The sequence below is a fragment of the Lampris incognitus genome, chromosome 9 (assembly GCF_029633865.1).
Source record: "Lampris incognitus isolate fLamInc1 chromosome 9, fLamInc1.hap2, whole genome shotgun sequence".
Lineage (NCBI taxonomy): Eukaryota > Metazoa > Chordata > Actinopteri > Lampriformes > Lampridae > Lampris > Lampris incognitus.
This window is the reverse complement of record NC_079219.1, coordinates 27,779,743-27,910,953: the sequence shown is the minus strand read 5'-3', so window position 1 is coordinate 27,910,953 and position 131,211 is coordinate 27,779,743. Positions and strand designations below refer to the sequence as shown.

The following is a 131,211-nucleotide window of genomic DNA, read 5'->3' as shown; positions in this document are numbered from 1 at the left end:
TACTGCTATTAATTGTTCGAATATTTATTCTAATATTATTACCCTTATTACACAGACTTTATCAATATGGTATTTGCACTTTTTATACAGATGCAATATATACACAGATATAAATCAGCATGAATGAAAAACCAAATTACACATCTAAAAAAATCTTTCATGACTTAGTTTTATGATTCAGACTTATCTAATTTTGTATCAGGTCAAAGCTGTGTTAAAAAAAAAAGGTACCGGGCAGATATAACCGATTGCGATTGTGTAGAGCCAAGCCTTGAAAGAGATATCTTAATGCTTCCTCCTGATGGAGAGTGACAGCCTTGGCAAGAAACCTAATCCATCTCAGTTGAAACTGCACAGCACAAATCACTTCTGAGTGTATTGGGATAGGCAGGGACTTTAACGGTTCAGATGATGAATAGAGGTGTCACTTTCTCAATATTGAGAGGGCCATTGAGGTTTGGCAAGGAAGGGTCTTCAAAGATTTAAGTTAGGAGCCCGTTGATATACACCTGACAGCCAGTCCCTCTGGTAAGTGAAGACAATTACGCACATCAGTATTCTCCATGCAAAGTTCCACCACAGCAAACGTGGAAATAATTCAGAAATGCTCAAATGTGTACCGTGTCTTTGCAGGTGAAAACGGAAGTAGAAACTGATTTTTGCCATTTGAAAAAAAAAGAAGAAGCAACGATCTTCTTCTACTATACTAATGGGCTTCTTGCCCGGGTGCCCCTATCTTTGAATTTAACCAAAGATAGATGGATAGACAGATAGACAGATAGATAGATAGTGTAGTAGAAAAAAACAGAACCTCTTGTTCCTAGTTAGGCGTCATGTACTGCTCACATGTTTTGCCTACAACTGACCCTTCCACAGATGTCAGCGTGTCCTGATATCTCTGCAGATAGATAGGTAAGGCTGCAGCTGGCTGATATCGGTTAGAGCAGCTTAGAAAACACGTACCCTTGTATCTCTATAAAAACTTTGTGCTCCTCCTGTCCAGGGCTCTCTCTCTCTCTCTTTCTCTCTCTCTCGCTGCCCGTTTGCAAACGCTGAATTAAACTTACTCAGAAAGACAAGACTGACTCAGGATTTTATTTTATTTTAATTACAAAGTTTGCCACCACAATAGATAGATAGATAGATAGATAGATAGATAGATAGATAGATAGATAGATAGATAGATAGATAGATAGATAGATAGATAGATAGATAGATAGATAGATAGATAGATAGATAGATAGATAGATAGAATTTACAATTCACTGTCATGGTGTGATGGAAACATTTGGGGACATTACATTGTCAGCCGTAGAAAATAATCCTGTTTATCATGCATGTGTATGCAAAACCTCACAAGGATGAAACACGTTTCAAGAACGGTACACAACAAAAGATAAGAGATTCTCATTTTGCATCTTGCAGACATTTAACCTATTGGTTAGCCTACCTTGAAATGCCAGTATAGATAAGGCCAGGATAGAAAGGTGACACCATTGTAGATTTTGTCAATTTCATTCCATTGCAATCAGCTCTAAATGTCAGGTCAGCGTTAGAGGGACCGGTGTCTGCCACTAAAACAGAATGGCCATCAGCTATGCAAAAGCAATTTTTTTTATTCCTCTGCAGGGAAGAATAGGGACGTGTAGCTTTGAATGAAAGGTGCTTAAAAAAGTTGCTTTTTATTTGGCATTTGCATTCAATATTCATGTTTTGTTGCTGTGTTTGTCTGCATTTGGACTGCCCTTGTTTTGACAATGTTATAGTGGCTGTCAGGCCATTCAAAAGCACTGTGTTATCAATAAAGATACCTATAATGATTATTCTTGTGGGGGAAATATATTGTTTCTTCGTCTTATTTTGTTTGAATTCTGTTTGTACAGGCAGAAATAAGGCTATACGAATATTGAGATGACAGTGTATTTTGTAAAAAACACCCGCTCCGATTGAAAAAAAAACCCCAGTCAATTAAATGCAAATTAAATCACCATCAGTGTCATTGCAACTCATTATTGCCACAAGAATCACAGTAATTGTCCTCATTTTATTCTTCTTTGTCTTCCTCCACAGACTGACAACAACCTCTGCTTCTAAAAATTAGAAAAATGTTGGAGCTGTGATTGAGAAGGCGCAGGGGGAGGAAGAGAGAGAATACGTGTGTATGTACACACACAGAAACACGCACGTACATGCGTGCGCGCACACACACACACACACACACACACACACACACACACGCACACTTGCACATCGTGTGTGGAACTGTGGGCGAACAACTTCATGCATGCCAGCCTGTGTGGATCTATATGTGTGTGTGTGTGCAGGAACATCTCAATCACAGAAAAGAGATCAGGTCCAATTACCCATGCAATAACTTTTAGGTCTCTGTAGGTCTTGAAACCATTTATATGCTAATAGGAATGACAGCGGTAATAACATGCAATAAAAAAGACATCTGCTTCTTGATCAAATCTGATATTAGAGCACTGTTGCAATCAGCCCTCACTATCCATCACTAAAGCCGCTTGTTAACCCTCAGCTCTTGTTGTGGAGGGGATTTTGAACCGTACATAGTTGAAATGAAAAATAAATTTCCTGGCTTTTCTTTTCATCTCTACTGTGGCGTAAACGTTTCGTGTTTCTGGTATTTTCTCTTGTTTTTCTTTTTCTTTTTTCTTTGTTAAATTGAAAGTCATGTTTGTCAATGGATGGAGAAAGATTTATCGCTCCAGCTTCCATGAAACCCGATGTAAACTTTGATTTGAAAACTAGAAAGGGAATAAAACAGTAATTTCCTTAAATCCCTGAAGTTTACCTTTTAAGAAACAATGGCTGATTTAAGTGTGGCTAAGCACACTGTTTCCTGATGACTTCACTTCTTGGATATGCAGCATGCTAGCACAAACTACCATTTTTGCAGGCATTTTACTGTACAAACATTCTTAACCAACTTTTTTATTTGTAATTTAACTATGTTAAATCATTATTTTTTGACACTGCTCAGATTGTACTTGATACGTATTCGTGCACACAGCTCAGCACAAAACAGCATTATGAAATGAATCTAACAGTATCCAAGTTTGATCGGCTCTGTCTTTCTTGTTTGCAATGGTGATGGACAGGTTGATGGACAAGATCCGGCAGGAGTCTCCGTGGACTATGATGTTTGCCGATGACATTGTGATCTGTAGTGAGAGTAGGGAGCAGGTTGAGGAGAGCCTGGAGAGGTGGAGATGTGCACTGGAGAGAAGAAGAATTAAAGTCAGTAGGAGCAAGATGGACTACCTATGTGTGAATGAGAGGGAGGGCAGCGGAATGGTGAGGATGGAAGGAGTAGATGTGATGAAGGCGTATGAGTTTAAATACTTGGGGGTCAACTGGTGCAGGTAACAGGGAGTGCAGAAGAGAGGTGAAGAAGAGTGCAGGCAGGGTGGAGTGGGTGGAGAAGAGTGTCAGGAGTGATTTGTGACAGAAGGGTACCAGCAAGAGTTAAAGGGAAGGTTTACAAGATGGTAGTGAGACCAGCTTTGTTATATGGTTTGGAGACAGTGGCACTGACGAAAAGATGGCAGGCGGAGCTGGAGGTGGCAGAGTTGAAGATGCTAAGATTTTCATTGGGAGTGACGGAGAAGGACAGGATTAGGAACGATTATATTAGAGGGACAGCTCAGGTTGGATGGTTTGGAGACAAAGCAAGAGGCAAGATTGAGATGGCTTGGACATGTGTGGAGGAGAGATGCTGGGTATATTGGGAGAAGGATGCTGAATATGGAGCTGCCAGGGAAGAGGAAAAGAGGAAGGCCAAAGAGGAGGTTTATGGATGTGGTGAGAGAATATATGCAGGCTGCTGGTGTGACAGAGGAAGATGCACAGGACAGGAAGAGATGGAAACGGATGATCCGTTGTGGCGACCCCTAACGGGATCAGCCGAAAGTAGTAATTTTGGTGTCTCTGGCTTAGCTCTCTCTTGGCTTAAGTCCTACTTATCTGGAAGAACACATTGTGTCTGCTATAATAATATTATATCAAAATTTTCTGACGTTAAATATGGTGTGCCTCAGGGCTCAGTTCTTGGCCCTCTACTTTTCTCTCTTTACATTACACCTCTTGGCCAAATTATACGCAGTTATGGAATAAATTTCCATTGCTATGCTGATGATATTCAGCTGTATGTGCCTATAAGGGCCAATGATCATACTCAAATCATTAACTTAGAGGCCTGCTTGGCTACTGTGAAAAACTGGATGTCACTTAACATTCTGCTTTTAAATTCAGATAAAACCGAGATGCTAGTCATTGGCCCTGCTAGACACAGACACCAATTTGATCAAGTAACGATAACAATTGACAACTCTGTGGTTTCACAAAGTGTGGCAGCCAAAAATCTTGGCGTTACGTTTGATCCCAGCCTTTCCTTTGATAAGCACATTAAAGAAATCACGAAGACGGCCTTTTTTCACTTATGTAACATAGCTAAAATTCGGTCTTTTCTCTCCAAGGCTGACGCAGAGATTCTAATACATGCATTTGTTTCATCCAGACTTGATTACTGTAATGTTCTGTTCTCAGGTCTGCCACATTGTAGTACTAAAATTCTTCAGATGGTTCAGAATGCTGCTGTTAGAATCCTAACTAAAACTAGGAAATTTGACCATATTACACCAATTCTTGCCTCCCTTCATTGGCTTCCTATCCATGTTAGATCAGAATACAAGGTGCTTCTGCTGACTTATAAAATCCTAAATGGGCTTGCCCCATCCTACCTGTCCGTTCTCCTTAAACCTTACATGCCATCTCGGGCTCTTCGTTCTCAAAATACAGGGCTCCTATGTGTACCCAAAGTTAAAAAGAAGTCAGCTGGTGGCAGGGCCTTTTCCTATCGGGCTCCATTGTTGTGGAATAACCTATCTGCTGCCATCAGACAATCAGAGTCTGCTGAGTCCTTTAAATCCAAACTTAAAATTCATCTTTTTGCCTTAGCTTACAATTAGTTGCCTTTAAGTTGAGTGCTTCAAAACCTGTACTGGATGGCAGGTTTGTTTTCTGTCTCAATGAATTTACCAACCACTGTTCTGCCAACGAGATTATCGAGTATAGATTACAGAGTATAGATTATGACTAATTGATGACTTAATTGAATATGGCTAATGACTATTGCAAACTGTTCTCTTCTCTAACATGTATTTTCTGTCTCTCTGAATGATGTCTTCTACTTTCTCTTTTTCTGTGTTTGAATGGTGTCATGTGAGTCTCTCTTGCATGCATGTGCAGTCGGTTCTCCTCCCAGGTCTCCGTGGTGATGATGGTCACCATTTGGATGCTGCCTGCCCTTCCTCTCCTCAGATAAGTTTTTCTTTTTTTACATGATGATGCTGGTCGCATGGCTTGGGTCCTGGACTGTTCCGTTGGCATGTGGACACTGCTTGGCATCCTGTGCATCACGTTCTTCATAAATGTTATGTCCATTATAATTCTGTTATCCTCTTTCAATGCTGTATTATGTAAATTGCGTGAACACAACATCCATTGCACGCTGTCTGTCTTGGGAGAGAGATCCCTCCTCTGTTGCTCTCCCTGAGGTTTCTTCCTTTTTTTCTCCCTGTTAAAGGTTTTTTTTAGGGAGTTGTTCCTTATCCGATGAGAGGGTCTAAGGACAGGATGTTGTGTTGCTGTTAAGCCCACTGAGGCAAATTTGTAATTTGTGATATTGGGCTATACAAATAAAATTGATTTTGATTAGTAGTAGTAGTAGTTGTTCGTAGCAGTAGTATCCAAGTTTGAAATGCAGCCCTGTATCAAATCAAATCAATTAAATGTTATAAAATACTTGTTCATACATGAATGGTGGCTAATTAGTACATGTATATAGATTTGTAACATTTTCTCAAAATACTGGCTGATGTGTAAGATGGGAGGGAAAAAAAGAGAATAGCAAATAAGGGGAAAAGGAGAAAAAGAGGATTTGTTTTGTCCCTGTATAGGGTGACACGGTGGCCCAGTGGTTAGCACTGTTGCCTCACAGCAAGAAGCTCATGGGTTCAAACCCCAGGCCGTCCCAGGTCCTTTCTGTGTGAAGTTTGCATGTTCTCCCCATGTCTGCGTGGCTTTCTTCTGGGTGCTCCGGTTTCCTCCCACCATCAAAAGACATGCATGTGGGTGTCTGGGTAGCATAGTGGTCTATTCTGTTGCCTACCAACATGGGGATCACTGGTTCAAATCCCCGTGTTACCTCCGGCTTGGTCGAGTGTCCCTGCAGACACAATGGGACGTGTCTGCGGGTGGGGAGCCGGATGTGGGTATGTGTGCTGGTCACTGCACTAGCACTTCCTCTGGTTGGTCAGGGCGCCTATTCAGGGGGGAGGGGGAACTGGGGAGAATAGCGTGATCCTCCCAGGCGCTACATCCCCCTGGCAAAACTCCTCACTGTCAGGTGAAAAGAAGCGGCTGGCGACGCCATATGTATCGGAGAGGCATGTGGTAGCCTGCAGCCCTCCCCGGATTGGCAGAGAGGATGGAGCAGTGACTGGGATGGCTCAGTGAGTGGGGTAATTGGCCAGGTACAATTGGGGAGAAAAAAGGGGAAAATAAATACATTTAAAAAAAGACATGCATGTTAGGGTTAATACTCCTGTCTGTGCCCCTGAGCAAGGCAATGGAAAGAAGAACTGAAGTGGGTCCCCGGGTGCTGCAGCTGCCCACTGCTCCTATACAATAGGATGGGTTAAATGCAGAGCACAAATCCATTGTAAGAATACGGCTCGTTGTAAGAATACAATGTCAAATAAAGTGGCTTTATAAATAAAGTGGCTTTCTATCAGAGCGCTGAATGATCAATAACTAAGAACAGCTGAGGGACCTTACACACGAGTTATCTTAAAGCAGCCCTGCACAGTTCACAGCAGTGTGAAAGTTCCCACCAAGAACAGGTTTAATCACCAGCCAAGCTGAATAGAGTCAGCTCTTGCCTCTAAAGGGCACACAGGCCCTAAGGGAAGAGACAAGTGCGTTGTCAGTTAAAGACACACCTTCAAGTGGGTCACCCTGTTGTAATGGAAATGCATAGCCCAGCTGTGCTGGGCTGATGCACCGAGTCAGACCCAGCCTAGCCAAACCAGCACATGTGTATGGAAAAGGCCTAATGTGCACGCGCGCCCTCAGTTTGGGTCTGTTCTTACAGCGCACAAACCATCTCCAGTAAAACATAGTATTCATCTGTCATGCTGTGCATGCATTTCACTGAAAAATGGTGATTACTTGAGCTGCCAGTCAATGACCGCTAGAGTACTCAGGCATTGAGAGGGGAAATCCATCACAAGTCTTAATGGGCGAGGATGAGAGGGTCGCCCAATCCACTGGCCTGGCCATGACTTCTTAAGTCAGGGGCAAAATCAAACCCCATCTGGTGTTCAGCATACAACGAACGTGAGTAATGCCTCACAGTGGACACACATGTTTTGATTTTAACACGTGTTGCTTGTTCTACGAGCTTTTCATTGACCACTGACTGTACGGAGCGGCAAACGATTCATTCATTTAACGGGCAGGCCTTGTTCTCTCTTGAGGGTTGAAAAATGCTTCAAAGGCCGGTAAACATGGCAGAGAGGGAAAGCCATAAAGGTTGCAGAGGGTTATAATAAGGAATTTCTGAGGAATGAGAACTCATTAGTGAAAAAAACCCCTTCATGCTCGCTGCCAGAGAGCCTGTGAAGCTGACCTGCTGCCATTAAGCATAAACTATGACCGTGACATGGTCGTACATGAGCAATAAATCCGAGGCCTGCAGGACTTTTTGAGCTGCAGGGTCAAACAGGAGACATGGAGCCAGTCCTGACTGGCATGTCTTTCTCTATACCTTGCCTGCTTTTTACAAAACATTGACATAATGGCATCTTCAAGTGTATGCTATTTACTTTTGAATGTGAACCCATCTGATGACCCTTTTCATCAAATACCCTCTGCCTCCTCCTTTCTTTTATTCTGTACCTGCCTAACTGCTGTGGTGCTGCCAGATATGCAGTCATGTTATCAGAAAGTTTTTAGATAAGAGGAGAAAATATTGAACTACGTGACAGGACACAAAAAGCAAGCAGTTAAGGCTGGGCAATAATTGAATATTATCGTTTATTGTCTTTCAGTGTTGCATCATGATAACATTTGTGTGTGTGTGTGACTCAATTAATTGTAAAGCGCTTTGAGTGGCTGTTGCAGCTAGGAAAGCGCTATACAGAATGCAACTTGATTGATTGATTGATATTGTCATATGATACACATTTTTTGGGGGGGGGATTTCCCCCCTTTTCTCCCCAGTTGTACTTGGCTAATTACCCCACTCTTTCAAGCCGTCCTGGTCATTGCTCCACCCCCTCTGTCGATTCGGGGAGAGCTGCAGACTACCACATGCCTCCTCGAATACATGTGGAGTCTCCAGCCGCTTCTTTTCACCAGACAGTGAGGAGTTTCGCAAGGGGGATGTAGCACGTGGGAGGATCACGCTATTTCCCCCAGTTCCCCCTACCCCCTGAACAGGCACCTCAACGGACCAGAGGAGGCGCTAGTGCAGCGACCAGGACACAAGCCGGAGGTCAAACGGGGATTCGAGCTGGATATCCCCATGTTGGTAGGCAACTGAATAGACCGCTACGGAACCTGGATGCCCATGATGCACAATTTTATTGCCTAAACTAGATGAGTGTGCTCAGTAAAGGGTGTCTGCTTGGCGGGGATAATTAATCATGAGAAGAATCTTTATCCTAATCCTATTACCTAAAATTTCTCACAAAATGAGGTTTAAAATATTTCAGGGAGTATTTTTTTGAAAAGCTGATTTTTGGTCTGATGTTACACTTTACACCCACCACCGAACAGTTCAATATGATGAACCTCAGTTGGATTCTTAAACATGGCATTTTGGCATTTGTAAGCAGATATCGTGACATATATCGATATCATGTAAAATTCCATATGACTATCATGATCACATATTTTCCATACTGCCTAGCACTGCCGGTAGAACTGTGGGAAGGTTTCAACTTGAAGCCTGTGTGTGTGTGTGTGTGTGTGTGTCTTTGTGAAAGTGAGAGAGAGAGAGAGAGAAATAGGCAAACAAACAAGTCAAACTGTAAAATGACCAGTTTGAGAACAATAGTCTGTTGTTAGTGGTTGTGTGTGTCCTACACAGTGCTGCTGGGAGTGCAAAGGGAGGGTCTGTGGGAGTGGGGAAAGGAGCGATAGTGCCGTAGCAATGGCCATCTGAAAAGGAGGGCTCTACATTGGTACATTTGCACATTGCACAGCGATAATTCATCGGAGAATTAAAGGATTAGTCCATAGATCCCCCTTTAAGCCACAGTGAGAGAGTGACCAGGAAAGTGATGAGATTGAACCATTTGTCCCACTGCATAGCTGACAGGGTCAAACAAACCTCAAGCCTGGGAACCCACTGTGTGACTGTTTTTAACCTCAGGCTCCCTGAGGCAAAACAATACCACCTGCTGATGTTTGAGACGGAGTTTCATTCCGGCTGGGATTCCAAGAAGGCATGAACCCATCAGCAATTGCAACATGTTAATCTTCTATTTTTGTATTTTTTATTATGTTTTGAACACAGTAAGCAGTATGATCAATGATATTGCAAGTAGAATGACAACAGTAAAGGACACACTCACCCCCATACCCCCCGCAATCGATCCAGCATCAAATTCATCGGCTTATAGTTACCATTTAGTGTACTGAAATTGAGGTGCTTCACTGCGTTTCAGTGAGTTCCACTGCTCCAAACATTATTTTATTACAGGGGAAACTATAAGATGAATAAAAAGGGTGGGGGGCTGTTGTATATAAGACTGAGTCATTGGTTACCTTTGTGTGCTTTGGGCTCTGACTCCAGAAAGGCTATAACACCCCCCCCCCGCCCATCTTCTTAAATTCCTTAATTGTTTTTCTTAATATTATACAAATAGTAATGTGCTTGTTCGGAACAAATTATGCTTGTTCATAACCCTGTCTAGGTAGGTGATTTCTCATCCTTCTAGTGGATAGCAATTCAGTTACTGGCTGTAACAAGAGCGATTCAAATAAATATCAGTTTGCTGAGTCTTAACACAGATGCTTCCCCCAGCAAGGTTAACCTTGGCTCTGTATGTATAGTTATCTCTAAGAGGTCACAAAGTTTTCCCGATCTTCCATATTTTTATGTTTGACGTGCTGTGGCAGGTGGATTGTTGAACAAACCTGCCATTTTCATTTATTCACCAGCTAGGTTTATTTCTATGATATCAAGTTTCTAGGAAGTCCCATGAGCTCAAATGTGTGTCTTAAAGATATTTCAGTTCATTTTCGTGGTCTTGGTTTGATCTGTGATGGTCTGGCGGCCTGTCCAGGGTGTCTCCCCAATGACTGCTGGGATAGGCTCCGGCATCCCCGCGACCCTGAGAGCAGGATAAGCGGTTTGGATAATGGATGGATGGATGGTTTGATTTGTTGTAGTTGGTTTGATTTGATATCAGTCCACGATGGTTTAGGGTCAAGTCCTACACTATCCAGCAGGCTGAAGGTAAACTGTGGATGACTGTCGCCATCTAGAGAAAGACTTCTTTCCTTATCGCAGCCTATCATCAGCTCATAATTATGTTATCTATTTAACGTTACGTTATAATCAGACTAAAACACACTTTTTCAGTGCTCATACGATAACTGCATTTTGTACTTAAATATGTAATTTGAACAATGTGAGAATTGTTTTGGGTTTTTTTTACTCCTCTTCCCGGAGTGCCGAATGAAGAAAATCAAACCCACCCCCGTGACCAAGTCATATGGTTCGTCATGTGGACGTAAACAGGAATCGAGAAGAAAGTCCAAACGCAGCGGGCAGTTTCTTGCAGTCTTAAAGCGAAATAAATCTGAATATTTAGTCATTAAGGCAAGTTCGTGTTCGTAGTATTTTACCTGTGTCATGTTCTAACCTTGACGTGTAACACCAGCTAGCCAGTAAGCATCGAAGCTAACCAGAGCGTAGCAGGAAGGGGTGGATTGGTGGGCTGCTAACCTGCTAACGTTAGCCGGTGACTTGTGCAACTTAATACACAACCACACAAACTACAAAAGGGGTGGTTTTATGAGACAAAAAGTGCAGCAAATTAAACCAAATATTTCTTTTTTTTATCTTTCTTTCGCTGGGGGGCCAAGTAGCGAGTGAGGATTACGCCGGCTGCGGTGTGGTCCGTCCGCTATGTTGGACTTCCTAGCGGAGAACAACCTGTGTGGCCAGGCGGTGCTACGGATCGTGTCCAGAGGAAACGCCATCATTGCCGAACTGCTGCGCCTCTCCGACTTCATCCCCGCAGTCTTCAGACTCAAAGACAAAAGCGACCAGCAGAAATATGGAGACGTCGTCTGTGACTTCAGTTACTTCAAGGTGCGCCCTCAGACTAAGTCGTTTACATAAGTGAGCAGTCCCATCGTGATGCGGGGCACCGCATGTTAGCCTGGTGCTGGTTGAAGGTGTTCACCCTGAAGAGTCACTGCATGTATCATCTGTGCATGTGGACCATCATCAGCAGCATCACTCATAGCCAGAGGTTTTGTTCTGCAAATGTGCGCATGTACAAGGATCATCGGTAGTTTTCCAACTTTTTGGACCAAACGCCACCTCTGATTAATCTAGAAGCATCCAAGTGCCGTTTTTCAAAAGCAACATACTCATTTTATCAGCAGGTGCTTACTGATTCAATGTCACGATTTTTTTGTACCGATTCAATACATATCGTGATTTTTCAAATGTGACGATATTCTAGATGTGATTGATTTGATGTTATCGTTTCTCAAGGTGTCATCCCCTCCTATGTACAGCAAACTGTGAAAACTACAGTTATTCAAAGAAAATGTACAACAAAGTGTTTATATTCTCAGCCACATGTGTTACAAAAGTTTAAAACATGAGTATGCTTCCCCGAGGAAACATTAATACAATTCAGATTCAAACATTTATAGATATGTAAATCATGAGATCAAGCCTCTTCATGGAATCTGTTCATTGTGCTTCAACATTGTGATTCAGGAGACATGCTGTGGTATTAAAATCGTGACAGCTTAGAATCGTGATTTGGTACTATAATCCCCACCCCCACCTTGACAAAGCGACAGTACACCTTCAATCACACCTCTGGGAAGTTACTATATTATATCCGTCCATCCATCCATTATCTGAACCGCTTATCCTGCTCTCAGGGTCACGGGGATGCTGGAGCCTATCCCAGCAGTCACTGGGCGGCAGGCAGGGAGACACCCTGGACAGGCCGCCAGGCCATCACAGGCAGGCGGGGAGACACCCTGGACAGGCCGCCAGTCCATACTATATTGATATGATTATACCAAGCCTAAATCACAAATGTCAAACGTTCAATTATTTTAATGGTTTTAATTAGGCTTTGCCAATTTCTCAGAGCCTACATCATCTGGTGTACTACCAAGGTTCACTACAATACCTCCTACCCTTAGACCCTTGATTTAGATGAGGAAAAACATCACAGAAAAAAAGATATTATCAAGGAATAAATTGGATAAACGGTCACCTTTTCTTAGTGATAATTATTTCTGTTCATGTGGAATAACACTTATGAAACCCTATGCTCAACATGAACTGTTCAGGGCCTGTCTTTTTTTTTCTATGATAGAATGAAGCAATCCATCTCGTCTCATTCATTCATAAGAAAATAATTGCTCTTTAACAAATCATCCTTGGTGGCCCTTTTTTTTTAGGGCCTGGAGCAATTGTGCTACTTTTGTTTTTGACAGTAATCCTGTGCACACGTGAGAGATACTGCATTGTTTGAAGATGTTTTGTCTTCAGGGTCCGGAGTACTATGAGGGGAAGCTGGAAGCCAAACCAGAGCTTCAGGACTTGGACGAAGAGTTCAGGGAGAACAACATTGAGATTCTGTCACGGTTCTATTTGGCTTTTGAAAGTGTCCACAAGTATATAGTGGATCTTAATAGGTAAGATGGTACCGAACTGAACGGGTTGAGTTCATGTCACTTTTAATTTAGTCCTTTAAGAAAGTAAATACCCCTTAGAGTTCAAATACCTGTGTTATGTGTTCATATTCTACCCCATTCAGAAATGATTAAGAATCTACTACTACTGCTTCTGGCTGCTCCCGTTAGGGGTCGCCACAGCAGATCATCCGTTTCCATTTCTCCCTGTCCTCTGCATCTTCCTCTGTCACACCAGCTACCTGCATGTCCTCCCTCAGAAATGATCATCAGAAATGATTAAGAATGAATGCTCTTTAATCAGCAAAGTATTTACTGCAATTTTTGGTCAGATTTAGAATTGAGTGAACTCAAAGTGAACAGACCCAAGCCCTGTTTCTGACAGCATGTTTGATGTATTACTGCAGACCGGCTTAGTCATACATTCAAGGGACAATATTGATGAGATTAGAGCCCCCCCCCCTTTGAGCCTAAATTGCAACACAATTGTCACTTATTTCATGAATAAGAGAAAATATTACTCTACCACTTTATCACCCTGCTAAATTTGAATAAGTTTACTGCCATCTCATATTGCTGTGTTCCACTATGCTTTGGGCCATCATGGCTCTGTGCTTGGTTTCCTTTCTGCAGTGTTTAAACCTGTTTTATTGCCTGTGCGTGTCAGTGAGAGTCATAAAAACATAAATACCCAGCATAACTTTTTATGCTGGGTATTTAAAAGGTCCAGTGAGATTGCTGGGGTATAGCTTAGCTCTGTGACATCAGTTTTGTGAGTCCCAGGTAGTGAAGAGAGGACAGGCAATTATTATCGACGTGGCATATCCTTTGTCTTTTTCATGTGAGGCCAACACAATAGGGCGCCTTCCCTCAGAACCCATTAGGTTCACAGATCATTCCTCCCCACTAGTATAGCACTGCTGAAACTGAGCAGTAATATTGTCCCTCCATTTGTAAATACTTAACCTAACCTAGTTTATCATGTTACATGCAGGGTACAGCGTTTTGATTGTGTATATCTAGTTTGTTAATTGTTTGTTCTGCAGTTTGTCTGACATCTGTATGCCACATGATGAGTTTCTTTACTAACTAATTTAAAAAAAAAAATATATATATATATATATATATATATATATATATATATACACTACCGTTCAAAAGTTTGGGATCACCCAAACAATTTCGTGTTTTCCATGAAAAGTCACACTTATTCACCACCATATGTTGTGAAATGAATAGAAAATAGAGTCAAGACATTGACAAGGTTAGAAATAATGATTTGTATTTGAAATAAGATTTTTTTTACATCACATGGGTTCACATACAGCACAAACAGGCTCTAACAGGTACTATTTAATGAAGATGCCAGTTGGGGACCTGTGAGGCGTCTGTTTCTCAAACTAGAGACTCTAATGTACTTATCTTCTTGCTCAGTTGTGCAACGCGGCCTCCCACTTCTTTTTCTACTCTGGTTAGAGCCTGTTTGTGCTGTCCTCTGAAGGGAGTAGTACACACCGGTGTAGGAAATCTTCAATTTCTTAGCAATTTCTCGCATGGAATAGCCTTCATTTCTAAGAACAAGAATAGACTGTCGAGTTTCAGATGAAAGTTCTCTTTTTCTGGCCATTTTGAGCGTTTAATTGACCCCACAAATGTGATGCTCCAGAAACTCAATCTGCTCAAAGAAGTGCCCATCCAACCAATCCAACTTGTGGGAGCTGCTTCTGGAAGCGTGGGGTGCAATTTCTCCAGATTACCTCAACAAATTAACAGCTAGAATGCCAAAGGTCTGCAATGCTGTAATTGCTGCAAATGGAGGATTCTTTGACGAAAGCAAAGTTTGATGTAAAAAAAATCTTATTTCAAATACAAATCATTATTTCTAACCTTGTCAATGTCTTGACTCTATTTTCTATTCATTTCACAACATATGGTGGTGAATAAGTGTGACTTTTCATGGAAAACACGAAATTGTTTGGGTGATCCCAAACTTTTGAACGGTAGTGTATATATAGTCTGCAAAAAAGTATGTGCTCCCTGACATGACACCATTTACATTCGAACAAAAGGAAAAGGTTCAAGTCACCTCTATTACTTTGTCATCACACTGTGGGCCTGTAACAAAACAATATTCAGTCTGCCACAAGATTGGTGTTAAGTTCCTAAAGTTGAAAGCCCCACTGTATTATAACTGGTTATGATATTATTTCTTTCTTTGTCAAGGTATTTGGATGATCTTCATGAGGGCGTTTATATTCAACAGACCTTGGAAACTGTGCTTCTCAATGAGGATGGAAAGCAGTTGCTGGTAAATACACACACACATACACACACAAACACACACAATGACTCAGTTATTTGATTACAGGAGACCAATAGTCCCTCTATTATGACTGTTTTGCTGATTAGTCAGCATGTTAATCGAGCTTACCAAACCAATAAACTAAGTCAGTCAAGTTTATTTATATAGCACTTTGCACTTCACAAAGGGATTCGCAATGGAAGAAAGAAAAAATAGATAAAGATTTAAAGGCGAGGGCGGCATGGTGGCGCAGTGGTTAGCGTGGTTACCTCACAGCAAGAAGGTCCGGGGTTCAAACCCCGGGGTTGTCCAACTGGGGGTCATCCCAGGTCATCCTCTGTGTGGAGTTTGCATGTTCTCCTCGTGTCTGCGTGGGTCTCTTCTGGGTGCTCCGGTTTCCTCCCACAGTCCAAAGACATGTAGGTCAGGTGAATCGGCCGTACTAAATTGCCCCTAGGTGTGAATGTTTGTGTGTGTGTGTGTGTGTGTGTGTGTGTGTGTGTGTGTGTGTGTGTGTGTGTGTGTGTGTGTGTGTGTGTGTGTGTGTCAGCCAGCCCTGTGATGGTCTGGCGGCCTGTCTAGGGTGTCTCCCCACCTGCTGCCCCAATGACTGCTGGGATAGGCTCCAGCATCCCCGCGACCCGAATTCGGATAAGCGGCTTGGATAATGGATGGATGGATGGATGGAAGATTTAAATGACAGACAGAGATTACACAAGCCAAACAATAACACGCAATGCAAAAATTAAACAGAGACTAAAGAAAAGCCAGGCTAAATAGGTGAGTTTTTTAGTTTTTGCTGCTTTTTAAAGCTGTCCACAGAGTCAATAGACTGCAAAGCCAAGGGAGGAGCCTTCCACAGTTGAGGTGCAACTGCTGTGAAAGCTCGACCCCCCCCCCCCCCCTAGTTTGGAGCCTGGTACGAGGAACAGACATTAAAGATTTATCCGGCGACTAAGTGATCTTAAAGTTGTGTAGGGGCAGATTAGATCAACACTGTAGGAAGGAGCCTGACCATGCAAAGCACTATAGGTAATCACTAAAACCTTAAATTTAACCCTATATTCAACTGAAAGCCAGTGTAAGGATGCAAGAGTGGGAGTGATGTGAGAGCATTGCTAGTTCTAGTGGGAGCTCTTGCAGCAGCATTCTGAATCATGTGTAGCTGATCCACAGAGGCTTTCCTAAGGCAAGTAAAAAGGGACTTTCAATTGTCTTGGCGTGTAGATATGAACACATTAATAATAATTTCCATCTCACCACGCGATACAACAGACCTTCTTTAAATTGTGTAAACACAACATCCACTGCACGTTTTCCGTCTTGGGAGAGTGATCCCTCTTCTGTTGCTCTCCCTGAAGTTTCTTCTTACTGTTCTCCCTGTTTTAGGGAGCTGTTCCTTATCCGATGCCAGGGTCTAAGGACAGGATGTTGTGTTGCTGTAAAGTCCACTGAGGCAAATTTGTAATTTGTGATATTGGGCTGTACAAATAAAACTGACTTGACTTGACTTGACCTGGCAATGCTTCTCAAATGATGAAAGCGGGACCGGGTCAGCATCTTGACATGAGAATTAAAGGACCAAACATAACTCCAACTTCTCTTCGGTATTTAGAAGTAAAAATGGCTATATGACATCAGTTTGTGAGTGAATATGAATTTTATTAGAGACATTAATATTCATACGCAGTGTTTTCCATTTAATTCAGTGTGAAGCTTTGTACCTGTATGGTGTCATGCTGCTGGTGATCGATCAGAAAATTGAAGGGGAGGTTAGAGAAAGGATGCTGGTGTCCTACTACAGATACAGGTATGTTTATGGTGCACATGAATATAAATATTCTTCATTTGTATTGAAATAGCACAGTGAATATTTACTCTCAGGTGTGTTTGTCTCAGTATGTAGTATCTCATGGTTTAAATGCATCTCACTTCACTCTCTGCCTTTCCTCTTGTCCTCTCTCTCCCTGTCATTCACAAGTCTGTTTTCGTACATATGCACTATTGTAAGAATTACTTACTGTATACATTTTTTCCAGTGACATGAGTTCTCAATTTGCCATCATTCAAATGTCAAATTTATGACATTTGAACGTTCACGTTAGGCTGACATGGGAACATTTTGACAGTCCGTTATTTATATATATTTTTTTGTGGATTTAAAAAAAATTATTTTTTACCCCCTTTTTCTCCCCAATTGTATCCGGCCAATTACCCCACTCTTCCGAGCCTTCCCGGTCGCTGCTCCACCCCCTCTGCCGAGCCAGGGAGGGCTGCAGACTACCACATGCCTCCTCTGATATATGTGGAGTTGCCAGCCCTTTTTTCACCTGACAGTGAGGAGTTTCGCCAGGGGGACGTAGTGCGTGGGAGGATCACGCTATTCCCCCCAGTTCCCCCTCCCCCCTGAACAGGCGCCTGACTGACCAGAAGAGGCACTAGTGCAGCGACCAGGACAAATACCCACATCCGGCTTCCCACTCGCAGACACGGCCAATTGACCTTTCGCAAAGTACCGCCCCAGAACGGTGCTTGGCCAATCCTACCTTAGCAACGGTCCGTCAAGCTTTCAAACACACAACGAAATGCTGAAACGGTGTGCCTATGGGATCTGCAAATCGGATACTAGATATCTGAAAAGTTTGGAGAGGGTGTAATTTTCTTTCCCTTCCCGAAACCCAGAACGCAAGAAGCGCAATGTCGGCAATAGATTTTGCAGTATAGCAGACCCCATGGCCAGCTTAATCCATCCAAAATCAACAAAAATACCTGTCTGCTCCAAGCTAAGCTTGCTACTAGCTATTATTGATAGCTAATACAGCTAACGTATTATTACTGTTACTTTTACCCACACAATGCGCTGATTTCTTCCTTCATGTTTTGGTGTTTTCCGGCTACTTCCTGGATAGTTCTGAAATGCTTGACGGGCATAGCAACAGTAACTAAGGGGGGCGGGACTTTGCGAAAGGTCAATTGTGTCTGTAGGGACACCTGACCAAGCCGGAGGTAACACGGGGATTCAAACCGGTGATCCCCGTGTTGGTAGGCAAAGGGGTTGCTTATGGCATGAAAAAGGCTTGTACTGTCTCATAAAGGATTTACTTGACTCACTACTGGATTATTTTGCTCCTTATTTGTGGAGTACTTTCCCTGCAGTTGAGTGTTTCTTTTAACAAAGTTATAGTTTTGTACATACATACATACATACATACATACATACATACATACATACATACATACATACATACATATATATACATACATACATACATACATACATATATATATATATATATACACACACACACACACACACACACACACACACACACACACACACACACACACACACACACACAGTGCATCCGGAAAGTATTCACACCCCTTCACTTTCCCTACATTTTGTTATGTTACAGCCTTATTCCAAAATGGATTAAATTCCTTTTTTTCCTCATCAATCTACACACAATACCTCATAATGACAAAGTGAAAAAGGTTTTGTAGAAATTTTTGCAAATTTATTAAAAATAAAAAACTGAAATATTGCATGTACATAAGTATTCACACCCTTTGCTATGACACTCAAAATTGAGCTCAGGTTCATCCTGTTTCCACTGATCATCCTTGAGATGTTTCTACATCTTGATTGGAGTCCACCTGTAGTAAATTCAATTGATTGGACATAATTTGGAAAGGCACACACCTGTCTATATAAGGTCCCACTGTTGACAGTGCATGTCAGAGCAGAAACCAAGCCATGAAGTCAAAGTAATTGTCTGTGGACCCCCGAGACAGGATTGTATCGAGGCACAGACCGGGGAAGGATACAAAAAAATTTCTACAGCTTTGAAGGTCCCGAAGAGCACAGTGGTCTCCATCATTCGTAAATGGAAGAAGTTTGGATCCACCAGGACCCATCTCTGCAGCACTCCACCAATCAGGCCTTTATGGTAGAGTGGCCAGACGGAAGCCTCTGCTCAGTAAAAGGCACATGACAGCCCGCTTGGAGTTTGCCAGAAAGCACCTAAAGGACTCTCAGACCATGACAAACAAGATTCTCTGGTCTGATGAAACCATGATTGAACTCTTTGGTCTGAACGCCAAACGTCAGGCACCTCTCATCACCTTGCTAATACCATCCCTACAGTGAAGCATGGTAGTGGCAGCATCATGCTGTGGGGATGTTTTTCAGCGGCAGGAACTGGGAGACTAGTCAGGATCGAGGGAAAGATGAATGGAGCAAAGTACAGAAAGATCCTTGATGAAAACCTGCTCCAGAGCGCTCAGGACCTCAGACTGGGGCGAAGGTTTACCTTTCAACACAACAACGCCCCTAATCACACAGCCAAGACAACGAAGGAGTGGCTTCGGCACAAGTCTGTGAATGTCCTTGAGTGGCCCAGACTTGAACCCCATTGAACATCTCTGGAAAGACCTGAAATAGCTGTGCAGCGACACTCTAACAGTAACATTTTTACTGAGTCTGTACCATCCTGTTCATTCATAAACTAATAACACTATTTTTTTTTTATAGGCAGTGTGTGTTATTTTGGCACACACAATAACAGTAACAATAACTTCTTGCTTACTTTTTTTTACTGAGTCTGTGCCATCCTGTTCATTCAGAAACTAATGGCCACCTTGGGCTTGCATGCCTTTGACCAGGGATGGGATGTCAGGTGTGACTCTTGTGACAGCCAGCCTAAAGTCCGTGTACATCAAGTCTGTTGCGGGCTTTTGTTTTTATTGTTACAAGGGCACTGAAGGCTGTCTCAGACAGTTATGTAGTGTTAAATGAATGGGAGAATAACCCGTGTAACTGTGTGTTTGGCCAGTCTGGGTGCAACAGCATGTTCTTTGACTATCCAAAACTTTTTGTGTCCGTTCTCCTGGAAATATTTCTTTGACACTGAGTCGGCTTGAAGGTCAGCAAGCTCATCACAGTTGTAGCTCCACCTGTGCAGCATGCAACAAGGATCTCGTAGGGCAGATTGCTGGATGAGAGGTAGGAGTCCACAGCCATAAAAATATCCTGGCCTGTTGTTGTGGTTAGACTGGCAGACATAAGAATGTCTTGTTTCAAGTCATCACCATCAACATACTGAACATAAACGATGAGCATGGACTCGTCTGACACTGTTGTCGTTTCATCCAACTGAATGGCAAAGGGAACATCTCTAAGCTTCTTGTGCAGCTGGTTCTGACAGTCGCCAGCCATTTTATCAATTCTGTCTTTGACAGTGTTGTCAGAGAGTGGGACGGTTTTCATTTTATCAACCGCGTGTGGGCCACACAGCCTTTCTACAATTCTCAGACAGGCGGGTTTGATAAGCTGCTCTCCAACAGTTTGTGGCTTTGTAGCCTTGGCAATTAATAGCGAACACTCAAATGACGCCTCCGTGGCTCTGTGCAAATCACTGCCTGCTCGTTCAAATGCTTTTCTGATGTTGGTGGATCTTCTTGATAGCACCAACTGCTTTTCCTCTCAAAATATTCCCGACTTTCACCAATAGTCTCTTGATGTTTTGTCTCTTGGTGTCGTTTCATTTTGATTGGCTTCATGCTGTCATTAGCTAGTTTCTCATGACACATGACACATTCTGGCCGAGACTTGTCTTGTCCTTCCATAAAACCAAAGTTAAGGTAGCTCTTGAAATAAAGCCTTACCTTACTTGACACTGAGTCATCTGCACTTTTACGTTTCTCAGCCATGCTGTTTCATTCATAAAGTGCTGCTGCTGACTGCAGGAACAAACCAAGATGAGCTAACATTAGCTGCTAGCTGAGTAGCTACCTGACAACATTGCCCGCTCACAGTTTGATAGCACAGATTGATGGGACACAGAGGTGTGGTTACTAGGTGTAGCCCAACTACATTTTAGAAGTGGGGGGGGCCCAAAAATGTATCTTTTTAAATATTTTTATATACAAGCTTTTGTATAAAATAAATTATCCAGTAAGTGAGTTATTATGCTTTTAATTAACATGTGCAGCTTGACAACCTCAAGAGCAGAAAAGCCTTGCGCACCCCCCCCTTACGCACCCCCTGGACTCTCAGGTGCCCCCCCACCACGGGGTGCGCGGACCCCAGGGTGGGAACCACTGTATTAAAGGGTAGTGTTGTCACCCATTTAATGCGACTCCTGTTTCTGAATGTCACTGCAGATGTTCTCGATGTCGGGACTGTACTGCAAGCTCTCATCTGTGAAAGCGATATTTGGATGTAGTCCATGTGTGAGGTAGGGAGACTTGCCACTGCGATTGAGGTTTGACAAAATTTAGAGGGAAAGGCGCCGGGCCGTAGACGTAGGCTATGACACACATTTTAGTTGACGAAATATTAAAACGTTTTTTTTTTTAAATTCAGTGTGGAGAATGTAGAATCACTTCAGGCCTACAATAATGATAAATTAAAATCAAAATGTTAAAAAAATAACTGTTATTCATGTCCATATAATTTTTGTCAAAGCCACAGGGAGCCACTGGAGAAGGGCAAAAGAGCCGCAGGTTGCTGACCCCTGCCCTTGAGGGTCCGAGGTCTACCCACCACAGTCTCAAAAAATCCTGTGGGAAACACTGACAGACTAATATTCATGTACCTCTGCTCAGAACTATACCCCACTTTTTTTTTTTGTCTAGTGCTGCCCGATCATCAGCTGACTCCAACCTGGATGACATCTGTAAGCTGCTGCGTAGCACAGGTTACTCCAGTCAGCCTGGAGCTAAACGGCCAGCCAACTACCCAGAGGGCTACTTCCACAGGGTCCCCATCAGCCAGCCCTTTGTCAGCATGGTCATTGGGAGGCTGCGCTCAGACGACATCTACAATCAGGTAAGAATCACGCGTCAGAATATACATTTGACCTGGCTGGTATGACTCCTAAAGGAATGTAATAAAAGGCTTCATTCCACACAGATGTAGTTAGGTTTAACTTACTGTGAAGAGAGATTTCTTGTTTGCTTTTTAATAATAATAATAATAATGATAATAATCATTACATTTATATAGTGCTTTTCTAGACACCCAAAGTGCTTCACATTGAAGGAGATAACTCACTTCAACCACCACCAATGTGTAGCACCCACCTGGGTGATGCATGGCAGCCATTTTGCACCAGAACGTTCACCACTCATCAACTTGAGGTGGAGAGGGAGGAATCATTGAGCCAATTACATGGGGGATGATTAGGTGGCCAGATGGAGAGAACCAGGTTGAGAATTTTGCCAAGACACCGGAGGACCCCCTACTCTTTGCGATAAGTGCCATGGGAACATTAATGACCACAGTGAGTTAGGACCTCGATTTAGTGTCTCATCCAAAGGACGGCATCTCCTACAGCACAGTGTCCCTGTCACTGCGCTGGGGTATTGGGATTTGATAATTGTTATTATTAGAACCAGAGGGAAGACTACCCCCTACTGGCCTACCAACCACAATACTTCTGGCAGCAACTCAGTTTTCCCGGGAGGTCTCCCATTCATTTACTACCCAAGCCTATACCGGCTTAGCGTCCATCACATGGCGGAGCCAGGATACACGTTGGTATGGCTGCCGACGGCTTTTGTACTATTAGATTGTTATTTACTGTCACAGACTACGTCATCATACTAGACTGATGAAATATTGTTTTGAAAGGAAATTTGAAGTCTTGAAAAATAATTGCCCTGTGGTGACTTGGCGGCCTGTCCAGGGTGTCTCCCCGCCTGCTGCCCAATGACCGCTGGGATAGGCTCCAGCATCCCCGCGACCCTGAGAGGAGGATAAGCGGTTCAGATAATGGATGGATGGATGGATGAAAAATAATTTGAGGAGTGATTCATTTTATCTCGTGAACAATGTGTTCTTTGAGCCTGGGTGAGTTGCACCTAGAGTTGTGTATATGTTTAAAGCCATAGGTAGATTACTGTATGTCTTTCAGGTTTCTGCCTACCCTCTGCCAGAGCATCGTAGCACAGCACTGGCTAACCAGGCTGCCATGTTGTATGTCTGCCTCTACTTCACCCCGTCCATACTGCACACCCAGCAAGCCAAGATGAGGGAGATTGTGGACAAGTACTTCCCTGACAACTGGGTAATACTCTTTGGATATTACCACTTTAGGGTAATCACACTCAAGGCCTTGACCCAGGCAAATAGGTTGCCCCTTTTTCTTCTCCCTACTCTGTTAGTCATTTATAAGGCTTCATAAGTATGTACAATATAATTCACATTAATACAGTCATATAAGGATACAAATGTGTTGTTAGTGATGTTAAGTGTGTGTCTGTGCATGCGGTTCTTTCCACAGGTAATCAGTATTTACATGGGGATCACAGTGAACTTAGTGGAGGCCTGGGAACCCTACAAAGCTGCCAAGACAGCTCTCAACTACACCCTGGACACAGCTAACATCAAAGAGCAGGTATCTCCAACCATGAACTATCTAGTGTAGGACATTGTGCAGAGCAGAAAAGAGCGGATAGCATCTACTGCTGCTTATCAGCTAGCAATAGGCACAGCAGAAACATCAAGCACCAGGAATGTATCATAAGTGGTTGACAATGGCCATGCCAGCTGTTGTGCTGTAGTATGCATCATACACACACTGTCTTGCTTTCTCAGCGAAAGTTGCCAAAAGCAGATATGTTTTTGTTTATGGTGGACAGCACCTGCCTACCTTCTATTCTATTACAATCCCTATACCTTTTTAAGCAGCTTTATTTTCCCACATACTTGAGCATTTATAAGTGGTGGGATTGGTTCGAGCTACAGGGCAGGAGCAGATTCCTGACTCAGAAGAAACTCCCCCCCCTCAATTGTACTTGGCCAATTACCCTACTCTTCACATTCGGCTTCCCACCTGCAGACACGGTCAATTGTGTCTGTAGAGATGCCCGACCAAGCCGGAGGTAACACGGAGATTCGAACCACCGACCCCTGTATCGGTAGGCAACGGAATAGACCGCTACACTACCCGGGCACCACAGAAGAAACTTTTTTGATCAACCATTTGAAGTTTGTTTGGTATTTCAGTGGAGTGAGACTTATACAACCATGTAGAGGCTGTTCTGGATAATAGTTGTGATACGAAATAAATAGCTTCTAACATATTCACAAACAGTGCTGAATTTTATTTTCATATTGTATATTTATTTCTGTGTCCCTAACTCTGTTGTAAACAAGTGATATTTGTGTTAGTATTTATAAGAATATCAGAGTCGACCAGGGATTTGCACAGAAGATGACTTTTTATGGTGTTGTGCGTGCTTAAAAGAATAAAGTTGAACAAGGGGCATCTGGATAGCATGGCAGTCTATTCCGTTGCTTACCAACACAGGGATTGCTGGGTCGAATCCCTGTGTTACCTCCGGCTTGGTCGGGTGTCCCTACAGACACAATTGGCCGTGTCTGTGGGTATGAAGCCGGATGTGGGTATATGTCCTGGTTGCTGCACTAGCGCCTCCTCTGGTTGGTCGGGGTGCCTGTTCGGGGGGGGGCTGGGGGGAATAGCGTGAGCCTCTCATGCGCTACATCCTCCTGGCGAAACTCCTGAAAAGGTGTTTTGCCAGGAGGTCAGGTGAAAAGAAGTGGCTGGCGACTCCACATGTATCGGAGGAGATATGTGATAGTCTGCTGCCCTCCCCGGATCAGCAGAGGGGGTGGCGCAGCGACCGGGATGGCTTTGAAGAGTGGGGTAATTGGCCGGATACAACTGGGGAGAAAAAGGGAAAAAAAAAGTTGAACAGTCACTTTAACTCTGTCTTGCTCACCCTCCCATCTGTTTAGGCTTGCCGTTATGCGGCTAGCACGGAGGTCCTGAAGCCACAGGTACAGCAGCTGCTGAAAGAGGGTTTCCTCCGGGAGGAGATAATTTTGGACAACATCCCCAAACTTCTCAACTGTCTGAGGGACTGCAACGTCTCCATCCGCTGGCTGATGTTGCACACTGCAGAGTCAGGTGAGACTGATCAATAGAATAACTGGACAAAACGAAGAACCTGGATGTCAGGGTGTAAGTTGGTGGTGTGTGTGTGTGGGGGGGGGGGGGTAACTAGATCCAAAAGTTACCTCTTTAACATCATTATTGGGGAATTTAGAAATTTGGTCACAGCTCTTGTATTGTATTTTGACGGTACCTGTCATTAGGCCCTGTAGTCTTAAAACGAGAGCTTTGGTACAGTTAAACAATATAAAAATGTATAAAACATAGCACCATGTTGTCTGGGAAGCCTGATGGCTGAAGTGTTCTGTTGGCAGTGCAAGATTTGGATGAGAGGTCCTACAAGCTCATTAGTGAAAACAGCGCGTTGTCACATATTTTGTTGTGGTCACGAGGTCATTTTCTTTCTTACAGCCTATGACCCAAACAATAAACGTCTGCGTCAGATCAAGGACCAGGTGATCAATGATTCCAAGTACAACCCAAAGATGCTGTTTCAGCTGCTGCTAGACACCGCTCAGTTTGAGTTTACACTCAAAGAGGTGAGTCTCCCATCCATGCCAACAGGAGAGTTGACCAAACATCACCACTTTTTAGCTGCTGTCAAATGTTGGGTAGATTTTGCCAGAAGAACGTTGAATGAACAGCCTTTTATCATTTTTAGAAAGTGAAGAGGAACAAAAGAAGATGGAGATGAGATAAGAAATGTTGTTTTCATGCGGCTTTCAGACATAGTGAGCTATTGTCCCCTCTTTTATGAAAAGAGAGTTTGCAGTCTGCTCAGCTCGAAGTATATTTATTCTCTCTAGAAAGTGGGAGGGAAGTGACGGAGACAAAGAAGAGTAGTCATACGTGAGAGAGTGTTCCCGCAGACTATTTTCCAAAGCCAAGTGTTGCACACACAGCCACAGAAGTTGGGAACTTCACCACTTAACTATCTCTGATCCCCAGATGGGCTCATTTCTTATGAAGGCACTATAATTTTTGGCAAAAGGTTTCCGCAGAGATATGAACAACTGTGGCTCTTGTGAGGTGTGGCTATTCTGTCGCCTGTCTGCAAACTGTGAAACAGCATATGGCTAGCTAGTCTATCATTACGAAAGGACACAAATTCAGATGTCCCGATCAGACGTCTCATTTGACTAATTATTCCTCATCAACTCAACATTTGTGCTGTCCCTTGTCCAGATGTTCAAACAGATGCTGTCAGTAAAGCAGATCAAATGGGAGAGCTACAAGAAGGAGGGATCAGAGAGAATGACAGAGCTGGCTGAGGTCTTTTCTGGGGTCAAACCTCTCACAAGGGTGGAGAAAAACGGTGAGATATAGGGTCTAGCTGGAACACAAACACACAAATCAAAGAAAACGGGGTATTGACTAAAGTGGCATCAAACATAACTTGAGATGCAAATCTTTTTTTTTACGTCTACAGAAACTCAAAACATTTTTCTGACTATGCTAAAGAGACTGAGTGTCACTTTTTTTCGAAGCTTTCGGATATGCAACAGTTAAAGAATGAATGTTAGAGTCATACATTAACATGCAATAGTGATGCTAACATATACAGTAGGACTACACATGCTTGATGAAGCCAAAATAAAAATGAAAGTTCGGGAAGGGCAGTTGAGTAATCTGAGAGACTGACCTACAACTGGAAGCAAAGACCCCACTTGCCTACGTGTTCCTGTGCAAGGCACCGAATCCCTACAATATCAAGTTATCGTTCCAAAGCTGATGCTCTGTTCTTTTCTCCCTGCAGAGGATGGAAAGACAAGAGAAATTTTTTTCCAATGAAAGCCAATGTAATACAAAAATGTTTCATACTTACAACTAGTGAGAGAGTACAGACACAGGGAGGTGGTACATTACAATGGATATATTTCCACATTACTTTGTCAAAATTGCTGCCAGCATGTAAAACAGCTCTTATTTCTAAAGCATTCAATACAGCCATCTCTAGATGTGGTGAAATAGCCTTAAATGATTCTTGACAAAAATAGCTTTTGAATTATAAAGAAAGTGCCATCACTGTAGCATTTTAGTTAATTTTCTCATAATATTCTCCTTGTATTCACCCTTTAAGAGTGAGCAAGCACATCCATGACTGCAAAAGAAAAAAGGAAATAGGGGCATCCGGGTAGCGTAGCGGTCTATTCCGTCACTTACCAACACGGGGATCGCCTGTTCAGATCCCCGTGTTACCTCCACCTTGGTCGAGTGTCCCCACAGACACAATTGGCCATGTGTGTGGGTGGTAAGCTAGATGTGGGTGTGTGTCCTGTTGCTGCACTAGCACCTGCTCTGATCAGTTGGGGTGCTTGTTCAGGGGGGAGGGGGAACTGGGGGGGGGGGTAGCGTGATCCTCCCATGTGCTACGTCCCCCTGGCGGAACTCCTCATTGTCAGGTGAAGTGGCTGGTGACTCCACATGTATCGGAGGAGGCATGTGGTAGTCTGCAGCCCTCCCCGGATTGGCAGAGGGGGTGGAGCAGAGACCGGGACGACTCTGAAGAGGGGGGTAATTGGCCAAGTACAATTGGGAGAAAAAAAAGGGGGGAAAAAGGAAATATCAATCATAAATAAGTGAATATTATTAATACCAAGAATAAAATGCCCTAGTATAGAGCCATTGCCCAGAAATGGTTCTTGAATCGGAGTATTAAACACATTGAAGAAAAAACAGGCCGATACCGAAGCGATACTCATATTACTCCACTCCTAACCATTGCTCATAATGCACTATTCCCAACAGAGAATTTACAGTCCTGGTTCAGGGAAATCTCGAAGCAGATTGAGTCTCTCAACTACGAGGATTCAACAGCTGCCGGCAGGAAGACAGTACAACTCATCCAGGCTCTCGTTGAGGTGAGCTACGAAAGGATGTTTCAGCATGGCTGGATCATTTCACATTAGTATCTGGCAGCGCCGTCTATTACGATCAATCAAATATAATGATTTTGAAACACATTTTCAGTAGCACTGGTTGGTTTAGTTTATTGCAAACATATGAGTATGAGCAGAATTTACATGAAACAATTTACTGTTAAAAGAGACAATGGAAAATGAAGTGCTTACAAGGCACATTTGTATACACAGAAAGGATGGCTTGACAGCTCAGAGAACTAAGTAGCATCTGGCTCCAGATGTTGTTGAACTTTGTTCCCTTATTTTCCTCTGTCTCTTTCACATTAAACTGATTCATAAAGTAGAAATGATATTCAATCAAAAAACAAAACAAAACAAACAAAAAAAACAAAATACAAATACACAATGAATGGAAATTTTACAAACTTGCTCGTCAATGGCCCAGTAGTGTCAAATTGTCCTTACTAAACAGAATTAGACTTGTCCACCCTAACAGCATCAGAATATATAGTTATGCACTATCTGTGCATTTGTGAAATATTTAAATGATAAACCATGAGTAGCCGTGCTTCACAGTAATTTTGGAATAGCTGAGAAATGCTGTTTGGTACAATATCAAGTAGTTCAAGTCACTTTAAAATGAAAGCTTCAAGTGACTTCTTATTTTTATTTTTAAAACCTTAGTAATACACCATTATATTAAAGAGAAAATAACATGCAAATACTCAATGAATCTTTATTTTTCATGTATTATTTTCTGTGTCCAGGTCCAGGAGTTCCACCAGCTAGAGTCAAATCTACAGGTGTGTCAGTTCTTGGCTGATACCAGGAAGTTCCTCCACCAGATGATACGCACCATCAACATCAAGGAGGAAGTCCTCATTACCATGCAGATAGTAGGAGACCTGTCCTACGCATGGCAGATCATTGACAGGTATTGGCCCGTAAATATTAAGGTCTCTCTCCAGACTGGTCATAGAGAGTGAATTAATCCTCACTTAATAATGAACAATTCCATCAGTTGCCAAATAAATTCCTCTGTCTACATATCAAATAATCAAGTTAAACCATTATCACATTAATTAAATAATCATTTGATATAAATATATTGCCAATTTCATTCACACATCTTCTATATCAAAGATTGCAAACTGGAGATCATCCATAAGTCATTTATATTAAACAAGAGAGTGATTGATTGATTTAAAATATGATGCCATTGACTCTAGTCCCACTTAACTATAGGACAGTAGCGTTGCTATTTCCTCTTAAGAGACTTATTATGGTGCCTCTGCAGCTGAATTGTTAGAGTGCACACCACATGGCCACATGGTCGCAACCGTCGCCGTTCGAATCCAGCAGGTGACCTTTGTTGCATGTCTTACCTCTCTCTGTCTGTCTCTCTCTCTCTCTCCCCATTTCATGTCTATCTCCTCTGTGAGGATCTAATAAAAAAGTATAAAAAAATCAAGAGATTTCTCATTAGCATTCAGATACTAGCTGCTATATCAATGGCGTGGTCAGCCAAAGACAGTTGCTAGACAGTCTGCCGCGTCAGCTTTTCATTTTCTTAGCTGACAAGAATATCAATATGCAAGGCATATTTCATTTTGTTTTAACTCAACTTTTTTTTCTTACTTTGTCTCTGCAGGCAATCACAATGAAATTTATTGGTTAAGCCACCTTTAGGAAGTTTTTCCTCAGGTGTAGTTTTTTTCTTTTCTTTTGGGAGCTTATTAAAATTGAATTCTGTACTTTCCCCCCCCAATATGTAGTTTCACGTCAATTATGCAGGAGAGCATCAGAGTCAACCCCTCTATGGTCACCAAACTAAGAGCTACGTTTCTGAAGGTAAGAACCGTTATAGGATACACAGAAGTACATATATGCATAAAGACAGACATACACATACACACTTATACAGTATATTTCAATCTTTTTGGGGGGTTGTTGGAAAAGAATAAAAATGACACTCTTTGTTTAATGTGACCAGTTGGCATCTGCATTGGACCTTCCTTTGCTGCGTATCAACCAGGCCAACAGCCCCGACTTGCTAAGTGTTTCCCAGTTTTACTCTGGAGAGCTGGTGGCCTATGTCAGAAAGGTATGTTTATATTGTGTGTCCACCTTGGACCTATCTTTACAGTGCTGTTTTCTTCTTCAAATGGCTTAAACCAAGAACACCATTAAAATGCACAGCTAAAAGGGCCCTGCACTTCAAACTGGTTTATAATGATTGCACAGCAATGGCTAGAATGCCTCTACAAGCATCCTTGAAGTTGTTTTAGCTAGTATAGTGTAAAAGGGTGTTTATCCAGCATCTCAAGTAAGATGCTATTATCAGACAGGTTTATCTGCCAAGTAAACCACCTTATATTTATGTTGAAGGATTTCAGGCTGCTGACTTTTCATCTCTCACTTAAATACAAACCACTTTTTATATTAAAAAAAAAAAAGATAAAAGGGGGAACACTGATCTGGTTTTCTTCTTAAAATCCCTCAAACATAGGTTGACTATTTTGCTGAGTTCATGAAATTCATCCTCTCCATTTTAGGTGCTGCAGATCATCCCAGAGAGCATGTTCACCTCTCTGGCTAAGATCATCAAGCTACAGATCCATGACATCATGGAGGTTCCCACACGGCTGGACAAAGACAAGTTGAAGGACTATTCACAGTTAGGGGCTCGCTATGAGGTGAAGCCACTCTTTAGGTTAAAAAAACAAAACAAAAACAAAGTCACACATAACGATACAATAGAAATTCCTTGAATCCTTTTGATATGTATGGAGGGAGAAAGTTACCCTTCAGTTCATATGTACAGTCAAAACCGTGCTACAAAAGTAAACGAGTTATTCTTTTTTCATTGTTAACCATTTTCTTAAGATTTTGCATCCAAATTTGTATGAAAGAGGAAGCTATTTAAATTCAGCTATGTATACACTGTTGAGATATTAAGTTAGATGGGTACACAGATACGTAAATTAGTTTTAGTCTTCTCCTAGACTATTTCTGGTGCCTCATCTACCTGGGCATATACATCCTATTTCTGTTTCACATTTATACAGGTTGCTAAACTCACCCATGCCATCTCCATCTTCACTGAGGGAATCCTGATGATGAAGACCACCCTTGTTGGCATCATTAAGGTAAATATGGAGCATAGATTTTCAAATCCTATGATAGCAAAATTTCACTATGGAGACACAGCATTAAATGAATTTCACCCGAACACCTTCTAGATTGCTTAATTACTCTTTTGCTATTTCACACAACCCTGCCCTCTGGCATCCAAGCACCTTTTCTGCAAATGCATCCATCTAGAGTTTGGTTCATGAGGTCATTTATATTTGTAAGTGACTTAAACTGGGATTATTAAGGTGGATCCTAAACAGCTCCTGGAGGATGGCATCAGGAAGGAGCTGGTGAAGCGCGTTGCATATGCTCTGCACAGAGGACTCATCTTTAACCCCAAGGCTAAGGTCAGATGTCAAATCTCAAAAGATGTATGATTGACTATAATACCTGTGACTAACAGAAACCCTGATATGGTTCTGTATCTTGTAGAGGTTGGCTTTCTTAACACTTATTTGACATTGTAGTGTGTGCGTTATCATTCCTGTCCCCATGACAAAGAAAGTCCACATGTCTGAGACACTATCAGCTCTTTATTACCGAACAAAATGGCAAGTGTTGAACCAAGGCTTCTTTGACATACTGTAATGAAAAAGAAGGTCATGAAGATAGACTCTTCCTTACTTGCAGACTAGTGAGCTGATGCCCAAGTTAAGGGAGATGGCTGCCACCATGGATGGCTTCTACAGGTCATTTGAATACATCCAAGACTACGTCAGCATCTACGGCCTTAAAATCTGGCAGGAGGAGGTGTCACGCATCATCAACTACAATGTGGAGCAGGAGTGCAACAGCTTCCTCAGGACCAAGGTCAGACTTAAAATTGTCGAATTCAAAGTGATTTCCTAATGTGTTAAGCATGGCAAGACGTGGATGTACAATATGAACAACAATGGTCTTAACACTGAGCCCTTGGGCACTCCACACCTAACATTCAGTAATTGTGATTTGAAGTTTTTTAATTCCGACATATTGGTATGTATTCTGTAGGTAATTGGATAAGCAGAATAATGCTATCCCTCTGTTACCATATCTTTGTATTTTTTTATTATCAATAATTCATGATCTAGAGTGTTAAATGCTTTTTTTAAGTCCAGAAGTACCCCACTCACTGCATATTCTTTGTTTTCTATTGCCTTTGTAATTTCTTCTACAAATTCTATCAGTGCAAATGAAGTTGTCCTGTTAGCTCTAAAACCATATTGTTGTTCATATAGTACATTATGTTTTGTGATATCATCTAGTCTTGTATAAAATATTTTTTCCAGTATTGTGGAGAACTGTGGAAGCATGGAAACAGGTCTGTAGTTTGAGAGTACATGTTTTTCTCCAGCTTTATATATTGGTATGACTTAAGTTGTTTTCATTAAAACAGCTAAAGTCTACATCACACATTTTTATAATTTTCAACACATTTTCATAATCCCTGCCTAGTGGCAAGTTTGGGCTGACCTCAACACCGGCAAGAGGATGAGGTGACGATCGCACGGACTAAGAGCTACCCCCTAGGCAAGCTTCTGGAAGTTGGCCAATCAGAAGAAAACAGTGGGCTTTCAGGAAGGAGGACCTTAAAGAGACAGTGTGTCTGCATAATAGGGTTTCGGTTGCGCATGTTTGTTTAAAGCACGGAGCGCTACACCACATGCAGTTCTATGGTTCTCTGCGAACTGGAGATTTTGTGCCTTTCCATTGTGAAGATGCATTGATCATCTGCAAAGCCACGATGTCCCCCGATCCATAACATCAGTCTATCGATGAATGCACCTAGGACTACTGCTACCCATAGGAACAGCAGGATTTCTTATCGAGGCTTACGCCTCTAGATCCGCCATGTTCTGCTCTGTTGTCTCCCGGCAACGTTAACAGGATTACCGGGAGGAGGGTGTGGCTCTTGACCATGCACGGATGGTCATTCATCATGGAAAGGCTATATTTTTCAATTCACATGATACTGGGGTGGCGGCACGGTGGTGCAGTGGTTAGCGTGGTCACCTCACAGCAAGAAGGTTCTGGGTTCGAGCCCTGGGGTAGTCCGACCTTGGAGAGTTGTCCTGGATCGTCCTCTGTGTGGAGTTTGCATGTTCTCCCCGTGTCTGCGTGGGTTTCCTCCGGGTGCTCCGGTTTACTACCATAGTCCAAAGACATGTAGGTCAAGTGAATCGGCCATACTAAATTGCCCCTAGGTATGAGGTGTGTGTGTGTGTGTGTGTGTGTGTGTGTGTGTGTGTGTGTGTATATGTTGGCCCTGTGTGATGGCCTGGCGGCCTGTCCAGGGTGTCACTCCGCCTGCCGCCCAATGACTGCTGGGATAGGCTCCAGCATCCCCGCGACCCTGAGAGCAGGATAAGTGGTTCGGATAATGGATGGAATGGATTATGATGGGGTGTATCGAGATCAGTCTAGGACGCCACGAAAGGCCATCTAGGGAAGGTACTACTCCTATACTTAACCCCTTAACCCTGTAGCAGAAGAATCACCTATGTGGACAGCCTATTAAAGGACACTGGGGTGGCGAATACAGGAGCTAAAAACGATCATAAAACAGCGGGATAGTTGAAAATGCCATGTGGAAGCAGTTATGGGGCATCCTGATGGATGACCTAGGTGAGGTGTAAAGAGACAGCTAAAACAAGCTAAAACTGCTTGTTTCAGACAGAGGATGAACTGAGGGGCTGCTTAAAGGGCTGGTATAAGATAAATAAGGATTTTTTTTAACTGAATCATGTGAAGCTACTCTAATGGAGCTCCAGAATAAAATATAGAGCTGGAATAAATATGATATGGCCTCTTTAATGGATTTGCTAATGTGTTGATTTTCTTTATTGACAGATCCAGGACTGGCAGAGTGTTTATCAGTCCACTCACATTCCGATACCCAAATTTCCCTCTGTAGCTGAGTCTGCCACCTTCATCGGCCGTCTCTGCAGAGAGATTCTCCGAATCACTGATCCCAAGTATGTCCCTCCTTTGCACCACTGTTTTAGTACACATTGATAGTTTTTCATTATTATCATTATTAATTTATCAAACAAGGACCATACACAAAAACATTAATCTCAAAATGAAAAAAGATGATTTATGCCAGATTTAGCAATTAGCTATTTTCCATCTGCGGTCCCTGGACAGGTACACACAGAGTAATCACCAGAAACTAAAAACATTCATTTACATGCAACTCCATTACCTAGTCTATCACACTAACGATTATATAGACAAATCTACAAGCACATATCAACATATGAATACCAGCACATTCATCCAGCACAACTGTAAAATTAAATTTCATTACAAAATCAGAATTATTCAGTCATACAGCCATAGTTGTCCTTTATGGCCAAAAAATATTAGAAACAAAATACATCATCCAGTCTTACTGGTTCCATGATAAATAAGTGAGTGTTAGTACTTAGCCCACATTATAAGGAGTCTCATAATAACCACATAAAAAGGCAACTACCTCTAGAAATGGAAGAAGCTTGAGAATTAAGTCTCAGATCTTTCCAGTAATTTATTCAATTTATTCAGCATTTTATATGTGTTTAGGTCAGCGGTGGCTAACCATGTGCCATGGAGAGCCATGTGTATGCAGGTTTTCATTCCAACGCGGCTCCACACCAGGTGATTTCACTGATTAGCAACCCTTCAAACAAAGAGGAAGAATGTATCAGTGAAATCACCTGGTGTGGAGTTGGGTTGGAATGAAAACCTGCATACACGGTATGGCACATGGTTAGCCATCCCTGGTTTAGGTGGATGTTTAGGAGAGATTGCAGTGGAGTTTTTAACTAGATTGTTTATCATAATCTTAGAAAGTGAGAGGATGGATGCCTGTGGGGAAAAAGTATTCTGGTATCGATTTTCAAGAATAAGGGTGATGTGCAGAGCTGTAGTAACTACAGAGGTATAAAGTTGATCAGCCACAGCATGAAATTATGGGAAAGAGTAGTGGAAACTAGGTTAATTGGAAAGGTGATGATTAGCAAGTGGCAGTGTACTTTCATGCCATGAAATAGCACTACAGATGCAATATTTGCTTTGAGAATGTTGATGGACAAATATAGAGAAGGCCAGAGGGAGTTACATTGTGTCTTTGTGGGATTAAAGAAAGCATATCACAGGGTGCCGAGAGAGGAGGTGTGGTATTGTATGAGGAAGTCTGGAGTGGCAGAGAACTAAATAAGAGTGGTGCAGGTATGTACAAGGACAATGATATGTACAGTACAGTGACAGTGGTCATGTGAGGACTAGGAATGATGGATGGGTTCAAGGTGGAGGGATTACATCAAAGATCGGTTCTGAACCCTTTCTTGTTTGCAATGGTGATGGACAGGTTGATGGGTGAGATCAGGCAGGAGTCTTTATGGACTACAATGTTCGCGGATGACATTGTGATCTGTAGCAACAGTAGGGAGCAGGTTAAGGAGAGCCTGGAGGGGTGGAGGTATGTGTTGTGGAGAAGAGGAATGAATGTCAGTAGTAACAAGACGGAATACATATGTGTGAGTGAGAGGAAGGACAGCGGAATGGTGAGGATGCAAGGAGTAGAGGTGATGAAGGTGGATGAGTTTAAATACTTGGGGTCAACTGTTCAAAGTAACGGGGAGTGCGGAAGAGAGGGGAGGAAGACAGTGAAGGCAGGGTGGAGTGGGTGGAAAGAGTATCAGGAGTGATTTGCGACAGAAGGGTACCAGCAAGAGTTAAAGGGAAGGTTTACAAGATGGTAGTGAGACCAGCTATGTTATATGGTTTGGAGATGGTGGCACTGACAAAAAGAGGGGGTGGCACTGGAGGTGGCAGAGTTGAAGATGCTAAGATTTTTGTTGGGAGTGACGAAGAAGGACAGGATTAGGAATGAGTATATTAGAGGGACAGCTCAGGTTGGACGGTTTGGAGACAAAGCAAGAGAGGCAAGATTGAGATGCCTTGGACATGTGTGGAGAGAGATGCTGGATATATTGAGAGAATACTGAAGATTGAGGTGCCAGGGAAGAGGAAAAGAGGAAGGCCAAAGAGGAGGTTTATGGATGTGGAGAGGGAGAACATGCAGGTAGCTGGTGTGACAAAGGAAGATGCAGAGGACAGGAAGAGATGGAAATGGATGATCTGCTGTGGGGACCCCTAACGGGAGTGGCCAAAAGTAGTAGTAGTAGTGTTTTATTTGTGTTTGGAATTTAATTTCATCATTTACTGTGACTTTTGCCAAGAAGAGGGAGCTCTCAACTAAACGGACTGAACATATAACACAAGACATTGATCGTCGAGCCCATCCTATTATTAATGTAGTAGATAATATAATTCAGTAAATCTTGTAGTGCTTATTGCCCTCTTGGGGAAAAAAATGCTCCATATGAAACATCCAGGGTGACGTCCTACATCGATCAGATGAACACCTGGTATGACCTGAGGAGCCACCAGGAAGTAACCAATAACAGGCTCTTCGCTGAGATTCAGGACACACTTGGTACCTTCGGCCTCAACGGACTGGACCGTCTACTCTGCTTCATGATTGTCAAAGAGCTGCAGGTAAATAAGCTTAGTACAAACAAACATGCAAATGAGTTTCTGAATTATAATTTTACACATTTAATCGACTGTAAGGAGGACTTGTGCATGTGTGTGTGCATGCATGCGTGCGTGCGTGTGTGTGTGCGTGCGTGTGTGTGTTCAAACCCTGCAATCAGGTGTGTGTGTTTCGCACAGGGTGATGTGATGCGTCTAGTACAGTGGTGCAGTAGTTGGAGGAAAGATGCGTGCTTGCTTATTGCCTGCTTTTCTAACCTCTCGCTTACAGCTTGCTGCAGTTGGCTAGCCCTTGTGGTGAACAAGGAAGCAGCCCAGTGTGTAAGCCTCCACCCGCCAGTACATAGCCTCCTCGTGGCAAGACACAGTAACCGGGCACCTTGTGGCCTCAGGCAGTCTTAAGAGCTGCACTGGTCCCCAGAGGCTGTTCATGGTTAACCACTGCTCCGTTGTCTTATGGGAAGTCTTTTGAAACAAATGTCAGGGGAGCACACCCCGAGAAAAGCAACGTGTTTGGTGGCACACATTAGGCAGTTCTTCGACAGTCACGATGGGTTACTGGTTGTCCTGGGTATAAGCCCTTGCCACCAGGAACAACCTGTCATGGCAAAGACGGTGCTACTGGGGACTGCGCACCCCCTGTGGCACGCTAAAAACCTTGTGTAGGTAGGTCTCCACCTCTTACCATGTTGTACAATATCCGCCCTTTTATCCGGTTGAAGTCTGGTGGCATTGGGGTGTCTGGTGACTGGAGCAGGGTAGAATTGGCCTGGGAGCTCCTAGTCAGAGCCCTGCACATCAGCGGCATGGGGTATAGCGTCGCTAGCAGCTGGGATTGAGTGGCAGCTGCTGTGAGCAGATCCCCATGTGACTGAGCAGCCCTATTTAGGGACCACACTGCTCATCCTAATTGGGGAGGGGCTGAGAAAAGGTGGCCTAAAAATTGTACACTCAACCAACCTCCTGGGTAAGTTACGGTGCCTACCGGGAATTCTGTCCTGAGGGAAAAAAAAGAAAATGATCCAATTCAAATTGGTAACATGGAATGTTAGGGCTTGCCTTGATAATGATGGCAACAGACCACATCAAAGGACCGCGCTGATTGCTGAGGAACTGAGACATGACAATGTGGACCAGGCTCCTGGGTGAAGGCTCTCTGAGAGAGGAAGGAGGAGGGTACACCTTTTTCTGGAGAGGCTGTCCCCTTGGCGGATAACATCAGCATGGTGTTGGACTGGTAATCAAGAACAACATTCTACCCAGCCTCACTGAAACAGCCACCAGACTAAGTGAGAGGCTAATGACCCTCTGTATCCCCTAGCAAAGGCACGCTATGCCACTCTGTTAAGTGCATATGCTGCAACACAATGACAATGGTGTGAAGGACAGCTTCTACCAGCAACTAGATGAGGCCCTTCATTTTATCCCAAAAAAGGACAAGATCCTTTTTCTGGGAGACTTTAATGCTAGGGTAGGAAAGAACAATGGTATATGGAGTGAAGTACTGGCTAGGTATGGGGTTTGTCAGGTTAATGCAAATGGTCTGGGGCTGCTTATACTCTGTGCAGAGCATGACGTTACCATTACGACCACACTTTTCAGCAGAAGACCAAATACAAAACATCTTGGATGCACCCATGATCTAAACACTGGCACCTGATTGATTTTATCATAACAAGACGTGCTGACCCGGGCCATGAGAGGTGCAGAATGCTGGACGGATCACCGCCTGATCATGACCAAGCCCCACATCAGAGTGTGCCCCTCACAGTGTCTCAAGAAACCCATAAAAAAGCAACTGAACTGTGCTAAATTGAAGTCAGCCCCAGCACGGAATGAGTTCCATCGGTCTGTAGGCATGATGGCACTAGAGTTTGAGGCCATTCTGAGTTCGGACAATTCCATGGATCAGAAATGGACCTCCCTAACCTCATTGCTACATCAAGCTGCAATCGACTCTATAGGCTACAGAGCCAGAAAACTTCAGGACTGGTTTGACGATAACTCTGACACCATCACAGCCCTGCTGGAAACGCGTAGGGCACACAGGGCTAATCTCAACTGCCCTGCATCCGCCATCTTTTGGCAGCATTGGCAAACAGCACGTAAGGAGGTGCAAACAACTTTGTGCACTCTGCAAAATATATGGTGGATGAAAAAAAGCTCACAAGATTTAATCATATGCTGTCAGAAATGATATGCACAACTTCTACAATTCTATAAAGACTATATATGGCAGTAGGAACCGTTCTATCACACCCTTAAAATCAGCAGACGGACTGACAACCCTGAAAGACCAAAAGCGGATCCTGGCAAGGTGGGCTGAACTTTTTGAAGCCCTACTCAACCAGTACTCACCAACCCACCAATCCAGCCTGGAGGAGCTGCCAATTCATCCCCCCAACCCAGACCTTGACACTGTGAATCGAGAGCTACTTTGGAAAATCCTGAGAACGTTTGGCTGTCCAAGCAAATTTGTGAACAGTCTATCACAGTTCCATGATGGGATGGTGGCATGGGTGGCCATAGGAGGACGGGAATCGGCGCCCTTTGATTTATGCACTGAAGTAAGGCAGGGGTCTGTGCTGGCACCGGTACTCTTCAACATTTACCTCCTATGTGTCACAAAACTTTTTCCATAAAGATCTGGAAGACGGTAGTGGGATCACAATAGACTTTAGGCTAGATGGAAACCTCTTCAACATCTTAAGGTTCCAGGCAACCATCAAGTTGTCTGCATTCATTCATTCATTCATTCTTGTAACTCACACACCAGAAGACCTGCAAACCATCCTTGCCACAGTTGTGAATGTCTACAGCAGACTGGGTCTATCAGTCAACATCACCAAGACTGAGGTATTATGCCAATGGAGATCCACCCACCCACCCACCATGCCTATCTTCATTATAGAACACCAACCACTCTCAGTTGCTTCATCTTTCAAATACCTGGGCAGCATCCTTTCTGAGGGCTGCAAAATTGATCATAAAACTCATAATAGAATCAAACAAGCCTCTTTAGCCTTCAGCAAACTCCGACGTCCACTGGCGGGAGATCTGCTATAGAGGTATAGAACAGCTGGAAATGGAGAGGAATGTGAAAAAACAACAAAGAAGACTAAGGAGACACACAACCACGCATGCCCCCACTAACTCAGACTTCATATGCCCAACATGTAATAAAACTTGTGGATCAAGAATTGGACTCTACAGTCATCAAATAACACACCGTTAACGAGGAGGGACGTTATCGTCGGACTCAATGGACTACCAGCATATTTATGTGTGTGTGTGTGTGTGTGTGTGTGTGTGTGTGTGTGTGTGTGTGTGTGTGTGTGTGTGTGTGTGTGTGTGTGTGTGTGTGTGTGTACATACACACAGAGTGTTGTGATGCGTCTAGTGCAACAGTGTGTAGTTGGAGGGAAGGTGCATGTGTTCTTCCAACCCGCTTGTGTCCTTCCTGCCCTTAGCTTGCTGCCGCTGGCTAGCCTTTGTGGCGAATAGGGAAGCATGCTAGCGTGTAAGCCTTCCCTTGCCAGTACATAGCCTCTCCTTCACCAAGACTCCTGCCAGGCCTCCCCGTGGCCACACGTGGTAACTGGGGTCTTGTGGCCCCAGGCTAACTTGGCAGGGGATCTCGGAGCAGCAGTGGGCCCCAGAGATATGGTGTGCAGGCCCACCCTGGTGGACATGCCCTGGCACCTATCAACCACTGCCCCGCTGCCTTGTGGGTGAGTCTGGGAAGACATAAGGCTAAGGGAGCTTACCCCAACAGAAAAGCAAGCTGTGGCGGCACGCTTCGAGGCGGTTTCCGAAAAACTGGATTTCCGGCAGCCCACTGCAGTTGTGTGGAGGTGCCGGTCGTCTAGGGATCCCCCTTGCCATTGGAACCATCTCCTCTACAATCAAGTCATGTGGCGTTGGGAGAAGCGCACCCCCCATGCCACTTTAAAAACCATCTCTGCGCAGGTATCTTCTGCTATCTGAGTCCTCAAAGGACCCACAAATAGAAGGAGATGGTCATCATCGGGCACGATGGACAACCAGCAAGTGTGTGTGTTTTCAAAACCTGCAATCGGGTCTTCACTTCTATCTGGATCCCACCTGTTATGAAGGATGTCACACAAACTAGATGATTATGTTTTATTTTATAGGCTGTGTTTTGTAACAATTTCTGCTCTGACTACCTGTGATTGTGATTCTACAGTATGCTCAAACTGCATGTGTTTGTGTCACAGGAGAATTGGCACAAAACCGGTGCTGTTATTTGCAAGTTTTTACTTTAAATTTTGCTGAACATATTTGTACCTCAAACAATTTCCCTCTTCAGAACTTCCTGACGATGCTTCAGAAGACAATCCTGAGAGACAAAACTGTCGTGGATGTCTTCAAGGCCATGATGGGTGCTGTCAACCCAGTCCAAGGCATTGTGGGTATGTAAAAGCTTTGAAAATACTAGGAAGGGTCAGGATTTCATCACTCTTAAAATGTGACTTAATTTTTCATTGTTTTTCTGCATTAGCTAATGCCAGCAAAGTTTACACCAATGCTGTGGCCAAAACACAGAAGGTCTGGGGGCCATATTTGGAAGCGATCATGAAGGTACTACTGAATGTTACCATGTTAAGCTTTTTTATACATGAAAAATATAGTTGACAAGTAAACAGTTTTATTGGGGAAAAGTGTATCATTGATCGGAGAACTTGAGCTTACTGCTACATTTGTCTCAAAAATCCGTGAACAATTGCAAGCCAATCCACATGATTTATTTACAAATGCAGGTTCAAAACCTGAGATGCAACATAAAGACATTATTTGTATAACATAATGTGAATTTAGAAATGTTTTTTTAACTAGATTGTTTAACACAATCTTGGAAAGTGAGAGGATGCATGAGGTGTGGAGAAGAAGCATACTGGTACCGATTTTCAAGAACAAGGTTAATGTGCAGAACTGTAGCAACTACAGAGGAAAAAAGTTGATCAGCCACAGCATGAAGATATGGGAAAGAGTAATAGAAGCTAGGTTAAGAGGAGAGGTGACGATTAGCGAGCAGCAGTATGGTTTCATGCCATGAAAGAGCACCACAGTTGCGATGTTTGCTTTGAGAGTATTGATTGAGAAGTATAGAGAAGGTCAGAAGGAGTTACATTGTGTCTCTGTGTATTTAGAGAAAGCATATGACAGGGTGCCGAGAGAGGAGGTGTGGTATTGTATGAGGAAGTGGGGAGTTGCAGAGAAGTATGTAGGAGTGGTGCAGGATATGTATGAGGGAAGTGTGACAATGGTGAGGTGTGTGGTTGGAATGACAGATGGGTTCAAGGTGGAGGTGGGATTACATCAAGGATCGGCTCTGAGCCCTTTCTTGTTTGCAGTGGTGATAGACAGGTTGACGGACGAGATCAGGCAGGAGTCTCCGTGGACTATGATGTTTGTGGATGACTTGTGATCTGTAGCGAGAGTAGGGTGCATGTTAAGGAGAGCCTGGAGAGGTGGAGGTATGCACTGGAGAGAAGAGGAATGAAAGTCAGTAGGAGTAAAATGGAATACCTATGGGTGAATGAGAGGAAGGACAGTGGAATGGTGACGATGCAAGGAGTAGAGGTGACAAAGGCATATGAGAATAAATACTTGGGGTCAACTGTCCAAAGTAACGGGGAGTACAGAAGAGAGGTGAAGAGGAGAGTGCAGGCAGGGTGGAATGGGTGGAGAAGAGTGTCAGGAGTGATTTGTGACAGAAGGGTACCAGCAAGAGTTAAAGGGGAGGTTTACAAGATGGTTGTTAGACCAGCTGTGTTATATAGTTTGGAGACAGTGGCACTGACGAAAAGACAGGAGGCAGAGCTGGAGGTGGCAGAGTTGAAGATGCCAAGATTTTCGTTGGGAGTGACGAAGAAGGACAGGATTAGGAGTGAGTATATTAGAGGGACAGCTCAGGTTGGACAGCTTGGAGACAAAGCAAGAGAGGCAAGATTGAGATGCCTTGGACATGTGTGGAGGAGAGATGCTGGGTATATTGAGAGAAGGATGCTGAATATGGAGCTGCCAGGGAAGAGGAAAAGAGGAAGGCCAAAGAGGAGGTTTATGGACGTGGTGAGGGAGAACATGCAGGTGGCTGGTGTGACAAAGGAAGATGCAGGGGAAGAAGTGGAAACGGATGATCCGCTGTGGCGACCCCTAATGGGAGCAGCCGAAAGTAGTAGAGTAGTAGTCGTAGTAGTAGTAATGTGAATTTGGAAATGTATTTGTGGAACTATTTTCTTCAAATACAAACTGATAGGTATTTGTATCTAGGAAAAGACATGTGATGGATGTGTGTAAATCATGCTGTCTGCATTTATTTGTTTATTGTTTCTCCAGATTTATTTATTTTCAGAGTGTATTTGAGGCTATAGTCCCACAGCAAAAATGGCTTTTAAATCCACGCATCCTTTGTAGGTTGGTCAGATGCAGATTCTCCGACAGCAGATTGCACACGAGCTGAACTATTCCTGCAAGTTCGACTCCAAACATTTGGCTGCCGCTCTGGAGAACCTCAACAAGTTAGTCTTCTCTAATGTAGGGGAGGGAATTGTAGGGTTCAAATGGTGTATTCAACTTCACTAAGAATACAGTTCTGTATGAATACCGGGTTGAAACATGATTATCAATAATATGGGGAAAGAAGGTATAGTAATACTTTGACTATAACATATTTGAACACCCCCCATCAAAATGATGTACGTTAAAATTTTGGTGGCAAAACAAATCACAATAAGAATCTGTTTTTAGTAGCCAAGAAAGTTTATTCATATAACAAATTTCACTTAATGGATTTCTCACAGGCATACTTATTACATAGGTATGCCTGTTTGTGCCTATTATATACAATAAGAAACATAATATAAATTTATACAACTCGGTAGAATATGTCCCTAATTAAGTTGTGTAAATTAAGTGTAATCATAAAACTATACAGCCTTAAACACAGCCAATTTAAGGGGCATATAAATACACAGCCTCATCTTATCGCTTTAAGTCATGATAGGAACAATACCTGCAGCAATGCTGATGTCATGGTGGGAAGTAAGAAACAAAAGGATCAAAAAGGTACTGCTATCTATATTGTCCTTTAAACTGTCATTGCCTCAAACTGTTGCTCATTATCCTTTGTATTCTTTACATACTTTGGCACTCACTTTGAACAAAAGTACTTTGAATGGAATTGCAGGACAAGCATAAGGAGGACTTTTCCCCCAAGTGATAAAAAATCATGCGGAACAGTAAATTTAATTATTGCTCTGAATCTGACTTTTGTCCTGATGCTGTGATTCACAATATCACCTCTCTTGATTTATTCTGGTGTTCATTTTGTTAGGTCTCTGCTGGCAGACATTGAGGCCCACTACCAGGACCCGTCTCTGCCTTACCCCAAAGAGGAAAACACTCTGCTCTATGAGATCACTGCCTACCTGGAGGCTGCAGGCATTCACAACCCACTTAACAAGGTCTGAAGTTATGCTGCTTGTTTGTACGACAATGAATTCAGTTTAGCTCATCCTAATCACATTCTTCATTTGAAATAAAGATTTAGTCTAGGACTAACCTGTTCCAAGAGAAGGTACACAAAGATGCTCGCTTAGAGACAACGGGCCTCATTCATCAATCATTCATTCGCATGTACAAATTTGTTCTTACACACCCGTGGAATATTTTAGCCCTGAAGTTTGTCTCAGAATTTAGACACCAGTTGGCTAATATTGATGTCTTTGCAGGCCTGGGTGATTGCTCGCCACAAGAGGCAGACAATAGATGTTAGGGAGAAGGAATTACAAATAACCATCAGGTTTTGTTTCTGACTGTCAGACATTCTTGAGAGCTAGAAAAATTCCATGGGTGTGTAAGAACAAACATGTACGTACCAACAATTGATGAATGAGGCCCAATATTTCTTGTTGTCGCTGTCCAGAAAGTGCTCATGTTGTCAACACTCTGAGTGATCTCTTTAAGAGTTTATGGTTGGCTTATATTTTCTGTTATGTTGGCTATAGATAATAGTAGAGTCCAACCAGTGATTGTTTCTGTCTGTGTACATCACAGATCTACATTACCACGAAGCGCCTCCCCTTCTTCCCAGTCATAAACTTCCTGTTTATTATCGCCCAGCTGCCTAAACTACAGTACAGTAAAAACCAAGGTAAATGTTTTTGCTCTCATATTTTGGTAGAATGCAGGGGTCAACTGTTCTGAGGGGTGAAGTACCACAACAGGGAAACAGCCACTAGGAGGTGCAAGTATTTGGTCCAAAGAGGCACCGCTTCTCAGTGTACTCCAGTCAAAGTTAATATGCTGTTAATGTCAAGATCAGCTCATTTTTGACACCAATTATAGGTCCTTAAATTTGTTTGTAATGGCTAGATGTTTTGGTCCTGGGGTTCAGTTGCATTTCCATAGCCTAGGAATGGCACAAGTGTTTTTCTTTCTTGTTGTTTTTTGAGAATTGACCGAAGACTATGATTCTCAGCATGAGACAATATGCCAATAGTAGGATGATGAAGCAAATGAAGCTGTGAGCTATGCTGTGAAAGAAAACCAGTCGCATTTTAATGATAAAACCAGTTTGCTTACACTTTTGGGTCACAAAAGCTTCAGCTACCTACCAAGTGAGGTTAGAAGTTACATCAAATGAAAATGATGGTGTTAGTAAGGGACTATTCATGAAATGTCACAGGGATGTGTTTGTGAGAGTCCTGGTCAGTGGTGTGCAGTAGGGGATAATGGGAGTCCTGATCAGCATTCTTATGGCACTTGGTGGGGGTACCTATCTTTCTGCAGGTATGACGTGCAGGAAAGCTGCAGACCCAGTCGACTGGCCCCCCCTCGTACTTGGCCTGCTCACTCTGCTCAAGCAGTTCCACTCCAGATACACTGAGCAGTTCTTGGCTCTCATTGGCCAATTCGTCCGCTCTCTTATGGAGCAATGCACTAGGTAAGGAAACGGACATACGTAGTACTGTGGGAGCATTACCAAAACTTTTTTTTCTTACACTAGTGGTTCAAACATAATTTTAGTGCCAGCAGATGAATGTTAGCTTTGTGTGAAATCTGCTTGATCTAACAAAAAAAAAAAAGAAAAAAAAGGAAGAAAAGAAAACCTGAAATGGAATTCAGTTTTGGCTCAATAAAGTAATGTTTAATTCCACTACAGTCAGAAGATACCTGACATGCCTTCCGATGTGGTCGGAGCTTTGATGTTTCTGGAAGATTATGTGAAGTACACTAAACTGTCACGCAAGGTAGGACAACATTCATGCAAGCACTGCATGATGAAAGAACTACACCCTTATTCCTGTAATTTCCTGTCGCATTTTGTTGACATTTTACAATAATAATGATGATGGGGATTGCATACTGCATGACTTCTTGAATTAGACACAGCTATAGATTACATTTTGTACCCAGCCACTGAGGATGCACAAGCCAGTGCATCCTTAGTGCCAAATGGGGAGGGTTGCGTCAGGAAGGGCATCCGGCGTAAAATCTTTGCCAAATCAAATATGCGGATCATAAATAAGACATCCGGATGATCCGCTGTGGCGACCCCTAACGGGAGCAGCCGAAAGTAGTAGTAGTAGTATAGATTACATTTTGTGGAGAATATTTTGATTAGTATACAACTTTATACAGTTTAATATAATCTGTGATAGTTATGGATTGTATTTTATTTCTTGCTTCCTTTTTTTTGTTGCATTTCTTTAGGTGGCCGAAGCCCATGTGCCCAGTTTCATCTTTGATGAGTTTAGGACTATATTGTGAAGATGTGGATACAGCCTTTTCATTGGAAATGTTTTTGTTGTCTTCTGAATAATTTTATAACACACTTCATGTTTTCATTAATAATGTCTTAATATGCAATTTCACTGTACAGAGATTAAAAACAATTTTTTAATAGCTTATATCATGTTTTGCCAACCTGTCATGTTGTGCCATTGCCTGATAAAATTCATTGTCTTTACAATAAATCATGCTGTTGATACTCTTGTTTTGATTTTAGCTGCGCACGCACGCACACACACACACACACACATATATATATAGATAGCGTTTTTTTCCGAAACCGTCAATGGTGTTGAGTGCTTGACTAATGAGGAGCAGAATACCAATGCATTAATGCATAGCATACCTGCTATGCATTAAAATCTTTTTTTCCCTGTATCTGTGTTGATATATATATATATATAAAATCCAGTGAGTCAAGTAAATTCTTTATGAGACAACACAAGCCTGTTTCACAGCTGATGATTGCTTGTGGCATGAAACAGGCTTGTGCTGTCTCATAAAGAAATTACTTGACTCACTGGATTATTTTGCTCATTTGTTGAGCACTTTCCCTTGAGTGTTTCTTTTAATAAAGTTATATATATATATATATATATATATATATGCATGCATACACACACACATATATATATATTAGGATGCATACTGGGAGCTCCTGTTTAGGGTCTTGGTGACTTGCCAATAAATGTCAATTACAACAAAACAAAACTACACTTTTATTAACGATGCAGTTCAGTGGCTATTTGCATCGTGTTTCATTTCCATGCTTTGCAGTTCATATCATAAGCAGCATTATGAGGGAAATCTGGGTTCTGTTAGGTTCCTGTTTGTTGTTCCCACGCTGTTGAAGTCTGGTAGATTGCTCAAAATAATGTTATTTCTTAAAAAAATCAAATTGCTCCACACCCAACTGTTTGATTTCAGTTTGAATATATTATATCCTAGGGTGGAGGTCAATTCTGTGTGAAATTTCAATTACATTCAACGTTATCATTTCAATAGCCTTTGTTTAGATAAATCCAGCTTTTTTCGACCATCCCACTTACTCCTAATCGACAAATGATTAAACATGGTTTTAGCAATGGAAACTATCTTAACTGCTAACTAAAAATACTGCTAATTTAAGAGTATTTCCATCACTTACAATTTTGAAAAATGTATTGATATAATATCAAAACGAATGCTCATCTGCCCATTTCTGGTGACATTTTCTCTAAAAATGTTACTTGTACTAACAAATTGAAAAACAACCAAAATTCAAACACCACATTAACCAAGCGTGATTCGGTCAGGTAGACGTCACTGAGGTTAGAAATCAGTCTGAGGGAGGAAAAAAAAGGTTAACAAAAGGAAATCTTTTGAATTCATAATATATTTGAAAACCAACATTTCCCCTAAGCAATAGGTACGTTTTCTTTTGCGCAAATATTTTTTTTCTTATTCTTTAATGGGCTTCAGTGGAGCGAGGCCCAGTGTAATTTAGAATGCTTTTTTTGTTGGGATTTCAGAATTTAGACTGCTTTACTGTTGTCATTTTAAAATGCAACTGCACTGTATTGAAAAATCGTCATTGCTATTTAACTGGGAGCTTGGGTTTCTCCGGTGTATGGTTAGGTTACAGCGTGATCCGGAAGTAAAAGCAAGTCGACGCGAACGACATCTGCGGCGTTTTTAAATCGGAAGTACTGCCTCAAACTAAGTGACTTACCAAGGAGAATTAAACATTGCTGCTAAGCGCCGATTACGTCGATAAAGCGGTTTAAAACTCCATTACAGAAATAGGCGAACTTTGGTAGCCTACAGTTGATCAACGTCCAACTTAACAGCTACGACTGCTGCCATGCATTTTAGCGCGGTGCACGCGGCGCTGGCGGGTTTGAGAGAATGTCGGACGGGCATCGATATTGGGATGGACATGGTGACAGATATAGCTATGGATCTGGTGGATGCTCCGGGTAAGATGTTTATCCACACCGTCTCCGTCTGTTTCACTGTCTTATGTGTCTTTCTCTGACTTAAGTGACCTTTCACACTTTCACACGGAGGTTTTTGCGGAGCGCTCTGGGAAACCCGAGGGATCCTCTCGCCATTCTGTCAACTTTGGAGTTGGTTGCCACCGTACAATCAGTCAAGAACGGAGGAGATCATTTTGGCGGTATACGGACACCAATCAATTGTACGACAATCTCGCGGACCCACATTACCACAATTTGCAACACAAAAAAACCTAGTCACTCGTCACTGTTATTGCAGTTTCTGGAGTTTGTCCAAACGTCATTTAATTACTCATTGTACTTGTATATGAAGTATGTGACGAATTTACTACTACTACCTCCCGTTTGGGGTCCTCGCAGCGGATCACCCGTTTCCATCTCTTCCTGTCCTCTGCATCTTCCTCTGTCACACCAGCCACCTGCATGTTCTCCCTCACCACATCCACGGACCTCCTCTTTGGCCTTCCTTTTTCCCTCATCCCTGACAGCGCCATATTCAGCATCCTTCTCCCAATATACCCAGCATCTCTCCACACATGTCCAAGGCATCTCAATCTTGCCTCTCTTGCTTTGTCTCCAAACCGTCCAACCTGAGCTGTCCCTCTAATATACTCGTTCCTAATCCTGTCCTTCTCAGTACCTCCCAATGAAAATCTTAGCATCGTCAACGCTGCCACCTCCAGCCTTTTCGTATTCAAACCATATAACAGCTGGTCTTGCAACCATCTTGTAAACCTTCCCTTTAACTCTTGCTGGTACCCTTATGTTGCAGATCACTCCTGACACTCTTCTCCACCCACTCCACCCTGCCTGCACTCTCTTCTTCACCTCTTTTCCACACTCCCCATTACTTTGAACAGTTGACCCCAAGTATTTAAACTCATATGCTTTCATCACCTCTACTCCTTGCATCCTTACCATTCTGTTTACCTCCTTCTCATTCATGCATATGTTTTCCATCTTGCGCTTACTGACTTTCATTCCTCTTCTATCCTGTACATACCTCCACCTCTCCAGGCTCTCCTCAACCTGCTCCCTACTGTCGCTACAGATCACAATGTCATCCGCGAACATCATATTCCATGGAGACTCCTGCCTGATCTCACCCGACAGCCTGTCTGTCCATCACCATTGCAAACAAGAAAGGGCTCAGAGCCGATCCTTGATGTAATCCCACCTCCACCTTGAACCCATTTGTCATTCCAACCACACACCTCACCACTGTCATACTGCTTTCATGCATATCCTCCACAAAGACACAATGTAACTCCTTCCGACCTTCTCTATACTTCTCCATCAACATTGTCAAAGCAAACATTGCATCTGTGGTGCTCTTTCATGGCAAGAAACCATACTGCTGCTCGCTAATCATCACCTCTCCTCTTAACCTAGCTTCTATTACTCTTTCCCATACCTTCATGCTGTGGCTGATCAACTTTATACTTCTAGCTGCTACAGTTCTGCACATCACCCTTATTCTTGAAAATCGGTACCAGTATGCTTTTTTTCCACTCCTCAGGCATCCTCTCCCTTTCCAAGATTGTGTTAAACAATCTAGTTAAAAACTCCGCTGCCATCTCTCCTAAATACCCCCATGCCTCCACAGGTATGTCATCTGGACAAACCGGCTTTCCACTCTTCATCCTCTTCATAGCTGCCCTCACTTCCTCCTTGCTAATCCACCACACTTCCTGATTCACTACCCCCACATCATCCAACCGTCTCTTTCATTTTCTTCATTCACCAGCCCCTCAAAGTACTCCTTCCACCTTCTGAACACACTCCTCGCTTGTCAGCACATTTTCTTCTCTATCCTTGATCGCCATAACCTGCTGCACATCCTTCCCAGCTTGGTCTGTCTGTCTGGCCAATCAGTACAATTCCTTTTCTCCTTTCTTAGTGTCTAACCTCTCACACAATTCACCATATGCCTTTTCCTTTGCCAGCTCTCTTGTCGTTTTACGCTGCGTGTCCTTGTACTCCTGTCTACTTTCTTCATCTCTCTGACTATCCCACTTCTTCTTTGCCAACCTCTTCCTCTGTATACTTTGCTGTAGTTCCTCATTCCACCACCAAGTTTCCTTGTTTTCCTTCCTCTGCCCATATGACACACCAAGTACCTTCCTAGCTATTTTGCTCACTATTTCTGCAGTGCTTGCCCAGCCATCTGGCAACTCTTCACTACCACCCAGTGCCTGTCTTAACTTCTCCCTGAACTCCACGCAATAGTCTTCCTCCTTCAACTTCCACCATTTGATCCTTGGCTGTGCCTTCACTCTCTTCCTCTTCTTGGTCTACAAAGTCATCCTCCAGACCACCATCAGATGCTGCCTAGCAATGTTCTCCCCTGTCACCACCTTGCAGACTACAATCCTTTTCAGATCGTGCCTCCTACATAAGATATAGTCCACCTGTGTGGACTTTCCTCCACTCTTATACATCAACCTGTGTTTCTCCCTCTTTTTGAAATATGTATTCACCACAGCCATTTCCATCCTTTTCGCAAAATCCACCACCGTCTGTCCTTCCACATTTTTCTCCTTGACACCATACCTACCCATCACCTCTGTTCCCTTCACCAAAATGCCAGTTGAAGTCCGCTACAATCACCTCACACTCCTCCTTGGGTACACTCTTTCTCCACCATTTTGTCCAACTCACTCCAGAATTCTTCTTTCTCTTCCATCTCACAGCCAACTTGCGGGGCATATGTGCTGATAACATTCATCAACACACCTTTGATTTCCAGGTTCATACTCATCACTCTGTCTGACTCTCTCTTCACCTCCAGCAGACTCTTGACATACTCTTCCTTCAGAATTACCCCTACCCCATTTCTCCTCCCATTCACACCATGGTAGAAGAGTTTTAACCTTCCTCTGCTGCTCCTGGCCTTACTCCCCTTACACCTGGTCTCTTGCACACACAGTATACCTGCCTTTCTTCTCTGCATCATATCAGCCATCTCTCCCTTTACCAGTCATAGTGCCAACATCCAAAATTCTGACTCTCACCTCCACACTCTTACCCTTCCTCTTCTCCTGCTACCTCTGCACATGCCTTCCCCCTCTCCTTTGCCCAACAGTAGCATAGTTTCCACTGGCACCCTGCTGGCCAGCAGTACTGGTGACGTTTTTTGGTAACCTTGGCCTTGACCGATCCGGTATGGAAATCTGATTTATGATCTGCGTATTTGATTTGGCAAAGAATTTACGCTGGATGCCCTTCCTGACACAACCCTCCCCATTTATTCGGGCTTGGGACTGGCACTGAGAAGGTATTGGCTTGTGCATCCTCAGTGGCTGGGTTGAAGTATGTGACAAATAAACCTTTGAATCTTGAATCATTATGATTATTGTCATCATCCATAAGTAAGGCAAGAGCCAACAGCCTCAGTTTTTGTCTATCCGTGCTGACAGTGACTGGTTTCCCTCCAAAAATATATATTTATTTGCTTTTTGTCGCATGTCAATCAAATGTGCGTGGTCCCACGCCCCTTTGCGGGTCCGGCGTTCTCGAATGGACCCAGCCACGGTTTTATGTTGTTGCATCAAGCAAAATCCTTTGTGTGAACCTCCCCTGTCAGTTATTCTATAATCTGGAGGGCAGTGTCTTTGTGCATGCTCAATAATTCTGGTAAGAAAATGAAAGAAAATTGAACCAGTTCATCTGGACGTAACGTTTATTGACAGAAACGTTTCAGCACTCATCTAAATGACCTCTTCACTCTCGGCTGACTGCAGGTATTCCCACCCTTATAAACAACACAGTTGCATAACGACTGAAACCAACGATCAGTTTCATGCAAATTGCCGTGACCATTAACTAGAGTTTTAATGACCATGTGTACTATTCACTAGAGGATTTGGGAATGTTTGCAATCACAGTATTGTAAGATGGTGACAGATGCTCCCTCTATTAGTCGCAGAGGTCAGAGAATCGCTGCGCAGAGTGAACACACGGAAGGCTGCCGGACCAGACGGCATACCGGGTTGGGTCTACCGGGAATGTGCCGACCAGCTGGCTGAGGTCTTAACACCTGTATTTAACCTCTCACTGTCCCAATCTAAAGTCCCGGCATGCTGTATGACCACCTCTATCATTCCTGTCTCCAAGAAACCAACATCCAAATGTCTGAATGACTACCGACCCATAGCACTCACCCCCATTGCCATGAAGTGCTTTGAAAGACTGGTTTTGGCTCCCATCAAAAACATTATCCCCACCACATTCGACCCACATCAGTTCGCCTACCGTCCCAAAAGGTCCACTGAGGATGCCATTGCCACTGCCCTGCAAGTTGCTCTGACCCACCTTGAACTTAACACATACATGCGGATGCTGTTTATAGATAACAGCTCTGCCTTCAACACTATCATCCCCGCCAAACTAACCACCAAACTCCTCTCCCTTGCCTCAACCCCTCCCTCTGTAACTGGATCCTGGACTTCCTGACCAACAGACCGCAGTCTGTTAGGTTAGGTGACCACTCCTCCTCCACCCTGGCCCTCAGCACAGGTGCCCCTCAAGGCTGTGTTCTGAGCCCCCGACTGCCTGCCAACTCACCCTTCAAATGTTATAGTTAAGTTTGCAGATGACACCACAGTCATTGGCCATATCACCAACAATGACGAGATGGCCTACAGAGACGAGATTGAGCACCTCACATCGTGATGTACTACCAACAATCTTGTCCTTAATGTGCAGAAGACAAAGTAGCTGATTGTGGACTTCAGGAGGTCTAGAAGCTGCAGCCACTCCCCCATACACATCAATGGGGTGGAAGTGGAGCGTGTTTCCAGCTTTAAATTCCTTGGAGTCCACATCAGCGAGGACCTTTCGTGGACATTAAACACCCAGGCCCTTGTGAAAAAGGCCCAACAATGCCTGCATTTCCTGAGGAGGCTGAGGAGCGCCTGTCTACCCCCCAAAATTCTCACCAACTTCTACCACTGCACCATAGAGAGCATCCTGACCATCTGCATCTCAGTGTGGTACGGCAACTGCACCTCAGTAGACCAGAAAGCTCTGCAGCAGATCGTCAAGGCGGCCCAGCATATCACCGGTACCCAGCTCCCAGCCATAAAAGACATTTATCACAAATGCTGCCTTCGAAGGGGTCTGAGCATCAGCAGAGATCCCACCCACCCCAACCATGGACTGTTCTCCCCCCTGCGCTCTGGGAGGCGCTACAGGAGCCTCGGAGCCTGCACTACCAGGCTCAAAAACAGCTTCTTTCCACAAGCTGTTGCCCACCTGAACCTGGCTACCCACTGAATGTCTGTAGATATTTTTAAATATTTTGTACTCCAGCTCTCTTTTAACTTATTTTTAGCTTTGGTCTTCATGTGTGTATATCTTATATTGTGTTTGCTGTGTTTGTCTGTGTCTGTCTTGCACTGATTGGTGAAGCCACAGCCCTCATTTCATTTCATTTTTAACATGTGCCTGCACATTGTTTTTAATGACAATAAAAATTGAATTGAATTGAATGTACTCTAAGCCCCCCCCCAGTTCAGGTATGGTCGTTTCCGCTTCACATAGATGGCCTCTTTTTTGACTCCCCATTCAAACCAGTGTTTGTCTCTATCAAGGATGTGCACATCCTCATGCTTGAAAGAGTGACCTCTGTCCTGTAGATGGGTGTAGACTGTGGAGTCCTGGCCTGATGCGTTAGCTCTTCTGTGTTATGCCATCCTCGTGGCCAGCATCTGTTTAGTTTCCCCAATGTACAAGTCACGGCAATCCTCCTGTCCTTCAATCGAAGAGAGGAGGACAACAGCTGCCCAAGCGTAAACCGTGGTGATTCCATATGTGGAAGAAGTGTTGGAAAAGTTGAGAGGCATATTTTCTAAACACCACTTCTCAGTTGCTTTCAAACCCCAAAACACACTGTGCCAGAAATTGGTCCACCCCAAAGATTGTGTCCACCCACACAAACAGAGCAATATAGTGTACGCTGTTAAATGCTAGGAGGATTGCTGTGAATTGTACATTGGGGAAACTAAACAGATGCTGGCCAAGAGGATGGCACAATACAGATGTGCTAACGTGTCAAGCCAGGACTCTGCAGTCTACACCCATCTACAGGCCAGTGGCCACTCTTTCAAGGATGAGGATATGCACATCCCTATTAAGGAAGAATGCTGGTTTGAACGGGGAGTCAAAGAGGTAATCTATATGAAAAGGGAACAATCATCCCTGAGCGGGGGGGGCTAAGAGTACATCTGTCACCATCTTATTATGGCTTAATTGCAAGCATTCCCAAATCCTCTGTAAATAGCACACATGGCCATTGAAAGTCTAGTTAATGCTCACACCTATTTGCATATGAAACTGATCACTGATTTTGGTCGTTATGTGATTGTATTGTTTATAAGGTTGGGGATACCTGTAGTTAGTTGAGACTGAAGAGGTCATTTAGATGAGTGATGAAATGTTTCTGTCAATAAAAGCTGTATCCAGATGAACTGATTCAACTTTCTTTGATATAATCTGGGGCATTTATTCCATTAAACCCATTCTAGCCCAGGGTTTTTCCTCTGTTATATCCATTTTTTTGTTGTTGTATAAATTGGTGTTATTTTCCAGAGGGAGAGGACCGCCAAGGCATCAAGAAAATGGAGGCCATGATGGTGGAGTTTGCCAAACTGGACAGAGAGATCAACACCTTTGTTGACACGGTTGAACAGGCCATAGCAGAGGTGAGAGCAGGGATTTTGGAGCTATTTTCTGGGAGGGGGTGCTGGTAAATAGGGTTGGGGGGGCATGGACTACTTCACTCCTTGCACCGTTATCACTTCCTTCATGGTGCCCCAGCAGCCCACCCTGGACAGCACTGTTCAACACAGCAGTGCTGATTAGACTGAGCTATCAATGAGCTCGACCCAAGGCTTTAATTTCAAATAATTTGAGAAGTATAGAGCTATTAAGAAAACTAGAGAGTAAGATTTAAATGTTCACAAAGCATCTTTGTCATGATGATAAAAAATTGTTCATATCAGAGGCATAGCCTTTGTAACGCTCATATCATGAAACCTTAAGAAAATCCTTTGATTAAAAAGTGCAAAATCGAAAGTGATCAGGCAAATCATAGCCTCTTCAAGGTACAAATATTTGTAGCCAGTTATTATTCTGCTTTGCTTACATTATAGAGTTACGAGACCAGCCTGCCATGGTTTTTAACCTGTAGATGTAGATATCTAGTCACTCTATAAGCATAATTTTGTTTTCTCATCCATTAAACAACCAAGTTTGCCCATCCTTCCAACAGGAATATCTATATTCCCCAAAGAATATGTTTTATTTTTACTGACAATTTTTCATGGTACAAGTCTTAAATGCAAAGTAAGATTTTTTTTTTTTTTTGCTGAAAACATGTTGGTATGGGTCTCGATTGGTAGAGCTGATTGCCCTCATGATAAATTTAACCAAAAATGAAATCATGTGACCGCTTTGAGGGAAAAAGCCCAGGCTTTTTCTTATTTCAGGGTCACTTCAAAACACACATTACCATTAACCCCCTCCAAATTGTCTGCGTCATACAAGAGCCTCAAAGATGCCAAATCTAATGTGATGTAGGCAACACATATAGGGTCTGGTACATTAGACTGATGAAATATGAGGTGAGTAGGAAGGCAACATGCCAACGTTAGCCAGTTGGGTAGACTTGTGAGAAGCTTGGGTGAGATCTTCTACAACACTGCCACCCTCAGTTTAACCCGCACTTCCATCACTGACCTGTACTTCTACACCCCTTTATGTCCTTTATACATGGACACCACCGTCACTGTCCTCTACATCTACACCCCTTTATATCCTTTATACATGGACATCTTCATCACTGTCCTCTACATCTACACCCCTTTATATCCTTTATACATGGACACCATCATCGCTGTCCTCTACATCTACACCACTTTATATCCTTTATACATGGACACCCCCGTCACTGTCCTCTACATCTACACACCTTTATATCCTTTATAAATGGACACCACCGTCACTGTCCTCTATACATCCTCCAAGAATAAAAAACTATTCATAGTACATTGCCTCTTCTGCAACAGCAAAGAGCACTATATCAGCCACTGCCGTGATATTAAAGAACAGTTAGTGGCAGACCTGGAGACGTGGCTAGCAGAAGGAAGGCGTTGCTGGAAGTGTGCACGTGCCCATGCGCCTGAGTCATGCAACCTCAAGAAACTCTGCAGTGACATTCATCTCCAGGTCCTCCACGATGTAGCCCAACATTGCTCCATCGATCCACAGTCAAGGGTCTCAGAAAGTTGAGTCTATCTGACACCCAGCATTGCATCAAGCAAAGTGCTCCTGAAGGTGGTTCCTATAATATGTCGTGCCTGGGCACTATGTACGCATATACAGACCGAAGACAGGCGTAATATTTTCTATAACTTTATTCACCACGATGTCAATACCAAATCCGGTCCGTCCTCTAATAGCGTCCCTACATCAACCCCGTACTACGGTATATATACACTACCGTTCAAAAGTTTGGGATCACCCAAACAATTTTGTGTTTTCCATGAAAAGTCACACTTATTCACCACCATATGTTGTGAAATGAATAGAAAATAGAGTCAAGACATTGACAAGGTTAGAAATAATGATTTGTATTTGAAATAAGATTTTTTTTACATCAAACTTTGCTTTCGTCAAAGAATCCTCCATTTGCAGCAATTACAGCATTGCAGACCTTTGGCATTCTAGCTGTTAATTTGTTGAGGTAATCTGGAGAAATTGCACCCCACGCTTCCAGAAGCAGCTCCCACAAGTTGGATTGGTTGGATGGGCACTTCTTTGAGCAGATTGAGTTTCTGGAGCATCACATTTGTGGGGTCAATTAAACGCTCAAAATGGCCAGAAAAAGAGAACTTTCATCTGAAACTCGACAGTCTATTCTTGTTCTTAGAAATGAAGGCTATTCCATGCGAGAAATTGCTAAGAAATTGAAGATTTTCTACACCGGTGTGTACAACTCCCTTCAGAGGACAGCACAAACAGGCTCTAACCAGAGTAGAAAAAGAAGTGGGAGGCCGCGTTGCACAACTGAGCAAGAAGATAAGTACATTAGAGTCTCTAGTTTGAGAAACAGACGCCTCACAGGTCCCCAACTGGCATCTTCATTAAATAGTACCTGTTAGAGCCTGTTTGTGCTGTCCTCTGAAGGGAGTAGTACACACCGGTGTAGGAAATCTTCAATTTCTTAGCAATTTCTCGCATGGGATAGCCTTCATTTCTAAGAACAAGAATAGACTGTCGAGTTTCAGATGAAAGTTCTCTTTTTCTGGCCATTTTGAGCGTTACTTGACCCCACAAATGTGATGCTCCAGAAACTCAATCTGCTCAAAGAAGTGCCCATCCAACCAATCCAACTTGTGGGAGCTGCTTCTGGAAGCGTGGGGTGCAATTTCTCCAGATTACCTCAACAAATTAACAGCTAGAATGCCAAAGGTCTGCAATGCTGTAATTGCTGCAAATGGAGGATTCTTTGACGAAAGCAAAGTTTGATGTAAAAAAAATCTTATTTCAAATACAAATCATTATTTCTAACCTTGTCAATGTCTTGACTCTATTTTCTATTCATTTCACAACATATGGTGGTGAATAAGTGTGACTTTTCATGGAAAACACGAAATTGTTTGGGTGATCCTAAACTTTTGAACGGTAGTGTATGTTCCCACACATGTCCTATCAGTACATCTCCCCCTTTTAGCTTAATGTCTTCCTTTCTTAAAAGTGCTTTTCTTTCTTCACTAAGCATGTCACTTTTCTTGAACAATAAACATGAACAGTCACTAACAGTGTTATCTATTGTGGATTACTCTCTTTTTCCTCTCCTTTGTTTTCTCTTAGAGACATTCCTATCATTTAATAAAATAACAACATAGAACTGAATGTCTACTCACTAGGGGTCAGGGTAGACTACCTGGGTCCCCGAAGCTGTGCAAGGATTATTCTGCCTTGTGAAACAAACCACAGCTTTTTAACTTGTGACTATATGTCCATTCTCTTGGGTGGTCTTATGGACCGGCCCAATCTGGTCACTGTGGGAGTCTCTGGAACGACCCTGATGTGAGATCTATTTCTCCTAAGACTTCCTGAGGGCAGGTCTATGTTATAAGACCTTGGTGTATGAGCTGGACCACAAACAGTTCCTGTTTCCTTTGCGTTCTTCACCCAGACCCTTTGTCCTGGTCTGAGCTCTTGTCTTGTCTCGGCGTTGTGTCTTTTGTCGTACCAGGAAGCTTGTTTCACTTTCAAGTCCTGATCGTTCCTCCTGAAAGCCTGGATGTCAGGCCAGCCTGGCTGTAGCTTCTCCTGACTGACGGGCAAGGGTGTTCTGATGTTACGGCCCATCAGCAGTTGTGCAGGGGATGACCCGTGGGCCAAGGGGGTGGCTCTGTAAGCCATGAGAGCCTTGTGTGGATCCTCCCCCTTCTTCAGGAGAGACTTTACCGTTCTCAAAGCTCTCTCGGCTTCCCCATTACTTTGAGGGTAGCGGGGGCTGCTTGTTGTGTGTGTGAAGCCATAGTCTCTGATGAAAGATGCAAACTCCGCTGCAGAGAACTGGGGGCCATTATCCGTGACAACAGTTTCTGGGACCCCATGGCGTGCGAAGATAGACTTCAGCTTCTCTGTCACGTGGGCTGTGGTGGTGGATGAGAGGTTGGCTACTTCTATGTAGCGCGAGAAGTAGTCAATCACAACAAGGTACAACGCATTGTTCCACTGGAAGAGGTCCGCCACGGCCTGTCGGGCAATGGTGTCGTCAGCAGCGGCGCCGGTGCATTGTGAGTCTCACGTGCACAGATCTCACAGTTTTCCACTTTCTGTTTGATTTGACTGGTTAGACCTGGCCACCATATTGACTGCTGTGCTCTGGCGGCACACTTTGTCATGCCTTGGTGGCCTTCATGAAGTTTGTTGAGCATCTCCTCTTGCATGGTGAGCGGGATGACAAGTCTCTCGCCCTTCAGCAGTAGCCCATCTGCTATCAGCAGGTCCTGGTGATACTGCCAGTACGGTTGAAGTTCCGACGGAAGACATTTTCTGTTTTCAGGCCATCCGGTCTGCACCATGTTTTTGAGATTTTTGCAGATATCATCTGTGTCCTGTGCGGTCCTGATCTGAGCCAGCCTGTCATCCAACGCTGGCAAGTGCTTCAGTATTTGGTTGATGGACACGCACACATCCTGCTCCAGCTGCCTGTCCTCGGCTGTGGGCTCTCCATGGACTGGCGCCCGGGACAGTGCGTCCGCTGTGATCAGTTTCTTTCCAGGCACATGCTTGATCTGGTATGTGAAGCAAAGCAGTCACAGCCTGAATCTCAGGATGTGAGGTGGTAAGTCATCAAGCGCTCTGCTGCTGAGCAGGGAAATGAGAGGCTTGTGAACAGTTTGTATGAGGAAGTCCATTACGACCAGATAAGTTCGAAAACGCTCGCACGCCCAGGTCAGCACGAGCGCCTCCTTTTCAATCTGGGCATATCTTCGCTCCGTGTCTGTCATGCTGCGTGAGATGAATGCAACTGGGCGCCAGTCCCCCGACAGTTGCTTCTGAGACAACACTCCTCCCAGTCCGAAGGAGGAAGCATCCACTGCAACTCTGGTCGGTCTGTTCAGGCAGTACTGTGCCAGAACTGCAGGCGAACTCAGTTCCTGTCGCAGCGCGTCGAAAGCACGCTGCTGCATGCTCCCCCATTCCCAGTCGGTGTCTGTCTTGAGTAGTTCTCGTAGCGGCTGTGTGAGATCTGCGATACGTGGTGAAAACTTACCCATGTAGTTTACCATGCCCGCAAACCTCCTCACATCAGCAACATCTTTGGGTGTGGGCATCTCCTTGATCGCCTTGATCTTTCCAGGGTCTGCCTCGATGCCTTGAGCTCCGACGATATGGCCCACAAACATGACCTTGTCCACTGCAAACTCACATTTTTCACTGTTGCGCGTCAGCCCCTCCTTCTGGAGCCGCTCCAACACCTGGTGGAGCCTGCGGTCATGTTGTTCACGTGTCGCCCCAAAGGTGAGAATGTCATCTGCGTGACACATAGTGCCTTCCAGCCCTGTCAGCCTCTTTTGAAAATGTTCTGGTGCTGACGAGATCCCGAACGGAAGCCTCTTGTAGCACGGGGTGATAAATGTTGTCAGTGGGACTGATTCTGGATGTAGAGGGACCTGCCGGAACCCGGCTGTGGCATCCAGTTTTGTAAACACTGTTGCACCTGTGAGCTTGGCCAGGGTTTCGTCGACGGCCGGCAAGATGTGTCTCTCTCTGACAATGTATTCGTTCAGATGGGTCATGTCGGAGCAGATTCTGATTTTTCCTTTGGTGCGACGACCATCCCCGCGCACCAGTCCGTCGCCTCTTCAATGGACATGATCACTCCCGTGTCCTCCATTCTCTGGAGCTCTGCTTTGACTTTGTCGTGTAGAGGTACACGTCGTGTCAGCCATAACGCGTAGGGCTTGGCCTCCTCCTTCAGCTTTATCCTGTACTCCCCCTTCAGGCAACCCAGCCCTGTGAAGACCTTGGAGTATTGTTTTTTCATCTCAGCCTCCAGCTCTTCTCACACTGTCCACTGGATGCAGTAGCTGCAGTGCTGAAATGGCTGCAAAGCCAAGCAGAGGAGTTGCCAGCTTCTGTACGATGTACACTGGTTGTGTCGGTGTCCTGTCCTTGTATTCCATGACTCCATCAAACTGACCACTCACCTTAAGAGGTTCGTTGCTGGGCTCACATAGTGGTTTTGTTGCTCTGGCGAGAGGGCCGTGCTGTTCTTTTGAGTAGGCGGTAGCTGGAATGACTGTCACATCCGCCTCTGTGTCCAACTTGAAAGTCATTTCTTGGCCATTCACTTTCAGTGTCTTTTTCCATGTTTTCGGTTTTTCTCCTGCCGACACTGCTCCCAGGAAAAGAGGATCTTCCTCCTCCTCTTCTTCTTGAACTGCCCCCACTCTGCTGGATTTGCAAACAGTAGCAACATGTCCCTTCTTCCGACATTTTCTGCACTCTGCTTCCCGTGCAGCGCAGTTGTTCAGGGAGTGTGCGGGAGCTTTTCCACATCTGCCACAGCTTTTCTGCCATCACTATCCATCTATAGCCTCTCTGACAGGCCATTATGTCTGACGCCGACCACTAACCTGTCTCTGATCATTTCTTCTTGTAGTGCACCATACTGACAGTTTTCTGCTAGTTTGTAAACTGCAGAGACGAAGGACTCAGCCCACTCTCCTGGCTCTTGGCATCTCTTATTGAAACGAGCCCTTTCATAAATCACATATTTGCAGATGAAATGCTTATCAAAAGCCTCTTTTACTTTGTTGTACTTCTTAAGTTCATCATCAGTTAGGCCTAGCATGCCTAAAACATCATCTGCTTTATCACCCATTGTGTAAACCAGTGAATTCACTTGATATTCTTCACTCTTCTTGTCCAGTCCAGCAGCTATTCTGAATCTTTCAAACCGGCAACTCCAGTTGGGCCAGTTAGCAAAGTCAGAAAAGTCAAAGTTTTCTGGAGGGTTGATGGAGAAAAGGGAATCTATCGCGTTCTTGCTGTCTTGTAACGTCACGTTCAACCGGCCGTCTAGCTAGCTAACTAGCCTAGCTGCACACAGTCTCTAACTGCTGGCTAGCGTTAGCTTAGCTTAGCTAACGGGACTCACGTTGTTCGCACATCGCGGTTATATAACTCGCCCGACAACTTTTTCCGAACGGCTCAAACGTCCTCTTGAGACGGGATTCAAACTTCTGACACCATATAATATGCTGTGCCTGGGCACTGTGTACACATATACAGACCGAAGACAGGCATGCTATTTTCTGTAACTTTATTCACCACGATGTCAATACCAAATCTGGTCCGTCCTCTAATAGCGTCCCTACATCAACCCCGTACTATATATATGTTCCCACACATATCCTATCAGTACAGTTCCAGTCCTGCTGCACAGCGATTCTAAGTCAATGGAGACTTTCGCTGTCTTGGATGATGGAGCACAACAAACTATTCCAGTTGAATGGTGAATGTGAGACTCTTGCCCTTGCCCTTCACTGTGAACAAAACTTACACACCTGTGGGGGTTGAAGGTCAGCTTCGAAATCTCCTCCAACAATAACCCACGGAAGCACTTCAAAGTGCAGGGAACATTCCCTGCTTCAGGTGTAGACCTGGTAGAGCAAACCTACCCAGTGCAGATGCTCCAAAGACGGCACCCTTACTTACGCAGATCCAACTACAGCCATTCTTCAATGTGCGTCCACTGGTGTTGCTTGGGTCAGATCATGTACACCTTATCACTGCCACTAAGCCAGTTCACCGAGGAGCTAACAGTGGACTGATAGCAATCCATACTGCCCTTGGATGGGCTTTGCAAAGCGCCAAGGGGTGTGCGCCAGAACAGACCTCAGTGCAGCAGTGCCCCTTCTCCTCAGTTGCTAGCGCTGATGATCTCCTGTACCGAAATGTCGAAAAGTTATGGCAACTCGATATTCTGCCCTTTCGAAATTAAAGAATGGTTGTTTGCTCTCATGAAGATCAGAAAGCCATGAACCTTCTAGAAACCAAAACTCAGCGAGTCAACATTGAGGAAGTTCACCGTTATGCAACCCCTCTCTTGAGGAAGACCGGAGCACCTAAGCTTAACAGCTCCACACATTCTGTCATAGCTCACCTGAGGGCCACAGAGAACTAGCTCAACAACGATCTGGAGAAGGCAGCTATCTACTCAACTGAAGTCAGCAAGCTTATCCAGGCAGGGTATGTCAAGAAGCTTTTGCCAAAAAAAAAAAAAAAAAAAAAAACCCAAAAAAGCACCAGCATATAGACAAAGACATTCCCAAAAATGCTTTCCTAAATGAACCTCAAAGAATATTCACATCTATTTAATCTTTAAGATCAACCTGATTAAGGTATTTCGTGGAATCTCAGTGGATGGATGGTTGTCCCAAAGCAAAACACCAAAATATGAAAGTCATTCTGGACGTTTAGTTGTTTGTACCAAGATTATTCATTTAGGGACATCTCTTTGGTTTCCAGGTTTGAGTTGTAGAATGGGTCACTTGCTGACTCCTTCAAGGACTGATGATATGCTGATGGACTGTACAATCATTGTCACAAATGCTGCAGAGGTGATGCTGTGCTTTTGTTCTTTTTTTGGCCTTTTGTACTTTATCATTTGTATTTATGTCCCTTAAAGAAACTAGATAAAAACTTAAATTAAAAAAAGAAAAAAAGAAGCTTTTCCCTAAGGAGGTGGAGTAGTCTGCGGAGGCTTGGTATCTCCCTTATCACCTTGTGTGCCACAACAACAAATCACGACTGGTCTTCAGCTGCTCGTTCCAGCACCAGGGTACCTCAATGAAGGGCTAACTCCTACCTGGGCCCATGCTGAGCCCATTGCTAGGTGTCCTCCTACGATTCAGCAACACCAGGTCACTGTGAGTGGAGACTAGGGCTGTCACTTTAAGAAAAAAACATATTCGATATTCGTGGCAGAATTGTACCCATATTCGAATTTGGATTCGAATTTCCACGTAAAAAACGGTCTTTAAAATGGCAAGACTAAAAATAACCCGTAATTTATTGACCAGTAAATATTTTGATCATGTGTTTTACCATTTGTATCCACAAGAGGGGACAAGCAGACAGACAACATATTTCGGTCGAAATAATTAGTGAAGTTTAATGCAAATTATGAAGTCAAACGTTGCCATATTTTCAAAAACAATTACCACAGAGTATGCTTCTCAAAAAAGTAATAATAATGTCAATAATCCTCACGGCAATTGGGCTGCATTCAGCGCTACCATGGCAATGTAACGTAGGCTACTAACAGAACGTGGCCTATAAGTAGCCTAGGCAAGCCCACCAAACTAAATAACTAAAATAAATAATAATCGTAATAATAGAATAAAAAATAGTGGGTTATGTGGCCTTTGTAAATACGATTATACATAGCCTACACATAGGCCTAACTGGACTGGGAGGCTACAAATTATTCGCCAGGAATATCAACTGGTTAACGTGTTCAGTGTCAAGAGCAGAGCGCTTTTTGTTAACAATATTCCCAGCTGTGGAAAAGACTCGCTCAGAACGCACTGATGTCCTGGGAACACTCAGGTACTTTCTTGCAAGCTGTGCCAGGTGGGGATATTTTGCGCTACCTGGCGTCTTCCACCATAGAAGAGGATTGCTGTCTGCCGGCATCATTGTCTCTCTTCGGTAGGACCACATCTCTTGGTGCAGTACATTTTCTTGGTCGTCTCTCGTCTCGCCCCTTCCCTTGTATGTTTCTCCAAACAGATCGCCCATTGCCGTCAGGGCCGTTTTTCGTGCGTGAGTGTCTGAGCTTAACGAATGCTCATCTGTCCCACTTTCAAATCTCACGGCCATTTCTTCTTTAATGTTTGCGTGCACTTGGTCCTTCTGTTCCTTTGATAAATGCATTAAACTATGAAAGCGGGGATCCAGGTATGCTGCTTTATTCAATAACATGAATGCTGCTTCGTTATTTTTGTCATAACGCTTCCTCAAATCTGTGTCGATCTTTGCGGTCATTTCTCTCAAGCTGGGCATTGCATTAGGAATGGGTGAGCCAAGTTGACACAGTAGTACATGCTGTAAAGGCAATACAGCAGAAGCTGTGGGATATTTGTTAGTTGACAAAGCCTCAGTCGCAATCTTGAACGGTCTAAGTATTTCACGCATCTGTTCGACCATGGACCATTCAGTTGTGGTTAGTTCGAGATTTGACAATTTTTTCTCAAATATTACAGCTGCAACAGCTGCCTGTTGTTCCGATGCCCTGCAGATCATTTCATATGTACTGTAGCGAATTCAGGGCGCATACCCCTCCGATGGCCTTACGGTCGCTCCATCCCACTTCTGACACCAATGTAGCGAATTCGGGGGACAACGCAACCACAGGAACTGCCGCGGCCGGGAAGCGAACCCGTATCGCCCGCACCGCAGGAGACATCGCTAACCGCTAGACTAAAGGGTCCGACCCACGAGCCAGCGGCCAGCGTGTCTACTAATCCATGCACGTTACAGTACTATTCCATCGCGTGATGCAATCGTTAATTAATTTATCAGTTTTCAAGCCCAGCAAACGCTGTTTATCCTCCAATAGGTAGCTGTCGGTAGGTGACCTGCCGAAATGTGCGGCTGCTTTCTTTAGCCTGCTAAGTGTCTTGTCTATGGCTCTGACGTCTAGCCCTTTACATACAGCTAGATTGATTGTATGTGCCATGCAAGGTATGTTAACGGTATCGAGGTACCTCTCCACAGCATTCACATAGTTATGTGCATTGTCTGTTGTGACTGCGATCACCGATTCACGGGGAATGTGAAAATCCCTCAGTGTGCCAGAAATGCACTCCGCGACATTTTCTGCAGTGTGGCTACTTCTCAAGTCTTTCGTTTGTAGGACAAAATCGTTCAGTTCCCATGCCTCCGACATTACGTGTGCTGTAACTAACATAAGCGTCTGTGGCTATAGACGTCCACCTATCTGTAGTGAGTGCAATTTCCTTATCGCTTAGTATCTGGCATACATTTTCACGAGTAGTATCGTAGAGTTTCACAATATTTTTAGTTATTGTGGTTCTGCTCGGGATAGTGTAATGTGGCTCAATTTCACGGAGAAAATCTTTAAAGCCTCCACCTTCCACGATGCTTATTGGCTTCATGTCTTTACATATGAATTTGGTGAGTTGTGAAGCGATCGCCTCTTTTCGTGTAGAGGACAGAGCAGCCGAAGGTGAGAAAAACGTTGTCAGCCTCGGTTGTTTAGCAGCAGACGCACCAGCAGGGTCCTGCAGTTCTTTGTATTCGGCCGGATGATGGAACTGCATGTGAGACCGTAGGTTGGTCGTGGAACTATGGTATGCTAGTTCACGCTCACATAGTTTGCATATTACCTTGTCCTTGTTTTCAGTCTTTCCATTTACAGTCCAAAAACCAAAGTGTTTCCAAATCGCACTCCTAAGATCCTCTGGAGTGACGATCTTTCTGGTATGCTGATCAGCGGTCTCGTTGTCGGCAGCACAAAATTCCTCCATTTTCTCGTTTCTGGCTGCAGCCTAGGCCTACGTTTCCGCTACATGGACTTATGGGTAATTAGAGCTGGAATTCTTGCCGTAGCCTACTTTCGGCATTTTTGACATTGATTAATTAATAATTTTAAAGTACAATCAATGTATTTATTTATTTAATTCGAATTTCCCCGTTTACGTTCGAATCTCGTGTTTTTATGCAAATTCGAAATTAAATTTGATATTCGAATATAATGTGACAGCAGTAGTGGAGACATCTGCTCTTTGTTTCATCAGCTCTGTCTCCTGCCTGAGGACAGACCGCTCCTTCGATTCATCTGGAGAGACCTGAGCTGTGAAGACCCACCGGATGTGTACAAATGGCAGGTGCTGCTATTCGGCACAACAAGCAGCCCATGCTGTGCAATCTTTGCTTTGCAGAAACATGCTTGAAACCACCAAGACAGCTATCCTGATACGCTACAGTCAGTGCAGCGGAGCTTTTATGTGGACAACTGCCTCGAGAGCTTTCCCACCATACCCGCGGCCACGCAAAGAGTAAACCAACTGCATACCTGCTGGCTGAAGGAGGGTTCAATTTCAAGACAGTGGGCACGCAATCAACCAACTGTGATAGCCCATCTTCCCACTAATGCAAGATCTTCAGCTACAGAACAATGGCTAAGTCAAAACTGGATCGAACCACTGGAGCCCAGCTTAGGCCTCAGGTGGAACTGTGCTGTTGACAACCTTGGCTACCACTACCGGTTCATTGAGCACACTGTGCTGACAATGAGAACGGCATATCAAATAGTAGCCATTTAATATGACCCTCTGGGGTTTATTGTGCCATTCACAACACGTGCCAAGGTGCTCATCCAGTAGCTCTGGTCAAAACAGAGGGGCTGGGACAATCCCAATCTACCTACAGCCCTCTGAAATGCTTGGGAAACCTGGGAGAATGAGCTGCAACACCTCAGCAGATTATCCATTCCCCGCTGCTATCTACCAGTCCCTGTAGAAGGTGCAAACCGAAAGTATGATCTTCACGTCTTCTGTGACGCCTCCGAATGGGCATGGGGCAGTGGCCTACCTCATAATACATGTAGGAGATACCATTTATACCTCATTTGTGATGGCTCGGTCAAGAGTTGCCACCAAGAGACAGTCTATGCTCCGCCTGGAGCTCTGTACTGCATTGTCTTGAGCTCAACTGACTGAGATGACACTCCCCATTCGGCAGACAACACTGTGGCCTGACTTCACCACACTTCTGGAGTGGCTCCAGTCAGACTGCTGCAGGTATAAAGTGTTTGTTGGGACGCACGTGTCAGAGATACAGGAGCTGACTGACCGACAGGCTTTGCAGTACGTGGACACCCAGAATAATCCGGCTGATGACATTACAAGGGGTAAGCCACTCCTGGCTCTGGCAGAGCCTAGTCATTGGAGTCAAGGGCCATTGTTCCTCAAGCACAGTGCTGAACACTGGCCAAAGAAGCCCGAACATGTGACAGCAGTGGCTCATCAGAATTGAAAGGCATTACCTTCTGTTGCCTCATGACAGTAGAGGCCAACATCAATATCCCTGATGCCTCCCAATTCAGTACGTGGAACGAGTTGGTGTAGGCCACACGACAAGCATGTCAGGGTGTTCATGGGGCGGCAGTGGATCTGGTGGATAGCCAACCCATTAGTCACCAAGATGCGGAGATCCTATTGTTGAGGGGGTGTCAAGCCCATAGCTTCTCAGAAGAAGTTACTGCCCTCAAAGTGCAGAAACCTGTCCCAAACCATAGTCGTCTGGCCAGCCTTGCTCCAGAGTGGGACTCCTCAATTTGAATGGTCTGAGTGGGAGGGAGATTGCGAAGACTGCAGAACCCAATCATAGGAGAGATCTATACTATCGTGCTAGACCCAAGGTACCCAGCAACAAAGCTCCTCATCAAAGACAACGATGAACGTCTGCCGCCTCCAGGCACAGAGCGGGTGTATGTAGAAATACAAATGCAGTATTGAGTCCTGTGAGGATGGCAGGCCATCAGACACCACCAACACAACTGCCTCTCCTGCCAGTGATGGAGAGCTCAGCCGAAGGTCCCACAGATGGCAGACTTGCCACCGCATTGCCTCAGACTTTTCCGTCCACCCTTCTATTCAACAGGTGTTGGTTGTTTTGGGATTTACCTAGTCAAGATAGGCAGGAGGACTGAGAAGTGTTGGGGTGACATCTTCAAGTGCCTTACGACCTGCACCATTCACATCGAGCTCCTCAAAAGCATGGATGTGGAAGCCTTCCTCCTCGTTCTTCGTTGGTTCATTGCAAGATGGGGCCGACCAAAGGAGATACTCTCAGATGTGGTACCAACTTCAGTGGTGTGGAGTGGGAACTCTGCAAGGCTTTTGCAGCCATGGACCACACTTGAAATTCAATGGCTGAAAGAATATCACATCTAATTCAAGTTTAATCCACCAAACGCTCCCCACTTCAGTGGAGCATGGGAGAGGGAAGTTCGTTCCATCAAGGCTGGTCTTCAAGTCACAGGGGGAGCCAAGTAGTTTCTGAAGACAACCTATACACAACCTTAGTGGAGGTAGAGGGGATCTTAACGCTAGAACGACAGGGACTTCACTAGTACCTAAAATGACCATGGGCGGTTAAAATGACCGTCAGTTTTTAAACTATGTTCTGTCAAGGTAAATACGCAATTGAGATATTAATGCATTGCATAAATTAGTATGTCTGTTAGAAAACGACTGACACCAAAATTAACATTTTAACAACTATAATACTATTTTTAAACAATTTAAACTTCAGAGAGACATGGTCCAACTTGAATAGCAAAAGTGAAAATATTACCTGAAAAACAAAACGGAAAACACCTATTGCTAATCTAACAAAGATAACAAGGTCTATAAAACGTGAAATGTAAAAAAATGAATAGAAAATAAATATTGAAACAGTCCTAAACAGCGACTGGAACTTTAAAACTACTAGAATGACCGTGGCCCACGGTTTTGAAACTCTATATTCTGTCAAGATAAATACCCATTTGAAATAGTAATGCATTACTCATGTCTTACGTATGTCTGTTAAGAAACGACTGACACCAAAATTAACATTTTAACAACTTTAATACTATTTTTCAAACAATTTAAAATGGCTGCTGTCCAACGCCTGTAAATACTGCAATGCCTCGGTGGTAGTCGTGGTACGTCTGAAACGGCGTCTGTACCCAGACATGTTGTCAATAATCAAAAATCAAGTTTAGACTATTACTCTACACTAGAGAACGCTATTTTTTTTTCTAGGACAGAGCAATGAACATCACGAAGGAAATGATGTGACCAAAACACGTCCAATCAGGCGCATATTACAAGCGATCATTTTGACCAGTCATGGTCATTTTAGGTAGATCTTGTAACTTTTTTTTTTGGTGCAATTGATCTAAAACTGATTTTAATGCAAATATATGCTATTTTAGGAGAATTTCAGGGAGCAGCGGGTCTGTATCTTTTTCCCCCACACAGAGTTATTAAACTTTGAAAATCCAAACGTGTCAGCTGACACTGCTGACCCTAACCCCATCATACCTAACATCCTTCTCATGGGTGGCGGGATGCGATGCTGCCTCAAGTGACCTATGTACCAGCGGGCATAGGATGGTGGAAATGGCACCACTGTCAGCCCCTTGTGGACCAGTTTGGCTCCAGTTAATCCGGAGCTACTTGCCTACTCTTCAGACACGGCAGAAATGGCAGAAGACATTAAGTAACATAGCTGTGGACTCAGTAGTTCTGGTCATTGACCCAAGAGCTCAACGGCCCATTTGGAGGGTTGTTAAGACAGTCAGTAGTCAGGACGGATGCATCAGAACCGCAGAGGTCCTGGTGAAAGGTAAAGTCTAGACCAGTTGCTCACCTGATACAGCTCCCTCCTTTCCTCAAGGATGATACCAAAGACACTTGAAGAAATGTTGTTGCACATTTGCTGCTCAAATGGGAGGGGGGCGCTGCTGTGAATTCTTCACGTTCAGAGACTCTTATTTTGAAATCATGGGTTTGGCTCCATTTCCTTCTCAGTCTGCTGGTTCTCTGTTGTGTTTCCGCCGTTGCTCCCAGTGCAGAAGTCACTGACGATAAACTATAGAGATAAGCACCCTTATGCTGTACCATTTGTACTGCATGAACTATAACCACTTTGCAAGTAAAGGACTTAAGTCAAACTGATGACTCTGTGCTCTCTGACCGGAGCCCTGTAGTGGTCAGTCATCCAACCAACCAGTTTCAGGGGTCCAATACCCAACAAGATCTATATCCTTTTCAAAATGAGTATATGCAGAGAAAAGCTAAAATCAAGTGCTTAGTCAATCTTAAGGATATCCAAGGTCTTTCTACCAACTATTTCTAAAGACTGGTTTTTACTACTGCATCTCTGTGAAGTGGCACAGAGAAGGGGTTTCTGGATGGCTGTGGCTCCTAGTGGCACAGTTGTGCAAAACTCTAAATCCTCCACCGCAATTGACTGTTTTCACGGGGTAAAATGCATCAACATGACTGTATCCTGGATTGGAAGTCACAATGCCGTCACGGTATATCCCACAATGCAAACCACACTCTGTTTCTGACTTGACAAAATTGAAAGCCAAACTATGGGACCAACTTCTTAATGCATTTGGTTCACTGAGCTCAACTAATTTTTATTTTTGGGGGATAAGGTAGTGTTTTGCATTAACTCAATCAGTCCATTGGGCATATTCAGATCCTTTTATTTGAAGATTCATTAGATTTGACACTCGACATCTCTAATGTTTGTACAAAGCCCAACCAAATGGTAATCTTGTCAACCAAGCTTTTTTTGAAAACATTAATATAGATATCTTCTATTTCTGTCCTCATCTGATTTCTGTAGGTTCATCAGCAGCCCCCAGAAGCCATATGCCAACTCTCAGCCAGGGTGAAGGAAGACTTTGCAGAGAAAGTTGACGTGCTTTCTGATGCTGAGCTGCTGCAACATAAGAAAGTTTTGGCCTTGAAGGATGTCATAGAGAGCTCTTCTAGCCAGGGTGAGACCCACAAAGAAAAGGAGAGGGCAAAATCTGGATTAATGTGTTGCTGGTGCATAGGGTCATCTAATTAAGGACCTCAGCTGGCAGTAGAATTACCTGGACTCGCAACTCAAAATCAAAGGAGACCTCTCAAGCGGCGTGAGGTGAAAAGGAAATGTATCTAAAAGGGATATGGGAATTGTGTACTCAGGATTGCATTTTATTTTTACATGCAACTTCCAGTGATTTGTGTTTAAGACCCTTGTTTTTCCTGGAGCTTGCTCCCAACCTAATTTTGCTGATGCAAATGGCTGCACAGAGATCAGTGCCTTGCATCTCAGTTACAGACAGGGTCACTCGATCCTTAAAAAAAATATCTTAAAACATCGAATTTTTTTTTTTTTAATTCAAAGTCAAAAAATGTTTAAACATTTCTGAAATTTTAGGAGGGGGGACATTAAATTCATCCTGGGGCAGAACAAATGAGTGTATATCTATTTTTTGTTCAGTCTTTATGTTTTTTATTTTATATTCCACAACAGCCTGACAATTGTTGCAAGCAATTTACAATGCATTTAAGTTAAATGGCATATGCTAGACTGCTACAGGCAGTGAAACTGGGAGGCAATAGCTAGTGGGTGACAGATGGGGCGGCGAGCAAAAAGAAAATGGGTAAATGTAAATTCAATCTGAAGTGGTTGGAGGACAACAAATATCGTGGGTTGCTTAAACGATCCAGCGGTTCTTACAAAGGGTGATGTAAACTTTGTTGCAGAACATTCAAACTGGTGACAGTGGGTTGTAAAGCATTAAATTCTCATAAAATCCGAAAAGCAAAGCGCTATGCTATGCTAACACCTGAGAAAGCGCTGAGCCTGTTGCTAGCTTGGCTGCTCATGGTAACATTAGAGCTAATTTGTCTGCTGCAAATGCGTCCGCCTAAGCTAACACCACTGCTCAATTGAACAGTCAAGAGACAGCATTCAGCAGTTTTTTCTCTGACAGCCACGTTGAAGGCAGAAATACTGTGTGTACTGAGTCTCCAAAAGAAAGCAGGCTTCACAGAACTAGCACAGAATACTGCATGAAAAGGGCAATGCTGGTAACAAAAGCCAACACACTGAGGAGACAAACAAAGGGTGGGGTCTACCTCCATACTTTTTATTTTCATTAATTAACAAGAAGGCTGTTGTCAGCTAATTTGCACAGAAAATTGCTTTTATATTCATATTCATTAAAACTCAAAAACAGTGTATACTGTCTAGTTTGTTGATTTTTATTTTTTATTTGCCATAGAAATGGGGTTATTTCTCCATTTAGAGATAATAAAAAGGTCTTAAAAGTAATAAAATGTGAAGATACCCTGCAGGAATACAGTTGATATAAACATAATGTTAATATATGCAGGCTGTAGCAAGATGATTTTACCAAAGCAACTCAAAAATAGGAAATAGTTAAGGGGAGAGTGAGAGTCTATACTAAATTTTTTCAGAATGTGATGGTACTAAAAATAGAATTGGGTTTCACTAAAAGTTTTTTTCCCCCCATCTATTTGTCACAGTGGCATCTATTACTGTATTTTCTACAGAAGTTTGCCACATCTACACAATAGTCTCCTCTGTATGTTGTTGCCTGTCTTTTCAAAGCTCTAATATGCCAATTATGTGTGTCTTTTAAAGAAGAATTTGAACTATATGTTTTGTTTTCAATCAATTCAGAGTCAGCAGTTAATGGGGAGGAGGTCGATGAGGACATTACTGTGACACAAAGCCAAGTCAATTTCAACTGCCCATTGACACAGGTTGGCTAATCATGTTGCTCATGGATGGTTCTTTGTATTTCTTTTTTTTTTTCCCAGGATGTCAGGCATTTGTAAATTTCGCTTGATCTTTTTTTTTAAAAAATATTTCCTATTATTTACTGCTCTCCAGGTGTTGTTTTGATCATGTCATCGCTCTCTCTACTTATTAAAGCAAATGTTCTGATCACTTGTAAGAAGCACTTTGTAAATTCGGTCCGCAGGAATTACATGACAATATTAAGCCAGTCATGTGGAAACTTTTAGTTTTAACTAATATTAGATATGCTTAATTTGAGGAAGATGGAAAACCTGTTTGGAATCACCTTGGTTGATTTGATGCAATGTTATGGATTGGCAGTTTCTTGAACAGTAATAACTAATTGTGCTCTGTCTTGTCAGGCGCACCCATCTAATGTACCACTGTTCTTCTGCTTTCTAGATGGAAATGGTGAATCCAGTCAAGAATAAGAAGTGCAACCACCACTATGATGAAACATCGATACTGAGTCTGATCAAAGCAAGAAAGAGGCAGCAAAAGAAATGCAGGTAAAGCATACTTCCTAGGCTGACTTTTAGAAACTCGAGTCAGCTTTGGCTTTGGTTTTTCAGGTAATATTTTCACTTTTTCAATTTTGCTATTCAAGTTCGACCATGTCTCTCTGAAGTTTAAATTGTTTAAAAATTGTATTGTTAAAATGTTAATTTAGTGTCAGTCGTTTCCTAACAGACATACTAACATATTCAATGCATTAATATCTCCATTAGGTATTTATCTTAACAGAATATGGAGTTTAAAAACCGATGGTCATTTTGACTGCCCATGGTCGTTTTAGGTAGGAGTGAAATCCCGGTCGTTCCTAGTGTTAAAAGCAGTTGGGTTGTTCATTTTTTTCCCCTTTCATTTGCATAGTCTGTAAAGTGTGTGTGTATGTGTATGCTTTTTTTTCCAATAACCCTGTCTTTGACGGTCCTCTAGCTGTCCCGTGGTGGGTTGTGTGAACAGAGACGTTAAAAAGTCAGACCTGGTGCTGGATCCGATTGTGAAGAGAATGATCCAGAACCAAAAAGGACGTGGCAACAAGAAGTAGCACTGTACATTGTTTTGGACAGGATCACCCATCGACACATTCCTCTTCAGGTTGCACTTTGGTCGGTAGTAATTAAAACAGGTGAAACTGTTGTTTAGATGATTGTGTGTTGTGGTTCTCCATCAGGTCCTCAGGCTCAATCCATACTGCTAGTTTCTATTCTGCCGGGTAGTTCGTTATGTTCACCTGATGCTCCAGTTATTCCAGCTTCCAGTCAGGGGAGGTTTTAGATCTGTAACAACAGGTGAATGCAATGAACTATCTGGCAGGATAGAAAAGCGTCAGTTCTGGTGGTACGGCGAGGACCTAACTGACAACCACTGGTTTAATGGCAACGTTTTGAGCCAGATCGATTGCATCAGCTGTGTTATGAAGCTGATGATCTGTGCTCCTTTAGGTTCATTGTGGAAAATTCACATAGTGTTTATTTTTATTTTGTTTGCACCTTTTTTTCAGTGAACTTATTGAAAAGTCTGTTGTTGATTTGATGGATTTTGATATTTTCTGTTGTTTATATGTCAATATGTTAATACGTTGGTGCCTTTCGTATACTTTCATACCGCAGGGAGTAAATAAATTGTTATACATAATTGCTGACAATTGTTTTATGTAAATAGTAAAATCACACATTACATCAGTTTCTGTTGTGGGAAGTAGGGAATATTATTTACCCATCTATCCATCCATTCAAGAGTCAGGATTCAAGATTCTTTATTTGTTACGTCTCATTGTAAAAGTGTAAGAGAGTAAAATTCTTGAGTTTCGGCTCCTCAACACTGCAGCAACAATAGTAACTGAACAACAAAACAGAACAAAAAAAACAGCAATAATAGTAGTGTGTGATGGATGTAAGGTGCTCTGTGTAGTTGTCTGCATATTCGTGTGCGTCTGTGCATGCCAAGCTACCTCTGTGTGTGTGTGTAAACTGATGATCCACTGAAGACCACAGGTCAGTACCATCAGTCCGGCACAAGGCTTAGTGTCTTTTAATGTGCTTTGTTCAAAAGCCTGGTTGCTTGGTGGGAAAAGCTGTTTCAGAGCCTACTGGTCCGGGCTTTGAGGCTGCGGTACCGCTTGCATGACGGTAGCAGCTGGAACAGTCCGTAGTTGGGGTGGCTGGGGTCTTTGATAATCCTACGGGCTTTACTGAGAACATCTATTGTATATGTCCTGGATGGAGGGAAACTCGCATCCACTGATGTCCTGGGCCGTCCGCACAACCCTCTGCAGTGTTTTGCGGTTGTGGGCAATACAGTTCCCATGCCAGGTGGCGTGGGAACTGTACTGCCCACAAGGAACAATGCATCTGGACAGGATGCTCTCAGTTGTGCTTCTGTAGAAGGCCCGTAGAATCCTGGGCCCCATGCTGAACTTGGCCATTATCCAAACCGCTTACCCTGCTCTCATGGTCGCGGGAGCCCTATACCAGCAGTCATTGGGTGGCAGGCGGGGCGACGCCCTGGACAGGCCGCCAGGCCATCACAAGGCGCATGCGCACACATTCACACCGAGGGACAATTTAGTATGGCTGATTCACCTGACCTGCATGTCTTTGGACTGTGGGAGGAAACCGGAGCACCCAGAGGAAACCCATGAAGAGAACATGCAAACTCCACACAGAGGACGACCTGGGATGACCCCCAAGGTTGGACTATCCCGGGGCTTGAAGCCAGGACCTTTTTGCTGGATATTATTTATCCCAAATATAGTTCTTATTGTATGATAATGTAGTAAGTTAACAGAGACACAAGAGGGCAGCCTCTCCACGAGGACACAGGTCTGCTGAGACATGCATACACAATGCAGAGATCAATATAATTACACATCTCTGGATTACACAGTTTGGTACTCTGGCACTCTGGTTTAGTTAAGGGTATTTTAGCTGTATGGAATAGAGGCAGAAAATACTTGTGGCATAGTTGTTGTATTATTACACTACTTCAAAAAGATTGCGTTCTAAGATTGTGTGACACAACAGGAAGTCTTTAAATAATGTTTACACATCTTGAGATCCCTGTGAGATGATAAGACAATTTCCCCATTAACTAAATGATGATGAGTTCCATTTTGTGAATGAAGGCTCTTGACATCATTACTAAAATATCTGTGGGAACAAACTTGAGATATTAAATCTTTCCCCTCCTGCCTCTTACTCCCTCTAAAGGTTCTTTGTTTGGCCAAGGAACAAACAAAGAGTGTGTTGAGATGAAACTAGGTGAAGCCAATCTTTTAATAACCTTACATCAGACTCACTTGAATGCGATTTCAAAAAGCCACTTGTGATTTCATTCTCCCTCCAAAGTCTACATCATGCAGGCCAAAGAGCATGCTGGGAATGAACAAATTAACTGACGGCAAATGACTCAAATAATGTTGAGACATACATTCTTCCAATTAGACTTCATGCCATTTGCCAAATCAAATTATATTTTCTGCCCACCATTACATGTCACAGGTAATTATAATTCTGTTTTCCTCTTTCAATGTTGTGTTCTGTAAATTCTGTAGACACACCATCCATTGCACGTTGTCCATCTTGGGAGAGAGATCACTCCGCCTTGAGGTTTATTCCAAATGTTCTCCCTGTTAAAGGCCCCCCCCCTTTCTCCCCAATTGTATCCGGCCAATTACCCCACTCTTCCGAGCTGTCCCAGTCGCTGCTCCACGCCCTCTGCTGATCCGGGGAGGGCTGCAGACTACCACATGCCTTCTCCGATACATGTGGAGTCGCCAGCTGTTTCTTTTCACCTGACAGTGAGGAGTTTCACCAGGGGGACGTAGCGCGTGGGAGGATCACGCTAGTCCCCCCCAGTTCCCCCTCCCCCCTGAACAGGCGCCCGACCGACCAGAGGAGGCGCTCGTGTAGCAACCAGGATACATACCCACATCTGGCTTCCCACCCACAGTACGGCCAATTGTGTCTGTAGGGACGCCCGACCAAGCCGGAGACAACACAGGGATTCGAACCAGCGATCCCAGTGTTGGTAGGCAATGGAATAGACCGCTACGCTACGCGGATGCCCCCCAGTTTTAGTTTTTTTTGTTTTTAGGGGGTTTTTCCTGTGATATTGGGCTATACAAATAAAATTGACGTGACTTAATTTTACTACCACAGTCTAATCTTTTAATATAACATATACACACAAAGAAATGTTCTTCCACATAGCTGCTACACATCTTCGGATAAAACTATTCAGCTGTACTTTGGAGGGTAGATGTGCTTCTGAACTGGAATCACGAACACCATGGTAAAGCGTGGCCGTACGATGCATGAAGACCATGACAATCTCCCCAGGGAATAGTCGTTCTACTCACGCGAGACTACTTGTGCCATTACAAGATCCCGCTGTAGCGCTGTGCCGGACACCTCGATATCCCACGGTGTGTCAGTGGAGGGTTTTACTGCTAATACAACACCTAGGCTGCAGTATGGGAGCCGGGGGTGACCATACGAGATTGCCACAAGTGTATATGAGCCTGCTGTAGAGCCCGAGCTCAGTCCAGGTGTTACACTTAGTCAGTACAATTTGGATTTGCCTACAAAGAAAAATAAATCACCCTCGCGCCGGTTTCAGGTCTTGGAAAATTGGTTTGTGTAGACAGTTTTCCATATGACCTCCTGCCTTCCGATCTATCTGAGCAGAATCACAAGTAGCCTATGAGATTGTATATTATGCACTACTAAGTTCAGCCAAAGGCACAGTATTGCAAATGAGTGGGGAAAAAAACAAATAAAATCTCTGTTAATCCATTTGGATATTTTAATACCTCCTCCTTCTGTATCAGCAAGTTCGAGACCCTTAAACTGCAGATAAATATTGGCCTATTTTGAGGTTTGTGCTCTCCGTGAAACAGGACTGGTTCACAGGTCTCCAACCCACTGGCCGTTAGCTCATTTGTGACTCGAGAGTACAAATACGAGGCGTCCGGGTAGCGTAGTGGTGTATTCCATTACCTACCAATACGGGGATCGCCGGTTCGAATCCCCGTATTGCCCCCGGCTTGGTTGGGTGTCCCTACAGACACAATTGGCCGTGTCTATGGGTGGGAAGCTGGATGTGGGTATGTGTCCTGGTCGCTGCACTAGCGCCTCCTCTGGTCGGTCGGGGTGCCTGTTTGGGGGGGGGGGAATAGAGTGATCCTCCCACGCGCTACGTCCCCCTGATGACCCTCCTTGCTGTCAGATGAAAGGAAGCGGCTGGCGACTCCACATGTATCAGAGGAGGCATGTGGTAGTCTGCAGCCCTCCCGGGACTGGTAGAGGGGGTGGAGCAGCGACCGGGACGGCTTGGAAGAGTGGGGTAATTGGCCAAGTACAATTGTAGAGAAAGGGGGGGGGGCATACAAAAACGAGTACTGCCTTTCACCTTTTATTCTCCATCCTCGTCTTCGCCTTCCCCCAGTCACCCCACCCCCTCCACTTCTTTTCCCTTGTCTCCCCGCTGTATTCTCCTACCATCCATCCGTCATTTCCAAAACTGTTAGGCTCATATTTACCCATCTGTTCTCCCACCTCCTTGTGCTCCTCTCGCTCTCTTTCTTCTCTTTATTGTTCTCCCTCGCTTTTATAATCGCCCATTTACGATAATGGAATGTAGTCACAGATAGTGCAGCTGGGGGAGCTTCTGCTGACCTTGCCTGAGGAAAACTTGTTTCGTCAAACCAGTCCCAATCAAAGCTGGTGCACAGTATCACCGAAAAGAAACATGAAAGCACTTCTCTCCGAAACACTGATAAAGGGCTGTTTCGAACAAACCTGCCAAAGACTGATGCATACCTCCCATTTACAAAAACACTTTCCGGCCTCAAACGAGGCTAAAATCTGTCTTGTGTATCTGCATGTTGCTAAAAGGAATATGAGCCAGTGTCAGCAGCCAAATGGCATTTACGTTCTTTTTATGTTAAATGAATTCCATCTCCCTACAATAATAGCATAAACAGCATTTGAAAGAACAAGTGAGGGATTGAAAAAATTCTATGTCAGTGAAACACAGATTTATTTATTTTTTTCATATGCGCTGTGCTGCTCCTCCAAGTGTGCCCGTTTGTGTTGCACGTGATTTCAGCTTCGGCCTCCTTGGCTTCAGGACTTGTTCTCGAGCCTGTTTCATTGGGTCCAATCAGCTCAGTGAACTGAATCAGCGGACCTACATTTGCAGTCTCACCCTGTCTGCGGCCTGGACAGTCCACAACTTGTCCATGACCGCTCAGTGTGTAAGTGAGGAATGAGTAACATGGCATGGATGTAGCCGGGGCTTATATATTATTCATCTCCTCAAATGACAAAATAACATGATTCTGTGGCACGATGTGTCAGATGAGTCACTGTTTTGAATGAGAGATGCAGTGAGCCGTGCTCTGTCGCAAACAAGCCGAGTTAGCCTTGACTGACGAATAGCTCGTGTTTTCGGCCTGAGCTGGCCTCTCTGTCACAGTGACTTGGTTTGTAGCACTAACATGGTCGGATTGCTGCACACTTAACAGTCAGTCGCCTCAAATTTAACAAAAGGAGAAGACAAAGAAACAATTTTGAAAGTGTGCATGCGTGCTTGCATGTGTCTGTGTGTTTGTGTGTGTAGTTGTCTGCATATTCGTGCGTGCGTCTGTGCATGCCAAGCTACCTCTGTGTGTGTGTGTGTGTGTGTGTGTGTGTGTGTATAAAACACAAGTTAATACAAAGATAGTAATTCACCATCTGCATATTCAAATGTGAGGCTGCACCCTAGATGATGACACTATTTGGTGCTCCACAGTGTCCCTTGGCAAGATTTTCTGTTGTTCAGTGGCACAGCGTAGCTGAGATGGCCGCAGAAGAATCCTGCTGCTTTTTGCCAGAACTGCTGCCGAGTTGACTGAGCGGAGCCGCCATGGTTTACCCTTTCCTGGTACTGACAGCTGGGTAGACTGCTCAGGGATTTGAATTCAGTTACCTTCTCCTAGCCTTTGCCTAAAGAGGCATCAACCCACAAGGCAGCAGGGGGATTTGAAATCAGAGTTCTCTTCTCCTGTCCCAATGTGTTGGCTGGACTGGGCACCATGGGAAGCACCATACAGGCATGCAGGAGGACCAGATCTATCAGTAGGGACATCATCCTTAGCCAAAGGGCCCTTGCTGAGGTAAGGTACTACCCCTCTACAGCCTGTGGTTGCAGTTTAACATCTTACCCAGGACATGCAGGTATACATGATACTTTTATATCATTTACGAAACTCTCACCAAACAAAACACACACACACACACAAACAAGTTCATAAATAGAAATGTTCTCCCTGCAAACTCTCAATACAATATTTCATCAAATTTTGGTCAGATGCTGTGGGTATTGTTTTCACTACAAAATGTCTTATTTCAGTTGACCATTGTCAGCTCACTGGCAGCTCATTGGCAGCTTATTCAGAACGTGTCCTAAATAGTACGCGGTGTGGGCTGGTGAATTACAGATAAGGACCATAGCAGATAAGACCCATCTCCCTGCAATGGGCAGAGGAACCCCCCGAATCAGAGGTGACTAAAGGTTAAGATGGACGAGGACAGCATTTCTTTTGTTTCCTCTTGTTCATCTTTAATAACTTGTTGTTATGACACTCATCCAACTTGTTTTGGGGCGACAGAATGGAAGCAGTTTGGTCGTTCTGTGGCACTTCTCTCGTTAAATATGAAAAAGATGTGAGTGCTGACGGTGGACGTTATTAAGAATTATCATTCAGTCAGGCAGCAACACACACACACACACACACACACACACACACACACACACACACACACACACACACACACACACAAACTATCATTCAGTCAGGTAGCAACACACACACACACACACACACACACACACACACACACACACATAAACAGCCTAAAGCTGTATGCGTCTCTGTGGAAGCCCTGATGTCAGGTTGCTTACATATTGTAGCGAATTCAGGGGACAACTTAACCACAGGAACTGCCGCGGCCGGGAAGCAAACCTGTATCGCCCGCACCGCAGGAGACATCGCCAACTGCTAGACTAAAGGGTCAGACCCGCCAGCCAGCGGCCAGCGTGTCTTCTTATCCATGCACGTTACAATATATGTATATATATATATCTCTATTATCCAAACTGCTTATCCTGCTCTCAGGGTCGCGGGGATGCTGGAGACTATCCCAGCAGTCATTGGGAGGTAGCAGGCGGGAGACACTCTGGACAGGCCACCAGGCCGAAACAGGGCTATATATAGCACTTTAATCAACGCCACTGACCATTGACGGTTTCCGGAAAAAGAAAAAAAACCGCTATATATTATAATCCAGTGAGTCAAGTAAATTCGTTATGAGAGTACAAGCCTGTTTCATGCCGTAAGCAATCATCAGCATGAAACAGGCTTGTACTCTCATAAAGCATTTACTTGACTCACTAGATTATTTTGCTCCTTATTTGTTGAGCACGTTCCCTACCATCAAGTGTTTCTTTTAACAAAGTTTTATATATATATATATATATATATACAGTGCATCCGGGAAGTATTCACACCCCTTCACTTTCCCCACATTTTGTTATGTTACAGCCTTATTACAAAATGGGTTACATTCCCTTTTTTCTCATCAATCTACACACAATACCCCATAATAGTGGAGCAGATAACAGAAAAATCGTGCAAATTATGATACAAGCATGACATTTGGCTTGGTTGTTCTCTAGGGCCTATTGATCAAATCTGTCCGATTGGCCATTTGAAAATCCAAGATGGCAGCCATTTTTCAAGATGGCATGGCTGCCATCTTTAAGCCGGAATGTGTGTAGTTGACTAATTTTAATGACATTAGTGTCAATTTTTTAAAAGATACATTGTATTGTATTTGTATATAGATACACAGATGACATTATTAATGGAAAAGGGGAAACATATTGTTAATATATAACTTTAACAGAAAAGTAACGAAAAAGAACACCAATATAACTGTATTGATCTGATCGGATTGTCTGTTTTTCAGTTGTAACTTCACACAAAACTACTATCAGTTAGTTTAAACTGCTGAGTGTTCAAAGCTGTGCATATGTGAAAGTTCCTCTAGCTGCTACTGGTCACATATGCAGCTGCAGAGTGCTGTGCACGGGAGCCCTGAGCTGAAGCACTTGCATCTCCGGTTGCAACCTTTCTTACAGGAACACTTTGTCAGTTCCTGACAGCTGGCTGCAATTTGGAGTAATGTTAACCAACATATCTGCCATGTCTCTCCTTTCTGTGTCCACCCCCAGTCAGCAGGACTGCTGGTGTCTGGCCTGGAGATGGTAGCCTGGCCCCAGATGACCCCAGCCTGATAAGCAGCATGCTTGGCATGCTCTTTGAGTGCTGCCTGTGTTGGTGGAATTGAGTTGTACGGCCTCTGCTTGCGGGCAAAGAGATCCAGTCTTGCTTCATCCACACCAGTGGCTGCACTTGATCTATCATACATCAGGACAACAAATCTCTCCAGATGTTGCAGATCAAGATCACTAACTAATATTGGATGCTGGCTGAAATTGGTGAAGGTTTCAGAAACCTCATCACAGATGTTCCAAGTCTGCCATGCAGTCTTCTTCCCTGTACCGCGGAAGGCAGACACAACATCACATCCAGTGAATGCATGAAAGTATGGTATTCCACTAGCTTTTTCAGGCCCTATTGCAGAAACTACCTCATGAACTGGAATCCATCGAACATTGGCTCCTTGGCCAAAGGCAATCCACATGTTCTCAAGACCAAGTTCCTGTAAGGATGGCAGTACAGACACTGCAATGATGAGGATGTCTGTGTCATTAGCCTTGATGATGAGGGAGTTGCTACCATCTGTTGTTGCATCCCTGCCATGAACAAATATTCGTGTGTCAGCTTCTTCAGGACAGCATGGAGACAGAGCATCGAGGGGCTTCCTTGTGTTGCTAATGGCATCTTCTCCTTTTGTTAAAATGAGTGTGCTTGTTGTCTGTGCTTCACGTATCTTGTCTGCAAGTAAGTGAAACAGCTCAGTCTTGTTGCTGTCATCTCGAAGAAAGCTTCTCCAGTTATTTGGGGTCTTACTTGTTCCTGTCACTCTTCTTCTCATTCCTTGCCCCCTTTTTGACCTGGTTTCAGATTTCAGACTTGATGTCTTGTACACATCAAACACTATGTCCACCCTTTTGTACTTGGCACCATAGGATTCCACTTTCTGGATGATGTCTTCTTTAGCGTAGTCATCAAATGTCTTTGAGGTGCGTGGAGGTAGGGCATTGATTAGTGCTGAGCCATCTATGATGACTGTGTCTCCCCTTGGTTCATTGTCTGGGATGTTCACTTGTGCTTGAAGAATTTCAGCCAGCTGTGACTTCTGACATGTATGAAGCTTGCCACTGTCACTGAGAGATGCAGGAGATGACTGATTCTCATGCTTGAAGAATTCATGCAAGTCACACTGCCTGTTCTGGCATGAGATGAAGAGTCGTGAGAAAAACTGACAGTCATCTTTCAGCACCTTCTCCTTAGAACTGCCCCCAGGTTGCTTTAAGACTTGTTGAAAGAAAGAAACTGTATTCTTCTTGATTGGATGATAGAATTAACATTCATCTTTATTCTCTAGCCCTTTCATGAATGACTGGAACTGATCGTTGCCCCGCTGGTGATGTGTACCAACCATTTCGGCAAGAGCTGGGTCTGCAACATTCTTTGTGTCTAGCACTAGTAGGTCAGCTGACTCCTCTTGGAATGGGTTGCCCAGCTCCTGCAACACTTCAGAGAGTGCTTTCACCTTCTCAAAGAAAGATCTCTGGGCACCCAGTGTCTGCTCATGATGTCATTGTTTGCATCTTTCACACCTGACACAGCCTCGTATCCAGCTACTAGATGACTCACTTCAGGTCCAGCTACCATGCACCTACGAAGTGCTACCGGGTCTTCTGTCAATTCAATGGCTCCTCCATCCCCTTTGATGACTGAATTATTTTGCTCATGGTCTTGGTCGATTGCCAGGCCTGAGAATTCTCTTCTCGACTTGAGAACTACAAAGTTGCCCTTGTGAAACTCCCTGGCCAATTCTGGATGTTGTTGCTCAAGGGACATCATGTCTCGGAGGTGAACTGGGATCCATTGTGCGTAATTGACATTGTTGTTCGCAAAGAAGTAAGGGGCCAGTTCTGAGAGTGCTTCACGATACAAGGTGAAGTCTCCTTCTCTGAATGAGCGGATCAGGGTGAAAATGGCGAGCTCCATGTCCAGCACCAGACTCCAGAACTGGAACTGTGGACTCTCTAGCTTCCGTTGTTGACACCAGTCTTCAAAGGTAAGATCTGATCGGCCAGACTAAGCAGAGCAGTAGTCATGGTATGCTTCCTTCATTAGTTTGTACAGGCTACATGCTGTGATCTGATGGGGTTGTCTTGTCCTGGTGACACTTGAGGCAGACAGGAAAGACTCTGCTGTTCCAGATGAGGCCACTCCTGCCTCCACAATGGAACTGGTCCAACCACTGTCCTGCAGTAGTGTTCCTAGTGATCTGAGTGCAGCCATTTCTATATGAAGTCTACCAAACATGATCAAACACTTGTCCTCTCCAAATTCAGGCCACGTCCACTGGATTTGCTTCGCTATAGCATATAAAGGTTGGTCAGCAGCAACAACAGGGGTCTGCCCTGGGTTCAGGAAAGCCACTGTATCACAAATCTTCTCCAGGACATGCTTGATGGTTGCAACAGAGTGAGCCTGGTCTCGCATGAGGGGCACTAGTACTGAAATGCTCACTTCAAATGGCTTGCTCCTCTTCTGTGTTACATGGTGGGCTGACCATGTGACGGAGACTGCATCTGCCACATCCTCAGTGAGGAACACCTCTTCCAACCAGGAATATTCTTCCTTCAAGTGTGACTGAATTGACTGAGGTGCTGGGAAGGAATGGCATACTACTGGAGGAGGGTTGAGATTATTTGTAATGTAAGCTGGACATTGGTGCATGCTTCTGGAAGCTCTGGAACTGTCTTCATCTTCACGTCTGAATTCAGTTTGAGTACTTCACGTTCTTCACCAGCATATTCAGGGCTTGGATGTTGGAAAATGGACACACTTGTACCATGGAAGGATGTTTGAGCTGTGGTCACGGACGGATTATGGTCGATGTTGTCCACAGCTGCAGTAGTGAACAACTGCTTTCTCAAGACTGGTGGACAGATGACTCCATCTTCCACGTACTGGGCTACAACTGCTTCTCCCAGCTGAGCTGAGATTTCTAGGACTCTGTCATATGATATGCTGAGTCCATTCCCATGGAGCATATCAATGAGTTTTCTCTTTCTGGTTTTGGCAAACACAGACATGCCAACATAGACAGTAAAAGATGTCTCACGGTCCTTGGAATGCCTGTCAACTTCTTTTCCTTCTTTGTACTTGGCAGAGCAGTTGAACTGCAAGAGCTGTGATATAGCAAGGTCTGACTTCGATGCTCCATGTTGGAGCTGGGACTTGATGTCTGCACCATGTTCGATCATGCATACAAATTGCAAAAGTGATGGTGGTACAGCCTGTTCTAGGTCTGCATTGTTAAACATGCTGCTGGAATGTGACTTATGATTAAGCATGTCTCGTCTAATCATCCCAGCAGCTTTCGCCAGATGGATTGCTTCACCATACTTGGATACTTGTGCAAGTATTGAGCCCATATCTTTCGCAAAAGCCAGCATGACATTTCGTCCTTGGTGATGAGCTTGCAGCTCGGGGATGTGACAAAGCAGCTGGTCCTTCAGTCGAGTAGCATGAACCTGAGGTGATTCAACACCCAGCTGCTCCAGCCTCTGCTTGTAAAGCGTGGTCAGATCAGCAAGCCTGAAAATGGGTGGATCTGTACCATCACTGGCAGCTTTTATTTCACTGATTTGAGTGACAAGTTCCGAGAAGGCAATTGGATATGCTTCCTTCCAGTGCTCCTGTGCTTTCTCTTGCTCTTGGACCCTTAAGTAGTCTCATTCTTTGTTATACAGAGCCAACAGGCAGGCAGGATGATACTTCAGTTCTTGTGCTATGACATCTCTGCCACTCAGTTTAGCAAGGAGTTTTCCATCATTGAGTGTTCTTGCACATTCATTTATTTTTATATTCACTTTCATTGTCATTGCTTCTCTTAGCTCACCTCTTTTAGTCTCACACAGAAAACACTCTAGTGTTTTTTTCTCTTGGGCCTTTCGTGTGATCTTGCGTCTACCGCCCTCATTGCTAGTAGCTGCTGGGGTTGATCTTTTTTCAGCTCTTTGTAAATTTTTGTTGTTAAACAGGAGCCTGCAACTCTCATGATAGTGTGCCTTGTTTTGTCTCAAGGTTTCCTCTATCCCTCCACCTTCGTCAAGTCTTGCAGGGTCTATACTGATTGGTAGTTGATGAAGTGATTGAAACCGAGGAATATTCCTTGCCAAGGTCACATACCCATCATCTCCTTTTTTGACAGGATTGGTCTGAGGAGACTTTAGATCTTCCTTCGTATCTAGATCGACATATGCAACACTTGGTCCAGTCAGTGGTCCTTGATTTACTAGTACAGCTCACATCCATGGCTGGTCTGACATTTAATTTCAAAGGTTGACCCTTTTACCACCTTGCAACTGAGAAAATATAGTCGATAAAAATAGAGTCTGTTCAATTTTTGCGGCCGATGATGATACGAGTGTTAAAAAAAATCATTGTTTTTTACACCAATATATCTGCCAATATTCTTTATATAAGCTACTACTAGCTACCTTGCTAACATGGCAAACAGATGGGGTAAGCATGAATGACATGAAGATTATCAGGGACAAGGTTATATATTATAAAATGAGTTAAGGGAAAATTTTGGGGTCATGTTTATTAACTTACCAGCTATGCATTACTACTAGTTAGCTACTAGTAGTATCCATGAAGACACAGCTTGACTCCACAGCACTGTCTGCTCAGCTGTGATGTGTAGTCTACTCAGTCACATATGCTGCAGACAGCTACCTTGCTAACGTAGCTAATATAGAAAACAGATGGGATAATCATGAGTGACATGATGTTTGTCAAGGACAGGGGTATATTAGAGTTAAGGGAAATTATAGGATCATTGTTTATCAATTTCAGAAATGCATTACTATTAGTTAGTTACCTACCATGAAGACAGCTTGACTCCACGCCACTGTATGCTCAGCTATGATGCATAGCCTACTCAGCCAAATGTGCTGCAGAGTGCCCTCTGCTGGGCAAACTATGTGATGACACCATTTCTAAATTATCTTAAGCATTTTTTCTGGATTATTTTCTGTAATGAAAAGTATACTCAGATACCGATGTGACTGATTAATTTGTTATATAAAATTTGTTGCTATATAAAAATCACAAAATCCAACCCAACAGGCTTGAAAACATAGGAATCGACACCAAGATCAATCAAACCGAAAAACTACACACATTAATATAAAAAAGCAATTTTGGAGGCTAATTTGACAGCCATCTTGAAAAATGGCCGCCATTTTGGATTTTCAAGTGGCCAATCGGACAGATTTGATCAGAAGCCTCTGGAGAAGAAATACGCCAAATTTCATGCCTGTATCATAATTTGCACAATTCCACTCAAATTTTGCTTTTATCTGCTCCACTTTAATGACAAAATGAAAAAGATTTTGTAGAAATTTTTGCAAATTTATTAAAAATAAAAAACTGAAATATTGCATGTACATAAGTATTCACACCCTTTGCTATGACACTCAAAATTGAGCTCAGGTTCATCCTGTTTCCACTGATCATCCTTGAGATGTTTCTACATCTTGATTGGAGTACACCTGTAGTAAATTCAATTGATCGGACATGATTTGGAAAGGCACACAACTGTCTATATAAGGTCCCACTGTTGTCAGTGCATGTCAGAGCAGAAACCAAGCCATGAAGTCAAAGGAATTGTCTGTGGACCTCCGAGACAGGATGGTATCGAGGGACAAATCTGGGGAAGGGTACAAAAAAATGTCTACAGCTTTGAAGGTCTCGAAGAGCACAGTGGTCTCCATCATTCGTAAATGGAAGAAGTTTGGATCCACCAGGACTCTTCCTAGAACTGGCTGCCCAGCCAAACTGAGCAATCGGGGGAGAAGGGCCTTGGTCAGGGAGGTGACCAAGAACCCGATGGTCACTCTGACAGAACTCCAGCGTTCCTCTGTGGAGGTGGGAGAACCTTCCAGAAGGACAACCATCTCTGCAGCACTCCACCAATCAGGCCTTTATGGTAGAGTGGCCAGATGGAAGCCTCTGCTCAGTAAAAGGCACATGACAGCCCGCTTGGAGTTTGCCAGAAAGCACCTAAAGGACTCTGACCATGAGAAACAAGATTCTCTGGTCTGATGAAACCAGGATTGAACTCTTTGGCCTGAATGCCAAACGTCACGTCTGGAGGAAACCAGGCACCTCTCATCACCTTGCTAATACCATCCCTACAGTGAAGCATGGTGGTGGCAGCATCATGCTGTGGGGGTGTTTTTCAGCGGCAGGAACTGGGAGACTAGTCAGGATCGAGGGAAAGATGAATGGAGCAAAGTACAGAGAGATTCTTCATGTAAACCTGCTCCAGAGCACTCAGGACCTCAGACTGGGGTGAAGGTTTACCTTTCAACACGACAACGACCCTAAGCATACAGCCAAGACAACGAAGGAGTGGCTTCGGGACAAGTCTGTGAATGTCCTTGAGTGGCCCAGCCAGAGCCCAGACTTGAACCCCATTGAACATCTCTGGAAAGACCTGAAAATAGCTGTGCAGCGACGCTCCCCATCTGACCTTACAGAGCTCGAGAGGATCTGCAGAGAAGGATGGGAGAAATACCCCAAATATAGGTGTGCCAAGCTTGTAGCTTCATACCAAAGAAGACTTGAGGCTGTAATCGCTGCCAAGGGTGTGAATACTTATGTACATGCAATATTTCAGTTTTTTATTTTTAATAAATTCGTAAAAATTTCTAAAAAAAACCAGGACCAAGCCCTGTTAGTGGAGCAGTGCACCAAGCATTTTAACACCCTGCTCAACCAGCCCACCCCAGTGGACAACTGTACTCCCTGAACAGCCTACCTCCAAGACCTAGACCTCCCACCAACCTTCAAAGAAATCCTTCATGCGGTCAAGACCCTGAAAAACAACAAAACCCCTGGACCTGATAACATTCCAGCTGAAATCAAGGAAGGAGGCTCTGTACGAGGACACTGTATCTACATCCTTGAGGTATGGAGATAAATCCGTCTGCTCCAACAGTAGGGGTATTTCATTACTGGCCATTGCCGTAAAGGTCCTAGCAAAGATCATGCTCCGCAGACTAACAATAGCAATAGCTTGAACGGGTCATAACAGAGTCACAATGCAGCTTCCGAAAGCATAGAGGGACAGTTGACATGATCTTTGTCACACGCGAGCTCCAGGAGAAATGCTGGGAACAGCACAAGGATTTTTTTTAATTTGATACAGTCAACTACGACCTGCTGTTGCAAGTCCTGTAGAAATTTGGATAGTAGCCCACACACCACCCAAGTTTCTCACCATCCCCTGGTAGCCCACACACCACCCAAGTTTCTTACCATCCTTGGACAGTTTCGCTCAGGAATGATGGCCCAAGTGATAGTGGGGAACCACAGTTCTGAGCCCTTTGGTGTGCAGGCTAGAATCAGACAATGCTCTGTGCTAGCCCCAGTCCTGTTCAATATCTTCTTAGTCTCTGCTATAACACTGTTACGAAGGAGGATGAAGAAGCAGGCTGGAGTCACCATTGACTTCAGGCTTGATGGTAACCTATTCAACATCAGGAGGTTTCAGGCAACCACGAATTTGACCTCTGAGAAAATCATTGAGTTACAATATGCTAACGATTGTGCCCTGGTAGCCCACACACCAGAAGCCCTACAAAACACTCTCTCGGCAGTTGTATCTGCATACAGTAAAATGGGACTGATCATCAACACCCAAAAGACAGAGGTAATCTGTCAGATGAGTGCCGGCCTCCCAAGCCACCCAACAACCGTCACAGCAGAAGAGCAACAGCTGGCCACTGTTCCTGCCTTCAAATGTCTGGAAAGCGTACTATCCGACATCTACACAATAGATGATGAGATCCAGCACCGCCTCAAACAAGCCTCAACATCTTTTGGTCATCTAAGGAGAGAGGTTTTCTAGAACAGCAACCTCAATCTCTATACCAAAGTACTTGTTTTACAGAGCAGTATGCCTATCCACACTACTATATGGATGTGAGGCATTGACCATCTACACCCTCCATCTCAGAAGCCTGGAGGCCTTCCATGTGAGATGTCTCCAGAGGATCCTCGGCATTACTTGGGAGGACAGAGTGCCACGCACAGAGGTGTTAGAATGAGCAGGCAGTTGCAGCATGGAGTCTACCCTAAACCACCATCAACTCATGTGGCTTGGGCATGTCATTCGCATGCCCAGCCAACGACTCCCACATAAAGTACTCTATGGCCAACTACACCTTGGTCAATGCACTGCTGGTGGGCAGAAGAAGTGGTTCAAAGACCAAATGAAGACCACACTGAAATGATGCCAAATCAACCCCTCTTCTTTGGAGGAACTTGCTTCCTGCCATCTGGTGCTCTCACGTCTCACAGGGAGTGAGGTATATGGAAAACAAATGCACACAACACTGTGTAGCAAAGTGTGCGAAGAGGCATGCTCGCAAAACTCCCCCTGCCCCCCCCCCAGCACCATTTTTACATGCCCGGTCTACAAATGCAACTGTGCATCCAGAATCGGACTATTCAGCCACCAAAGGACTCACAAATAGGAGAAGATGGTCATCATCGGACATGACTGGCAAGCAAGTGGGTGTGTTATTTTGTGTGTGTTTCTGTTATTATGTGTATGTACATGCATGCACTTGTGTGTGTTCCTCAGTCAACTTGCTACTACTCTGACTTTCTGGTTGCCGTACATACAAATGTGTTCCTTGGTAATGCAGTTGGTTAAACGAGGCTTGAACTTTTCAGGCATACAGACACGGTGCTGCAGGAACCACCAGGATGAGACCAACTAAAAAGCTATTTAAATAAATAAATAATATACACTACCGTTCAAAAGTTTGGGATCACCCAAACAATTTTGTGTTTTCCATGAAAAGGCACACTTATTCACCACCATATGTTGTGAAATGAATAGAAAATAGAGTCAAGACATTGACAAGGTTAGAAATAATGATTTGTATTTGAAATAAGATTTTTTTTACATCAAACTTTGCTTTCGTCAAAGAATCCTCCATTTGCAGCAATTACAGCATTGCAGACCTTTGGCATTCTAGCTGTTAATTTGTTGAGGTAATCTGGAGAAATTGCACCCCACGCTTCCAGAAGCAGCTCCCACAAGTTGGATTGGTTGGATGGGCACTTCTTGCGTACCATACGGTCAAGCTGCTCCCACAACAGCTCAATGGGGTTCAGATCTGGTGACTGCGCTGGCCACTCCATTACCGATAGAATACCAGCTGCCTGCTTCTGCTCTAAATAGTTCTTGCACAATTTGGAGGTGTGTTTAGGGTCATTGTCCTGTTGTAGGATGAAATTGGCTCCAATCAAGCGCTGTCCACTGGGTATGGCATGGCGTTGCAAAATGGAGTGATAGCCTTCCTTATTCAGAATCCCTTTTACCCTGTACAAATCTCCCACCTTACCAGCACCAAAGCAACCCCAGACCATCACATTACCTCCACCATGCTTAACAGATGGCGTCAGGCATTCTTCCAGCATCTTTTCATTTGTTCTGCGTCTCACAAACGTTCTTCTTTGTGATCCAAACACCTCAAACTTGGATTCATCCGTCCACAACACTTTTTTCCAGTCTTCCTCTGTCCAATGTCTGTGTTCTTTTGCCCATCTTAATCTTTTTCTTTTATTGGTCAGTCTCAGATATGGCTTTTTCTTTGCCACTCTGCCCTGAAGCCCAGAATCCCGCAGCTGCCTCTTCACTGTAGATGTTGACACTGGTGTTTTGCGGGTACTATTTAATGAAGATGCCAGTTGGGGACCTGTGAGGCGTCTGTTTCTCAAACTAGAGACTCTAATGTACTTATCTTCTTGCTCAGTTGTGCAACGCGGCCTCCCACTTCTTTTTCTACTCTGGTTAGAGCCTGTTTGTGCTGTCCTCTGAAGGGAGTAGTACACACCGGTGTAGGAAATCTTCAATTTCTTAGCAATTTCTCGCATGGAATAGCCTTCATTTCTAAGAACAAGAATAGACTGTCGAGTTTCAGAGGAAAGTTCTCTTTTTCTGGCCATTTTGAGCGTTTAATTGACCCCACAAATGTGATGCTCCAGAAACTCAATCTGCTCAAAGGAAGGTCAGTTTTGTAGCTTCTGTAACGAGCTAAACTGTTTTCAGATGTGTGAACATGATTGCACAAGGGTTTTCTAATCATCAATTAGCCTTCTGAGCCAATGAGCAAACACATTGTACCATTAGAACACTGGAGTGATAGTTGCTTGAAATGGGCCTCTATACACCTATGTAGATATTGCACCAAAAACCAGACATTTGCAGCTAGAATAGTCATTTACCACATTAGCAATGTATAGAGTGTATTTCTTTAAAGTTAAGACTAGTTTAAAGTTATCTTCATTGAAAAGTACAGTGCTTTTCCTTCAAAAATATGGACATTTCAATGTGATCCCAAACTTTTGAACGGTAGTGTATATACATAAACACACACACACATACATGGACGGGTGACACTTAAAGGAAAAACCAACAGTGTCTTAGTAAGGTATTGAGCCTCCAGAACAGCTTCAGTGCTCCTTGTCATAGTCTACAAGTCTCTAAACTCTACTGGAGCTCAGAGATAATAGCAGAGGAGTTTATGATCTGTGAAGCCTCTCTCTCCTTGCACTCACAGTCTGCTTAATTGAATAAAAGTGACATTTAACTATGCTGTACTTTGCAAAGGACCCTCTATGATCTTCTCAAGAGCCCACAGGGGTTCACAGCGTACAAGTCTTCCAAAAGATATTCCCTCATTTGGTGTTTTGATGATGGTGGTGGAGAGTGCTGTCTAACCCATCAGTCCAGAATCAGGAACACTTTATTTGGGGTTTCATTTCGAAATATTGTTTCCCCTAGCCCACAGCAGTGCAACACAAAGACAAAAACACATATATCAAACTACAAAAAAATCACTGTCCAAGAGAACGAATGCAGGATGACTGCAAGAACTGCCGGTCTGCATGGGCTAGCAGTTAGCTTAGTCCGCCCTGCTTCTGCGTCCTGTCAGATCTTCCTCGGTGTTTCCTCCTGGGTGCAGCTCCGGCAGGGCTGTGGTCCTTGGGCCCACCGGATGCAGTAGACCAGGCTCCCACACCAGCTCTCCCAGCCAGACACCTTTGACACACCTCCCCGCACTCCACATGATGACACTAAAAACACAGTCAACGCCAGGCGGGGCCGCCACCAGACCGCCCTCGGTGTTATTGGAACTGCCAGGCTGCATGGGTTGGCCTGTGCCCGTAAATCTCCCATAGGTGTTCAACTGGGTTGAGATCTGGTGACTGTGAAGGCCATAACATGTGATTTACTCAATTTTCATTCCCATCGCACCATTCAGTGACCCCTCGTGCCCTGTGGATGGGGGCATTGTCATCCTGGAAGAGACCACTCCCATCAGGATAAAAATGTCTCATCATAGGATAAGGTGTTCACTCAGAATAACTTCGTATTAATTTGCAATGACCCTTCCCTCTAAGGGGACAAGTGGACCCAAACCATGCCAGAAAAATGCCCCCCATAGTATAACAGAGCCCTGGACCCCCTCACTGAAGGGGTCAAGCATTCAGCCGTCCCCCCAAATTAAAAAACAAAAGCAAAAACAAAAAACACATCGGTCTATTGCTGACACATAGAGGTACTGCAGACAACAGTATGGGTCTATCCAAATAAAACCACCCTAGCTGTTTTTTTTTTTTAATTATTATTATTTTCTTTATTCTCTGGGGTGTCAGTTTTCAACCCAGATCTGAATGGGACCTTGAATGTGAAAGGCCGTTATTGTTCAAGGTAGGGCAACGTGGGTCTCTTGGTTGTTCTTTGGCATAAGAAAAACCAAAAGTGACACACATGCACGCACGCACACACACACGCACGCACGCACGCACGCACGCACACACACACACACACACACACACACACACACACACACACACACACACACACACACACACACACACACACACACACACCAACCTGTAATCCAGCGATCTGTTGTCTGGGCAACCAGCACCAGCTACTGTTCCGCCACGTGTGCTGGGATGAAAATGCCTGGAGGGGCGATGCAAATAAGCCTCCTAGCACCCTACAGGAGAGCCCCTGGAAAGCCTGGATAAAAGCCTTCACCAGGGTTTTCACTCTGCTTTGGTGGAAAACCTCAACAGGTTATTGGAGCCCTGCTGCAGAACAGCAGTTTCTTTCAAAGAATAAATCAGAGAAGTAATGTAGCTTGGCGTTTGTTTCTGTTGAGGGTTAGTGGCGTGCGTATAGGCGAGATTAAAGAGGCACCCTCGCTCATTGGAGGAGAGTTATGCAAAACAAATTGTGCAAACGGATGCATTATCCACAGCATACAAGTCCTAAGGTTTTCTTGGGGCTTGGGCAATGTTGGCACCTTATCAATCCCTGATATGATTTACAGAGTACATGAAGAAGGGAAAGCCAACTGGAATGTGGAATGTTAAGTCAGTGAGCTACCTCTCCATCCACCCACGTACCTGGTAATTAACAACAACACACACACTCACTTGCAAATATGTTAAGAAATACCCAAGCAGAGGCCGTACGAGCACAAATACGCTTAAAGAAAAACACACAAAAAACATGCATGTACAAGGTTGCCTCCCCTCACATACCCATTTGTCATTTGGCTCACTGTTATTGAGGAATTAGTTCATAACCTTGCTGGAGCTCACAAGCCCTTTCATAATCTCCCTTTACAAACTTTGCAAGAACTCAAGTGCAAATACTGTAATACCTTCATTCGGGAGTCAGTGGCATGCGGAACAATATCCAAGAGTTACTCAAAAGTTTTAAAAGCGCACACACCGCCAACTAAATGCACATGCACCCTTGGGACTTCCATCTTGACAGATTTCGTGAAAGGAATTCCTTCTGGGAAGGTTTAGCTCGAATATGCAATTTAATAAAGAATAGCATGGCTGTCTCCAGTCCTGGAGGAAAATAATAGCAGAGGAGTTTATGATCTGTACAGCCTCTCTATCCTTGCACTCACAGTCTGCTTAATTGAATAAAAGTGACATTTAACTATGCTATACTTTGCAAAGGACCCTCTGTGATGTCCTCAGCAGCCCACAGTGTTCACTGAAATGCACATTTAGGTCCATGTAATGTATGTAACATTATACCATCAGGCCTAACCATGATATAATGACAGCAAATTACCGTCAGTAATGACCACTTTCAATTCTGACCGGCTAACGTCCCCCAAAAAAGACATTCCACGTATATATATGATAAAAGAACAAACATGTTACGATGTAATTCAATTAATTTGTATCCTATTTTTGCCTGTAGTTTCCAATAGCTTGACTGCATTTCCCATTTCCTTGAAAAGATTCTCCTCTTACATGTGGAGCCTTTAACCCAGTGTCAGGTTTGATGTGGTTTCGAATGGGTTGGCAGCCTACTTGTTGGCAAACCAAATTGAAATAGCAGTTGCAAATAATTCTACCCCCGCCCTTTTATCTCCAGTTGTACTTGACCAAAACTCCACTCTTCTGAGCTGTCCCGGTCGCTGCTCCACCCCCTCTGTCGATCCGGGGAGGGCTGCAGACTACCACATGCCTCCTCCGATACATATGGAGTTGTCAGCTGCTTCTTTTCAACTGACAGTGAAGAGTTTCGCCAGGGGACGCCACCTGGGCCCTCCATTCAGTCGCAAATAAATCTAAGCCTTTGTTTTAGTCTCAGCTGATGGATGAAACATGGATGGAGTTTTCTGAATTAAGGTAGTGTAGCCGGGTGGTAAATCTGTTAAATATGTTAAATGATTTTCCACTTAAATTTAGTATAGTTTAACTGTTTATATATGTAATTGTTACACTGTCAAGCCATGTAAAATGTCATTTGATGTATTTAAATTGTGAAGCAGATTGTGAGTGTATTTTTATAGTTTTGGTTGTCATTGCATGTTTTGACCAGTAAGTGGCAGTGTTGCGGACTTTTATTGTAACTCCGTGCAAGTTATCCAAGTGCATCTTGGGTACTCTTTCTGCAAGTTATCCAAGTGCATCTTGGGTATTCTTTCTTTTTTTCTTGTGTGAACCACCTGAAGATTGCGGTGTGACGGTGCTCTGACTCCATAGTAAGTAGGTGTAAATATCTTGTGAAATATACCTGTAACATTATTCCAAACAATATTGTATGTCGGTAATTTGACAAGATGGTTTGATTTAGACGCTACTGGAGTTGATGTTCGGTGATTTTGGGCGCGAGCCATCGACCACTGTTTGCCATTGCCGGCATGACAAGGTAATGTTGGCGTGCATAAAGCCACACCATGCCATTGTATTTGGGTAGTAAGGGAAATGTAAAGGTTTTATATGCATTTTAATTCTGTTTAAAGGTAATTGACAGAGTGAGAAGTTGCGCAATCTTCAAGAAGTTCCACATGTCTTTGTTAAACCCTGTTTAACATACATAGTCCACTGCCGTATTTTGCACCGTATTTTGTATTTATTATTTTCCTTTTAAAATCTTTTCTGTTAAACTTGCCACATCTGTGAACATTTATGAGCTGTTTGCTCGAAAGACACAGGAATTTATGCACTCAGTAAAACGATCTGCATTCGAAGGTTCAAACAATAAAATTAAAGCTACAAGAACCCCGGAAGTAATTGTGTCCTGTGTGGTATCTAATTCCACGGGCTACATAATTTTGGTACAAGGAGTGGGGCGTAGCTAAAACATTTTTTTTAAAATTCGCAACAGAGTGGCTTATTTTTACTTAAAAAAAAATACGGCAGTGGTGAAGATTGCTGGTGACGTCCGTTGGTGTTGAGTCTGAAGCCATCCTGCTGTGGAGGTGGTGACCATCGAGAGACGACGTGAGGGGCTCTACGAGGTCCTGGTGCTTCCTGTTTCACACGACTCAGCCGTAACAGCGCAGAGGACTCCAGCGCTAACTTCAGCTACGAAGACCAAGATCCAGCAAGGCTCCAAGTTAAAGACTGTCCTTGTAGTATCCTTGCACCAGGTTTTGAACTAAATATCCTCATTTATACTGGACTGAGTAAAGATTAATATATCATTATGTCTAGTGATTCTGGTGATGAAGGCAGTTCACGTAATGATAATGGCCACACCTCAGGTGGCATAACGGGTATAGGTGAAGGTGCTACAGAAGAAATGCAGACCACCATGCAAGAGCTCGCCAGACTGTGAGATGAGCTCACCAGGTTAAATGGTGAAGCAAGGGCTCAGAGAGCAAGTGATAACAGTGCACCCACACGTTCATACATCTACGTTCCAAGAGAACGCCAGATCCAAGCATTTAGTGTAGAGTGTGGTACAGACAGGAGATCTGTCGAAGAGTTTATTGAAGAGGTTGAAAGGGTTTTAAGATACAGAGAGCAAACAACAGAAGAACAATGTGACTATATACTATCTCTATTGCGTGGCCCTGCATTAGAATAGGTGAGACTATGCATGAGGGGTCAGTCAGTGGGGCCCAGTGATTTATACTCTTACCTGAGCAATGCATTTGGGGAAAAGCGCAGTTCCACACAGCTTTTGCAGACCTTTTACAACCGTAACCAAACTGATGGAGAAGACCTCCGTGACTACTCCCATGCACTATCCCAGATTTTGAGCTCTGTAGTGAAACAGTCCACAGATGTAATAACTAATGAGAAAACTGTGCTCAGAGACCGGTTTATTGAGGGTTTAAGAGAAGCAGCACTCAGGCGTGAACTCAGGAAAATGGTTAGGGACAAACCAGAGAGCAGTCTTCTAGATGTGAGGAACGAGGCCCTCCTGTGGGAGATGGAGGACAGCAGGTCTCATCGTCCCAGGGTCATAAAGAGCAACCAAGTTACGTCAGAGGTTCCAGAAACCCAGTGCTCTACTATTAAAACAAACAATGACCAAGGTACTGCATTAAATGATGTTCGGAGAGCAGTAGCCCATCAGGAAAAACAGCTAGCAGAGTTAGACAAAACACTCGCTGATCTAGCCTTTGCTGTAGGTGAACTGAGTAAGCGCAGCACTCAACAGACATTCCTAGAGCCCAAGCCATGACCTAGACCCCAGCCAAAGTTCACACCAGATGGTCAGCCTATCTGTTTCAAGTGTAGAGGCATAGGTCACATTGCAAGAAAATACCCACAGGCCAGAGGGGGTCAAGGGGACGCAACACCTAGTTCTTCTGTAGTGCAGGAAAACTCGCACCCTCAGTTGTCATGAGCCACACAACTCGAGGGGAAGAAGCTGGCTCACCAAAAGAGACACCAGACAGAAGCAGGATCTTAGAGCGTGCAGTCGGAGAATGTAAAACTGTTGAGGTGAAACTACGAGGTGTTACAGTTTCCTGCTTACTTGACACTGGCAGCCAGGTCAGTACAATTTCTGAGAGTTTTTTCAGGGAACACCTGTCAGTGAAAGGCGAAGACATTCACCCGGCATTTGAGTGGTTAAAGATCACTGCAGCTAATGGATTAGACATACCCTATATGGGCTATGTGGAGCTTGATGTAGAAGCCATGGGTCTGACTATCCCAGAGCGAGGTTTTCTGATAGTTAAAGATTCTGAACACTCTTCCTCTGTTCCAGGTCTAATAGGGATGAACATTGTCAAAAAATGCAGAGAGCTAGTACACACTGAGTTTGACACCACACTGCAGGAGAGGTTTGACTCAAACGGGAGAGAGGCTTTTAATCATCTTCATGCAGTACATGCAACAGACAGACTCTCTTTCGCTAGGGTAGCTGGTAAGGATGTAGTCCATATACCTGCTTCATCTGCCGCTACAGTTATGGCTAGGGGACTCAGGACCGTGAGTGAGGATGGTTCTTTTTTGTTGCTGGAGTCTGTGGGTGTCCCCGTTCCTGAAGGTTTGGTTGTTGTGCCTACTTTGGTTTCATCGGGCGATCACATTTTTCCAGTCCGAGTCATGAACATGTCTGATGAAGATATCTGGCTAGGGCCACGGACTAGGCTAGGGGTTTTGACTCAGGTAGACTGTGTGAAAAGTGATGAGCTTTGTGAGGTACAGTTCCAGAGAATCTCAGCAGACACTGAACAAGTGAGTATCAGTGAACACCCTGAAACACCGACAGATGTGCAGGAAATTCTCGGCAAGCTCAATTTTTGTGGTAGCCCAGAACAGCAAGCACAGCTGACTTTGTTACTGGAGAAGTAATCTTTTGTGTTTGCAACAGAAGATGAAGATCTAGGCCACACTGACAAAGTACAACATGAGATCCATCTGACAGATGACATACCTGTAACACAGCCATACAGACGAATCCCACCCACACAGTACAGTGAAGTCAGGGAACATATTGGCAAGCTGGTAAAAAAAGGGTCATTCAAGAAAGCTCCAGTGCTTATGCTTCGCCCATAGTACTAGTGAGAAAGGCAGATGGTAGTCTGAGGCTATGTGTCGATTACAGGAAACTCAACTCAAAGACAAGACGTGATGCATTCCCGCTCCCGAGAATTGATGAGAGTTTTGATGCGCTGAGAGGGGCAAAGTTCTTTTCGACCATAGATCTGGTGAGCGGATACCACCAGGTAGCTATGCATGAGAGAGATCGGACTAAGACTGCATTTACTACACCGTTTGGTCTGTATGAGTATGTGAGAATGCCTTTTGGTGTTTGTAACGGTCCAGCTACATTTCAGAGACTTATGCAAGCTACTATGAATGATCTCATTTTTCAGATACTCCTGGTCTACCTAGATGACATCTTGGTTTTTTCAGAGACATTTGAGCAGCATTTGGAGAGACTTGAGACTGTGTTTAAGAGACTGGCAGAGACGGGCCTTAAGGTGAAGTTGCAGAAGTGTGCTTTTCTACAACAGTCAGTAAAGTTTTTGGGTCATCAAGTGTCAGCAGAAGGTATAGGAACTGACCCCTCCAAGGTCTCTGCTGTTAAGAACTGGAAGGTCCCAACCACTGCCAAAGAGCTGCAGTCGTTCTCGGGTTTCTGTAGTTACTACAGGAGATTCATTCGAGGCTTCTCACAGATTGCCGGGCCACTGCATGACCTAGTCAACAAATGTTCAGGTGTGAAGAAAACAGGGGAAGTAGGTCACCAGTTTTGTAATATGTGGACACCAGAGTGTGACTCTTCCTTTGAGCAGTTAAAGGAAAAACTTACCTCTGCTCCCATTTTGGGTTTTGCCGACTTCACACAACCATTCGTAGTTGAGACAGATGCTAGTCAGCATGGATTAGGCGCTGTATTGTGTCAGCAGCAAGGTGACACCAGACGTGTCATAGCATATGCTAGCCGCAGACTACGCCAGGCTGAGAAGAATGACCGTAATTATAGTAGCATAAAGTTGGAGTTGCTTGCCTTAAAATGGGCAGTTGCTGAAAAATTCAGGGGTTACTTGCTTGGTTCAAAGTTTGTTGTCCTGACTGATAACAATCCCCTCTGCCACCTCAAGACAGCCAAGTTAGGTGCTATAGAGCAGAGGTGGGTAGCGCAACTGTCTGTTTTTGATTTCGAGGTTAAGTACCGTCCTGGTTGCAGTAATGCCGCCGCAGATGCTCTCTCTAGGCAGGAGTTTGCAGGGGAGCCTGAAACAGACCCTGACTCGGATTTTGACAACTGTATCGCTGTGTGTAACCTGATTGAGCGAGGAACAGTTCTGGATCCTGGTCTTGTCTCTAGAGGTCTGGGGTGTTACAAAGTGAGACAGATCCGTGCTGGGGAGTCGAGGTCTGGTGAGACAGGTACTAAACAGGGCAACACCCCCACACTGCCAGGTTATACCAGAGAGGAGCTGGTAGGTTTTCAGGCCGGTGACCCCACCCTAAAAGAGTTTAGGGCATTTTGGGATCGGGGGAGGAGGCCATGTCCCAGAGAGAGAGCAGCCCTGTCTAGTCAAGTGAAAAGATTGTTGAAACAATGGAGATGCATACAACAACGAGAAGGGTTGTTGTACAGGGTTATCACAGACCCACGTCATGGAGAAGTGTGGCAGTTACTCGTGCCTAGTTGTTTGAGGGACCAAGTTCTAGAAAATGTACATAACAACATGGGACATCAGGGCATAGAGCGCACTGTAAACTTGCTAAGAGGGAGGTGTTTTTGGGTAGGGCTATGTGAGGATGTTGAAAGCTGGGTTTAAAACTGCGAGCGGTGCATTTTGACCGAGATGCCTCAGCCAAAAATCCATGCTCCAGTTCAGGCATTCCTGGCCTCCCGACCTCTAGAAGTGGTGGCTGTTGATTTTACAGTGTTGGAGGCAGCTTCAGATGGCCGTGAAAATGTCCTTGTTGTGACCGATGTGTTTACAAAGTTCACACAAGCGTATGCTACCAAAGACCAGAAGGCTGACACTACAGCTAAAGTTTTGCTCAGGGAGTGGTTCATGAAATATGGGGTCCCAGAGAGACTGCACTCAGACCAAGGTCGAAATTTCGAGAGTGAAATTATAGCAGAGCTGTGCAAACTCTATGGGGTTAAAAAGACACGGACAACTCCCTACAGGCCACAGGGAAACGGTCAGTGTGAAAGATACAATCGCACACTCCATGACTTGTTAAGGACACTCCCACCAGAGAAAAAAAAGCGTTGGCCAGAGCATCTGTCTGAAGTAGTATATGCCTATAATGTCACTCCTCATTCCACCACAGGGTACTCGCCTTATTATTTGCTTTTCGGGGTACAGCCACATCTCCCAGTTGATGCTTTATTAGGGCATGAGTGTGTGTCAGACAGGAAACAGGATTGGTTGTCTTTTCATCAGGAGAGACTCAGACAGGCACACGAGAGAGCCAGAGAGTACTCAGAGCAGAAGGCAGCTGAGAGGATCTCACTGCAAAATGAGAAGGTGTATTGTCCTCCTGTGGACATTGGTCAGTTGGTTTTCCTACGTCACAGACCCCCAGGTAGACATAAGATTCAGGACACATGGACCTCAACAGTCTACAAGGTAGTTGACATCCAGGGTACCACACACACCGTTGAACCTTTTGAGGGAGGTCCCATTAAAAGAGTTCATAGGTCAGAGTTGCGACCTTGTGCAAAACCAGTTCCCAAACCCAGAACTAGAACTAGGTTACAGACCACTACACAGCCTGTAGCTGAGGATGAGCCTGAGTCACCTGAGGCTGATTTTGTTATTGTTGAAGAAGTCATCCCTCGCCGGCTTGTGCAAGTACCTAACATGCCTCTTGCAGCAGAAAGTGTTAGTTTACATGTGACAGCACCCACAGATGAGAGTGACGGTGGAGGACCTGAGGAAGGTTATTCAGATATGAGAAATTGTGGCACAGAAACAGAATGTGTTAATGATGTGCATCCAGACGTTAGCGACAGTGACTTGCCCATTATTGAAAACAGGGACAGGCCCGCACTAACAGATGATGCTGGTGGAGCAGGATGTAGAACCTATGCACCTAAACCTGCCATTAGGAAAAGCAAGCGGGAAATGGCTGGATCTCATTCAAACCCATTTCATCTGCCAAAGTCAGCCTGTAATGCAGTCTCAGTCAGCACAGACATGGTCTCTAAGGTTTTGACAAGCCTGGGTGCTGCTCTCTTTGAAAAGGCCTTGCAGGGAGTATTTGAGTTAGTTCATGTTTCGAAATCACCGAGGACGTTGACTATATTTGCAGGGGAGTATGTAGCCGGGTGGTAAATATGTTAAATGATTTTCCACTTAAATTTAGTATAGTTTAACTGTTTATATATGTAATTGTTACACTGTCAAGCCATGTAAAATGTCATTTGATGTATTTAAATTGTGAAGCAGATTGTGAGTGTATTTTTATAGTTTTGGTTGTCATTGCATGTTTTGACCAGTAAGTGGCAGTGTTGCGGACTTTTATTGTAACTCCGTGCAAGTTATCCAAGTGCATCTTGGGTGCTCTTTCTGCAAGTTATCCAAGTGCATCTTGGGTATTCTTTCTTTTTTCTTGTGTGAACCACCTGAAGATTGCGGTGTGACGGTGCTCTGACTCCGTAGTAAGTAGGTGTAACTATCTTGTGAAATATACCTGTAACATTATTCCAAACAATATTGTATGTCGGTAATTTGATGGTTTGATTTAGACGCTACTGGAGTTGATGTTCGGTGATTTTGGGCGCGAGCCATTGACCACTGTTCGCCATTGCAGGCATGACAAGGTAATGTTGGCGTGCATAAAGCCACACCATGCCATTGTATTTGGGTAGTAAGGGAAATGTAAAGGTTTTATATGCATTTTAATTCTGTTTAAAGGTAACTGACAGAGTGAGTAGTTGCACAATCTTCAGGAAGTTCCACGTCTTTGTTAAACCCTGTTTAACATACATAATCCACTGCCGTATTTTTCACCGTATTTTGTATTTATTATTTTCCTTTTAAAATCTTTTCTGTTAAACTTGCCACATCTGTGAACATTTATGAGCTGTTTGCTCGAAAGACACAGGAATTTATGCACTCAGTAAAACAATCTGCATTCGAAGGTTCAAACAATAAAATTAAAGCTACAAGAACCCCGGAAGTAATTGTGTCCTGTGTGGTATCTAATTCCACGGGCTACAGTAGCTTATAGGGTCATCGTGTCAACATTTAATATTGTGGTTGTTGATTAGTTTGACAGTCCAAATTGTATTTGGAAACTTACTGTTAGGTTGTATACAGCAAGTTGTACCATTTGGTTGTCTGAGTTTCCACATTTGTCCCTCCTTTGCTAACTCTTCATAGACAGATGATGGTGACATGCCTGGTGACATCAGATGTCATGGTAGAGACAGAGGAATAGAGGATCATTGGCAGTCACTTGGGGTCGAGTATGACCGTTCTCCCTGGGCTTTGGTCCTGGACTGTTCCGGTGGCTTCGGGACACTGCTTGGCATCCTGCTCATCATATTCTTCACAAATGTTATAATTCCATTATAATTCTGTTATCCTCTTTCAGTGTTGTATTCTGTAAATTGGGTAAACACAACATCCATTGCACGCTGTCCGTCTTGGGAGAGAGACCCCTCCTCTGTTGCTCTCCCTGAGGTTTCTTCCTATTTTTTCTCCCTGTTAAAGGTTTTTTTTTAGGGAGTTGTTCCTTATCTGATGCGAGGGTCTAAGGACAGGATGTTGTGTTGCTGTAAAGCCCCTTGAGACAAATTTGTAATATTGGGCTATACAAATAAAATTGACTTGACTTGACTCCCTTTGGGTCCCTTTGGGTCCCTTTGGGTCCCTTTGGGTCCTCAGGTGGGTGTAGAGGTCGATCCTCGAAGCCGCCTGCGCGTGACAGCGTTTTACGTGGAGTGGCTGATGCACCTGCAGCCACCACATGGTCCTTGGAAGTGGGTGGCCAGAGTCCAATGGCATGGAGAACCAAGAAGATTGGGGACCACCCTCTGTTGCAGCCTTCATCCACCTTCACTATCGTTGTGACCTGGAGACATCTTCCGCCAGTTCCATCGTTGAGGTCTTTGTTGGATCGCGCTTCGTCTGGAACCTCCCCCTTGACCTATCTGCCTTGGGTGACCCTACCGGGAGCCAAACTCCAGACAACATCATGTAAATAACCTTTGAGTGAGTTATATTATTGTTTTGGTAAGTGCTCTTTTTTGTGCTCATGCATATTTGTTTACGATAGCGTATTGTTACTTAAAATGTGCTTTTATTTTGAAGTTTGATTATACTGCCCGATGCTCATGCACAGTTGTGTCAAGCCGGAATGAGGAGAATCAAAGCAAACAGGAAGTAGAAAAACGCGGTAAAAGCTTTGCAAATGCCGGCGGGCGAATATAATCCCCGCATAAGTGTTGGACGTCTTGCAAAATAGTGTATTTAATATTGTTTAGCACCTGGCTGATCGGGGCACAAGGTTAGTAGATTTGTGTTTGATTTTGATTGTTTTGAGCGAAGTGTATGTTTCGTATTTTGAACTACGATACCGATAAATTGTTTTGTGTATTCAGCTTTTCCAGTCCCGTTAAAAACAAACAGCAGTGTAATTTAATTTGAATTACTGTTCTAAACAATTTAGCGAACTCATTGTGTTTGACCATAATTTATAATGTTCTCAGTACATTCTTTATTTTTACAATAATATGTAGTAAGATAGGTAGCTTTCTGTTATATTTAATTGTTGTGTTATTGTAAATGTTAAAACGTATTTTTTTTTGTTTTCTTCCTTTTGCTCTTATGGTGTGTTTGTGAAGACTATATGTGAATAAAGCGAATCTTTATAAACCATCAGTTTAAGACTACGACCATCAATCAGCTGGGGATGCTACAGTAAGAGCTTGACCTCACCGAACCTGCCATCCTGCTGTACCCTGGTGTTCATGAAAGTCTACGGTGCCAAACTACGGTACTTCATCTGTCAACATTGGAGCTGTCAGGCCAGCCTGCTTCTTTCCCACAGTTCATCAACAACAGGTAATCGAAAGTCTATGGGCAACGTTTGAATGGTCTTGGTGTGATGGTCAGATAAAGTCAGAGTTAAATGGACATTTTACAATGGGTAAAAAGTTTACAACTTTACCGTATTAAGGACTGCTGTATTATCTTTTGGATTTATTTGAGTTAATTTAAGGCAAATCTTCAAGAACCCGAGTTTATAAAGTCAACTTGATGTCAGGTTTCTGTAAGGTATTCACGGTATTTGTTTATTTCCAAGAACTTGAGTCTAATATAAGGTCAGATTTCTATTACTCATTTTCCTTTGAGACAGTTAATTTAACTACTGTCAAATACATTAGCTTACATGTTTCTCAAACAATTACCAATTGAAAATGGAAGAGCCAACTAGCTCGTCTCTTGATATTAATGAGTCAGATAAACAGCTTGATAGCCTCCAAAATGAAAATCAGATGCAGGACCAAATCCAAGAGAATATAGAGGAGCTGTGACGTTCATCTCGTCAATGGAATTCTACAGCGAAAATGCTTGCATTACAAAAGGATGAAGTGCATAAAAAGGAAAAAAAGACTCACATACATGTATGAACAATGGAAGACCAAGGCATGCGAGGCTAGAGAGCAGCTAAAGTTGGACATTACTGAGAGTAGATTGGAGATCTTATAGATGCACTAGAGAGGGAATGATGATCTTACTAATCTCTATATGGAAATAAGCAATCACCTTACTCCATCCAGCGATACAAGACGCCGTATTGATGCCTGTGAGGAAGTGACAAAAGACATGGTTAAGGTTGCATATGGAAGAATAGCAGGCATTGATGGAGACTTTGATAGTGAAGCAGTAAAACAACGTCTTCATGAGCTGCTTAAAAATGATTAGGCTTGCTCCATCTACGGCTCCACAGCCTCGCCTTCAAGTCAACACTCCAGTAGAAATTCCAGCCAACACTCTGTGAGCTCCTTTGTAACAGCTAAAAGAGCAGAAGCTGCATCAGAGTTAGCAGCAAAGGAAGCAGAGTAGGAAATGTTAATGGAGGAGGAAAAACAAAGAGAAAAGATTCGATTCTTAGAGGAACAGCAAACGAGACAACGTTTCTGAGCTCCAAGACTAAAGGATGTAAGAGCAGCAAGAGCTAGATTTGTAACCTATAACAAAGACATAATGCAGGAAGCTAGTGTCTATTCTGCCAATCACAATATCAGCCAGACCCAACGCTTGTCTCTACAGCAACCTGTGTCCTCATCTCTCATCCAACAGTGGCATGTGACATCACAGCAACCTGTTTACTCAGCTCCCATCCAACAGCATCATGTGTCGTCACAGCAACCTCTTTACTCAGCTCCCATCCAACAGCCCTCTGATATCACAATAATAATGATAATAATAATAATAAATCAATCTTATATAGCGCTTTTCTAGTACTCAAGGTCGCTATACAATAAATGGAGTGAAACAAGACGACAGATGAACATAACACAGACATACAGGGGTGGATGGAAAGGGGGGCTACGAGAGGGAGAAGTGGCAGCAACAGACGATGCCAGCAGTACTCTCCGACTTGGACAGATAAAGGGAAATAAAAACAAACATCAGAAATCACAGAAATCAAATCAAATCAAAAATCAAATCAAATCAAATCAATTTTATTTGTATAGCCCAATATCACAAATTACAAATTTGCCTCAGTGGGCTTAACAGCAACACAACATCCTGTCCTTAGACCCTCTCATCGGATAAGGAAAAACTCCTTAAAAAACCCCTTTAACAGGGAGAAAAAAATAAGAAGAAACCTCAGGGAGAGCAACAGAGGAGGGATCTCTCTCCCAAGACGGACAGCGTGCAATGGATGTTGTGTTCACGTAATTTACATAATACAACATTGAAAGAGGATAACAGAATTATAATGGACATAAAATTTATGAAGAACATGATGCGAAGGATGCCAAGCAGTGTCCATGTGCCAACGGAGCAGTCCAGGACCCAAGCCACGTGACCAGCATCATCATGTAATAAGAAAAACTTAGGTGATGCAGGTCAAGCGCTCAGTCTCCAGCCTGCCCCAGACCTGGGGTATGTGAGCGGATGGGGGAGCACGAGAAGACAATGGAGAAAAGGTGTGTCATGAGACGGGATTGGAAGAGTGGGAGGGATTCTGAGTCTCTAATGATTTGGGGAAGTGAGTTCCAGAGCCTGAGAGCTGCTCTGGAGAAGGCCTGGTCACCAACGCCACGGAGGTTGGACCTGGGGGTAGAGAGAAGGGAGGCTGAGGTGGATCTGAGGGATCGAGAGCATTGGTAGGGGGAGAGGAGATCGGTGAGGTATGGGGGAGCTAGTTTGTGAAGGGCTTTATAAGTAAGAACCAAGAGTTTGTAATTGATCCGGTGGGGGATGGGTAGCCAGTGGAGGTCTTTTAGGACTGGGGTGATGTGGTGCCAGGATTCGGTGAAAGTTAAAAGTCGGGCGGATGCGTTCTGGACCAATTGGAGTCTCTTGATAGAGCTAGCACTGATGCCATAGAGGAGTGAGTTGCAGTAATCAAGGCGGGAGGAGATGAAGGCATGGATCAGTATCTCAGCAGTATCACACATGGATCAGTATCTCACAATGACACCACCACCCCCATGGTCAGATGTGACTTACCTGGCTCAAGCAGTTCAAAATAGCATAACTCTCAACAGACTCCCAATGCCAGAACCATCTGTATTCACCAGTGATCCGATTCAATTCATCCAGTGGAGAGCCTCATTCATATCTCATAGATAAAAGGAACATTTCTTCAGCTGATAAATTGAATTATTTGAGAAAGTATGTAGGAGGTCCAGCTTGCCGGACACTTGATGGCATCTTTTATAGAAGTGACGATGAAGCCTACAAGGATGCATGGAACCGTCCGTCTCAACCAAAGGTACGGTCAGCCCTTCATGATACAGAGAGCATTCAGAAGCAAACTGACAAACTGGCCAAAGATACAGGTAAAGGACGCTGAAGGACTCAGGACATTTGCTGATTTCCTACACTCATGTCTTGAAGCTATGCCCCATGTTAAAGGCCTTGACATTTTGAACGACTGCAAAGAAAACCAAAAACTGGTTCGAAAGCTACCTGACTGGGCAGCAGCAAGGTCGAACCGAAAAATCACTCAAGCCATGTACGAGAGGCAAGAGTTTCCCAACTTCCAGCATTTTGTCTCCTTCGTGTTAAAGGAAGTAGAAATTGCTTGTAATCCCATAACTTCGTTCGACGCTCTCCACTCAGAGTCCAACTCAGAGAAAAGATATCTGAAAGAAGGGAAGCCTAAATCCAGTGTTCTGCGTACACAGACAGTTACGGAGACTGAAGCTCAAAGGCAGCTAAAAACAGATTCAAGGCCATTGTGTATGCTAAGTCAAGACAGTAATCATCGCCTACATTGCTGTCCCGATTTCAAAATGAAATCTCTGGATGAACGATGAAAGTATACAGAAGAAAATAAACTATGCTATGGTTGTCTGAAGCTAGGCCACTATGCAAAAGACTGCCGTCACCGACATGCATGTGACTGCTGTAAAGGAAGACATCCTACGCTTCTTCACGACGACAGCTACACTAAAGCCAAAAACTCATCAGTATCAAATCAGAGCAGTACAGATGAAGCAGCAAGCATGTTTTCTCTCGGTGTGGAGACTGAGGAACCATACACTAGCACCTCAGTGATTGTACCAGTGTGGGTTTCCTCTACCAGCAATCCAGGTAGGCTTGTTTACGTGCTGCTTGTTACCCAAAGTGATACAGTCTTCATCGACCAGGAAGTTAGCAATAGCTTACAAACTGAGACACATCCGGTAAAGCTGAAGCTGACCACAATGATTGGAAAGGATGCGTTAATACACAGTCAGAGTCTCAGGTCTTCGAGTAAGAGGATACAACGCCGCAATCCAAATTGAACACCCTCCTGCCTACACCAAGGATTGCATTCCAGTGAATCGAACACACATTCCTAGCTGTGAAACGGCAAGGTGCTGGAGTCATCTCGCCACAATAGCAGATGAAATCCCACCACAGCTAGAGTGTGAAGTTGGTCTTTTAATAGGCTATAATTGCTAAAGGGTACTGGCACCACAGAAAGTAGTTTTCGGAAGAGATAATGAACCTTATGCGGTTCTCAAAGATCTAGGATGGAGCATTGTGGGTTGTTCATCACCACATCGTGACTTACCAAGCATCACCAACATGTGCCACAGAGTTGCTGTCAGAGAGCTCCCTCCAGTGACTCCAGCAGATGCAATAAAGGTACTTGAGTCTGACGTTAAAGATGCCAGTATGGGTGATAAGACTGTGTCTCAGGATGACATCCTCTTACTGGATCAAGATAAACTGCTCAAGGTGGGAGGATGACTTTGCGCTGCATCGCTCCCTTACTCAGTCAAACATCCTGTGATTATCCCCAAAGATCACCACATCACCAAATTCGTAATTGCTCATTATCATGAGAAGGTCAGGCACCAAGGCAAAGGCCACACTATTAACGAGATCAGATCAAATGGCTACTGGATTCCAGTAGTCAACAGAGCTGTGGCATCCTGTGTGCATCAAAGTGTGACATGTCAGAAGCTCAGGAGACCCACAGAAGAACAGCGAATGGCTGATCTAATGTCAGAATGTGTAGATCCATCACCACCATTCACATAACGTGGAATGGATTGTTTTGGCCCGTTTCTCACCAAACAAGGGCGTAAGGTACACAAAAGATACGGTCTCCTGTTCACATGTTTTTGCTCCCGAGCCATTCATATTGAGATGCTGGATGACATGACTACAGATTCCTTCATCATCGGTGTGCGCTGCTTCATTGCCATATGGGGATCAGTACGTCAGATTAGATGTGACCAAGGCAGCAACTTTGCAGGAGCCAAAAATGAATTACACAAGCCCTCAAAGAGATGGACACTGATAGGCTGACAGCATTTTAGCCAAGAAGCAGTGTAACTTCAACTTGAATGCACCTCATTCATGTCATGTGGGCGGTGTCTGGGAAAGACAAATCAGAACTGTGAGAAGTGTCCTTCGTTCCACACTGTTACTCTCCCCTGGTAGGCTGGATGATGCCTCACTTCGCACATTCTTCTACGAAGCTATGGCTATTTTAAACAGTTGACCACTCACTGTGGACAACCTGAATGATTCTAACAGCCTTGAACCCCTCACCCCAAATCACCTGCTCACCATGAAATCTGTCACAGCCTTACCACCACCTGGTAAGTTCATCAGGGAAGACATGTATGCACGTAAGAGGTGGCGACATGTTCAATATCCAGCAGAACAGTTTTGGAGTCAATAGAGAAAAGAATATCTGTCCAACATTGCGACTAGACAGCACAGGCACACTGCAAGGAAAAATCTTCAAACAGGTGATATAGTCATTGAAAAAGCTGATGATCTGCCCAGGAATGAATGGTGGCTGGCCAGAGTTGTAGAGACTACCACTGACAGAGATAGACTTATAAGAGTCACGATATGTCTTGGAGACCAGAAACTGGGAAGAGAAGGACAGCGTCTCAGCAAGCTATCCATTATGAAGCCCCCGGTTCAGAAACTGATTGTGTTGCTAGAGGCTGTGTAACTGCCTTCAGAGTTCTCCCCAGTCATATTCTTTGGCATACAGAATTTGACACATTGCCTTTATGCTTAGACTACATAGACATATAGAGTTTAAGTAATTGTTGGATTAAAGGTAATTTGAGTTTATAAATCTTTCATGTTTACATTCTGCAAACTATTTATGATTGGTGGGAGTGTAAATAACACATAAGTGAGTTATATTATTGTTTTGGTAAGTGCTCTTTTTTTGTACTCATGCATATTTGTTTATGATAGCATATTATTTGTTAAAATAATATGCAAAATCTTATTTTGAAGGTCAATTATACTGCCCGATGCTCATTTGCAGTTGTGTCAAGCCGGAATGAGGAGAATCAAAGCAAACAGGAAGTAGAAAAATGCGTAAAAAGGTTTGTAAATGCCGGCGGGCAACTATAATCGCCGTCAAAGTGTTGGAGGTTTCGAGAAATAGTGCATTTATTATTGTTTAGCACCTGGCTGATCGGGGCACAAGGTTAGTAGATTTGTGTTTGATTATGGTTGTTTTGAGCAAAGTGTATGTTTCATATTTTGAGCTATGATACTGATAAATTGTTTTGTGTATTCAGCTTTTCTGGTCCTGTTAAAAACAAACAGCAGTGTAGTTTAATTTGAATTACTGTTCTAAAGCTGTACATTCTTTATTTGTACAATAATATGTAGTAAGATAGGTAGTTTCTGTTATATTTTCTTGTTGTGTTATTGTAAATGTTAAACGTATTTTTTTTGTTTTCTTCCTTTAGCTCTTACGGTGTGTTTGTGAAGACTATATGTGAATAAAGCGACTCATTACAAACCATCAGTTTAAGACTACGACCATCAATCAGCTGGTGATGCTACATATAGCTCTTGGGATCATTGGTACATGCAAGCTTCTCCACCATGGCAAGGTGGCGACCCAGGAGAAGGATAGAGGCGAGGTCAGGTATTCCTGAGGAATCGTCCATTCAACTATTTGTCTATCCTTTCATCTGTCTGTCATTTAATCTATCTATCTATCTATCTATCTATCTATCTATTCATCCGTTTGTCTGTCCATCCATATGTCCATCTGCCTCATATGTTCTCTCACTCATTTCTTCCTTCCTATCGTTTCTTCATGCCTCAATGGTCTTTTTTCACTATGCTAATTAACAAGGCCTCCTGCAGTGAGTTGTCAGACCAAAACAGTTGCATGGCACCTGATATAAATTCCGAATTCATGTAGGCAAACACCGCTTCATTCATGCCAATTTCTTTTCAGTTGATGTCAGAGGATAATTCAATTCCACAAAGTGATGGAAGATTAAAACAAACAAACAAACACAGTATTGTCACCGAGTGATAGCTGAAATCACGTTCGAGCAGCTGAACGTGAAAGCAGAGGAGACATAATTAATGAAGTTACTGTTCTGGGAGCTGGAGTTACAGAGTTACTATTGTTCTAATCTATTCAAATGCAGGAGTGGATGGCATGTGCATAACTTAGTTCGTACATATAACAAGAGTTGGTTAAAGTGAACCAATGTGGAGTTTGAAAGTCTGTGGTCATTGCATATAGTCCAACTTCCTTTGTGCCTCCTTGTTCCAGTAATGTAAATGTCAGCTCCTGAAAATCAGTTACAGTAATTGTAAATCACTTTGACGTCAGGTTCAAATTAAATCAATCTTTTCAGCAGAACGTGATCTGGGTGCAGCACATCTCCCTTTGTGTCTCGTTTCTACCGCTGCCTCAAGGCAACAGCTATAAGGTTGTTGTTGTTGTTTTTTTTAACAGAATGTGAACTGACATTGACGACGCCCATATCAGGGTTCACACCTTTTTACAAGTTGGATGCGTGCTGATTTGATTTGTGCCACTTGTGCAACACTCCTTTCTCGTCCCAAAACTGTCACTGTGTCCCAGTCCAGTAAACGCTCACCCTGACTTTGAATAGCCTGGCTGCCACTGAGATAATCCCACAGCCTCGCTGAAGAATGGAGAAACTGCGCAGAAAAATCCTTCACGAGAGAGCGACCGTTGGGAGATTCTTATTGACTTACTTTTTCTATTTATCACCGTGACAGTCAGTCCAGAGAAGGGGATGGGAGTGCAGCAGAGGGAGAGAGAGAGAGAGAGAGAGCAGCTCATTTTGTTAGAGAGAGGCTGTGATCCTAACTGGCAGTCGAGAGTGGAAAGCATTAGTACAGCAGGGCCGGTAGACTGAGCCGTGATGGCAACCCGCGTCACATCGATGAGGCCATGCTGGGAGAAGTTGGGGAAGCGGGTCAGCGCCGCATCCCGTCTCACAGCGCTGCCACCATGGCATCAGCGGCGAGGCGTAACTGTCTCCAACTAGGAGTCCAACTTCTCGTTTGGTCTCTCTCTCTCTCTCTCTCTCTCTCTCTCTCTCTCTCTCTCTCTCTCTCTCTCTCTCTCATGTTCTAGACTATGGTCTTTTGTTACTACTACCGTGGAAGAGGATTTAACAAAGCCCCATTAAGTCCCGATTGCTCAACTTTTTTGTCCACAAGCAAGACAGCAGTTACAATGAAACGTCACAGGATCAATGCAGAACTGTATGAAAGTAGCTACACCTGCTCATTTGATTCGTGTCATACCTTTCTTTGGCTATGTGGCAGGCATGGGACTGGGTGGGTGATGCTCCGCAGGAGCTTGGGAAGAAAGAAAACGCCACAGACCCCCCCCCCATTTCCCTTTTCTCTTTTTCTCCTCTTCCTCTTTTGTCTTTCTCTCATCTTTTCTTTCTTATCCACCTCCTTCCTTCTCATTAAAGTGAGTCTGAGAGGGAGCCGGTCTGCATACTGATCCATTGTTAAGCGCACTTAATTGAACTTGAGGATTCCTAATATGCCATCATTCAACCGCTTAGCTGGCTGTGCTCTCAGCTGCTCAGCGGGAATGCCCTCCGTGCTGCATTCATCCCTGCCTCTGCTGCGCTACACGTTCCCCTCAGCAGCACTGGGAGCAAAGGGAGGAAAAGGGTTCTGCTCCCGATTTGTAATGTGTGGGCACCCAGAAAATGGATCGACTCTTTAATATAACACGAGGAAACAAAAGCAGTCACTCGGGGAAGGCTCATTGCTCCAACATGAGCCTAAAGAGAGATGACAGACACAGGGACAGCAGGGGAGAGGGAGGAAAGTTTTTTTTGGGGGGGTGGGGGGGCAGGGTAACATCAATAGCATCCCAAGCAAGGCCCACAAATTAGCCAGGGCGCGGAGCGACGCTGCATGGGAGCCGACAGCTGGGGCCCTCGTATGCAGTGCCACCGGGGGATTAGTGGGGGTTCTGGATCTGACACAGAGGGGATGAGCGTCATGGGCAGAATAAAGAGCAACGCAGGGATTAGAGAGCTTCCCGACACTCCACCGACACTCATGAAGGGATTAGCGGACTATAGATATCATTAATGAATGGACAACGAGAGTGGGGTAGGAGGAGGAACGGGGGTTGCTTTTTTTTCTTTCATTTAGCCCCTCTCCACCCTTCTATCGCTCTCAGAAACACGCACACACGCATGCAAGCACACATGCACACACACACACACACACACACACACACACACACACACACACACACACACAGAACACACACACTTCAATTTTAATGATCATATGTTCAATGAACACATTAAAACTCAATGAGAGGCGGTTGAGGGAGGGCCACTGTCCACGTCCCACACATAGTGCCCCAGACAGAGAAAGCTGGCTCTTGGATCATATATGCTCAGTTCTTGGGACTCTTAGAGGATTAGGCCTGAATTATTCATCTGGAAGTGGTGAAAATGCAAAACATATATTTGTATGCTTTTGGATGAGAATACTGGACCAGAATGAAAACTAGATGCTTTTCATTCAAGTGTGTGTGTGTGTGTGTGTGTGTGTGTGTGTGTGTGGAGGAGGCAATGAGGTGTGCGTGCATTTCAGGCTTGATGTTTGAGATGTGGTGATTTCAGGCCTCGCCTTGTATTATGAGGGGAAATAGCTGAGCACTCTATGATAAACACACTGTGTGCTTCAGCAAGAGGCGCAGCCCCACCAGAGGGTCTGCTTCAATGTTATTCCTACTGGTAAATTGCCACTGAGATTATAATTAAAATCCTTTTTAGCCAGAGATCGGTTTCTAGGGCTAATTTGCTTTTGGAAAACCCAACTCGGCACCAAAAGTTCACAAACTATCAACACAATACATAAGTTAAAAAAAAAGTCCATGCAGGGTTAATGGGATTGCCTGTAAGCAAATGGGATATCCTGGAAATGATGGCAGGGCTCGATAAGGGTGTACTTTGTTTAGGAACATGGTGTTATCATCCTCCTCCTCTTCCTCCCCCTCAGTCAAGCACAGTGTGGCGCGCTGATGGGATCTTTATCATTAAAGTCTAACCACTTATCCCTGGTGGATCCCTGTAAGGGATCAAGAGCAAAAGTAGTTTTGTGGTGCTTCAGTTAAAATTCAAAACTTGACGAGAAGTCTTGCAAGAGTAGCTCTGAATCTAGTCTAGGGTCTGCTTGGATGGTTTGAAAAACATCTGTCAGGCATAACTCCTTCTGAGTGGGTTGGCATTTTGAAAAAAAAAGAAATAAAAAAGGTGATTTGAAATGTGTTGGCATTGAGAAAGTCTGGATTTACCGTCTGGTAAGGTGGAGATATTGTATTCTCACGCAGGAGAAGTCCTCTTTTATTTTTCGAAACTTCATCCCTATTCCAAGTCAATTATGAATTCAATTTGTGCAAGCTTTTCAGAGTAACTGTCAATGTTGGAAGAGCTACAGCACATCCAAGTAGATGGACTCCCAAGTCTCCCACTTTGAACGTTGTTTGCAAGAGACAATGTCAGCAGCATTGTGTGGCTATTTTATAATTGTAGTTACCCAGTGTCTTAACTGAGTTTGTGTGTATGTACGCTTTTTAAAACCAAGATGAACCTTCATGAAGAAACATGACACCGTGGAAAGCCTAGCCAAAACAATTGTCTAAATGTGATAGATATGAAAACGTTTGCACTTTATTGTTTTTAGAGTGCAGACCTTGAGACCCCTGGGTGCCACCTTCTCAGATAGTAAAATCCAGCTGCAAATATAGATATTTTATATAAATACTTAAAAAATGAAAAATGACCTGTCTGAGGAGCTCAGGCTTGCAGCATCTTTTAAATAAACCAAAACACTCTTCTTTAGAAAGCCCTTTCAATATTTCAATTTTATATTTCCCTTAACTGTGTTTTATTGACATGGCATGGTGGCGCAGTGGTTAACATGGTTGCCTCAAAGCAAGAAGGTCTTGGGTTCGAGCTCCGGGGTAGTCTAACCTTGGTGGGTCATCCCGGGTCATCCTCTGTGTGGAGTTTGCATGTTCTCCCCATGTCTGCGTGGGTTTCCTCCGGGGGCTCCGGTTTCCTCCCACAGTCCAAAGACATGTAAGTCAGGTGAATTGGCCATACTAAATTGTCCCTAGGTATGAATGTGTGTGTGTGTGTGTGTGTGTGTGTGTGTGTGTGTGTGTGTGTGTGTGTGTGTGTGTGTGTGTGTGTGTGTGTGTTAGCCCTGTGATGGCCTGGCGGCCTGTCCAGGGTGTCTCCCCGCCTGCCAATAAAACATCCATCCATTATCCGAAACGCATATCCTGTCATGGGTGTGTGATCTGGGTCATCGGGGCTCGTCCATCCCCATCCCTGATTGTTGTTTCAGTTCACCTGCGGCCATGTGCCTGAGTGAGCCTGATTGCCTGGCATCACGCACCTGTTCCCTTCTCCCATTGGCTGTGCTGTTCCTGCGCACCCAATGTCCCTCCCCTTTCTCCGATTGGCTGTCCGCTTCCTGCCCCGTCCTGCGCACCTATGCCCAATCTCCCTCCCCTTTCTCCGATTGGCGGTGCGGTTCCTGCCCTGTCCTGCGCCCCTGCGCCCAGTCTCCCGGATTGCCCCCCCAGGTGTATATGCTCCGTGGTTTCTCGGGCTCCTTGTCGGGTCATCTCACACACTCAGAGACATTCACAGAAACACTCACAGAGACTTAGTCGCTGGATGCGCCACGTCATGTGAGTTTTTCGCGCTGTCTGTTCCTGCTGTTTGTAGTTTTTGTGTTATTAAAGAGTGGTTCTGGCCCAGTTTGTCTCCGCTGTCTGCACATGGGTCCCCTCCCTGCTCTCACCTAGGAGCAATTTAGTATGGCCGATTCACCTGACCTACATGTCTTTGGACTGTGGGAGGAAACCGGAGTACCCAGAGGAAATCCACGCAGACACAGGGAGAACATGCAAATTCCACACAGAGGTTGACAACCCCCCCCTCAGGTTGGACTATCCCGGGGCTCGAACCCAGAAACTTCTTGCAATAAGGTGACCGCGCTACCGCTGCGCCACCATGCCGCCTATTACACACTGGAATTATATTTTATACATGTCCTGCTATTTTTTAGAAAAAGAAGAAAGCCACTTTATTTTGTCATTATACAGTTGTTCGGTTACAATGAGATTTATCTTCTGCATTTAACCCATCCTATTGTATAGGAGCAGTCAGCAGCTGCAGCACCTGGGGACCAAACCCCAGTTCTTCTTTGCATTGCCTTGCTCAGGAGCACAGATATGAGTATTAACCCTAACATGCATGTCTTTTTGATGGTGGGAGGAAAGTACTTGGACAAAACCCACACAGACACTGGGAGGACATGCAATCTCCACACAGAAAGGACCTGGGATGGCCTGGGGTTCAAACCCAGGACCTTTTTGCTGTGAGCCAACAGTGCTAACCACTGGGCCACCGTGCTGCCCGTGCACTTGATATTTAAGGCCTACATGCAGACTGTACTGTCACAGAAATAATGGAAACTAGAGGAGCAGATCTCTGCCAGGTATATCTCCCTTTCTCTGGTGTTCGGACTTGGTGGCAAACCCTTTTTTGCCTGTTGGGAGAAAGGAAATACACACGGACAGAAAAACCAGTGTTTTTCCTGCCATTAAAAAAACTTTGGCACAGCACCCAAGTCGATTGAATGGGAAACATGGAGTTGTTAATATGGTGAGCTCAAGCTTAAAAAAAAAAATCTAGCTAATAAAAACGTTTTGCCTGTCACTCTGTGGATGCACAGCCTCATAGGTGGACCTTCGCATGAAAGCAACCAAGTCTAACATAAAGTGACAGAAATCAGGCTATCATAATTTCAAAGCCCTTATCAAAAGATGTCAAATGTGTTTAACCAACGCGGTTTTCATGATTTTTAATGAATCAAGGCGAATGGCTGCTTTGCTGATCGACTTTCATTCACTTCTACTACTACTACTTTTGGCTGCTCCCGTCAGGGGCCACCACAGCAGATCGTCCGGTTCCATCTCTTCCTGTCCTCTGCATCTTCCTCCGTCACACCAACCACTTGCATATCCTCCCTCACCACATCTATAAACCTCCTCTTTGGCCTTTCTCTTTTCCTGTCGCCTGGCAGCTCCATCTTCAGCTTCCTTCTCCCAACATACCCAGCATCTCTCTGTAGTATTTGCCCTGTGGCACAATTATAAACTTAATAAAATGATAAATACATATTCCAGCTCAGCACTGTGTGTTTATTCATTCCACCATCTTGGATCACATACCTGACTGCTCCAATCTCGCGGGACTTGCCGATGTCACTATTCTATGGCAAGCTGTAAGGTACAGACGTTATGCTGAATAGCGTATCAGAATGTTATGTCTCCCTTTTTCCGAAAAGTGCTGCCTTACACGCTACCAGAACAATCCTATTGGTCTAACGTTTTTGAAATACAGAACAATGCTTTGTCACCACAACACATGCTTATTGTAGAACATTAAGCTGGGACAACATAACTTCCACATCACAATACAGTGCATCCGGAAAGTATTCACACCCCTTCACTTTCCCCACATTTTGTTATGTTACAGCCTTATTCCAAAATGGATTAAATTCCTTTTTTTCCCTCATCAGTCTACATACAATACCTCATAATGACAAAGCGAAAAAGGTTTTGTAGACATTTTTGCAAATTTATTAAAAATAAAAAACTTAAATATTGCATGTACATAAGTATTCACACCCTTTACTCAGTACTTGGTTGAGGCACCCTTGGCAGCGATTACAGCCTCAAGTCTTCTTTGGTATGAAGCTACAAACTTGGCACACCTATATTTGGGGTATTTCTCCCATCCTTCTCTGCAGATCCTCTCGAGCTCTGTAAGGTCAGATGGGGAGTGTCGCTGCACAGCTATTTTCAGGTCTTTCCAGAGACGTTCAATGGGGTTCAAGTCTGGGCTCTGGCTGGGCCACTCAAAGACATTCACAGACTTGTCCTGAAGCCACTCCTTCGTTGTCTTGGCTGTGTGCTTAGGGTCGTTGTCGTGTTGAAAGGTAAACCTTTTCTCGCATGCGGGGTGAGTTCGTGGCAAACACAATGCGGTCTCGGACCATTTCCTTGCTGTTTGGGTAGCCGCAGTCTTTTACCAACAGTTTCAGTTCTGTTACAAATTGCTTTTGAACGATTCGCGCCCACCCTGCATTTTTTCATGGAATTTATATCTGGCATAAATGGGGTTAGCCTTTGGTGTGATATACTCTGTGTACTTATCGTAATATGCGTTAAGCTTCCTGGCTTCTTCTCCCGTGAGGATCCAGGTGTTGTGCACATCACGTCCTTTTCCCCCGATCCATAACAGGAGGTAACTGCATTTCTCCTCCTCGTTTTTCGCACAGGGGGCCCGTGAACATCAACTCTGCGTGCTGCCTGAATCGTCTCCATGCTTCGGGTAAATTCGCCGAATCCCAGTTCATCCATGGAGCTGGAATGCCGTAAGATTCAATTTTCTCGGCAACGTGTGGGTAGTCAAACCTCTACTCTGACACCACGTAGTATTTGCCCTGTGGCACAATTATAAACTTAATAAAAGGATAAATGCATATTCCGGCTCAGCACTGTGTGTTTATTCATTCCACCATCTTGGATCACATACCTGACTGCTCCAATCTCGCGGAACTTGCCGGTGTCACTATTCTATGGCAAGCTGTAAGGTACAGAGGGTATGTGAATAGCATATCAGAATGCTACACGCTCCTCCACACATGTCCAAACCATCTCAATTTTGCCTCTTGCTTTGTCTACAAACCGTCCAACCTGAGCTGTTCCTCTAATATACTCGTTCCTAATCCTGCCCTTCTTCGTCACTCCCAGCGAAAATCTTAGCATCTTCAACTCTGCCCCCTCCAGCTCTGCCTCCTGTCTTTTCATCAGTACCACCATCTCCAAACCATAGCTGGTCTAGCAACCATCTTGTAAACCTTCTCTTTCACTCTTGCTGGTACCCTTCTGTCAGAAATAACTCCTGACGCGCTTCTCCAACCACTCCATCCTACCTGCACTCTCTTTTGCACTCCCCGTTACTTTGAACAGTTGACCCCAAGTATTTAAACTCATATACCTTCGTCACCTCTACTCCTTGCACCCTCACCATTCCACTATCCTCCCTCTTATTCACGCATAGGTATTCCATCTTACTCCTACTGACTTTCATTCCTCCTCTCTCCAGTGCATACCTCCACCTCTCCAGGCTCTCCTCAACCTGCTCCCTACTCGCTACAGATCACAATGTCATCCGCAAACATCACAGTCCACGGATACTCCTGCCTGATCTCATCCATCAACCTGGCATCACAATTGCAAACAAGAAGGGGCTCAGAGCCAATCCTTGCTGTAATCCCAACTCCACCTTGAACCCATCCGTCATTTCTATCGCACACCTCACCACTGTCACACTGTCCTCATACATATCCTGCACCACTCTTACATACTTCCGACTTCGTCATACAATACCACACCTCTCTCGGAACCATCACTTGCTTTCTCTAAATCCACAAAGACTCAATGTAATGCCTTCTGAGCTTCGTTATACTTCTCCATCAACATTTTCAAAGCAAACATTGCATCTGTAGTGCTCTTTCGTGGCATGAAACCTTATTGCTGCTCGCTAATCATCACATTTCTTCTTAACCTAGCTTCCATTATGTAAGATTCGACTTAGAGACGAGAGAGACATTGGTTGTAACGAACTCTTTACTTAGAACTTAGCAAATTTAGGATACTCAGCCATCAGGCTACATCTGCGTTTCTTCCAGTTCGGCTCATACTTAACATTACTTTCTGGTCTCATCTCGCGAGAGACTAACCAGAGAGCCTGCGCATTAACATAAGTCCCAATACATTACACCCCTTTCCCCCAGTCAACAAAATCCGCCAAGTGGCGTGGAGGGTGCCGGTCTCTTGCTGGACGCTGTAGAGGGGTAGTGGGCACAGGAATGGCCACAGGACCAGAAGGATCTTCAACAGACATGCTGGTCTCTGGTTGTGGCGTTTCAGACGAGGTAGACTCAAGCGGCCCATCTTCAGGTGACTGCTCACAAGGAACAATGGATTCTCCAACGACCACATCCGTGTGGGCAGTCGCTCTACCACGCATCTGATCCACGTGGCATCGATGCATTTGCCCATCAGGAGTCTGCACTCTATATGAAACTGGGCTCTGGGTCCCTGGCTATCACGCCAGGGACCCATTTGTGTCCCCCAGTGTAGCTCCTCATGTACACAGTGTCCTGTGGCCTAAAACATCTGTTTGGGCCTTGCAGCTTTTCTGCACTCACTTCCTGCTTGAGGTGCATCTCATTTCATAGTCAGGATGAAGGTGATCAAAGGCCGTGGTAAGACGCCGGTTCATGAGAAGCTTGGCAGGGCTCTTTCCTGTTGCTGAATTGGGAGTCACATGCTGTGACAGCTGAAACCTAGCCAGGCGTGTCTGCCAGTCACCGATAGTGATCCTAGATAGGGCCTCCTTGGTTGTCTGTACCATACGTTCTGCTTGGCCATTTGAACGAGGATGGTAAGGGGCCGTAGTCACTGCTCTGATGCCATTCCCTCTGGCAAACTCTTTGAATTCTTCCGATGTGAAGGCTGCACCGTTGTCAGAAACAATGACATCTGGTAACCCGTGAGTTGCAAAGAGGAGCCTCAGTGTGCTGATCACTGCAGAGGAGGACATTGAACTCACCATGGCAACCTCTAACCACTTAGAGTGTGAGTCCACAATTATGAGAAATGTCTTTCCCTGGAATGGACCAGCAAAGTCAATGTGTAGCCGGGACCATTTCTTAGTTGTCCACTCCCAAGGGTGCAGCTGTGCTGTTGGTGGTGCATGACGAGTTCTCTGACAGGTTTCACAGGATTTTACTGTCTGTTCTATTGCTAAATCCATACCTGGCCACCAGGCATAACTCCTCCCCAGGCCCTTCATATGCACAATGCCTGGGTGTGCATCATGCAGCATGGCTAGTACCTCCTCCTTCGCCAGGTTAGGAATAACTACACGACACCCCCATAATAGGCAGTCCTTGTGTGCGGACAGTCCATGGCGCTGGGTGAAAAACGGCTTGAAACGGCAGTCGGGTGTATCCACTGGCCAGCCATGCAGGACCCAGCGCAGCACCCGAGACAGAACTGGATCCTTCCGAGTAAGGGTGGCAATGTGTTTTGCATTCAGTGGGGCTTCAGGTGCCATTTCCAGTAAGAGCACCTCCATGGGTGGAGGGGTCTCACGCATACCAGCGGGCAGTGGTAAGCGACTGAGGGCATCAGCATTTGCTAGCTGTTTGCCAGGGCGGTAGCACAATTCGTAATTGTAGGCCCCAAGAAGAACACTCCAGCGTAGCATGCGTGGGGACAGGACAGGTGGCATGGGCTTTGAGTGGTGTAGCAGGCCCAAAAGAGGTTTGTGGTCAGTAAAAACCACAAAGTGGCGACCAGCAAGGTACTGGTGAAATTTTTTGACTGCAAAAATGACCGCCAAGGCCTCCTTATCTATTTGAGCATAATTTCTTTCAGTGGAGGATAGTGTCCTCGAGGCAAAGACGATGGGAGCCTCCCGGCCATCAGACTCCATATGGAAGAGCAGCGCCCCCAAGCCATAAGGCGAAGCGTCACAAACAACGGCTAATGGCTTTGTTTCGTCATAGTGCGTGAGCACGCCATCAGCCTGAAGCAGTTGTTTTGCAGCAGTGTAAGCTTTTTTATGTCCGTCAGTCCACTGCCAGGGTGCAGACTGATCCAGGAGGCGGTGCAGCGGTTCTAAGATGGTAGCCTTGTTTGGCAAAAAACAGCTGTAAAAATTGAGTAGGCCTAGGAATGACTGAAGCTCCGTTTTGTTCCGGGGTGAAGGCGCCTTCTGAATAGCCTCAACTTTCTCCATAGTCGGCCGCACGCCATCCTTGTCCACACGAAAACCTAAAAATTCAACTTGGTCAGCAGCAAACACAGTCTTCTCCTTCTGTAGCCGCAATCCTGCTTCTGCAAATCGTTCCAGCACTGCACGAAGACGGTCATTGTGCTGGTCAACAGTCTTTCCCGCTATTAAGACATCGTCCAGGTACGGTTGCACACCTGGTATACCGGCGAGGAGTGTATCCATGAAACGCTGAAATATGGACACAGCTGTCGATACTCCAAACTGCAGGCGGCGGGCCCGAAACAGCCCGCGATGGGTGTTTATAGTGAGAAGCTCTGCAGCCTTGTCGTCCAGCACCAGCTGCTGGTAAGCTTGTTTGAGGTCCAATTTACTGAAAAACACCCCCCCTGCCAGTCTGGAAAACAGTTCAGCCACCGTAGGAATGGGGTATACATCAGGTTTCACAACTGTATTCACAGTGCAGCGATAGTCACCGCAAATTCTTAAGCTGCCATCCTTTTTAACTACTGGGACGATGGGTGTGGACCACCTTGAGTGTCTCACGGGTTCAAAAATACCCTGAGTTTCTAGCTTGTCAAGCTCCTCGTCTAGCTTTGGTCGAAGGGCAAGGGCACCGAACATGCTTTAAAAAACTTGGGTGATGCTGTCGTATTAATATCAATAGCAATTGGAGGGATTCGTGAAGCCTCGAGGTCCTGGAAGACTTCTGCATATTCCATTAAGATCGACTCCACAGATTGTAAGCATACTCGGCGCACCCCCATTACAGAAATGCCCAGTGCCTCAAACCAGTCCCTGCCCAGTAGGCTTGCCCCCTGACCTCGAACAATAATCAGTGGCAAGGTCTTGTGATTGCCTTGATACTGCACATCCACAAAAATCTTCCCATTAACTTGTAGTTCTGCTTGTGACCATTGTCTAAGCACACTGCTGTCCTTGTGCAGTAAAGGCGGCTGGTCAGGCCACAAGGTGTTGTAACTGCCCTCACTGATCAAGAAGCATGCGGCTCCAGAGTCCACCTCCATTACATGTGTTTTGTTATTCAGGATCACAGTGGCTTGATATGGCTTTTTTACGTGAGCATACAGCTGCCTGCCCATGGTGTAAATGTCATATTCCTCTTCTTGTTGCCTAACAGTGTGTGTGTGTTGTTCGGCTTGAGGAACTGTGTCAGAAGAATCCGCTGATGCGACATCCCTGCTCTTTTTAAAACAAACACGAGAAATGTGCCCCCTTTTTTTGCAATATTGGCATACAGCAGAGGTAAATTTGCAATGTTGTTGGTTGTGTGCGCCTCCACAACGAAAACATGGCTTTGCACCACCTTCTGCTACTGTTTGTTTCACTTTCAAAACGGTTTGACTTTGTGGAGTTTGATGAACTTCTGCTGGCTGTGGTGGTCCCAGCTGGTTTGGTTGTAGTATTCGCGCATTTAACGTGGCTGTTTCCGCTGCAAGGGCTTTCTCCTCTGCTGCTTTGAATGTGAGTTCCTTTTCAGCCAGCAGGTGGCGCTGCAGCGCTTCATCTAGCACCCCACAGACAATTCTGTCACACAGCATGGCTTCCAGTTGGTCACCAAAAGCGCAATGCACTGAGAGTTTACGGAGTTCAGCAATGTAGCTGGAGATTCCTTGGCCTTGCTTTTGTTTGCAATTGTGAAACTGAAAAACGCTGAACAATTTGTGATGGAGGAGGACTGTAGTGGCGCTTCAAGGCCGATACTAAGTTTTAATAGGTGATGGCCGGAGGAAGGACGGGAGCGACCACCGAACGTAGTGTAGAATACGTTGCAGCCCCACAGACGCTAAGCAAAATAGCGCGTTTCTTCTCCTCCCCATCTACTCCATTTGCCAGGAAAAAAAATTCCAGTCTCTCAATATACTCCTCAATGGCAGTGCCGGAGCCTTCATCAAACTCTCCTATGCGACCCAGCGTGGTCATGGTGATATCGTTAGGCTACTCACAGATTCCTCGAAGCTGTAGTAGAATATTGGAGGTTCCTGATTTCCATCAATCAACTGTTCAGAACTGTTGGAGTTCGGATCCGCTTCGTCGCCAGTGTAAGATTCGACTTAGAGACGAGAGAGACATTGGTTGTAACGAACTCTTTACTTAGAACTTAGCAAATTTAGGATACTCAGCCATCAGGCTACATCTGCGTTTCTTCCAGTTCGGCTCATACTTAACATTACTTTCTGGTCTCGTCTCGCGAGAGACTAACCAGAGAGCATGTGCATTAACATAAGTCCCAATACATTACACATTACTCTTTCCCATGTCTTCATGCTGTGGCTAATCAACTTGATACGTTGTAGTTACTACAGTTTAACTCCTCCCTGAACTTCACACAACAGTCTTCCTTCTTCAACTTCCAACATTTGATCCTTGGGCCTGCCTTCACGCTCTTCCGCTTCTTGATCTCTAAAGTCATCCTACAGATCACCATCCAATGCTGACTAGTTACGTACCCACTGTCAACACCTTGCAGTCTCCAGTCCCTTTCAGATCGTGCCTCCTACATAACATATAATCCACCTGTTTGCACTTTTCTCCACTCTTGTACGTCATCCTGTGTTCCTCCTTCTTCTTGAAATATGCATTCACCACAGCCATTTCCACCCTTTTACCAAAATCAACCATCATCTGTCCCTCCACATTACTCTCCTTTACACCATACCTGCTCATCACCTCCTCATCACCTTTGTTCCCTTCATCAGCATGCCCATTGAAGTCCGTTATTATCACCACTCTTTTCTCCTTGGGTGCACTCTCCACCACTTCATCCAACTCACTCCAAAATTCTTCTTTCTCTTCCATCTCACACCAAACTTGCGGGGCATATGCGCTGATAACATTCATCAATACACCTTCGATTTCCAGCTTCATACGCATCACTCTGTCCGACACTGTCTTCCCCTCCAACACATTCTTGACCAGTCTTGTATAAAGTACTTGAAAGTGATACTTGAGTAAAAGTACAAGTATCTTACCAAAAAATGACTTTGGTAGAAGTTAAAGTCACCTTTTAGAATATTACTTGAGTAAAGTCTTAAAGTATCTGACATTTACTGTACTTAAGTATCAAAAGTAATTTCCTGATATTAAATGTACTTAAGTATTGGAAGTAAAAGTAAAAGTTAAAAAAAAAGTGAGCGGTTAGAATTTTTATTGTTTTTTATTGCGGCTTCCTTACAGTAAAGCATAATATCCAGGCAACTTAGATCTCTCTCCAGTAGTGCTGTCAACCTCTCTGTGTGTTATATGGACAAACTACACCTGTCTTTCAGCTGGCATGAGGGCGAGTCATTAACTGAAACCGAAAAGGTGCCTGTTCATCTACAGAAGAAGTTGATTCTCAAAGTTGCGAGAATTCAGTCTTGCTCTTCTTGGACTGAAGACAAGTTCTGCAATGCTGAAGAGCCTTTCGCAGGCCGCTGAGGCAGGTAGGAGGGTGTTCAGCTTCACTGAAAGCTTGCACAGCGCTGGAAAGAACTTCAGCAAGTCTGTGTGATCTGCTGAACAGGCCAAGTATCCATCCAGTTGTTCGGCACCATCTTGTGCTTAATGATGACATATTTATAATGCATAAATCCGTTTTAAATTGACAACATATCATAAAGGTGGTTATGAGGTGTTGTGAGGGCATATACATGGTTATACTGAATCTTATAATGACTTATAGCTACACTTATAGGGCGTTATAGATGCTTATAGGGCGTTATAGATGCAAGCTTTATAGAACGTGTTACCCCATTTTATAAGCGAAACAACTTTAGCTACAGGATTTGAAAAGTTATGACCAAATAATGACCATTATTTAACATTATATTTACCTGACTGCAAGTAAGTTAATGATGTACATCAACTAGTTCTAGTCTGCCACTGATGTAAACATAGGCCTAGTTTCATTTTTTAAACTTATTAACTTTGATGCCACCAAATCCTCTGGTTGCAATAAAGGCTTCTTCCCCACAGCAACAAGAATTATAAACACTCATGGACTGCCACCCTACCACCCAGTCACTAACACTATCAACTTGGACTTATCCATTGCTGTTGTTGGTGGTGTTGTGTAGCCTGTACTGTATTTGTGTTAACTTATCGTCTGTCTCCTGTTTGTTACTAGCTACTCTACAAAAAAAATCACAAAAAAAATCCACCAACTCGTTGTGTGGCAATAAAAGCACTTTAACTTTGATCAATAATGTAAGCCCACATTCACAATATATAACATTAGCCCAACAATAGCCTTTAACTACTGAGTTTTGAGGTAATTAATTCGAAGCAAATCTCAAGTTTAACAAAGCGCATGGTGCTTTTGAAGACATTAATAATCCTGAACACTCCTCTGTAACCTGCCATTAACTTAGCCTAACGTCGTCCTACAAAACATATTTCTGCCAGGTAGGCTACACCATAAACCGTTATTAACCATTTCAGTATTACAGACACGTCTTTAAGAGTTTTGTGTTGAATTAATTCCGGAAGAAAAAAATCAGTGGTGTAGTTAAACATCTGCACGTAGGCTAATCAGCAAAGTTAGCTAGCACATGTTAGCTTAGCCATCACGTTAGCCACATATCTTAACAGGCTTATGATAACTAACGTTAAAGAAAACTGACCTTGTGGCTTCACTGGATTAATATTAATCTGTGTTTCTTCAAGTTGGGTGGGGAGTTTTTGAAGGCCAATTTATGATTCACTTTTGGTAGGCATAACCGGCACTTCATCCTGTAGGACGAATCTTTAACTCCAAGAAACGAAAAAAAGTTCTTCCAAATACGGCCACGGATGTGCAACATTATCCTCACAATTGTCACCACCACGGAGTTCACCGGGGTGGTCGTCGGGGTGGTCGTCATTTGGTCCTGGAGTTGTTGGGTTAGCAGCAGAGTCTGCAGCAGTAGGTGCTTCCATCACGGTATCAGTCATGTGACATGCCGTCACCTGGACATGCGGGACGTCTTATTCTTCGCGCTTTGCGCTTGACGACCAACAGGCATTACGTCACAAATTCAAATTTCTTCTGATTTTATTTTGTAGTAACGACTAACGAAGATGGTTAGGGGAAATGTATCGGAGTAAAAGTATACATTTTATTTAGGAAATGTAGTGGAGTAAAAATGAAAGTTGCCAGAAATATAAATAACGAAGTAAAGTACAGATACGTGAAAATTCTACTTAAGTACAGTAACGAAGTATTTGTACTTCGTTACATTACACCACTGCTCTTGACATACTATTCCTTCAGAATTACCCCTATCCTAATTCCCCTCCCATCTGCAGCATGGTAGAAGAGTTTGTACCCACCTCCAATGCGCCTGCCCTTAATCCCCTTCCACCTGGTCTCTTGCACACACAGTATATGTCACGTATTTGGAAAAACCCAAAAGCAGACGGGACAACCAGGTAAGGGAAGAAATCAAGTCTTTATTGAAGTGGCCGATCCCAGGGGTAGAGCAGGAGTTGGCTCAGTGGCAGGTAGACTGGCAGGCTGAAGTCCATGAATGACAACGTTCCAGCGAAGACTGGTCCACAGTGGAGGCTTCTTAAGGGTGAGGGCGATTGCTTGATGGCCAGCAGGTGTGCCGGGGTGAAGGAGAGGTGAAGCAGGCGTCAAGGGCGAGGGGCTGTGACAGTAGCCCCCTCCGAGGTGCGCCACTGGGCGACCCACCAGGTCCGTCAGGGTGCGTCCTGTGGAAGTCCTGGATGAGGTTCGCGTCCAGGACAAGGCGACGAGGGACCCAACACCTTTCCTCTGGGCCATATCCCTCCCAGTCAATGAGATACTGCAGGCCGTGAGCGCGGCGATGAGAGTCCAGGAGACGACGAACAGTGTAAGCAGGATGATCGTTGATCATACGATGAGGTGGGAGCGGGGGGGGGGTGGAGGAACTAGAGGGCTGGTAGAGACAGGTTTGAGGCAGGACACATGGAAGGAAGGATGAACCCGAAGAGTGCGGGGCAGCTTCAGACGGACCAAAGAGGGGTTAATGACTTTGACAATGGAAAAGGGACCAATATACCTGGGGGACAGTTTTTTAGCGTCCGATTTCAAGGGTAGGTCCTTGGTAGAGAGCCACACCTGGTCACCGGGGGAGTAGTCCGGAGCAGGGGTGTGATGACGATCCGCCAAGCGCTGGTAACAGCCGGAGGCCCTGAGCAGTGCAGCACGGGCTTGCCGCCAGGTCCGACGGCACCGACGGACATGGGCCTGGACAGACGGAACCGGAATGTCTACCTCCTGAGAAGGAAAAAGGGGAGGCTGATAGCCGTAAAGGCATTGAAAAGGGGACAACCCAGTAGCAGACGATGGCAAGGTGTTATGGGCATATTCTACCCAGGGAAGTTGTGAGGACCAAGAGGATGGGTTGGCAGACACCAGACAGCAGAGAACAGTCTCCAATACCTGGTTGGCCCTCTCGGCGATCAACAAGTCAGTACAACGGTGTTACCGTCGGAGGCGGGTAGACCAGAGACGAAATCCAAGGACAGATGCGACCAGGGACGGTGTGGAACAGGCAGGGGGCGCAGCAGACCGGCACTGGCCCGAGTGGAGGGCTTATTCTGGGCACAAACAGGACAGGCAGAAACAAAAGACCCAGTATCCTCCGTCATGGAAGGCCACCAGAACCGCCTACGGAGGAAGGCTAGGATACGGGTTACTCCAGGATGGCAGGTAAGTTTGGAAGAGTGAGCCCACTGCAACACACTAGATTTAACAGCATCTGGAACAAACAAGCACCCAGGGGGACCGTTACCTGGGTCAGGCTGAGTCTGTTGTGCTGCCATGACCTCCCTTTCAATGTTCCAGGTGACAGCCGCAGCCGCAACCACACAGGTAGAGGGAACGATGGTGTCAGGTTGGAGCTTGGGCTCAGACTCCTTCCCATGCACACGAGACAGAGCATCGGGCTTGGCATTCCTGGAGCCAGGTGTGTAAGTCAAAAAAAAATTAAAACCTCCAAAAAAGAGCGCCCACCTGGCTTGGCGCGGGTTGAGTCGCTTTGCTGACTGGATGTATTCCAGGTTCTTATGGTCAGTCCACACTATAAAAGGAAGCCCAGACCCCTCCAGAAAATGTCGCCATTCCTCCAGTGCCAATTTCACTGCCAGGAGCTCACGATTCCCCACATCATAGTTCCTTTCAGCTGGGGAGAGACGATGAGACAGGAAGGCACAGGGGTGTTTCCTGCCATCCTAACTGGATCGCTGAGAAAGGACCGCCCTCACCCCAATCTCAGAGGCATCCACTTCTACAACGAACTGCTTGGTTGG

At 44.2% G+C, this 131,211-nt stretch overlaps 2 protein-coding genes across 2 annotated transcripts; both read left to right on the top strand.

Annotated features, from left to right (window-relative positions):
* Positions 1–10,810: 10,810 nt before the first annotated feature.
* Positions 10,811–46,732, top strand: washc5 (WASH complex subunit 5). Its single transcript, XM_056286084.1, has 29 exons — positions 10,811–10,918; positions 11,188–11,413; positions 12,848–12,993; positions 15,214–15,298; positions 17,002–17,102; positions 21,932–22,124; positions 23,212–23,364; positions 23,581–23,694; positions 25,059–25,230; positions 25,627–25,754; positions 26,401–26,530; positions 27,964–28,076; positions 28,844–29,010; positions 29,852–29,927; positions 30,070–30,180; positions 30,632–30,772; positions 31,145–31,225; positions 31,457–31,558; positions 31,842–32,021; positions 34,041–34,165; positions 36,572–36,734; positions 41,062–41,164; positions 41,254–41,333; positions 43,170–43,273; positions 44,089–44,218; positions 44,811–44,907; positions 45,546–45,699; positions 45,919–46,006; positions 46,470–46,732. Exons 2-29 carry the CDS (start codon positions 11,228–11,230, stop codon positions 46,524–46,526), a joined length of 3,480 nt encoding a protein of 1,159 aa, XP_056142059.1. The 5' UTR covers positions 10,811–10,918; positions 11,188–11,227; the 3' UTR covers positions 46,527–46,732.
* A 1,477-nt stretch (positions 46,733–48,209) lies between these two features.
* On the top strand, positions 48,210–75,103 carry nsmce2 (NSE2 (MMS21) homolog, SMC5-SMC6 complex SUMO ligase). Its single transcript, XM_056286744.1, has 6 exons — positions 48,210–48,505; positions 55,136–55,248; positions 71,516–71,669; positions 73,370–73,452; positions 73,892–73,998; positions 74,429–75,103. Exons 1-6 carry the CDS (start codon positions 48,391–48,393, stop codon positions 74,538–74,540), a joined length of 684 nt encoding a protein of 227 aa, XP_056142719.1. The 5' UTR covers positions 48,210–48,390; the 3' UTR covers positions 74,541–75,103.
* The last annotated feature ends 56,108 nt before the right edge of the window (positions 75,104–131,211 follow it).

What these genes read in the sequence shown, in the direction of transcription:
- nsmce2 (XM_056286744.1), top strand. Translation starts at nt 48,391, where the DNA reads ATGCATTTTAGCGCGGTGCACGCGGCGCTGGCGGGTTTGAGAGAATGT. An exon ending in GGATCTGGTGGATGCTCCGG is followed by an intron (nt 48,506 to 55,135) that starts GTAAGATGTTTA and finishes GTTATTTTCCAG; the next exon opens with AGGGAGAGGACCGCCAAGGC. An exon ending in AGGCAGCAAAAGAAATGCAG is followed by an intron (nt 73,999 to 74,428) that starts GTAAAGCATACT and finishes ACGGTCCTCTAG; the next exon opens with CTGTCCCGTGGTGGGTTGTG.
- washc5 (XM_056286084.1), top strand. Translation starts at nt 11,228, where the DNA reads ATGTTGGACTTCCTAGCGGAGAACAACCTGTGTGGCCAGGCGGTGCTA. An exon ending in ATTTGGAAGCGATCATGAAG is followed by an intron (nt 41,334 to 43,169) that starts GTACTACTGAAT and finishes CATCCTTTGTAG; the next exon opens with GTTGGTCAGATGCAGATTCT. An exon ending in GCTCTGGAGAACCTCAACAA is followed by an intron (nt 43,274 to 44,088) that starts GTTAGTCTTCTC and finishes TCATTTTGTTAG; the next exon opens with GTCTCTGCTGGCAGACATTG.